At 53.8% G+C, this 138,990-nt stretch overlaps 3 protein-coding genes across 7 annotated transcripts; 1 reads left to right on the top strand and 2 right to left on the bottom strand.

Moving 5' to 3' along the window:
* Positions 1-21,394: 21,394 nt before the first annotated feature.
* Positions 21,395-107,699, top strand: EPN2 (epsin 2). 4 transcript variants are annotated; one of them, XM_043583277.1, is made up of 11 exons: positions 21,443-21,590; positions 61,477-62,241; positions 64,402-64,572; positions 83,846-83,958; positions 86,044-86,136; positions 87,097-87,271; positions 99,873-100,046; positions 100,620-100,706; positions 102,732-102,947; positions 104,850-104,887; positions 105,149-107,699. In XM_043583277.1, exons 2-11 carry the CDS (start codon positions 61,647-61,649, stop codon positions 105,332-105,334), a joined length of 1,848 nt encoding a protein of 615 aa, XP_043439212.1. In that variant the 5' UTR covers positions 21,443-21,590; positions 61,477-61,646; the 3' UTR covers positions 105,335-107,699. The 4 variants fall into 4 exon arrangements, with proteins under 4 accessions (XP_043439213.1, XP_043439212.1, XP_043439210.1 ...); XM_043583275.1 differs by having other exon boundaries at positions 21,444-21,590; positions 104,850-107,699; XM_043583279.1 differs by lacking the exon at positions 64,402-64,572 and having other exon boundaries at positions 21,445-21,590.
* A 4,152-nt stretch (positions 107,700-111,851) lies between these two features.
* On the bottom strand, positions 111,852-127,162 carry B9D1 (B9 domain containing 1). Of its 2 annotated transcripts, XM_043583273.1 has the most exons (7): positions 126,635-126,836; positions 124,908-124,976; positions 122,426-122,537; positions 117,488-117,584; positions 116,287-116,349; positions 112,448-112,515; positions 111,852-112,182 (listed from the first exon to the last, which is right to left on the bottom strand). In XM_043583273.1, the coding sequence occupies exons 1-7, from the start codon at positions 126,695-126,697 to the stop codon at positions 112,040-112,042; spliced, it is 615 nt and encodes a 204-aa protein (XP_043439208.1). In that variant the 5' UTR covers positions 126,698-126,836; the 3' UTR covers positions 111,852-112,039. The 2 variants fall into 2 exon arrangements, with proteins under 2 accessions (XP_043439208.1, XP_043439209.1); XM_043583274.1 differs by lacking the exons at positions 111,852-112,182; positions 112,448-112,515; positions 116,287-116,349; positions 117,488-117,584 and adding an exon at positions 118,420-118,739 and having other exon boundaries at positions 126,635-127,162.
* A 439-nt stretch (positions 127,163-127,601) lies between these two features.
* Positions 127,602-130,754, bottom strand: LOC122486026 (serine protease 33-like). Its single transcript, XM_043585505.1, has 4 exons — positions 130,721-130,754; positions 129,437-129,928; positions 128,744-128,910; positions 127,602-128,118 (listed from the first exon to the last, which is right to left on the bottom strand). The coding sequence occupies exons 1-4, from the start codon at positions 130,752-130,754 to the stop codon at positions 127,897-127,899; spliced, it is 915 nt and encodes a 304-aa protein (XP_043441440.1). The 3' UTR covers positions 127,602-127,896.
* Positions 130,755-138,990: the final 8,236 nt, after the last annotated feature.

Here is a 138,990-nt window from a genome sequence, read left to right as displayed (position 1 = left end):
TTTGGCTCCAGAGCCTCTGGGTCCCTAAGGTCACTTGAGCGAGGACAGAGACCCCAAACCTCAGCCCCTCTCTGAGCACAGAGATATATGTGGCTCTGGAGGTCTCCCCACAAGGAGAGGCCCCCTTCAGTCTGGGGATGGCCAAACCACAGAGCTTAGCCGGACGGGGCTGGGGGTGCAGGGGGGCAGTCGGCCCTGGGCTGGGGGGATGGTGCCTGGCTGGCTGATGCTGGCATTGGAGCAGCAGCTGGAGGGTAAAATCCCAACTGCACCACTCTCTGCTGTGTGATTCCAGGCAAGTCACTTAGCGGCCCTGTGCCTCAGTTTCCCTTTCTGTAAATGGAGAATAAGAAAAGCGTCTCCTTTTTAGAAGACTGTGCTGAGGATAAAACAACACAGGGGCAGCGTTTGCCTACTATTGTTCCATGGGCTCTCCTTGGGTAACTCTGTCTCTCCTGGTTCTGGAAACTCGCCTCACGTTCAGCAGAGTGGCCAAGACTAAGTGACATCATAAACCTCTCACCGGTCCTCCGGGGTTGATGTTATTATTAGTGCCAGTCTGTGGAGGAGGAAAGGGAGGCTCAGAGAGGGTTGGGGCTTGCTCTGCAGGTGAAGGAGTGAAGAATGTGTCTTCGATGGATGGGAGGTGTCCTCTGAGTTACACGGTTAGATGTTACAAATGGCAAAAAAAAGGAGGGGGAAAAAAAAAAAGACCGAGCACAGAACCACGTGTGACTCGAAGTCACGTTTGACTTAGAAGGGGAGTGGGAGAGGGGCACCTGCCTGGCTCAGTCTGTTGAGTGGCCAACTCTTGATTTTGGCTCAGGTCATGATCCCAGGGTTATGGAGCCTGATTAGAATTCTCTCTCTCTCTCTCCCTCTGCCCCTCTCCCCGACTCATGCGTGCTGTTTCTCTCTCCCTCTCTAAAATTAAAAAAAAAATAAATAAATAAGGGGCACCTGGGCGGCTCAGTCGGTTAAGCGTCCGACTTCAGCTCAGGTCATGATCTCACAGTTCGTGGGTTTGAGCCCCTCGTGGGGCTCTGTTACGACAGTGCAGAGCCTGCCTGGAATTATCTTTTTCACTCTCTCTGCCCCTTCCCTGCCTCGTGCTTTCTCTTTCTCTCAAAACAAACAAATATAAACAAAAGAAAATTAAATTAAAAATTACATAAGTGGATTTGCCTATATGTGCACAAAACAGCTCTAAAGTTTTTAACAATGGACTGATTACATTATTTATCCCTAGGGAGGGGAACTGGGTCCTCGGGTCTGAGGTCAAAAGGAAATTTTTTGCTGCACATGTATACAATATCTAAAAGGGATACTTTGTGTGTTAACTCCCTGAACTGAGGGCAGGGAGTGGGAAATAGATACATTTATTCGGAGGTTCACACTCCAACACCAACAAGGGCCAGGCAAGAAAGGTCGATGAGTGAAACAGTCAATTTAAGGAAGTGGTGAGTGAAATAGGAAACAAAGGCAAATGAAACATTAAATCTCCCGGGGTGCCCGGGTGGCTCAGTGGGTTGAATGTCCGAATCTTTCCCAGGGTGGCGGGATTGAGCCCCGTGTCGGGCTGTGTGCTGAATATGGAGACTGCTTAAGATTCTGTAGACCTCTTCCTTGCTCTCTCTCTCTCTCTCAAAATAAATAAATGAATAGATAAAATTAAAAATTAAATTTCCTTACAACTTACAGCCCGTTGACATGTCCCTGAGACAGGCAGAGTGACCTCCCTCCGGGAGCTCAGCTGCCTGGATGATGACACGCTGCTCAGGGCAAAAGACGATCTTAGCCCGACCCCCCAGGGTCCTGTAAGTCTACTTTAACATAAACAAATTCCTTTGGAAACTTCCTTTATCTCTAACCACCCCCAAGATACATGTGGGCAACCGTACTCCACACTTCCGGCCCCCCCCCCCATATACATCTGAGGGATCTCATGACTGAGCTGTTACTAAACGGTAATGAATGGCCTTTTCCTAGCATCGGCTAGCCCCTCAAGGTCCTAGCAAACTTGCTTCCAGAATATCTTAGAGACGTCCATTATCCCTAACACCCTCTCAACCTGAAGGTATATAATCAGTCACCTGTCACAAACCCCGGTGCAGCTCTTTCTGCCCACGGGTCCTATCCCTATGCTTTAATAAAGCCACCTTTTTAAGAAAAAAAAAAATTTTAAACCTGGATTCATTTTTGAGAGACACAGCCTGAGTGGGGGAGGGGCAGAGAAAGAGGGAGACACAGAATCCGAATCAGGCTCCAGGCTCTGAGCTGTCAGCACAGAGCCCGACGTGGGGCGGCTTAACCAACTGAGTCACTCAGGCGCCCCCATCAAGCTGCCTTTGGGCACCGAAGATGTCTCGAGAATTCTTTCCTGGCCATCAGCTCTGAACCCCAACACTTCAAACCCCCTCAGTGGGGACTGAGGCAAACAGAGTCATGTTCTACCCAAAGGGGCAGCCTTACTCAGTGTCAGCAGGTTGCTGCCTTACGGAAGGGCAGGCCCAGAGTCATCCTTCTAAGGAGAAACGGAAATGGGGTGGCCCGGTGGGTGAGGGAGGAGGTCAAGGTGACTACAGGGAGCACGGCCTGGGAGTGGCAGAGCTAGAGAGAGGTGGGACAGAAGGAGTGGTAGACACGTCCGCTGACCAACCTATCTGCCATTCCTAATCCCCCTCTCCGCTGCTGCCTTCCACCTTAGATAGAAGAGACAAATGACTCGCTTTCCCAGTCTCCTTTGCAACTGGGAGCGGTTATGTGACAGTTCAGGCCAATTCATCTAAGGAGTCTCGTTGAGGGTGGAGGTGAGTTCTTCATGATAAAAGGGACAAATGCTTTCAATTAACCCTGAACTTAACCATTCTTCTGCCTTCCCATCTTAAATGTGAATGCAGATGAAATGCCGGGAGCAGCAGCAGCTATCTTGTAAACAAGAGGGAAAACTCAAGTGAATTGCAAACAGGCCCTTGACATCACTGGCCTGATAAAGCCGTACCAGCCAGAGCTGGTCTCCAAGCTCACTGTGCTAGGGGGAAATTAACTCCTCTTTGTCTAAGCCATTGTGATCTGTTTGGTATTTTTGTAGTCAAACATTCTGAACTTTACAGAAGATGGGTATTTGATGGAATTCAGAAGATGAGGGAAAACAGGAGCTGGACAGGAGTCAGTGGAAGGTTAAGGATCCAGGGCAGAGAATTTTTGTTGGAAGGTAGGGGACGTCTGAGGATGTTTCCGTCATAATAACCAACATTTATTGAGCACACATGATGTGTGGGGCATAGGGATCTTCACGGATCAACTTATTTGTCCCCACAATCTTCTGAGCCAGGACTGGCTTTGTCCCCCCTATGATGGGAGACTCTGGCCCAGAGATGCAAAGCAACTTGTCCAAAGGTCCTGTAGCTACTAGGCAGTGCAGGCAGGATGGGAACTCAAGCGGATGGAGTCCCCGCAAAAATGGAATCTTTGAGTCCTCAGTCAGTGGAGCGAATGAAGAAGCATGTGCCCCTCTTAGGGCCTCAGTCTCTCACTGTGTGAAATGGGGCTGATTGTCTCACCGCAGTGATGGAGCACCAGGAGCCTGTCATCTGTGGGTGGCCCCTGTGAGGGCTGAGGCAAGGCGTGGGTGCTGAGATGTGCCAGCAGGGTGAACTGGTCTCTGCGGGGCCAGCAGGCCAGGGGTGGTGGGGGGGGGGGCGCTGCCTGGTGCTTGGGGTCAGTCTGTGTCACCTCCCCTTCCCGCTCCATCTCTGTGTCCCTATGCCCTGCCAGGAATCCTGCCAGGACCAGGGGCTACCTGCAGGGACAGAAGGAGTTTGTGGATGATGGCAGCTGGGGGCAGGGGACCTGGAGGGAGCAGCTGAAATGCTGGAGGCTCTGTGACCCCGCTGGCCCTCTCTGTGCCTCGATTTCCTCCTCTGTAAAATGGGGCTTGAATAGCACCTCCGCCGCCTACTGAGACGGTTCACAGAGACGACCGCAAAGCCACAGCGAGGTGCGGGGACACGCGGGCCTCAGGGTGGCCGCTGGGGAGGCGTGTGCGGGCCCCGCGGTGTGTGGGTCCCTCCTAGGCCGACCTCACTCCGGTCCGCCCCACTTCCCGCCCCAAGCATTTCCGGCGGGCTGGTCTCAGGAAATACCAGACCGCCCCCCCCCCCCCCCCCCCCCCCGCGGTCCCCTTGGGCCTCACGTCACCCGCCGGCGAGGGAGCTGCCCTCCAGCTCCTCACCCGCCCCTCCTCCACCTCCTTCCGGCAGCCAGCGGGCCTTTGCTCACATCTCCATCCCCCCGGGGAGTGCCAGCCCTCTTGGGCCGGACCTTCGAGACTCGCCGGCAGCCACCAGAGCCTTCCAGATGGTCTGCACCTCCCCCTTCCTCTTCCTCCAACTCTTTACTCCCGCTGGGAGAAGGCAGGTTGAGGGCAGGGCTGGGGCGGGGCTGCGGCCCTGGGAACTGGACTGTTGCACCCGGGGGGCATGGCTGCTGTGATGGGGGGGGGGGGGAGTTGGGGACATTCTGGAAACCCAGAAGAGGAATCAGAGAAGCAATCGGGGAAGGCTGCCTGAAGAAGGTGACGTTTACGTCTGGACTGGAAGAGCAAGGCGTTAACCAAGGACAAGTGTTTCAGACAGTAATTCATTTAGTCAACAAGCCTTTACTGAGCACCTACTTGGTGCCGGTCCCAGTGCGAGGCCCTGGGATTCGGGCAGGAGGCAAGATAGGTTTGCATGCCCTCGAATATTGCAGCGGGGGAGTCAGAGGAGGAGGCAAACTGACAAATGGGGCGCAGAGCTACTGAGGAAGAGACATGAGGGGAGGCGAAAGGGGCCTTGTGCTAGTCTGAGGTGGGCAGGTGGGCAGAAAGGCTTCCCTTCCCTGGGGAAAGGGCATTGGAATGACTGTGGAACAGTCCAATGCCCTGAGCAAGGCTTACTTAAGCAAAGACGGGGTGGGGGGGGGGCGGTTTCCGGATGGGGAGACAGCAAATGCAAGGCTGGAAGTTGGGAGGACGTGGGAGACCCTGCTGGAGCTGAGACCTCCAGGTGGCACGATATTCACAGGCCAACCAGGCCAGTGAGTCAGGCCAGTGAAGGGACTCGCCCAGGGTCACAAGGGTTAGAGCTGGGATTTGAGACTGGAGTTCAGGGACAGGAACTGCTAACCACAGGGGGGTTTCCTGGCTCCTAGAAGCCGACCCAATGCTGCAAACCCCTCCAGGAACAGCAGCCAGCCTCCCCTGCCAGGCACGGCCACCACCGAGGGCTGGCACTGAGGGAGGGGGCGGCCAGCTCTTGGTAGGAGACACTGCCCTGGGACAGGCGGTAGCAGAAATCACCGTGGGATGCTGGAGGCTGTGGTGGCCATGATGTGGTTTCTCCAGGGCCCCTGTGGTAACAGCCTGGGCCCTGTGCCTGCCTCCTGTGGCTTCTTCACCCACAGAGTCCTCACTGGGGCCTGTTCTATTTCCCAGAGCTTGGGCTGGGAGTCCGGAAGGGACCCTCCTCCGTCCCTGGAGACCTCCCTCTCTTTCTCTGCTGGGGGGCCAGAGTGGGCATCCCTGTTTTGTAGAACAGGAAACTTGGGTTCAGAGAGGGACAGTGGCCGGTCCCAAGCCACACAGCAGAGGAGCTGCACCAGGAGCCCGCAGCTATCCCTGTCTCCTTTTCCCACGCTCCTCGAGGCGATTCCTGAGGGGCGCCTGCGTGGCTCAGCCGGTAAGGCGTCCGACCTCTGCACAGGTCACGCTCTCACGGTTTGTGAGTTCGAGCCCCACATCAGGCTCCACGCTGACTGTGCGGAGCCTGCTGGCGATTCCCTCTCTTCCTTTCTCTCTCTCCCTCTGCCCCTCCCCCACCTGCGCGCACACTTGCTCTCAAAATAAATAAATATACTTAAAAAAGGAAACTTAAAAATAAAGGCGATTCCCGGGATCTCATCCAAACACGGGACTGGCACTCCAATCCTTGTTCTAGGTGGGTTCCTGGGGGTGCTGAGAGAACACATTCCATCAGTCTTCAAACGTGACCTACCCTGAGCCCAACACCCGTGCTCATAGGACAGGCTCTAAGGGTGTTACCTGTGGCTTCAGTTTGTAGAGGGACTGCATAGGGGCACAGGCTCTGGGTTCAAATACCTCCTGCCACCTGCTAGCTATGCTGCTTCACCTTCTTGTGCCTCAGTTTCCTCGAGGGCGAAATGGGATCGTGATAATGCCTTCCTCATCGGGTTGGTATGAAGTTTCAATGAGATAATATAGGGAAGTGCTTAGGAGAGGGGCTGCTAGGGGGTGTCTGTGTGGGCTTTGCTCTTATTATTAGGCACCTGCTGTATGCTGTGACCCTGCACAAGCCTCACAGCCACAGGTGAGGCAGATAGTTTCACACCCTCCACTTCACAGATGGGAGACAGAGATTTGATGGGAGGTGAAGGTTGCCCAGAGTCTCACAGCTGGTAAGACATGGTGTCAGGATGGAAACCCAGGCCAAGCTGACTCAGACATCCCCAGCCACCCCCCCCCCCACACTCCTGCCAGCAGGGCGGCTGTGACTCAAGTTTGCAGGAAGAGGGGGAGGAGGGTGGGGTAAGGGGTACCGAGGGGAATCCAAGACCTCTGTTTTCTCAGAAATAGAAGTGCATTTGGTGACGTCTGCATACGGTATGGTTGAGGCGGTCGGGGCTGAGAATGAGCCAGTAAGGGGCCCGGGAGTTCATCAACACAGGCAGCTTGACGGGGTTGTGGGGAAATGTGTGATCTCTTCAGGGGCGGCTGGATTTCAACCTGGGACTCTGAGGCCTGGGCCTGGCCGTGGCTACAACCTGGGCCCAGCCCCTAGCAGTGTAGGAGGCATCAGGCTGGCACGGGAGTCCCCAGTCCTCTCTCTGGCTCTGCCCTAACCTGCTGTGTGACTTCAGGCCCAGGCAAGACCTCTCGGGCTCCTCGAGGGCTAGAAGGGAGGCAAGTGGCTAGGATAAGTGAGCCCCCGGCCACGCTGCGTAGAGGGCTGTGAGTCAGCCGACTCAGAATTTGGAGGGCCCCAAGGTAAAGCCAGAGCCGGGGGCTGGGGAGGTCCTGGACCCCCTGGGCTGGTGGCTGGTGAACAGAGCACCCTCCAGCAATAAGCCGGGCAAGGCAAGGCACACAGCCCACAGTGGAGCTGGTGGCTCATCCTTCTCCAGGGTCTGTGCACCCTGAGTAGCTGGGCCAGCTGTCCTGGGGGTGATAGTTTCCAGCTGGGCCCTGGGCTCCGCCCATCAGGAAGAACCCAGACTCCCAGGAACTGCAGCCTGGATGCGAGGTTGGAGAGCACTTCTCTGGGCCGTGCATCTACCCGTTGACTGAGCAGATCTTTTCTGGGCGCCCACCGCGTGCCAGGCTGTGATCTGGGTTCTGGGGATTCTACCATAAACAAGACGGATACAAAGCCCCGCCGTTGGGAGGGGAAGGAGACAATAAACAAAGAAATCCATGCATAACAGGAGTCAAATAGTGATCGAAGCTGTGAAATCCATACCGAGCAGAGCAGAGCGCGGTGGAGAGAGGTGTGGGGGCAGGGGGAAAGAGGGCACCATCACAGTGGCCCGGGAAGACTGATGGAGCATTGGACTGAGGAAAATGAGGACAGGGCATCTGGATGTCTGGGGAGGGCATTCCAGGCAGAGGGAACAGCCAGGGACAATGTGGGGGAGGCTCCACGTGCAGAAGAAGGCTTGGGGATGGGGCCGGGCGGGCAGGACCTTTTAGCCATGGGAGGGGCTGTGGATTTGATTCTAAGGGCCCTGCAAAGTCCTTGGAGGGTTTGAAGGAGGTGACAGGGCCTCATTCAGTCTTCCCAGCAACCCTCTGCCAGCAAGGGACGTCGCCCCTGAATTGCAGTGAGGAAGCTGAGCTCTGAACGCATCCCTGAGCAAGTGTGAGGTCTTTGTCCCAGGCTCCCAAATCCACTGTTTATGCGAGGCAAGGCGCTTGGTGCAATACAAGCCCTTCCCCAGGGGCCACATTCCGTCAACCTGGGGCTCCCAGACTGGCCTCCACCCCTCAGCAGACAGACATGACGCCTGTGGCCAGCGGCCTGCAGGGGCCAGTCCCAGCCCGCCCTCAAGAAGCTACCAGACCACAGGGGGACAGAAACTAAACGGTGCGTCAGCATCCAGCGAACAGGTGCTTAGGAGAGTCTGCAGCCAGAGAAGGCCCTGAGCACGGCCTTCAAGGCGGGATGCCTACTGAATCCTAAAATCTTCGGCCAGGTCCGCTTCTAGAAGGGGCCTGAGGGCCGGAGCGGGAGCTCCAGGCAGAGGGAAGAGTGAACGTGGAAGCTCAGAGGCAAGCTTGTGCAGGTCGGCTAAGGGCCCCCAGATGATTGGTGGGTGACAGAGTAGTGCTGACAGATGAGCTGGGAGAGCGCAATCCCTTCCCCGCTCCAGAGCTCAGTTTCCTAATCCATTCAATGGGTGACCACAAGGAAGCGTGGGGCCAGGGATGGGAAGGGGCTCTGGGAGGGCCTCGGGCTGGTTGGGCAGGTCCCGGCCGGCCCACGTGTCCCTCCTGCCTTTGAGTACGTGGGAGGCTCTGATCCAACAGCCCAGACAGTATGGAGGTACAATTTTGTTCTCATCTTTCTGCTCGGGGCCTCTCAGCCACGCACATTTACAAAAACTAGTAACAATATTGCTTCATGTTCTTAACTTGTATTTCCTTTGGGTTGAAGAAAGGAGTGGGGAGAAGAAAAGAAGAGAGGAAGGAAAGAAGGAAGGAGAGAAAGAGGCAGGAAAAAAGAAAGATTTGAAGGGTTTTGTTTTGTTTTTTAATTTTTTTGGCCTTTTTCGGGGCTATCATGGCCCCAACCTTTGCATTCCATCACCTCTTGAGTCACTGGCTTCCTGCCCCCTTTGGTTCCCCTGTCTTGGCTTTCATTTTTTTATTTTTTTATTTTTTATTTTATTTTTTTTGTTAAATTTTTTTTTAACATTTATTTATTTTTGAGACAGAGCATGAACGGGGGAGGGGCAGAGAGAGAGGGAGACACAGCATCAGAAGCAGGCTCCAGGCTCTGAGCCGTCAGCCCAGAGCCCGACGCGGGGCTCGAACTCACGGACCGCGAGATCGTGACCTGAGCCGAAGTCGGACGCTCAACCGACTGAGCCACCCAGGTGCCCCCTGTCTTGGCTTTTAAACTGCTGTATCTGTACGAGCCTCCCCCACAGCTTGACGGCCCCTGGGACAGTTATGCTTCAGCCCCAGTTTTCAGTAACACACGGTTTGGGCGCAGGAAAGGAAGTCTGTATGGATGAGTGGGGGTGAGTGGGAGTGAGTGGGAGGGGAAGGTGGCAGGGAGAACCTGTCTGGAGATGTGTTCCATGGTCTCAGGATAGACTGGTCCATCCTGATAGTCCAACCTAGTAGCCTTGGCCTAGGGCCCTTCCAGCACGGAGGCCTGCCCTGTTGGCATTCTTCCAGCAACACTGAATTACAAGTTTACGAGTGCCGACTCTGTGCCAGGCCTTAGACTGCAAACTTTCCATCTGCCTGCTGAGTACCGACAAGCAGGTGTTATTCGTGGCCCCTTTTACAGGTAAGAAAGCTCGAGGCTCAGAGGGGAGCAGTGAGTTGTCCGAGATCACCTAGCTGGGAAGCGATGGGGTCTGGATTCAAATCCAGGCCTCTCTGTCCCCAGGACCCCTATTTTCAACCATTGATCTGCCCCCGGTAAGGGGCCAGATTATGGGCATGTCTTTGCAAAGAGAAGAGCATCCAAGTGGAAAAGCTGTAGAAGTTAAGCAATTTCCCCAACATGGTCACGAGATTTCATTCCTCTCCACTTCTAAAAATTTCTGGATTCTCTCAGGGCTTCAACATTTTCCTCTGTGAGATGGGCCAGTAACCTTGCCTGGCCTCCTCCTCATCTAACGTGAGAGTACTGCGGGCAGGGCCCAGCCAGCCTCATTAGCATGACGGTTCCTTCCTGACTCCCTGGGAAATCAGCCAGGCTTGGGGTTTCTGGGAGCAGCTCTCCACGGCTTTGCTCAGCCCAACGCACACGCATACACGTTTCCTTGCTGCACGGCACTTTCATAGCTTCTGTAATCTGGGACTCATTGAAAGTAGACCAGGCAGGCATTATCACTGCCCTGTCCATTTTATAGTCCAGAAAACCGCGGCTCAGAAAGGCAGAGCCACATGCCTGAGGTCACACGGCTGCCGAGTCCCTTATACCCAGGGTATTCCAAATCCCTGTGGCTTTGCACCCAGCCCTATCACGTGAATTCTTCTGCAGGCTTCTCAGCCTGCCCAGGTCCCTCTGGCCTCCCCTGGAATCCTCCAGGCTGCGGGCTCTCGACTCAAACCCATCTGTTTTTCTTCTGGGGAAGAAGGAAGGGGATCAGGACTCTAAAAATGAAGAGGAAAGCAAGGAGCAGAGTGACAGTCACCCTGGGCACCGTTGCCCTCACGTGGCTCTGGCAGAGGTCTCATGATGGGTGCAACGTGGGGGTGACAAAACCCACATGACAGGTTGGAAAACTTAGGTCCGCAAAAAGGTGAAATGGCTTGATGAATGAAGGAGCTACGATCTGAAGCCTGGCTTGCTGACTCCCAATGTCATGCCCTTGGCATTGGAGGGGGCCGTACCTAGAGAGTCGACCGTCATCTCAGTCTTGATTTGGACTTTTTGCCCGAAACGATTAGCCGATGCTCACAGAAGAGGATGATGCAGGACAGGAGTGATCAAGGGCAGGGCATGGTCCCCAGCGCGATGATGTCATCTATTTCCACCTCTTTGTATCAAAGACAGAAAGATTTTAGGAATACAAGCAGCAAATGGCTTGCTATTACACCTAAAATGTGGTTGGGAGGGAACTAGGTGAATAAAACTAAGATTTAGGGGCGCCTGGGTGGCGCAGTCGGTTAAGCGTCCGACTTCAGCCAGGTCACGATCTCGCGGTCCGTGAGTTCGAGCCCCGCGTCGGGCTCTGGGCTGATGGCTCGGAGCCTGGAGCCTGTTTCTGATGCTGTGTCTCCCTCTCTCTCTGCCCCTCCCCCATTCATGCTCTGTCTCTCTCTGTCCCCAAAATAAATAAATGTTGGGAAAAAAAAATTAAAAAAAAAAAAACAAAACTAAGATTTAAATGCGACTTTAACAAATATTTATTCAGATCTGAATTGATGTCAGGAACTAATGGAGAAGTGCTCCGAATAGGGTAAGTATTGCCACAAGAGACTTGCTACATTCCCTTATTAGTGACTTGAATGGAGGCACGGGGGCTGGGGGGGGGGGGGTGGGGACAGCCATTTATTGACCTGGGATAGACAAGGTATCACATAGAGGTCTTTGGTCACGAGCAAAAAAAATGGATCCTGGTTAACTAAAGAAAAAAGTGAAAGGACATTTTATTTATTTATTTTTTCAATGTTTATTTATTTTTGGGACAGAGAAAGACAGAGCATGAACGGGGGAGGGGCAGAGAGAGAGGGAGACACAGAATCGGAAACAGGCTCCAGGCTCCGAGCCATCAGCCCAGAGCCCGACGCGGGGCTCGAACTCCCGGACCGCGAGATCGTGACCTGGCTGAAGTCGGACGCTTAACCGACTGCGCCACCCAGGTGCCCCCAAAAATTTTTTTACTTTTTGATTTATTTTGAGAAAGAGAGAGAGAGAGGGAGGGAGAGTGGGGTGGGGGTGGGGTGGGTAGGGAGCAGAGAGAATCCCAAGCAGACTCTGCTCTGTCAACACAGAGCCCAGAGCGGGTCTCCATCCCACAAACCGTGAGATCACGACCTGAGCTGAAATCAAGAGTCAGATGCTCAACTGACTGAGCCACCCAGCCGTCCCTCAAATGTTACTTTTGGCTTGAGAACCCGATATAGGTTGGGGATACCTGACATCACAGTAACCTATAGACAAGACTCTGGAATTGCTCTTTGAGGGCCTTTATATAAGGAGCTTGGCACAGGAGTGCAAAGACCTATATGACCAAGGACGCACATTGCGTGGAGCATCGTTTCTAGAAACAGAATGCAGGGATAATGTCCTCCATTTGCTGGAGACTGGTTACATACACGAAGCCATCATGAATGAGGCAGTTCTTTTTACGTTTATATGGAAGAATCACCAAGATGTATGCTGTTAGGTGAAAAGAGCCCAATGCAGTGCATAGAGGAAGCTATAAGTGTGGAGGTTGGAGGGTGGTACAGATACATATAAGCCTACAAGTAGCTAGAGAATCCGTATTGGACTAGAACAGTAGTTGCCTCAAAGGAGGGGGACTATATGTCTGGGGAGACAGCAAATGGGACACTTAGTTTTCACTGCCTAGCCTGATGTGCTGTCTGAAAATTTTCTGTGCATGTTAAAGACAAAACAAAACAAAACTTGTATGTGGCACTTGGCTGGCTCAGTCGGTGGACATGTGACTCGTGGTCTTGGGATTGTAAGTTTGAACCTCACATTGGGTGTAGAGATTATTTAAATACAACTTTAAAATATAATAATAGGGGCGCCTGGGTGGCTCAGTCGGTTAAGCGGCCGACTTCGGCTCAGGTCATGATCTCGCGGTCCGTGAGTTCGAGCCCCGCATCGGGCTCTGTGCTGATGGCTCAGAGCCCAGAGCCTGTTTCGGATTCTGTGTCTCCCTCTCTCTCTCTGACCCTCCCCCGTTCATGCTCTGTCTCTCCCTGTCTCAAAAATAAATAAAACGTTAAACAAATAAATAAAAAAAATATAATAATAAATAAACCTGTTTATTTGGACTGATTTATGGAAAAGTTGCAAAATATAGCACAGAGGGTTTCCCTATACCGTTCACTCAGTTTCCCCCAGTTACCATACATTACCATTGTCCATTTGTCAAAACTGAGAAATTAACATTGGTGCCATACCATTAACTAAGTCACAGAAATTATGTGGATTTCACCGGTTTTCCACCAATCTCCCTTTTCTGTACCAGAATTCCATCCAGGACACCATGTTGCATTGAGTTGTCTCGTCTTTTCAGTCTCCCTTAGTTGGTGACAGTTCATTACTAGTCTTTCTTGTGTTTCATGATCTTGACAGTTTTGAAGAGAACTGGTTAGGTATTTGTAAGATTTGTGCACATATATTTTTAGGATTATTTTTAAAGATATTTACTAAATACAAAAAAAATAAGAAGAGAGAGAATCAGAGAAAAAGAAATATGGAAAGAAGGGAAGGGAGAGAGAAAGAATGATTAAATGAAACAAAGGAGAGAACAAGGATCAAAAGACTTTGGGGTTTCTCAAAAGAGAACGTTTCCTGAGACAACAGTGAATGTGGCCTTCAAGAAAACTATAATGATGCCGACCTGACCTAACAGCTCTGATCAGGTCTGGGCTGGTCTGAACTGGAAATGTTAAGAATCGTCTCTGTGATATTGCTGATGATCATAGAGGCAAAAATCTTCAACAAAATATTAGTAAGTCAAACTCAACAATGCACTGAAAAGATCATACATCATGACCAACTGAGATATATCATTTCAGGGATGCAAGGACGGTTTAATATCCACAAATCAATTACTGTGATACAGCACATCAACAGAACAAAGGATAAGAATCAGGTGAACATCTCCATAGATGAAGAAAAAGCATTTGACAAAATGCAACAGCCATGTATGGTAAAAACTCTCAACAAAGTGAGTATACAGGAAACGTATCTCAACGCAATAAAGGCCATATGTGACAAACCCACAGTAATACCATACTCAATGGTGAAAAGCTGGAAGCTTTCCCTCAAAAATAAGGAATAAGACAAAGATGTCCACCCTCACCATATCTATTCACCATAGTATTAGAAGTCCTAGCCATAGCAATTAGGTAAGAAAAAGAAATAAAAGGCATCCAAATTTGTAGGGAAGTATGGGGTGCCTGGGTGGCTCAGTCAGTTGAGCCTCCGACTTCGGCTCAGGTCACGATCTCTCAGTTCGTGAGTCTGAGCCCCAAATCAGGCTTGCTGCCCTCATCGCGGGGCCTGCTTTGGATCTTCTGTCCCCCTTGCTGCTCCCTGTCCCTCCCCCGTGCATTCTCTCTCTCTCAAAGATAAAATAAAACATTAAAAATTTTTCAAATTTGTAGGGAAGGAAAACTCACTATTTGCAGAAAACATGGTATTATATATAGAAAACCCTAGAGAGGCACCTGAGTGGCTCAGTTGGTTGAGCATCATACTCTTGATTTTGGCTTAGGTCATGATATCACGGTTTGTGAGTCCAAGCCCCATGTCATGCTCTGTGCTGTCAGTGTGGAGCCTGCTTGGGCTTCTCTCTCTCCCTCTCTCTCTGCCCCTCCCCTGCTCACATGCATGCATGTGCTTTCACTCTAAATAAATTAATTAATTAAAAAAAGAAAACTCTAGAGGCTCCACCAAAAAAACTATTAGCACTAATAAATGAATCCAGTAAAGTATCAGGATACAAAATTAGTATAGAGAAATCTGTTGTTTTTCTATACATTAATAATGAACTATCAGAAAGAGCAATTAAGAAAATAACTCCATTAACAATTGCATCAAAAGGAATAAAATACCTGGGAATAAGTTTAACCAAGGAGGCGAAAGACCTGTGTTTTGACAACTATAAGACAGTGATAGAAGAAACCAAAGACAAAACAAACAAATGGAAAGATATACTATGCTCATGGATTGGAAGAACTAATATTGTTAAAATGTCCATGCTACCCAAAGCAATCTACGGATTCAATGCAATCCCTATCAAAATACCAATGGCAGTTTTTTCCCATAGGACTATAACAAAAATAAGTCACAGGAATGTAATGTACACCATAGGGAATACAGTCAAGAATCTTGTAATAACTTTGTATGGTGGCAGATGGCAGCTAGACCTACCCTGGTGAACATTTTGTAATGGATAAAGACATTGAATCATGGGTCTTGTATACCTGAAATGAATATAATAGTGTATGTCAATTATAATTCAATTTAAAAAAATTTTTTTTCTCTCTGCTGTGACAAAGAGGGCTCCTAGCAGCTCTAGGCTTCCCGAGTCATTGGTGCCCACAATCTCAGAAGCAGAGAGGGCTACTTTGTTGCTAATTTTAGGTAAAAATCCTGGAGAAAGCAGTTATTGGCTGAGCTTGGGTCACATGCCATCCCCGAACCAATCGTTGTGGCCAGGGAGATGCAGCACTCTCATTGGCCAGCCAGGGATATACCTGCCCCTGGTCTGATAGTGAGGAGGGTTGCTCTCCACACCTGTGCAAGAAAACGTTTAAAAAAATGGACTGGCTTGTTTAGACTCTTCACTATAGGGAAAAAAGCCGAAAGATTAAAAGACAATAAGAAACAGAAATGTTGTGTCATAAGATCAGAAGCTATATTTAAATGGATGCTATGTTTTTATCGTTGCACATAATGCCCTAGGGAGGAAAACTGATGCAGGGTATTGAAACTGGTTTGTGACGTGTGATAAGGGCTTTGGAAGAAAGGCATTGTGTAATCCCAAGCAGAACGGTCAGTTTGTTCGTTGATTCGGTGAATAGTACAAGTATAAAAGCGTGGAGCTATCAAAAATTTAAATATAAACTGGAGGTGGGGTCGGTGACCATTATCGTTAGGAATCAGGGTACTGAGTGATGAAAACCCAAGTCAACCAGCTGAAGGAGGAACAGGTTGTTGCATACCGCCCCAGCACCTGTTCCCCTCCCATAAATTCACCCCCCCCCCCAGCTCCAGGGATGAGTCCTGATTGGTCTAAGCCAACCACCTCAATTCCTTGCCCCAAGTTCCCCACAGCTGGCTCGGGGATGAGCAGGCAATCCAAGTTCTTTCAATCACAGCAAGCCGTGGATGGTTGGGAAAAAGAGATATTGTTTGCTTCTGGGTGTTGTGGCTACAGACGTGACACACGGATCTGCTGCAACCAGTTTACGGCAAGTTGAGAAACCAGCCAAGGAAAATGATGACATGTCTATGAGGCATATGGCTTATGTCAAAGAAATGGAGCCAGAACCTTGATCATACTGCACCTGAAGCCCTAGCTCTGGAAATTTTAATTAAATGAGCTAATTGATTCCAAATATTATTTAAGCCACTTTGAGTTTGGTTTTCTTTTTTCGTCCTTTTTTCTTGTCTTAAATGTTTGTTTATTTATTTATTTATTTATTTATTTTTAATTAATTTTTTTTAACGTTTATTTATTTTTGAGACAGAGCATGAACGGGGGAGGGTCAGAGAGAGGGAGACACAGAATCTGAAGCAGGCTCCAGGCTCCGAGCTGTCAGCACAGAGCCCGACGCGGGGCTCGAACTCACGGACCGCGAGATCATGACCTGAGCCGAAGTCGGCCGCTTAACCGACTAAGCCACCCAGGCGCCCCAATGTTTATTTATTTTTGAGAGAGAGGGAGAGAAGAGAGTACAAGCAGAGGAGGGGCAGAGAGAGAGGGAGACACAGAATCTAAAGCAGGCTCCAGGCTTGAGCTGTCAGCACAGAGCCGGATGTGGGGCTTGAATCCACAGACCACGAGATCATGACCTGAGCCGAAGTTGGACGCTTAACCGACTGAGCCACCCAGGCGCCCACATCTCTGTGTTACTTTCATTCTCAGGCTGGTTCTCCTACTGTAGAGCTGCTCCAGCCTTACATCCCACTAGCTCAGCACCCTAACGGGAGGAGAAGCTTCCTGTCTCTCAACGGTTTCTGCGAAAATCCTGGGCTTGAGTCTTGGCCCGTTCTGGGTCGTGTGCCCGCTGGGAACAAACCAGGAGAGATGCTCTGATAGGCTTAGCCTTTGTTATACACCCACCCCTGGGGCTGGAGGGAAGGGGCAATCTCTCCCCTCAGCCTATTCAAATTCCTATTTCAAAGAGATCAGCTTGGAAATCAGATAAGCCTCGGGTTTCCAGTATTGTTGCCCTTTTAGCATTGTGATCATGGACGGATAACTGAATCTCATCTATAAAGTGGGAATAAAGATGGTCTCAAACTCGGGGTTGTTATTAAGAGGAAATGAGATCATCCAAGCCAAGCATTGTTGTTATTGTTATTATTACTGTTTCCTAACTCTACTACCTCCACTTCCAGGAAGCCTGTCTGATTACTCCCCCCTCCCCCCCCCCAGGAGCTAGAAGAAAATTTTCTCCCTGTGAGCTTTCACAGCCCTTTCTTTCATGATTCTCTATGTGTTATTAGTTTCTGCTCATGTTCATGATTCCTTTCTGCCCCTTTCAACTTCCAGCCCCTAGAGGGGCTACAATAGGTTCATCACTGTATCTTTTTTTTTTTTTAATGTTTATTTATTTATTTATTTATTAAAAAAAATTTTTTTTTCAACGTTTATTTATTTTTTTGGGACAGAGAGAGACAGAGCATGAACGGGGGAGAGGCAGAGAGAGAGGGAGACACAGAATCGGAAACAGGCTCCAGGCTCTGAGCCATCAGCCCAGAGCCTGACGCGGGGCTCGAACTCACGGACCGCGAGATCGTGACCTGGTTGAAGTCAGATGCTTAACCGACTGCGCCACCCAGGCGCCCCAATGTTTATCTATTTTTAAGAGAGAGAGAGACAGAGTGTGAGCAGGGGAGGGCCAGAGAGAGGGGGACAAAGAATCTGAAGCAGGCTCCAGGCTCTGAGCTGTCAGCCCAGAGCCCGATGCGGGGCCCGAACTCACCGACCGTGAGATCATGACCCGAGCCGAAGTCGGACGCTCAACTGACTGAGCCACCCAGGTGCCCCCATCACTGTATCTTAATAAGAACCACTGCTAACACCCATCCAGGGCTTGTTAAAAAAACAAAATTCAACCAAGTAAACGTTGAAGATCTCATTGACTTTATTAAATGATTCCTAAGTTGAGCAGCACCCCGTCTAACAAGGAGAAGGACTGCCTATAAAAAATGGAAACCTTTCATAGGAAGGAAGGTGAGCCAAGGAAGTTGTGAACAAAAGAAAAGAAAGGATTGTTCTAGGCGAGACCACCTTTCTTTCCTTAGGGGAAAAACTGGAGGGTCTTATTATACAGATTACTTCATCTTCCTTAGGTGTTGGTAGGGGTGGGTAAGGAGAGGGCCCACCTCATTGGTGCAATCCCATTGAGTGTGATGGATTATTCCCACTTCACAGATCAGGACACTGAGGCCTGGGGGGAACAGTGACATGGCCAAGGTCAAACAGCAAATCAGTGGATAAGAAGTTTGGTGTTTCTGGATCCCCAGCACAGGATTCTTTCTGCTGGACAAATGGTTTTGAATCTAAAGTTCAATCTTTGGTGAAGATCCCTGAGACCTTCTGAACCTTTTACTAGGTGATTCTTTTCTTTTCTTTTCTTTTCTTTTCTTTTCTCTTTTCTTTTCTTTTCTTTTCTTTTCTTTTCTCTTTTCTTTTCTTTTTTTTTAATTTTTAAAAAATTTTTAAATTTTTTAAAATTTTATTTTTGACAGAGAGAGAGAGACAGAGCATGAGCAGGAGAGGGGCAGAGAGAGACACACACACAGAATCCGAAACAGGCTCCAGGCTCTAAGCTGTCAGCACAGAGCCTGACGTGGGGCTCGAACTCACAGACTGGGAGATCATGACCTGAGCCGGGGTCAGACCTCAACGCTCAGCGCTCAACGCTCAACGCTCAACGGACTGAGCCACCCAGGCGCCCCTAGGTGATTCTTTTCACTCAGCATGCCCACCTTCCTTAACCCAAGACATCCCTGCCTGCTCTGCACAGCCATCTGTTTGTGCTTCTGAAACACCACTCCGACCAGCCCCAGTCACCGCCTCATTATGCATCTGGAACCAACTTCCAAATCCTAGTGCAAGTGGACTTTACCTCCATTTTGACTTCAAATATTCTAATGGATTAAGTTCTTTCTGGCTTATCTCTTAATTTAGGCAAAAGACCCTTCGGGCAAAGCATCCCCTGAGGAACCAAAACTACCTTAAGGGCTCATCCGTGAGGGTGAATTGAGAGAGGGACCATGGAAGAAGGTGCTATATTTCAAAGCAGTGCAGGAAGGAGAAATCACTTGGAGGAATGCAAGAATGTCCCCTCTGACCCTGCACATGGGTGGGGGTTTGGGGCCTCAGGAGGCCCTCCCCCACCCCCCAGCCTGGCTCAATCTCCAACTTACTTTCTGGGCTATACTTAGCTCATCGTATATATATTTTTTTAAGTTTGTTTGTTTGTTTGTTTATCTAAATAATCTCTGCACCCAACATGGCACTCGAACTCAGGACTCCGAGATCAAGAGTTGCAGGCTTCTCTGACTGAGCCAGCCAGGTGCCCCATCGTGATCTTTCTGTCTGTATCAATTTCTCTTTCCAAAACTTGCGTCTCATCTCTGTGGCGACACGCTAGTTGGGTGGGGAAGGGAATGGGTCCCATGTGCAGAAAAATTGGCCTGGATGACCAAGCCCTGGCATCTCTCCAAACCTCAGATTCTTGTCTGTAAAATGTGGACAGTAAGACCGCTCACCTTGTGAGGCTCTGGTGAGGTTTTAGGCCAGTGCTGTTCAGCGTGGTAGCATCCAGCCACATGTGGCTGTTTAAATTGCTTAATTAAAATAAGTAAATAAATTCATTAATTAAAGTTAAATAAGGTCTTAAAAACTCAGCTCCTTGCTCACACTAACTGCATCTCACGTGCTTACACGTGGATGGCACAGTTAGAGAACATTTCGATCATTGCAGAAAGTTCTCTTGGGCAGCACTGGTTCAGACAATCTATCTAACGCACTCCAGCCTGCACTGAGCACCCGCGGTGTATTGGCATAATTCATCTGAGGTTGCAAATCCTAGTGAAAGTGAACTTTACCTCCATTTTGACCTCAAATATTCTAATGGATTAAGTTCTTTGAGGGCAGGGGCCATGATTCACGTAAAGCTCTGCTCTCCCAGAAGGCCCAGGAAGGCCCCCCGCCAAGCGTGAGCTGCAGTTTACGGGGAGTGTTGAACTGGTTGAGGACCCTCTCCAGGAGGGGGAGTGGGCCAAGTTCAAAACAGGGAGCTCAGGTTCCTGCCACGAGGTTTAATTCACTCTCCTGGTGCAGAAGGGACACTGAGCAGTGGGAGGGGGCTGCAAACCATGGGGAGGAGTTTCTAGCATCTAGAATTACCAGTGTCGGGACTTTTCAAAGGAAAAATGACCGGGTGAGTTTACCAATGTGTTAGTTTCTCTCTCCGACTTCCTCGTTGCTCTCCTGTCCTCTCCCTCCCCTCTCTCCCTCCCCTATCTTTTCTCTCCTTCCTTCTCTTTCAGTCTCTCTTTTCCCCTTTTCCTTTCACTCTTCTATTTTCCCTGAGAAGGGAAGTCTAGATCCCAGCTTGTAAGAACAGAAGGGATGTCTTTATCCACCCGGTTTCTTCACAGGGAGGAGGAATATAAGGCTCAAAGAAGTGCAGTGACTTTTGCCTAAGGTATCTTAGGAGAGCAGAATGGGACCCTGAGAACGGAGCTTGGCATAGTGTTGATGTCACCTGGGCCTCCTGGGAACAGGGATGGTGCTGTCCACAACCCAGCAAACCCTGAACCATACCCCGTACTCGGCGGTGAGGGGTTTCTGCTCACCCCACCCTGTCTGGAGTAGGTTAATGCCCTGAGGTCCCTGGCACCTCTGCAGGGTCTGCCTCTTCTCCAGCTTCGTCTTTGTTTCCCTTTGTTTGAGCCTTGCACAGAGCTTGGCACATAGCAGGTGCCTCACGGGCACTGGTTGAACCACATGGAAGGAGCGGTTCGGGCTGCTCTTTTGAGAGTTCCAGGCCGTGTGAGGGGGTGAGTGTGTGAATTCCTCACGTGAGGATGCCGGTGAGCCAAGGGATCCACCTTCTAGATCCCTTTGGCAGTCTAGCCAAGGCGATGCACCCCTTTCTCGGAATGATTTTTGAGTGTGTTTTATTGAAGTATTAACACACATACGGAAAAGTGCACACGTCTAACGTGTACGTCGGTAAATTTCCACAAAGTGAACGCACTTGTGACCCTAGCACCAAGCTCAAGAAACCGAAAGTGACCGGTGCCCCAGTAGCCCCTGGCGCCCTCCAGGCTCCACCTCCTGAGAGAAGCCCCTATAGGAACAATGTTTTCAAGTGCATACTGCGAGGGACAGAAGGGAATTTCACGTCCGATGAGGGCTCGGGGTGCGTGCCTGAGGCTGGTGAGATGCTTGTGGAGTATGGGGTGTGGGGGGACTGGGTGGGGGGGGGATCTCAGGGAAGGTTGCCGAGCGCGTGGGTTCGGGTATGAGTTCGCCAGGGCTTGTAGGCGGTTGGGGGGGGTCGTCGAGACGCGTGTGTGGGACTTGGGGGAGGTCTGGGGGATTCGGGCGTAAGCCCCGGGCGCTGCAGGAGGGCCGGGCGTTCCGCTAGGGGTCGCGGGTCTGTCGGGGGAGGGGGAGAGGTCGCGGAGGCGGGGCCTCGGGGCGGGGGCGGGGCCTCGGGGCGGGGCCGGCGGGCGCGCGCACGCAGCCGGCGCGCCCCCTCCCGGCCGCCATGTTGGCTGGTGTGTGGGTGTCAAACGGAGCTGGACGCGGCGGCGGCTGCGGCGGCGGCTCCGCGGGCTCCGGTCGCTCCCGCCTCCTCAGCGCTGGCGGCGGCCGCAGCCGCGCACCCGGGCGGGCTCGGAGGAGCGGAGGTGAGCGGGGCCCACGCGCCTCGGGGGGCGGGAGCGGGGCCCCAGGGCGCGGACCCTCCCCTCCCTAGGGCGCGGACGCCCTCGCACAGCGGCTCCCCTCCAGCCCGCCCCCCAGAGCATGCACCCCAGCTGCCCCAGCTGGGTCCCTGCCTCGGGTGGGACCCTTTTCTTTCCAGCCAGGCCCGTCCCCACGGGCTGGGGCATGGCCCCCCTCTCCACCTGGATCCCTCTTTCCGCTGCAAAGACCCCCCCCCCCCACCCCGTTTCCCTATCGGGGAGCTTTTGCTTTTATATTCTCTGAGTCTGAGGCTCCTCTTACTCCCACCCCAGATCTAGGAGCCCTCTCCGGGCCCCCATCCTCTTGCCTTTCGGCTTGGAACCACCCCGCCCCTCCTCCCCAGATCACTTTCCTCCCCACCTCGGGCCAGGCACCCCTTTCCTCCCTCCCGCCCCCGTGCACAGCCCAGCCCCCGTTTCCTCCAGGAATCGGGGGGGGGGGGTCCCCGCTGTCCGGGATCCCATCCCGTCGCCCCTCTCCTTCGGGCTGGAGCGGGGCCCCTTTCCCTCCCCAGGGACCGGGTTCTCCCTCCCCACCCCCGACCCCCACAGCACAGCGGGGACGGGGGCGGCAGAGCCGGGCTCCAGCTGCCTTTTGTTCCGCGTGGGATGGCAGAGACCCCGCCCGGCGGTCCCGTTCGGCTGATCCGGGTGGGTTTATGGGTGCGTGGGGGCCGGCCTCTTCAAGGAGACCCTCTCTCTGCCCGTGGGGCGGCTCCCCCTGAGCAGAGCGTGTTGGGAGAGGCTGGCCCTTCCTAGAGGAGTCTGTGCCAACAGGTTTTTGTTTGCGACCTGAAGTTGGCCCAGTGGCTTTGCGGGGGGGCGGGGGAGAGTGGGGACAGCTTGTTGTCCCCTGAAACCCCAGAAGGGGCCCGTGAAAGCCCATTCCTCCGCCCTGGGACATCGGCCGGGGGTCCCTTCGCTGTTTCGTCCTGGGGATGCATCTGAAATCTGTGCTTTAAGAGAGGACGGGGCCTGACCATCATTGGGGTTCAGATGGGGGAAACTGAGGTCCAGAGATGTAGTGATTTGCTCAAGGTCATGCACTGGTACCGTGTCACCGCCAGAACTAGAAGGTTGGTCTCCGGGGCTTGCTTTCCGGGACATTTTAGAATTTTTTTTTTTTTTTTTTTTTTTAGAGAGACGTTCAGGATATTATCCTCCTCCCCCTCCCCCCCCCTTTTTTTTTTGATTTTTTTTTTTCAACGTTTATTTATTTTTGGGACAGAGAGAGACAGAGCATGAACGGGGGAGGGGCAGAGAGAAAGGGAGACACAGAATCGGAAACAGGCTCCAGGCTCTGAGCCATCAGCCCAGAGCCCGACGCGGGGCTTGAACTCCCGGACCGCGAGATCGTGACCTGAGCTGAAGTCTGACGCTTAACCGACTCTGCCACCCAGGCGCCCCTCCCCCTTTTATTTTTAACATTCACACAAGATAACAGGCACGAAAAGATGTGAAGTATGAGTTCTTGCTTTCCACCTCCAGAAAATGCCCTGTGAAAGAAGAGATTGCAACAGGAGGTTAAAGGGATAGAAAAAGGTGAATTTTAATTACTCTCCCCCCCACCCCAATTACGTAAGATAATGAAGATTTGGCCGAAAACACGTGCATCTTGTAGCCCTAGATACCAGATGATAGGTGCTGGCAATGTCAGATACTGAACCCTGCACAGCAGTGATTGAGTTTGCACTGATAATTAAGTTTTCGTCTGTATTTAAATGAACATCAGGAGGGACTACAGTTTGTTTCCAAATTGTTCTTGTGCCAATGAGTGTATTTGGGGTAAGTGATGGTGTTGGGGAAGCCATCAAGATCTGATCTTTTATGTATCTGCATTTTCCCTTTCATATTTTAAAGCTTACTAGTTTCTTTAGTTCTCATATTCGGTTAGTCATGTTACCCGTCGCACTGGGCTTTTCTTTTGTAAGCGCTGAATGAGATACCGGCTAGTAGAGTTGGGTAAAGTGCAAATTGTTGTGAGACATGATTCACGATTGTTTCCCCGCAAGGTCCTGGAACAGGAGCAAGTTTGGATTGTCCTGTGGGATGTACTGATCTCTCCTGGTTTCCACCGGCTTTTTGCCTCCTTGAACCTTGAGTTTGGCAGATGGGGAGTTCGGTGGAGAACTCTTCTCCCAGCAAGATGTGCCGTACCAAACACCCGTGGTGCATGTGAAGAAATGTAAAACTTTCAAATGAGGATACCTCGTTAGGTATATGCAGCCTTGGAAATGACCCATCCCTTGTAAAAAAGCCTTTGCAGAAATACAGTGGATGCCTCTTAATGTAACTGCCTTCCATGATAAGGTGTGGATTGCCTGAGACTTGGGATTCTGGTAGGAATCCTACAAGAGTAGATGCGTTTTTAGGGCTTTGATTTGTTTTAATGGCTGGGCTCTTGCTGAACTTAAAGAGTGGGCTTTTTATTCATTTCTTTTTGAAGATTTTATTAGGAAGAGGGCATCTTCCAGTTCTTTGTGGACTAAAGTGCCAAGAAATTTTCATGCAGGAGTTGTCCTTTTCATCCTCTTGGGAAGCGCATTAAAGTTGTTAAAGCTTCTTGGCAGTTGGTCTTACTGTTGTTCCCCAGAACCTTCCTGTCAGAGTGATGGGGCCCGGATGACTGCGGTGGTTGTCGCTTTATGGCATGAGTACCTGGTGACCCTGAGCCTTGGAGAAATGACAGGGCTTGCATTTGGGGAACTTGAGGTTGGGGAGGATATGAGAATTTTCTAGTTCTACCCCCCTGTTTGTCTGCTGGGCTTTCTATTCATGTGTTCAGTGTAAACAGACCTCTTCTGTCAGGCCTTTGCCGGCCACCTCCACCAGTGTTTGGGTCCCTCAAACCCTTCTCTTCAAGCCTCACCACCCCAAACAGCCTTTCGGGGCACTTAGTCACGTTGGCTCAGTATCGGGCTTTTGCGGCACTGTGACATCTTTGAGGCCAGCGACCGCCCTCCCAGTCTTTGCTTACTTCTCCAGTACCCAGCTCAGGCTCTGACACATGGTAGGTGCTCAGAACAGGTCTAGGATGTGAATAACTCCTGGGGGCAGAGGAACGAAGTTTGATTGGTCCCCTGCTACAGGCTCCACTATTTCGCCTTGCTCTTGCAAAAACCACTACTGTCGGTCCCGCAGTCATCTGTCATATGGGTGTGTCACGTCACATGGCACATGGGCGTCTTCAGCCACATGCGTGTTATCCCCCACCTGCAGTTGTGAGAACTGAGACCCAGGTGCTGAAGTCATGTGCTCAAGGCCACACAGCCACTAAGTGATGGGGCTGGGATTCCAGCGGGTTTGTTGGGGTTCCAAAATACTCTTATGCCTTTTGCCTCACTGGAGAAACCAAGTCTCAGACGAAGAGACTTGTATGAAGCCCTCCTGCAAGTTGGCAAGGGACTGAGTGATGTCATTAAAGTCGTCGAGGGTGGGAGAGAGCACATTTTGTTTGGCCTTGTGAAACGACTATGGCCATCGGTTGAGTTTTTGAACATTGACAAGCTTTCTGATAACTTCGTCGATGGTATTTTCCTTGGTCTGAAGGGGTCTAAAAATAGAAACTTGGGAAAACAGATACAGTGAAATAAGTGTACGTGCCGTTGAGTGAGTGTATCCCGTCCATCTATGGACTTGTTTGGTTCCATCTATTTTTACTGTCAGATGGTTAAGTTTTTCATGTCTTGAAATGCAAAGTTGTTTCAGCAGACTTTGTTTTTTTTTTTTTTTAATGTCATTTCATTTTGTCTTCACATCGACCTATGACACAGGGATCACCACCCATCTGTGAGTGGAAAAATGGAGGCCCAGAGATGTTAGGTAACCTGTGAGGAATTCGCACAGCCAGCAGCCAAACCAGGGTCTGTGTGATTCCCAAACCTGGGTACCTCCTCCTTCACCAGCTCCTGTATAAAGCCCCTCAGTGTTACGTGTGCTCATTTAATTTATTATATAGGATAAGCCTGTGATCTGAAAATCACCACCGAGTTTCTGTAGAAAGTTGGAAATTGTGAATGAGATTTCTTTTTCCCTGACCTTAGGATCAATGAAACCACTGTAAGTTGAATGGCAAGAGTTTAATGAACCAATTGAACTGACGGACGCTAGATTTAGGGTTAGATTAAAAAAAAAGAAAGAAAGAAAGAAAGAAAGAAAGAAAGAAAGAAAGAAAGAAAAGAGGCTTGCCTCCTTTGAACCAGATCTGCAACATTGTTAAAATGTTCCGTGTCCATGCATTGGATTCTTTGTGGTGACTCATTCCCAGCATCCCCAGGTACTGGAACCTGCTTTGTGCCCGGGCACAGAAAAGCCTTCCTGTGGGTGTCAAGGCTGCATTCTCAAGCGTTCTGGAGACAGAACAGGTAACTTCTCTTTCTGTTCAAAGCAGTGCCAGGAAGTGGGTGCACAGAGGGCTGTGCAGAGGACTCCCCCCCTCCGCCTTCCCTTCGTGGCAACCCCGCTGATAAATGGAGCAGGGAGAAGCAGGCTCGTCCTGAGGGATGGCCGACCATCTAGGGCTGATGCATGATGTGGGTTTAAAAGCATCTATAATTAATCAGTTCTGAGTGCACGCTCCATCCTTCCTCTTTCCCACCCCTCTTAAGCTAATGTCATCGTCGCATCCTGGTGGCTCGGTAGCTGAGAGCACCACATGGTCCAGACAGTTTGGCTACAAAGTCCGTGTGAGAAATAGCTGTGGAATCAGACGTGGGTACAAATTGGTCTCCTGGCTGGGTGGCGTTGAGCACTGTACTCACGGAGCTTCATCTTCTGCATCTCTGAAGTGGGGCTAATAGTAACCATCTTGCAGAACAGACCAATGCTTCTCAGACTCCAAGCGTGCTTTGGAATCACCCCGTGGCCCATTAGACAGGTTGCCGGGCTCCGCCCCAGAGTGTCTGATTCAGTAGGTCTGAGGTGAGGCCTGAGACGGTGCATTTTCAGCCAGTTTCCAGGTGTTCCTGATGCGCCTGGTCCAGGAACCAGGTTCGGGAACCCTGGCCCAGAGGACCGAATAGGAAGGCGTGTGAAGGTGTCAGCACTGGGCGACTGTGCTGAGGGCGCTCATACTCAACCGTGGTTTTCTGCCTCTGAAATGCTTCTGGATTGTTCGGAAGATGATGGCATGACACTTGGGAAGGGACTTTGGTTTGTCAGATGTTTTCGCTTCGTTCTTATGTGATGATAACTTGGACCGTGGTCACAGGCATCATCACTATGGGAGTTAGTTGGGATGTTTTCCTTAATGAAGGGAATGTAAGACATCAGTGCCCTTCAAAGAGGCACTAAATCTAGGATTCTGTTAGAAAAGCCGGTTCATCATTCCCACACATCAAACAAGATGTTCACTGTCAAGGCTTTTTAGAAATGCAGCTGAGAAAGGGCAGGGCACCAGACAGACTCCCACGGGGCCATTAGGGATGGCCACTGGTATTAATGGAAGTCACTCCTCCTCCTTCCCCATGGTTCAGATTGATTTAATATTCTTTGGTGTTTAGGGTTTGGGGGGAAAAATTCATTTTCCACCAATAGTAATTATCGTCTTGTCCATCAAAACCAAACATGGTCTGTGTGAGTGTGTGTGTATGAGAGAGAAAGAGAGAGAGAGAGAGAGAGAGCGCCCTAATGGTTTTCTAATGTCTCCTGTGTGCCAGGCCCTATGCTACTCCATCTACGTACAATATTTAATTTCATTCTGTTCCTCCAAGGCCTGTCACGATTTCCCTTTTTGCATATGCAAAAACTAAGGCTCAGAGGTTCAGCACCCTGCCCCAGGCCACACAGCCAGTAAGTACCCCACCTAGTTTTTGCTGCCACCTGTGTCAGATTCAAAACCACATTATTTTCACTGCCTCACTCTGTAGCCATGCCAGGTGCTCCCATTGCTTTGCTAAACCCTCGTAGCAACCCTGGGAAGTACACGTTTCACAGATGAGTAGACCAGCTGGGGGGGGGGGGGGGGTCAGGCTGGTTCATGTGTACCCACCCAGCCCCATACCTGTCTGGTTTTGGAGCCTCATGAAGCTGTTTCTGTGGCAAGACCTCACCTCCCTGTCCAGGGCCACAGAAGTAAATTCTAAGACATACATCTGCCTGGATGCTTACAGCGGGGGCCTGGGAGGACCCCAGCTGGGTTGGCTGGGAGGAAGTCTGTGTGGGCTGGTAAAGGTTTTTGTGTTTGCAAAACTGTGTTAAAATAATTGCCCAAATTGCTCTGAGGAAAGGGCTCATTTCTTTTTTACTCTGTAATCCTGAAGCTCTGCACATTGGTTCTGTAAACATGACACATGAGAATTAACGACTAAAAAAAAAAAAATCCTCTGGTTAATGCTGTTGTTAAAACGTGATCAAGTTCACGCAGAGGAACTTGTTAGTCTTAAACAGTTATGTAAATAAAAATATAAAGTGTCTCCTTCCTCAGTAGGCAATTAACATATGACGTGTAGCAAATGGGTCATTTTTCTGGTCTTAACAGTGTATGTGGAGGTTGGGGTGTGATCACTTTCCCAAGGTTTAAAAATTGCCTGCAGCTCCCAAGCCAAGGAGTGGTAAACAGCTATGTGTCAGTACCTGCCCTGCACTCTTGGGAGGCCCTGGAGGTTTGGACTCAAATTTGTTGTTCTGTAAACGCTTTCAGGCCGAGGTGAATAAATCATCAGAGCTGGAAGTTGGTTCTGCAGAGTCCGCCCCGGGCCCGTCCTTCCTCCCTCCTCAGAAAAGTCATAGCAGTGGAGGAATACTGACAGGCTAAAAAATCACATATTTACTTGAAAGTGACTTCTCCGCGAGTGCCTGGTGATATCCAGTGCTGTCCTGGGGTATAATGACTGTACCTGGGATCCCAACGTTTGGGAAACACATGATGAGGGGAATAGCTTTTATGTCACTTCATGAGAGGCAGTTCAGCTGATGCAAAAGCATGAGGATCAAACCGAGGACCATTCTATGACATTAGGGCAGAATATTTGAGGTCACCGTCGACCTGGAAAATCTGCGACATGTGGTCTCTTGTCAAGATGATGCGCGTCGGGGAAATGCCATGTGTCTTGCCACCGATCGAGAAGACAGTTAGTATTTGTGAGACAATAGAAGCTGGTGGTTTGCTAAGCTGTGATTTTGATTCTTTGTTAGGACATCAAGAATGCAGAAAAATCTAGAAGAGTCAGGGAAGATGTCAGGGAGAAGGTAGGATTTGAGGTAGACCTCAAAGGACAGGGACCAGTATCTGGGTATAGAGGACAGATGGGAAGGCCTTTCAGGTCGAGGGAACATCAGGGGGCGAAGCTTGGGGTGGGCGTGGGCTGGGGCCTGTGTGTGGGGTGCGCGTGGCACCCCGTGTACACAGAAGCAGCTCTGCCCGGGGGATGCTGGGAACAGTGAGGACAGAGGCGGCCCGATGGCCACTGGCTCTGATGGGGCAGCGGCCTTGGGATTTGGTGGTGTGGGCAGTAGGGCGCTCAAGTGTTTGGGGTGGGGCCCTCTGGCAGGGCCTGACCCGGCAGATCGGTGAGACGAGATAGGTCACAGTTCCGGCAACAGCATGAGGGTGCGCGTCAGAGTGAAGGGAGGTCCTGGGGTCCGGTTCTGTTTGGGGAGAGGCAGGTGCCCCGGGGGCCTCCGTGCTGGCTGGGGAGAGTGGATGTGACACCCTGAGAGCCTGCAGTTTTTACCCTTGGCTGCACCTGCAGGTCACATGGCCTGGAAAGCTTTTTAAAAATGCCTGTGATGGGGCCCCACCCCAGACCATGGAGGAAAAGCCAGTCTTTTTTTTTTTTTTTTTTTAGAAGTACCCCAGATGATGTTCATGGTTTGTGTGGGCCAGCAAGATGAACTGTGTGCTCAGGGGAGCCTCTGGGCATGTCAGGGATTAGAAGGTGGGAGCCAATTGGAGCACGAGGAGAGCAAGAAGCCTTTGCAGTGATGAGATATGAGGTGCTGGGCTCTGAGCTACTGTAGAGTAACCAGCTTGAGGAAAGAGGGAGGGGGCAGCACGTAAGGTGGAATCGTGCCAGGGAGAGATCACCCCCCCACCCCCCCCCACCCCCGGGTTGCTGAGGTTTGCCTTTGAGCTACTTTGCAAAAGGGGGCTGGCCCAGCAGAGAGTGTAAACTGGGTGAGGGCCGGAGAAGAGATTGTGCCCCACCTGTTTGGCAATGTTCCTCCCCCCTGATTTTCAGCCAGGAGTATGGAGCAGGCACGGCGGGTTCTTATCTGGCTGTTCAAGCCTACGAGCCAGATTCCTTCCTACACCCCTGATTGTAATGACTGCAGCAAACACCGCTTGTAAAACTTAAAACTACATTTGTTCACAGAAGTTCCATTAAAGGTAGTTGTAATTTAGAGTACCTAACTGAGGTAGATTTGCTTTTAGTGGAAGTTGTCTGGAAGAGAGGTTTTACCTGGTGCATTTCATGCATATCACGACATCATAATTTATTATATTTTCAGAAAGAAATTAGTTTGCGGTCCAATTAATTCTGTAATGTTTATTGAGCACATATGTACTGTGCTCCATAGGTTGGGAATACACGGATGGAGAGGTGTAAGTTCCTGGGCTCACATAGCTTATGGTGCACAGAGAGTGGCTCCTGACGGAAGGATAAGTGATGGCAGCCTGGGAGGGAGGGTAAGAAGTGGTGTCAGATACCGAGAGTGAGGCTGAAGGCTTCAGGGGAAAGGGTAGGGAGGTAGAGTCTTGCAGGGAAAGGGGGAGCTCTGGGGGACGCAGAGGAGAGGCCTCCGGGCCAGAGAACAGGGCCGGGCCAAGGGCTGAAGGCGAAGGTGTGAGCTGCTCGGTGTGAGCTTGAGCTGAGCGAGGGTGTGGAGGAGGAAGGGCCGGACGTGAGGCGGAACAGGCGGACTGCTTAGCGCGCTCTGAGTCGGGACGTGGCTTTCACACAGTCTTTTGGTGGCGAGTGGGCAGCAGCCTGGGTCCTCCACGCTGCCTCTGATTGGAGCAGCTCTGCTCTGCTCTGCACGTGGGAAACTAAAAAGAGCTCATTGAAAGGTGTTCCTCTGCTGTTTCAAAAAAAAAAAAACAAAAAACAAAAAACCAAAGTGATCTCATTGCTGTAGGTGCAGGGGAGTCACTGACAGCAAGAGAGCGCCCTGTGGGTGGCCGGGAGAGAGGGCCTGGAGGCTTCCCCAGGGAGCTGAGAAGCCCTCACTTCTTTCTTTCTGCAGGAGAAGGCGGGGCTGAGAGCGGTTCTCACCTCTTCCACCCTCTGCTCTAGGCCACTCTCCCAGGTCCCAGGGTGAGGTCTGGGCCATGTGCCGCGCTATGGCTAACAGGTCCTTTGGGAATGGAGCTCTTTACGGTCAAATAGCTCTGTTTTTGTCTTTTTCTCTTCTGTAAATAAGCTGTGTGCCCAAATGGGGCTTGAACTCATGACTCTAGGAGCAAGAGTTGCATGTTCTACCGACGGAGCCAGCTGGGTGCCCCAAGCAGCTGTATTTTCCAGAAATCCCTGGAGAATTTTATGACCAGGTCATAAAGGTAAGGGACCTAGCAGTTCACCCTGGGATGCATGTCCGAGAGATCACGTGCCAGGCTCCTGTGCTGGGTACCTAGGAGGTGGCCCAGCCCTCAACTCTTCTTAGAGTAGACTAGACAAGAGTGGTCCACAGGCCGCATGCGGCCCACAGATAGATGTATTTTGTCTGGGCTGTGCTGGGCCTTTTTAAGGAATTAAACTTGGTTGCCCTATTAGTTTCCTCTGGCTGCTGTAACAAATGACCACAAATGCAGTGGCTTAAAACAACAGTTGTGTAGGTTAGAATTCTAACACAGGTCCCAGTGGGCTAAAATCATGGTGTAGCCAGGGCAGTGCTCCTTCCTGGAGGCCTTAGGAGGAGATCTGTTTCCTCGTGTTTTCCGGCTTCTGGAGGCTGCCCTCATCCCTTGATTTGTGGCCCCTCCTGTCTTCAAAGCCAGCCACAGTTAGGCTGTGTCTTTATGCCGCATCATTCTGACAGGGACTTTTCTGCGTCCCACTGCCACTTTTAAGGAACCTTGCCATTACAGGGGTAATTCAGGAGCTTCCCTATTTTGAGGTCAGCTGTTCAGAAACCTTAATCTCATCTGCTACCTTAATTCCCCTTTGCCGTGTAACTGGGACTAGGATGTGGACATCTCTGGGAAGCCATTATTCTGTCTACCGCAGTTGCCAACATGAAAATCAGGAGATCTTGCATAGCAATCCGGACTTGCAGCTTCATTGACAAATCAGAACACTTGGCAGCCGGGGGCCTGCACTGTTGCCTGGCAACAGTGGGTCAGTGCCAGTGTCGGCGCCATCTCTGGATGGGGCTTCGTGTGCCAGTTCTCTGCAGCCCCCACCCCTCCCGTGACGCCTGCTCACTTCCCTTCGTGGCCTGGGCCCTGCTCTGGAGACCCAGGACCCTACACAGTTCGTCACGGCAGTGTCTCCTGTTCAGGGTGGTGGGGCTTGCCAACCTCCCTGTTCGATGCCCTCCTCCTTGCCCTCACGCTCCACCCTCTCTGCTTAGACACTTGTCTCCCACCCTCCTCTCCACTCCCCCCTCTCCCTGACCCAGGCCTCTACATTCCAGAGCATCTCTGATGCTATTTTAGGTGGGCGTTATTTGAACGATAACTCCTTGCCTCCTGTCCTCTCCTTTCCTGGCACCCAACACCGGTACATTCTGGTGCCTTCCGTTTGATATCTTGCATCGGCATTTGTGAGAAGCAAGTCTTTACGATGCACCTTGAGAGTAGTGTCCATCAGAAGTCAGGATCACACAGCAGACATTTAGCTGAGCCTCTACTCTATGCCGTGTGCTTTCCTACCTACTGGGAATTCAGTGGGAAGCGAGGTATGGATGCTGGCCTTGCCTCCCACCTCCATGTGGTTCTCCAAGAGGGAGGAGGAGAAGCAAGCGGACAGGTGATTGCGATTTTAACCACCTGTTGCATCTAGGGAGCGCCTGGCAGCCTCCTGCTTCCCTGGGGCTGGGAGGCGAGCTCCGTTTGCAGTGGTAGGGGGTCCCCTGGCTCTGTTAAAGGCAGTTCAGTGAAAGGTTTCCTTGTTTCCAGACCCTCGCTGAATTTGGGGGAGGCATCTCGAGGCCTACGTGATGTGTTGGTTTACAGTGTGAAGGACCAGGTCAGAGGACTCTGTGTCGCTGCCTGGCGGTCTCACCTGGGGCTCTGGTTCTTTTCTGAGGAGCCCCTTGTGTGGCCTCTTGTGGACGGGCCTCCACAGTGACCCTGAACTGTAGGACTCAGGTGGAGGACACTGGGCAGAGCCCCCAGAACTTGACAGCTTAAGGGCATCTGGTTCTTTTGCCTGTGTGGAGCATTATCTAGCATATTAAGGGTATTGGGGAACTTGCTTGAAAACAAAGTAAAACTTTTCATTATGGGGAATTTCAAACATAGAAAAATAGACTAGTTCAGTGAACTCCCAGCACTGAGCTTCAGGAGTATTTTTTCCTTTTTTAAAGTTTATTTATTTTCGAGAGAGAGAGAGAGAGACAGAGCAAGCACGAGCAGGGGAGGGGCAGAGAGAGAGGGAGACACAGAATCCAGAGCAGGCTCCAGGCTCTGAGCTCTCAGAGCCTGGACGCGGGGCTCAAACTCATGAATTGTGAGATCATGACTTGAGCCAAAGTTGGACGCTTAACTGATTGAGCCACCCAGGCGCCCCGCTTCAGCAGTTTTAATCTAGGATCCTTTCCCCTACCCCTCTTCGATTCTTTCTTTCCTTTTTTTTTTTTTCCCCCCTCTTCGATTATTTCAAAGCAAATCCCAGACTTCATTGATCAGTGCTTCGGTATGTATCACTAGCAGATACAGACTCTTTGGAAACTTGTTTTTGTAATCTTTTTTTTTTTAATCTTTGTTTTTTTTTTTTTCAACGTTTTATTTTTTTTTATTTTTGGGACAGAGAGAGACAGAGCATGAACGGGGGAGGGGCAGAGAGAGAGGGAGACACAGAATCAGAAACAGGCTCCAGGCTCCGAGCCATCAGCCCAGAGCCTGACGCGGGGCTCGAACTCGCGGACCACGAGATCGTGACCTGGCTGAAGTCGGACGCTTAACCGACTGCGCCACCCAGGCGCCCCATTTAATCTTGGTTTTTGAGAGAGAGTGCGCATGCGTGTGTGCAAGCAGGGAAGGGGCAGAGAGAGGGAGATACAGAATCTGAAGCAGGCTCCAGGCTCCAAGCTGTCAGCACAGGGCTCAAACTCACGAACCGCAAGATCATGATCTGAGCTGAAGTTGGATGCTTAACTGACTGAGCCATCCAGATGCCCCTGGAAGCTTGCTTTTAAGTGGAGACTAAACACCAGGCATCCTAATTTTGATTTCGTGTGCTCTGGAGTCGAAGCCGACTTTCTGTACTTGTGGGTGATAATCTTTATACAAAATCTTGGTGTGGGTTGAATTTTATTAGCACAACGAGAATTTTGCTATTAATTTTTTTAATTGCAAAATACATGTAACACAAAATTTACCATGGTAACCATTTCAAAGTGTTAAGAATTCAGTGGCATTAAGGGGCGCCTGGGTGGCTTTAGTCGGTTAAGTGTTTGGCTTCAGCTCAGGTCATGATCCCACGGTCTGTGGGTTCGAGCCCCACGTTGGGCTCTGTGCTGACAGCTCAGGAGCCTGGAGCCTGCTTCAGATTCGGTGTCTCCCTCTCTCTCTGCCCCTCCCCAACTCATCTCTGTCTCTTTCTCTCTCAAAAATAAATAAACATTAAAAAAATTAAAAAAAAAATTCAGTGGCATTAAGTATATTTACACTGGGGCATGTGGATGGCTCAGTTAGCTGAGCGTCCGACTCTTGATTTTAGCTCAGGCCCTGATCCCAGGGTCATGAGATCGAGCCCATGTCAGCTCTGTACTGGGCGTGGACCCTGCTTAAGATTCTCCCTCTCCCTCCGCTCCCCCCTGCCTGTCTCTCTCAAAAAAAGTATATATACACTGTTGTGCAGTCATCACCACAATGTAGTTACAGACTTTTTTCATCACCCCAGAAGGAAACCTGTACCCGTTAAGCAGTTATTCCCTATCCCTCCCATCCCCAGCCCCTGAAAACCACTAATCTGCTTTCTCTCTCTAGGGTGCTCGGCCTGTGCTGGGCATTTCATAGGCATGGAGTCATACGGGTGTGATCCTCTGTGTCTGGCTTCTTTCACGGAGTATAGTGTTTTCCAGGTTCAGCCCTGGAGTCACGCGTGTCATTCCTTTTTATGGCTAAATAATATTCCATCGTGTGGACAGACCACAGTTTGTCTATCTGTTCATCTGTTGATGGACATTTGGGTTGTTTCCACCTTTGGCAATTGTGAGTGGTTGCTACTTTAGCTTGTCCGCGCTTACTTTGAAATGGGTGATGTGATGCATGGATCAAAAAGAAAATGTCATAAAGGGGTGGGTGGGGGTGGCTACTTCCATAATCCGTTGATTTTTAACCCATTTAAGAAGAACTTATTGGGGCGCCTGGGTGGCTCAGTCGGTTAAGCATCCGACTTCGGCTCAGGTCATGATCTCACAGTCTGTGGGTTCAAGCCCCGCATCGGGCTCTGCGCTGACAGCTCAGAGCCTGGAGCCTGCTTCCAATTCTGTGCCTCCCTCTCTCTCTGTCCCTCCCCTGCTCATGCTCTGTCTCTGTTGCAAAAATAAATAAAATAAAATAAAATAAAATAAAAAAAAAGAACTTATTACTGAAGTACATCATATGTAACGGAAAAGCATACTCCACGTCAGGGACTCAGGCCTGTTGCTTTTTTTCGGTGGCCATGAGGCCTGCTTAGGAGGCTGCCATCTGAGAGACACCCTCCTCTTCTTAGACCTGAGAGACCACAGCTATGGGTCTGAGGGTGGGCAGTGGCCTTTTTTTTTTTTTTTTTTTTTTTAGCATTGGCATTGAGGGAGATGCTTGACTTTGACTCCAGAGTTATAGGAGCAGACTTGGTGTTTTCATGAGTCATTGCCTTTATTTCTATGCCTCAGTAAACAGTGTCTGCCCTTGTGTTGTCAGGTGCTGGAGGCCAGGGGGTTAGGTTAGATATGTTGTCATCAGTGTGCAAAGTGAAGTGGGTTTGGTAACATGTTTTATATGTAGACATTGATTTCTGTTGGATTTTATTTCTAGCAAGGAGTTAGCGAACAGGCTTGAATAAGTCAACTGCTGACTCGTGGGGTGCCCGTCGCAGGGGCTGCCTTGTGGGGCGAGATGCTCTCTCGCATCATGCTGTGTGTCCTCTTTTGGAGGGTCCAGAGAGGTGTTCATCTCAGGTCCCAGGACAAGGAAGAACTCTTCTGTGAATTAGCTCTATTTCTGTCTTGTGGGCAGCGTGAATCATCTTTGCCTTGGCCATCTGGAAGCTCAGCGCGAAGTCGATCATTTGGGCCCGCTCTAGTGTGGCCTGCACTTGGGGTTCTAACCTTGCTTTTTGGCCCAGCCTTTTGTTTTGTTTTGTTTTCTTTTCTTTTTTCCTTCTCTTTCCCTGTTGCTTGAGTTTCTTTGTTTACTTGCTTTTCATTGTTACGTGGGTTTCTCTAAGCCAGTGATTCTCAACTGGGCTCAATGTAGTTTGTCAGGATAACCTGGGGAGCTTCTTTTTTTTTTTTTAATGCCGATGCTTGGGACACCTGGGTGGCTCCATCGGTTAAGCCTCTGACTCTGGCTCAGGTCATGATCTCACCGTCTGTGCGTTCGAGCCCGCATTGGGCCCTATGTTGACAGCTCAGAGCCTGGAGCCTGTTTCAGAGTCTGTGTCTCTTCTCTCTGCCCATCCCCTGCTCACTTGCTCTCTCTCTCTCTCTCTCTCTCTCTCAAAAAAAAAAAAAAAATTAAAAAAAAAAATGTTTTAAATGCCGATGTTGGGTCCCCACCACCTTCTGTTTTAATCGTTTAGGCAAAGTGGCCTGAGCCTAAGTATGTTCCAAAGTTCCTCAGATATTCACCTGTGTGGCCAGGGTTGGGAGCTGCTGTTTTAGGCCATTTCACATGTGTTTAGCAAACAAGACAGGGATAAACAGAAGAAAAGGATGGAGTCTGGGAGGACAGCTGACCCTGAAGTATGGTGGTTTAAGCTCAGAGGAGCCAAGTAAAAGGGATTATGTAGTTTCCAGTGGTTTTCTGTCAGTGGAACCAGTGGGAAAGCTCTGAGGGGATCCTCTCTGTGGCCAGAACTGCAGAAGGCTTAACTCCTGGGACCAGGGTTGGGGGGGGGGGGTGGGGAGTGGCTGGGATTTTGCTCTGAACATCTCAAGCCTGCTTAGTGGTAGTACAGCTTTGTAACCAGGCCTTCTGGCCCATTCAGGACCCACGTCCCGTACTTGGGACCTAGTTTGTGCCTTAATTCCACTTGTTATAAAAAGTAATCATAGAGAAGACCCAGTGTATGAAGAGAAAATTTCAAACATGGTCTTTGCAACTAATCCGATTCCTCCTGCACTTTGAAAAAGCACTGTCTCTGCCTTTTTTTTTTTTTTTTTTAATTTACTTATTTTGGCGAGAGCACAAGCAGGGAAGGGGCAGAGAGAGGGGGACAGAGGATCTGAAGTGGGTTCTATGCTCACAGCAGTGAGCCCGATTCCAGACTCAAACTCATGAATCGTGAGATCATGACCTGAACCAAAGTCAAAAGCTCAACCAACTGAGCCCCCCAGGTGCCCCTAGCACTTTCCCTGCTTTAAAGAGAAACAAGAAATTAGGAAAGAAAAGACATTCTTTATTGATTAAAAAAACTATATTTTATTGGTAGAAGAAAATGGTAAATAGCACAAGAAATCACTGTAATCTGAATGCAAGGTGTCGGATAGATGTTAACCTTTGAAGAAAGAGAAACAGATGATTATCGAAACAAAACCAAACCCATTATTTCTTCCTTCATCCCACCCCATCATTGCTTTTATTTACTTCTTTCACTTTTTAACAAAAATCTTGTTAGCTCTTTTTCTCTTCTGATTATGTTTAAGTCCACTCTACCAAAATAGGTTATCTGCAGTATGGTATTTCCAGGCTGATTTTCTTTTTGCGCTAAGTCTCAGAGAATGGTGAGGGTGCCTGTTTGAATGGTCATCAAAGAAAATTTGGAAAGTTCACCTAAGTAGGAAGAACCAAACTTGAACTTGACCTATAGCCTTGCCCCTGTAGTCACTGTTAATAATTTGGTTTGTTTTCTCTAAGTTGTTTGTTCGTTGAGTACCCAGGGGTCCTTGTGTTGTGTGTGACCATTGCCAGGATGGTCCAGAGCTTTCCCTTGAACAGCCACAGTGGGAAGAGGTCAGTGCCCCCTGCAGTTCGTCCCCTCCTCCCTTGCTGGGGGTGGCTCCGGTCTTCAGCCTCCAGAGGCTCTGGGAGGGCACTCAGGAACTCTCTGCTTTGCCGGATTGCTAAGGGCTTATTAACCAGTTGGATGTGGGTGAGGGAGGGGAGACCCTGACTGTGGAAGCTGTTGGTACTGGTGCGGAGATGGGAAGTGTAGAGGGGGAACCGGTCTAGGGGGAGGAGGGCTTCAGGGCCGGACGGTGGAGCCAAAGACTGACAGAGGCTTCCAGAGAGGGGCAGGCTGGCCCCTTGGGCAAAGTTACCTACTGGTCTCTGGGCCTCAGTTTCCCCCTCAATGGTATAAATGAGAGAGTGGGACTAAGCGATACCCAAGTCCGTCCTGACTCCCAAATGCTTTCTTCCATCCTCAGTAAGAGCGGCAGTCAGGCTGGCAGTTGTTTTTGTCTTCTGAATGTGTCTTTTCCCTTTGGTGAGCTGCTGATGAGGTGTCGGTGATGTGGGTGTCGGCATGTTCTTACTGCAGTTTATTGCCTCTTCTCAGAAGTCCCTGTCGGAGGAGGAAACAGGCCAGTTCCTTAGGAAATGTGTGTGCCTGGGGCTCAGCAGCTCACTTCTGATCCAACCCGGAGAGCTGGTCCAGGTTGTAGGTCAACTGGCTCGCTTCAGGGGCACCCATGACATGTCCACGTGCGGTCATTTCCTTCTGGGGCCCTCAGCATTGCTGCCGCACGGGGACAGGCAGAGGGGTCATTTGTGGGTCCCTGTGAGTGGGTGTCCCACGCCGGGGACAGGTCCCCGCTTCTCTGTCCAGCGGTGTTAGGCACGCCTGGCTGGTTACTGAGCCAACCCCAGTGACAAGCTGTTAGCTTTCCCACAAGACTGCACATCCCGGGAGGAGAGCAGACCCTGATGGGTGCCGCGTTCCGCCCAGAGCCTGGTGGTGGCGGATGGCTTAGTATATATAGACTTGTCACTTTGAGGTTTTCATTTGTGTGCTACATCACACTACCAGCTGGTGGATATTTAAGAAGTCTTTTTGACAGAAATTTAAAAGCTATTATGGAGGCCCCCCCCCCCAGTTTAGAAGAAGGAAATCCATTTAAAACTCAGAAAGGGGAAACAATGTTGTCTTCTTTAAGAAAAAAAAAAAAAACCCTCATTCTGTAACGTACCGGCTTCTGAATCAAGACTCAGAAATGAGATTAAAAAAACAAACAAACTGCCCTGTGATCTGTGCTGACAACACTGAGACTGCTTGGGATTCTCTCTCCGCCCCGCACCCCCCCCCCCCCCCCCCCGCCTCTGCCCTCCCCTGCTCATGCTTGATCGCTCACTCTCTCAAACAAATAAACATTAAAAAAAAAAAAAAACTGTCCTGTGAGGCTCATGGAAATCGAATTTGGAATTGGTCAGCCTAAAGTTTGTCTCCTTTCAGTAGGTAATGTGGAAATACGGTTTTGCTGTTGTTGTTGAACATGAGCACAGTACCTCGTTGACTTGACATGTTTTGAGCACTGAGTCACTTCAGAGGGAAAGTTCCAGACAAGGATCACATCCCTTTGAGGGCCAACAGCCTGTCCTTCTCACTTGGCACTTCTTTTCGCCCTCTTCACACTTGCCCTGTTCCCCGGCTGGCTGCTGGCTGGGTGGTGAGGAGGGCTGCCTTCTGATCGAAAGACCCAGGCTACCTGCTGGGAGCTTGCGGTCTCTGATGGGTCTTGAGGAGGCTGAGACTCCCCTCCCCCCGGAACGGAACGCCTGGAGGAAGAGTCCGTGTTCTCTGTTGCTGGCATCCAGGGCCCATCCCTGTTTGGCCTGCGCTCTCTCTTCTGGCCTCCTTCTCACTGCTGTCCCCTCCCCACTGGCCTGGCTGGGTCCTGAGCCCGTCATTTTGCTTGGAATGCACTCTGCCTGCCGCTCAGCCACCTTGACCTTCCCCTTGCCCGCTCCACCGCTGGCCCGTACCCCTTGGGCTTCCATAGTAGGGTGTCGGCTGTCTGTGTTTCCCTGTTTCCCATGGGCTGTGTCGTGTGAGCTCTTTGCAGACAGGGTTTGTGTCTGACTCACCTGCGTCCCCCAGCACTCTGCTGCCACCTGACCGGGGGCAGGTGTTGAGGACATACTTGCTGCACAAGTGGGGGCTCGTAGCCTCTTGTTCCTCCCTTCCTTGCCCCTGCCCCTGGTGGTCAGAGAGGCACCTGCTCAGGGCCATGCAGGGGTGGGGTGGGGGTGAGGGGCAGGAGGTGAGAGTAGCAGGGTGGCAGGGTGGGTAGGGGTGCGTGGACCTGTGGGCAGCGCAGGGGAGAGTGCAGGTTGGAACGGGGTATGGACAGCTGGGAAAGGCCACCACAGGCCATTTGCGGCCTGCCAGGTGTGAAACCTGAGGAGCCTGGCCGAGACGATGCAGACTGTCTTCTAGTCCTTGCCCTTCAGCTTCCCAGCTGTGGAGGTGGAGGTGGAGGTGGGCTCTAACAGGTTGACAGGCTGAAGGACACCGGGCTGGGCGGAGGCTTACGCCTGGCTGCTCATGGCACCGGCACGTTGGCCACGGGCTTTGATATTTTTTTTAAAAATTTTTTAATGTTTATTTTTGAGAGAGAGAAAGTGAGAATGGGGGAGGGGCAGAAAGAGGGAGACAGGATCCTAAGCAGGCTCCTCACTGAGTGCAGAGCCAGATGTGACGCTCGAACTCATGAACGGCGAGATCATGACCCGAGTGGAAATTGAGAGTCAGCCGCTTAACTGACTGAGTTAAGCACCCATACGCCCCAATATTTTTTAAAATGAGAATGGGACTTTTTTTTTAATGTTTTTTTTTGAATACACAACACATTGACATAGGTTTGAAATAAAAGATTATTAAAGTATACTTTGAGAGATCTTGCCCTTCACCTCTGATCTCATCTGCCTTGTCCCCCCTTCTTCTTCTTCGTCTTTTTTTTTAAGTGTTTATTTTTGAGACAGAGAGAGCACAAGCAGGGTAGGGGCAGAGAGACAGAGGGAGGCATAGAATCTGAAACAGGCTCCAGGCTCTGAGCTGTCAGCACAGAGCCCAACGCGGGGCTCGAACCCACAAACCATGAGGTCATAACCTGAGCTGATAACCAAGCTGAGCCACCCAGGCACCTCCCCCGTTCATGCTGTGTCTCTCTCTGTCTCAAAAATAAATAAATGTAAAAAAAAAAAATAAATCCCATCCCCTAAACAAAGGCATTCGGGTTGTTTCCAGCATACCTCGCCTGCATCCAGTAGTCTTATCTGTGCATCTTTCCCGCGTGTGCAGGGGGCCCTGAGGGTAGCGTCCCCCAGGGACACCGGTGGGTCAGAGGGCAAACACATTTGCAACGTGGGTAGATTTTGCTAAATTGCCCTCTGCAGGGGTTGTTCCGATTTGTACTTCCATCCAGCAGGTATGAGTGCCTGGTTCCCCACAGCCTTGCCGAGAGAAGGCGTAGTCAGATGTTTGGATTTTTGCCAACCTGACAGGTGTAAAAGGCATCTCAGTGTAACCTTCAGTTTGCATTTTTCTGAAGTGTGAGCCGATCGTGTCATATGTTTAAGGACTACTTACTTATTTAAGAATACTTATTTATTGTTGGGAGAGTGCGTGTGGGGGGGTGGTAAGGAAAGGCGGACAGAGGATCCAAAGCGGGCTCTGTGCTGACAGCAGTGAGCCCGATGTGGGGCTTGAACTCACGAAACATGAGATCATGACTTGAGCTGAAGTCGGATGCTCGACTGACTAAGCTACCCAGGTGCCCCGGGACCATTTATATTTTTGTGTGGATGGTTCTTTTCTCATTTTTTTTCTTGGGTTATTGGTTGTTTATTTCTCAATCACTGTGAGCTCTTTATGTTTTGGGGAGTTTAGTTCCTTAAGTTAGGAGTTGTAAAAATTTCTCAGGCTAGGAATTGTTTCTATCTAGCCAGATTCTTTTTTTTTTTTTTTTTTTTTAATTTTTTTTTCAACATTTATTTATTTTGGGGACAGAGAGAGACAGAGCATGAACGGGGGAGGGGCAGAGAGAGAGGGAGACACAGAATCGGAAACAGGCTCCAGGCTCTGAGCCATCAGCCCAGAGCCTGATGCGGGGCTCGAACTCACGGACCGCGAGATCGTGACCTGGCTGAAGTCGGACGCTTAACCCACTGCGCCACCCAGGCGCCCCCTAGCCAGATTCTTTAAGTACCTCCCTCCCACCCCCATCTCCTGTATTTAAAGATTCAGACTGTGGCCTTGGGACAGAGTCTGGTCTCTATTGGGACAGAACCAGAGCCTTGGCTTCCTTCCAGGATTTTAAATTAATTGACCACAGACACGTTTTGAGTCTGCACGGGGGTGGGCTACGTGGTGTGGTGAAAACAACCAACCCCTCATGTTTCTGTGGCCCGACACAGCAGAGACTTCTCTCTCTCCTCGTGCCGCGTGTCCAGTGTGTGGGGTCATCGGCGTCATTCACGGGCCCAGGCTGATGGAGGCACCTTTTTTTGTTGTTGTTGGTGGTGGTGGTGGTTATTAATGGCTTTATCGATTCACAATTTGTGCACCACGCAATAAAGTTCACTTGTTTGAGATACACAGTTCAGTAGTTTTTAGTATATTTACAGTTGTGCAACAATCAGCATAATCTTAGCATTTCATCACTCCCCCAAACACCTCATTCTCATACCCGTTAAGCAGTCCCCCTACGCCACCCCCGACCCCAGCCTCCCTTTACCTTCTGGCAACTGTCAGTCTACTTTCTGTCCTCTGGATTTGCCTGTTCTGGACATATAAACGGAGTTACGTATACAGTAGATAGCCTTTTGTGCCTGGCTCCTTTCTTTAAGCATGTGGTTCTTTTCTTTTTTATTTTCTTTATTATTTTTTAATAAAAAAATACATATGTTTCCAGGAATAGAATTGTGATTCATCACTTACATACAACCCCCAGTGCTCATCCCAACCAGCATCCTCCTTAATGCCCCTCGCGCCACTAGCCCTTCCCCCACCCAGCACCCCGCCAGCAACCCTCCGTTTGTTGTCTGTATTTGAGAGTCTCTTATGATTGCTCTCCCTCTGTTTTTGTATTATTTTTGCTTCCATCCCCTTATGTTCATCTGTTTTATATCTTATTCCACATATGAGTGAAGTCCTATGATATTTGTCTTTCTCTAATTTCGCTTAGCACAATACACTCTAGTTCCATCCACATTGTTGCAAATGGCAGGATTTCATTCTTTTTGATTGCCGAGTAATGCTCCATTCTATATATATATACCATGTCTTCTTTATCCAGTCATCCATCAGTGGACATTTGGGCTCTTTCCATCCTTTGGCTATTGTCGATAGCGCTGCTATAAACATCGGGGTGCCTGTGTCCCTTAGAATCAGCATTTTTGTATCCTTTGGATAAATACCTAGCAGTGCAATTGCTGGGTTGTAGGGTAGTTCTATTTTTAATTTTTTGAGGAACCTCCATCCATACTGTTTTCCAGAGTGGCCGCACCAGTTTGCATTCCCACCAGCAGTGCAAAAGAGATCCTCTCTCTCCACATCCTCGCCAACATCTGTTGTTGCCTGAGTTGTTCATGTTAGCCATTCTGACAGGTGTGAGGTGGTATCTCAGTGTGGTTTTGATTTGTATTTCCCTGATGATGAGTGATGTTGAGCATTTTTTCACGTGTCTGTTGGCCATCTGGATGTCTTCTTTGGAAAAGTGTCTATTCATGTCTTCTGCCCATATCTTCACTGGCTTATTTGTTTTTTGGGTGCTGAGTTTGGTAAGTTCTTTATAGATTTTGGATACTAACCCTTTCTCTGGTATGTCACTTGCAAATATCTTGTCCCATTCCATCAGTTGCTTTTTAGTTTTGCTGATTGTTTCCTTTGCTGTGCAGAAGCTTTTTATCTTGATGAGGTCCCAGGAGTTCATTTTTGCTTTTGCTTCCCTTGCCTCTGGAGACATGTCAAGTAAGAAGAAGTTGCTGTGGCCAGGGTCAGAGAGGTTGTTGCCTGTTTTCTCCTCTAGGGTTTTGATGGTTTCCTGTCTCACATTTAGGTCTCTCATCCATCTTGAGTTTATTTTTGTGTGTGGTGTAAGAAAGTGGTCCAGGTTCATTCTTCTGCACGTTGCTGTCCAGCTTTCCCAACATCATTTGCTGAAGGGACTGTCTTTGTTCCATTGAATATTCTTTCCTGCTTTGTCAAAGATTAGTTGCCCGTATGTCTGTGGGTCCATTTCTGGATATTTTGTTTGTTTGTTTGTTTCCATGATCTATGTGTCTGTTTTTGTGCCAGTACCGTACTGTCTTGATGATTACAGCTTTGTGATAAGCTTGAAATCCAGGATTGCGATGCCTCCAGCTTTGGTTTTCTTTCTCAGGATCGCTTTGGCAATTTGGGGTCTTTTCTGGTTCCATACACATTTTAGGATTGTTTGTTCTAGCTCTGTGAAGAATGCTGGTGTTGTTTGAATAGGGATGGCTTTTTCAGAGTATTTTCAAAGTTCATCACGTTGTAGCGTGTATCTGTACTTCATTCCTTTTTAAGGCCGAATAATATTCCGTTCTGCACCACATTTTATTTACCCGGTCATCTGTTGATGGGCAAAGCTGTTTTCACCTTTTGGCTATTGTAAGCAATGCCGCTGTTAACACTGGTGCACAGATTTGCGTGTGGACGTATTTTCCTGTCTCCGGTAGATAGGCAAGCTCTGTGTCGACCCAGGCCGCCACCATCACCACCACCTTGGGAAGGGAGTTTAGAGAATTACACACTGGCTTTTAAAGTGTTTGATGCAAAAAACGACACATTTCACTTCTAGCAGATTTTATTGGCCGGGGCCATGACTGACCTGGGGACATGCAGTTCCCAGAAGGACGTGAACTGGGAGTCCTTGGTGAATGTAACTGATTTCTACAGAGAAGAGAAACGGGCCTTCGTGGGACCCAGGAGAGCGAGTCCGTGTGGACAGGCCAGTCTGGGAAGCGTTCAGTAGTAAGGTGGGGAGTCCCAGGGTAGAAACTACCTGGAACTGAATAAATGGGGCAGCCTTGAAAGCCGGTCGGTGAGAAGACCTCGGATCTTTCAAGCGGCAGCTTTAGAAGTGGGTGATGGTATCGGAGAGGAGCAAGGCGGTGTCGTGCAAGTAACCTTGAATTGGCCGAGGTTTGGGACCGGGCTCGCCCAAGTTTTCACAGCAGGTGTTGTGGCTCCGTGCAGGGGACGCAGACCTCACCCCACTCATGCTCGGTGTCACCCACCTCTTGCTTCTTACCCGTAAAATGCCGCCCTTGCAGAATTCTGGCACACAGTAGGCACTGAGTAAGGTACAGCTGTCACCCTGATGCATTTGGCTCGCTGCGGTCACCAAGTGGCCATCCCCAGGCCTGCGGTTCATGTTTTCCTTGCGAAGCATACATGTGCCTCTTCTCGGGGCCTGGTTATCCCCAGGGTGGCCGAAAGAGGAGGAGGTCGGTGGTATTGACGTGGCCGATGAATATTCCAAGGCGAGTAAACAGTTCTTCCTCAGCCTCTGGCGCAACAGATTTCTCAACTCTGAGCCCCAGAGAAACTGGGCAGATCTGTGTGCGCCCTCAGTCCTACACCCTTGTGTTATTTTTCTAAACAAAGCAGGACAATGGCAACGTAAACATTGTTTGAACAAAAGCATTTGGCTAATGGAGATAAAACCAAGAGGAAAATAACAGTTTTAATTTCTTTTTGGCTTTTGTGTTTCGACATTTGCCAGCATACTTTAATCTTGTAAGAATTAAAAAAATTACACGGTTTGCAGACTGCTGTTTGTTTCTGCTTGTTAAATTTAGTGCGAAATTGCCTCAGAAATCCCCCCCATGTCAGCTCGGCCTTGTTTTCCTCTTTCGGGTTGGGGTGGGGGGGGGGGAGGTGAGGGGCCAGCGGCCTGCAAAGCGTGTGGGCGAGCGTGGAAACTGGTAGGAGCAAAAGCTTTCACCTCCGTTCTCACGGCTCGTGCGCGTCCGTTGTCTTGTGGTGCCTGGCAGGCCGTCGCGTCCACTTTCCAGATGAGAAGACGGAGGTTCAGGGACGTGCCTGAACACTGGGGGGGGGGCGGGGGGGGGGGGAGGAGAGGCAGCCATCTTTCCACTCTGTCGGGCTGTCATTTCTAACCCCCCACAAACAGTACCGAGAGGTCGCGTTTTACATTCTGTCCGAGCATCTGGAGGTTTGGTTGGGGCGCAGAGAGGAGCTCAGAGACGTGGCGGGGGGAGCGTGGGAGCAGGTGGGGCCGGACTCGGGGCCTGTGGAGTCATTCATTCCCGCGGCAGATGTGTGCCAGGCGCCGTGCCAGGCCCTGTGAGGCGGGCGGCAGTGTGGAGACAGTCGGGGCCTCTGTCCCCCCGAGAGCTGCAGTCCAGAGGTCGTGGGAGGAAGGAGGGAGAGCGGAGGGAGAGCCGGAAGCCCAGGCAGGCGGCAGGTGGCGGATCCTCCAGCAGAAGGGGAGGGAATTGGGGGTGATTTGGATTCGGTTTTATCCTGAAACCGGGGAGGAGGTAGTCGCCCCGGAGGTGCGGGCCACGGTGCCACAGGTCTGGGAAGTGGCCTCCCCCGCGAGGATGTCTGAGCCACTCATCGGTGTCATGAGAAGGCATGCTGCTCACGGCACCCACGGGCAGGCTTCTTGCCGTGTCCTCTGGACTCTTCTCTGTCCCGGTTCGTTAGCGTCACTCCCTGGCCTCTCCCCTCGCCTGCGCCGGATGGTTCTCCGGGGTCTCCGGCCCCCCTCCTGGCACTTCTTGGACTTGGCCCGGTGACTCCTAGCCTCCGTCCCTGTTCTCCCCTGGTCGTCTCACCGCTCCCCCCAGAGGGACGTGTGGACCCTGGTGCCCCTCCCCAGCCCTCCGTGCCCGCTTTGCCGTCACCTCCAGCTACGTTTGTTTGTTTGAAGGCAAACTACGGGTTCGGCCTCTTTCCTTCTCCTGAGACCTGCACACTCTTCCCACCTCTGTGTTCTGTGAAGGGCGCCTCTGTCCTCCTGGCTACCGCCACTCCACCTGTCGCACCCCGCGCTGACCTTCAGCTGTCGGGGGTTCGTTCCTGCTCCGCGTTTATGTCCGAGGCCTCCCGCCTTTCTGCTCCCCTGCTGCCCCCGCATTCGGGCCTCAGTTCTTCTCATCGCCCCTCGTGTGGGTTCTAAGTGGTCTTCCTGTCTTCCTCGTCCTCCCTCCTCCCCACCCTGGCCCTCTCACCCTGTGCTGCTTGGTCAGGATTCCAGAAATACTGTTGTGACAGCGTCATTGCCCTGCTCCCAAACAAAACAAAAACCAAGCTCTGTAGCTTTGCTCCAGCAGTATTTCCTAAAATAATTTTGAGTGGTACGCAGTCGAATGTTAAATTTTAATAGTTCTTTATCTTAAAAATGCCCTAGTACTTTGGCAGTTGAAAAAGCTCAACACTGAGTTACCCATGAGCTGGCGATTCCACTCTTCAGTGTAGACCCAGGAGAGCTGAAGGCGTATGTCCGTGCAGACACTCGTACGCAAATGTTCACAGCGGCACTATTCATCGGCCAAAATAAGGGGGAAACAACCCAGATGTCCTCCAACGAAGTAGGTAGATAAAGAGGTAGTATCTCCATACAATGGAAAATTCCTCAGCCCTGAAAAGGAACGAAGTCCTGATTTATACTGCACCGTGGATCAGTGTTTAAGATGTGTTAGGTAAAAGAAAGAAGACACGAACGGCCAGAGGTTGGATGATTCTGTTCATATGATATGTCTGGGAAAGGCAAATCCAGCAAGACGGAACGTGGACAGGGGCGGGGGTGGGGAGCGGGAAGGGGCTCGAGTGGGGACTAACAGATGCACGGCGCCTTCTTGGGATGACCCTAGCACAACACTGTGGAATATACTAAACGGGAAGTGTGATTTGTGCACTGAAAAATGGTGAATTTTATGCTCTATGAATTCTGTCTCAAAAACAAAACAAACAGGGGCGCCTGGGGGGCTCCGTCGGTGAAGCATCCGACTTCGGCTCAGGTCATGATCTCACGGTTCGTGGGTTCGAGCCCCGCGTCGGGCTCTGTGCTGACAGCCTGGAGCCCGCTTCGGATTCTGTATCTCCCCCTCTCTCTGCCCCTCCCCTGCTCACGCTCTGTCTCTCTCTGTCTCAAAAATAAATAAAAACATTAAAAAAATTAAAAAAAAACAAACAGGCCCCCCACTTCCCAAATGTCACAGCAGTGATGCCTGATTTCGTGTATGTTGTTACTTAGAGTGGGTATTTGAATTTAAAAGGAAATGGATTTAAAGAAACACAGTAAGCGAACAATAGTGCCACTTAGAGGGACAACTAAATCAGGCCGTTCCTAAGACAGCACCTGGCGCGTAGCAAGTGCTCTGTAAGTGTCAGCCACTAGCATTATCATTTTGGGGAGGAAATGGCAAAATCTTGCAAGTGAGTAACCACGCAAGTCCAGATTTCGTAGTGTGCTGAGTGGGGCCCGGGCAGCACAGTCTCTCCCCGCCGGCCCCCTGGAGACCCCACTCCCTCACCCCTCGCTGTCTCTGTGCTCTGCCTGAACGAACACTTGCTCGTGCCCCTCATTCTTCAACAGCATTGCCTCAGATGCACTTGGCATCCTACAGCCTGTCCTGATCTTCCTGTGAGCTGCCCCGGGGCCCGCAGCTTGTAATCTGCTCTGTGGTCCCCCAGCGCAGACCAGAAGCCGCGTCTTGTGCCTCCCGAAACCCTCGTGCCTGTTGGAGCCGTTCTTTTCACACTGAGCGAGTGAAGAGGAATTGCTGAACCTGGTATCGACTAAAGCATTAATACGTCTGCTCTGTAATGATAAAACGATGTCATTAAAGGACAGCAAAAGTGTTTTCAAAATCCGTGGAGAGCTTTTGCACACCCTGAAAATAAGCAGTTCTACTCTTAGGAACGTACTCTGGAAACATCCTGCCCCTGTGTCCTGGGAGCCGTGCGTGCACAGACCAGAATTATTCATGATGGCAAAAGTTTGGAGATAGTTTAAGTGTCCATTGGCAGAAGAGTGTGTATAAATTGTTACATGCGAACATAAAGCAGGTGGGCCACAGCTAGCCTTATGGCGTGACGTGGATGCACCTCAGGATCATAGATGGTGTGAAATGACAGAAGCAACTCGTGGAAGACCACACATTATTTGGTTTTACGGCACTGATGGTAAAATAATTTTCTGCTTTAAACAGGTGAGGGACGGGACTCCGGGGTGGCTCCGTCGGTTAAGCATCTGACTTTGGCTCAGGTCACCATCTCGCATTCGTGGGGCCCAGCTCTGCATCCGGCTCTGTGCTGACAGCTCAGAGCCTGGAGCCTGCTTCAGATTCTGTGTGTCCCTCTCTCTCTCTGCCCCTCCCCTGCTCGTGCTTTTTCTCTCTCTCTCTCTCTCTCTCTCCCTCTCTCTCTCTCTCTCAAATAAACATTAAAAACAAAAAATCAAGGTACTGAAGAATCCAGAACCCGAGCTGTTTGCCTGGGGCAGAGGAAGTAGGGAGGGGAAGGGCACTGTGGTCGTGCCCTAGGCCTTGAGACCGTGGGGGATCACAGGGGTCCCTTTTGTTTGTGCCTCACATGTGGTTTGCACTTAATTCTTTTATGTGCATCCAATAACACATAATAAAAACTTAAGCAAACAGAGGAACAGCAAGAAGACGTTAGGGCCAGCTCACGTCTTTTCTGGGGCAGAGACTCTGACATTTAAGAGTTAGAAGGAACATTTCCTCCTGACATATCCATGAAAGGAATAATACAAGGGGGCGCCTGGGTGGCTCAGTAGGTTAAGCGTCTGACTTCGGCTCAGGTAATGATCTCAGGGTTTGTGAGTTCGAGCCCCACCTTGGGCTCTCTGCCGTCAGCACGGAGTCCTTTTAGGATTCTCTGTCTTCCTCTCTCTCTGCCCCTCCCCTGCTAGTACTCTCTCTCTCTCTCTCAAGGAAAGAAACATTAAAAAAAAAAGGAAAGAAAGAAAGGAATAATGCAGACTTCTTGATGTAACTGAATTAGTGGAAGATCTGGTTATAGCCAAAGAGACATCATTTCTTAAGGATGTGAGTTCTGAAGAACACATTTAAAAAAATCGTTTTGGAGTCTGTGGTATTTCAGACTTCTGTCCTGACTGATTTCATTGTATTGCCAGTCTGTAGAACCTTACACATTTCAAGGGGAAGCTTTCTTTGAAGCGCATCTTTAAAACCTTTTTCCTTTGTGGGCTACGCTGGTAGGAGCTGGGAATGCCAGGGTCTGATCCTGGTACAGCATTACATTGCTCTGGGCATTGGCGTCTGCACGTAGGTGAGTCCTCAGGCCCTTCCGGCTCCAGCATCTTTGCCCCTGCTCACGTGGCTTGGTGAGCTGGCTGGGGACGGGACCTCCACCCGGTGGCCAGCTGCACAGGGGAAGGAAAACAGTTTCTCCTCCACCATTTTCTGGCCTCTCAAACACAGAGGCAAGAGGCGCCTTTCCGGGCTGCAGCGTCAGCAGGGACAAATTCATGGTTCTCGTGACTTTGAGCCCTGGATGGGACTGAAGCCAGAAGGAATACATACGAAGTACAGAACAGGACCAGAGGCCAGAGGTCTGGGATCAAATCCTGGTCCTAACCCCTGCTGGCAGTGCGGCCTGGGCTGGTTCCTGAACCTGTCTGTGCCTTAGCTTCCTCCTCTGTAAAAGGAGTTTAATAATTATAGCTCCCTCTAGGACTGTTAACGGAGATTTAATAAAGAAACACGTGTGTTCTCAGAACATGCCTGGCATATAGTTGGGGCTCAATTAATATTTGCCAGTTTCTATTAAAGAGCGTCTTCTCTTTCTCCTGCTGTTCTAAGGCTATTCTATCACAGTTACTAGTAACGAAGAATTAGCACACGGAGACCTTTCTTGGAAATGCCAGCCACAGAGAAAAGCCGGAGCCGGTGACCCTGTTAACCAGGTTGCTGTGTGGTCAGGAAATGGGCGCTTGTGGACCAACAGACTGGTAGACGATAGCCACCCAGCACGGTTTTCACGGAGAAGCTCCCGTGGGCTTTTGTCTCCTGCTTTGGAAGTTCTTTTTTTTTTTTTTTCCAACGTTTATTTATTTTTGGGACAGAGAGAGATAGAGCATGAACGGGGGAGGGGCAGAGAGAGAGGGAGACACAGAATCGGAAACAGGCTCCAGGCTCTGAGCCATCAGCCCAGAGCCCGATGCGGGGCTCGAACTCACGGACCGCGAGATCGTGACCTGGCTGAAGTCGGACGCTTAACCGACTGCGCCACCCAGGCGCCCCTGGAAGTTCTTTTTGAGTCGCCCTCGGGGACGTGCCGAGTAACATCCTTACCGATGTCCTCCCCTTGGTGGTGCCGGGACGAGGACGCAGATATTTGGACACCTGTTATTTGCCAGTGTCTCTCCAGGCACCTCGATAAGAAATCCCCGTGTTGGCCCTCACATGCGGCCTGACGCTGGCCGGCTTTGCTCCCGAGCCTAGGCTGTCGGGGGCATCGAATGGTCTCTGCTCTGCGTGGGGTCCGGGCCCTGACGACTCTCCGCTCCTGTGGTGGCGCTCGTGAAGCTGGGGGCCTGGCAGTCCTGTCCTCGGGCAGTTCATCCCTGGGCAGTTACGGCAGCCGCTTAACTCCCGTGACGGTGAGCTGAGCGGAAAGGGAGACGGCGTTAACGCTGCTGGTCTCTAGATAGACGGGACTGTGAGAACTTTAAACACGGTCTTACTTGTCGCCCCTGTGTTCGCTCAGCGCTCACTGTGCGCCGGGCTCTGCTCGGAGTGCTCAGAGCGCACCACTCTGCCTGTGGTGAACACAGGCAGGACCTGCTCTCACAGAGGTCAGGGGCGGGGGGCGGGGTGGGGGGGTGGAGGGGGCACAGGGGAGAAACAGGTTCACAAGCGAGAAAACGCCGTGCAGAGCGGGGCTTTGCTGAGCATTCAAGGTGGTGACGTGGCAGGGTGACTGGTGGGTCTGAGGAGGCGATATTTAAACTGGGATAAAAATGACCAGAAAGGCCGTCCAAGTGACAGTCGTGGGAAGAACGGCAGGCAGACGAGGCAACAGGTGGGTAGAGGGGCTGGGGCCTGTTTGTGGCACATGGGCTTCTCTGAAGTGACAGTGAGCAGACTGTCCCAGTAATAGGACAGTGATTGGAGAAGAGGGTGCAGCACATGGTGACACAGAGTTAACCTTCGAGTCCTGTCCTTCCTCAGGGCAGCCCCGGGCCCTGATTTCAGAGAATCTGGCCTATCCTTTCTTTCCGATTGCCCGTTTGCCGAGGTGAGCCTGTCCTCTGGTCTCTGGGGCCCTGGCATGACCCCCACCCCCACCCCCACCCCGGCTGGCTGCCTGGGGTGGGGGATGGGGACCCAGGCCCAGCCTTGAGGGTCAGTGGACATCAGCCATCACTCCCTGACAGTCCGCGGAAGTAACTCCCCAGCCGCCCATGGAAATTGGCCTCGTTCCTTCACAGCCGCTGCGAGGGGAGGCCCGACTCCTGGAGCTGCTGCTTTAAGGGCAGAGAGAGGTGAGCAAACCAGTTGTTTTCCTCCTGGCTTTGGGTTTGCTCTTACAAGTGTGGAAATACGTGTTCCTTTCCTGCAGGGTTCCTCTTGGCAAGCATCTCGAGCTCCGTTTGAGAAAAGTGGTAGCTCTCTGCTGTGCCCGAAACCAGGTCTGTGGAGTCCTGGCCCAGGGGGCCCATAGTTCACCCTCACGCCGCTCCCGCTCTCTCGCGCTGGCTCCTCGGGAGACGGCGACGGCCCGGGACTTAGTGCCATCACAGCGGCCAGCCAGGGCTAAATTAAGCACAAAATCATGGGAATTCTAAATTTTCCCATGCAGCTCTGCATTTTTTTCAGATGTCTCAAGCTGGAAAATTGTACTGATCAAAGTATAATCCATAGCTGGTCCTGCCCCATGGGGGTGGGATGGGTGTGTGGAGCCATCAGATGCCCCCATGCCGTGGTTCCCAGTCTCTGGGTGGCATTGCAGCCAGTTATTTGTGGGTATTTCTAGTAGCACAGTCACAGTGTGTTAGAAATAGAGACTCTCTGGCCCAGGGGTCACACACAAGCTGCCTTCCTTGGAGGAGGGAAGGGTTCTGAGGGCTATTCATGCCTCCAAAGGCCCAAAGGAAGCCCTACCGTTTTGCCCACCATTGAGCCCCACAGGCCGACAGAAGCATCTGCCACTAGGCTCGTAGCCAGAGTTCTCACCTCACAGTCAGTGACCTGTGGCTGAGCTGGTCAGGGCTCCCCGTGACAACCACGGAGGTGGCAGGGAATTGAGCCATTTGTCAGAAAGAGGGTCTTGGGAATTGAAGGGTTTAGGGAGAGCATCTGGTCTACCCCATCATTTAAAAAACTTTTTTAAATATTTATTTATTTTTCAGAGAGAGAGAGAGAGAGAGAGAGAGAGAGAGAGAGAGAGACAGCGTGAGCAGGGGAGGGGCAGAGAGAGAGGGAGACACAGAATCGGAAGCAGGCTTCAGGCTCCGAGCTGTCAGCACACCGCCTGATGCAGGACTCGAACCCGCGAACCGTGAGATCATGAAGTCAGACGCTCAACTGATTGAGCCGCCCAGGCGCCCCTTGGTGTGATTTTTTTTAAGAATGCTGTCAATGATTGGTCATTTGCAAAATGACTTTGAAGAGTAGAAGAGAGGTGGGGAGCATTAAAGAGTTCTTTTCTCTTTTAAAATGGCATATTTATGCCTTGCCCTGGTCCAGTTGTCAAGATTTTGATCCTTGACCCTCCCGGTGAGAGAGCCACAGCTCAACATACCCCGTCTCCTAAATCGGGGAGTGAAACTAAGTGGCTGTGTCCGATGGCCAGAGTGTAGCCAGAATGGCCAGAGCAGCTCTGACCCTGGCTCACGTGATCTTTAAAAATGACCGCATTTCAACACCCATATCATCTGCACCCACAGGCTGCTCTTCTCAGAGACTAAGTGGTCGGGGCACGCTGGCAAAGAGAAAGAGAATTCCTCATGGGTGTTTTCAGTACTTTAGAAAACTTTAGAACAGGTAAAGCCATAGAAGGCTATCTGACTTGCTTTAGTGACTGTCAGATCCTGGCAGAGGCCGCCCAGGATGTTCTCCGGTGGAGGACTGGCTGCCTGGTGGGAGGAGGGGCAGTGCCCAGCATTGGGGCGGGAGTCCTTCATTTCCACCTGGTGGTAGGTTAGCTGACACCCCCATGGGGCTCTTCCTCCCCTAGAAGTGAGAGTGGAGAGGTGCGTGGGCAGTTTAACCTGACCTGCTTTATCATTTAGAAGTCAAGTCTAAAATGTTTGTTTTTGGGGCACCTGGGTGATTCGGTCGGGTAAGTGCCTGACTCTTGGTTTTGGCTCAGGTCACAATCTCACGGTTGGTGAGTTCGAGCCCCGCATCGGGCTCTGCACTGGCATTGTGGAGCCTGCTTGGGATTCTCTCTCTCCCTCTCCTCTGCCCTGCCCCTGCTGTGTTCTCAATCTCTCTCTCTCTCTCTCTCAGAATAAATAAACATGAAAAAAATTTTTTTTCATGTTTCATCCTTTTTGGATGGTGATATAAAATTTGATTTCTCCATTCAGTGAAGAGAACACTTCTTTTTTGGCTGAATCTCACCGTTTTTTCTGGTGAACGTAAAGGGTGTTTCTCCCCCCACCCCCTTTTCCTTTCTCCCCTGTGCATGAGCAGTAGTCATTAGGCTCTGAGTTATTGCTAGCTTGGCTGATGCAGGGTCATAATAGTCCTTTCTCTTTAGGGTGAAATGATTACTGTGGAAAAGAATGTGGCACTGTCCATATTGTCCTAACTGGACCGTTGTCTTCTGGAAAGCCGGCTGAGTTTGGTCATGTGAGCCGTAGTCTCAGCCACCCCCTGACTGAGCCTCCTTGTGATGGTCGTGGTACCCTTTTCCCCAGTAGGAAGGTGGAGATGTTTCCTCACTCGTGGATTGCACGCAGAGGAGAATTAAAGCCAACTAGTCAAGGCTTGCAATGTGTTTCACAAACTTTTGGTGTCTATGAGTGTCATGCGGTGACACCAGGGCACTCACTCCAGGATACTCAGAAATCACCCCGGGAGCTTGGCCAGGGTGTCGCCTCCCCTCGGCGCTGCCCCCAGTTATTGTGTGTCTGGAGCTTTTTGACCAGTCTCCGCAGGGGCTTCTGGAAGACGGCCGACGGCGGGCCACACTGGTGTGCCAGGGCAGGAACGGGGGCCGTACCCCCTTCCCCAGCTCTCCCTGTCCTCTGCCTCGAGAACAAAGTGCACGTGAAGCCACAGGAGGCTGCCACACACAGATAGTTTGAGCCCTCATCTGAGATGATGGTTTTCGGATCAGTTCACTCAGCCGTGTCTGTCGACCGAGACTGGGTCATCACAATCGGCGTTGGTTGACCTGCGGCTGTTAGGTTTTGGGGAGCAGGGGGAGACCCTTGGGGCTATTCCCTCATAGCTGGTCTTGCCCCTGATGATGATCCCTGGTCCCTGCGAAGCCACTGCCAAGGTCTTCTTAGGGATGTGGCGGGGACCTCGGTGGGCAGGGCGTGTGTCTTCTCGGAGCCGGCCGGCCACGCCCGCCTCCGTGACTCAGCAACGCAAGAGCGGCCCAGGGACCTCCGGGCTCTGACCGCGGACCCACCCGGACTGCTCTGGGTAGCGGAGAGAGCCTCTTCTTTCTTTCTTTCTTTCTTTCAGCGACTGGGAACGCTAGGTTTGGAAAGAATTTCCCCACCCAGTTGCACAAGCCCTTGGAGCACATTTTTATGGAATTCTTCTTGCCTCCAGGGGCACCGCTCTGGCCTCGGAATGTTTGTTTGTTTGTTTAGTCTTGTTCTTTGGCTATTCCAGTCTCCGGTGCCTCTTGGATTCTGGTTGTGTTTTCAAGAACGCCACCGTTTGTCTTGCCCAGCTTGTCCCCGGCGAGCGCGACCGTCGGGCTCTCTTACTTTGCCGTCACTCTGGAAGAGACCTTGACTGGTGGCCGCCTGCGTTTTGAGGAGTGACGAGCCTCCCCGGGAGGGACGCGGCTCCTCAGCCCGCCTGAGGTCGTGGGTCAGATGTGCCTGGGGAGAGTCTGGTTGGTGTCCCCGCACGTCTACTTGAAGCCCCGTGGGGGAGTCGGGGTGGGGGGCACTCACTGTGCGTCTGGTGTTTGCCCGTTGCCGGCTTTCCTGCTCTCAGGGCGCTCCTCGCGCTGGGCTCGCTGTTACAGGTGACGGCACACGTTGCTGTAGGTTACAGGTGACCACGCAGGCCCCTGCGTGGAGGAGAGATGGCTTCAAGCACAGGTGGACCCAGAGGCTCCACCCATGTTGTCTTGCTGCCCTCCCTCCCTCCCTTTGCTCTTTGCTTTCTTCACTGTCCCTTTAGGTTTAGGGAACCCCCGGCCCTGTGGTGGCTTCCGGCAGCTCAGCCACCTTCTGGTTTCCTAGCACTTTAGAGCCACCCAGAAGGGTCTCCGGACAGCCCAGTCTGGATGGCCCACCTGCCGTGATGCAGCCACTGTGGTTGGGGGCCTGTGGCGCTCTGTCGGGCAGAGCCTGGGCTGGACCTGCTCCTGGCCGCTTCCCCTTGGAAGACCCAGGATCTTTCTAAGACAAGAGGAAGTGGATGTTGCATCAGCAGAAACAGTAGATTCCATTTCCAGGACAGAAGCGAAAGAGATCTCTGGCTTAAAGAATCTCCTCCGATACTGGGGCCTAACTCTAGAAAAATGAGTGTCCCCTTCTATACTGGGTAGACTGCTGGCTTTTGATGGCGGGGGGGGGGGGGGGGTTCTCCAGAACTCTCAAAGGCCTTTGGGAAGGCCTGACAGAGATGCGCATTGCCCACGATGAGACTTCCCCAGGGCAGCTGAAATGTTCAGTTTCTTTGCCGTTTGTTGGAGTTGATCAACTCAGTGAGGTTTACCTCTTGTGCACCAGAAGCCTTGATTCTTAATAAAACAAATTAGTACATTTTCAAAATAGGCTAGTCAGGGCTGGGGCCGGAGTGGGGAGGTGTGGTGGGAGCCCCGCCCCGTGTCATCTCATCCAGGGTAACAAATGGACATCCTTTGGCTCCTGGTCAGCTGTTCTGTAGATGCAGAAAAATTCGTTTGCTTTTTTTTTTTTTTTAAGTTTATTTATTTATTTTGATAGAGAGGGAGAGAGAACGAGCAGGGGAGGGGCAGAGAGAGAGGGGGAGAGAGAGAATCCCAAGCAGGCTCCCTGTTGTCAGCACAGAGCCCAATGTGGGCTCGATCCCACGAACCGTGAGATCAGGATCTGAACCCAAATCAAGAGTTGGATGCTCAACCGACTGAAACACCCAGGCGCCCTAAAAATTTGTTTACTTTGAATAGAAATCTCAACTTGGCTCCATTCAGAAAATATTGAAAGTCCTAACAGAGTTGTACAAACTTTACCACTTATAATGCAATAGTTTAAGTCGTGTCTGATAACAGAACTCGATTTCTGAAGCTCTTTCTGATTACTGATTTTTTTAAATGGTTATTTACATTTGAGAGAGAGAGAGAGAAAGATAGAGAGGACAAGTGGGGGAGAGACAGACAAGGATACAGAATCCGAATCGGGCTCCAGGCTCTGAGCTGTCAGCACAGAGCCTGAGGCGGGGCTCAACCTAAGCCATGATGTCATGACTGAGCCACCCAGGTGCCCCATCTAATTACTGATATTCTGATGGCATTTGTCCCTTGAGTTGTTGGTATGTAATTTATGGAAATAAGCCCTCCCCCCTTTTTGCCATCTTGGTCTAAACCTTTAACAAAGTTTATTTTTCCTTCTTGTTTTGACAGTCCCCATCGCCTCCTACCTCCTGCCTTCCCCCTATCTGAGCTCAAGCTCCTCCTTAATAAATGGGGGTATATGAACTGACCACGGCTTCCTAGGCTTGATTGAGGAGTCCCACGAGGTCACAGATTATCCCGTACTAGTTAGTTCAGGCTCAGCGAGCTGGAAACGGAAGAAAACTAGCAGATGAAGAGGGAAGGTTTGGAAGGTGGACCATGCGTACTGTTCAAAAGAGCAAGAACAAAACAAAACTTAGGTTCTGGAAACACTGCAGGGTGTATATTTGAAGATGCGCTGTGTTCGGGGCCTGTTTTGGGGAGGGAGTGCCTGGCAGATGTTTGCCTGGAGAGGAGATGTTTAGGTGTTGACTGTCCAATCCTGAGGTTCAGGGGGAGAAGTTTTGGAATGGGGAGAGTGAGGTCTGAGGTCCACATGGACAAGTGCGGTAGGGCCCCCCAGGTCCCCGTCCCCAGTTGGGGCCTCCTGGGAGATCCGGGGCTGTGGTCCTGCAGCCCACTCGAGTGTCGCTGGCTTCTCTCACGGCAGGAATTGGAAGGGTCGGTCTACAGAGTCTCTGGTGAGGCGTGCCACCCGGCTGGCCTTGAACATGGTTTCTTGGAGGCGCCTCTGGTGTCCTTTCTCCTATCAGGAATTTTGTATCCCCAGGTCTCCTCAGTCTCACCGCGTGCCCATCCTGAAAGCACCTCTTATCTACGGCTTTACAAAAAAGGCAGGCAGCCATTCAAATTATATGGGCTTTCTATATTTCTCTGACTGTAAGAAATGTTTTATTAGCTTTGCCCTTCTTAGAGCCTAAATATTTCAAAGAGACTGCTAACAAATGTCTTTGCAAGTTGAGCCTATTAGAGAAAAAACCCTGCCTTGGTCTGCAGCCCCGGTTTCTCAGCTCCTTTCCCAGCCTCTGTCTGGCAGGGCAGGAACACTCCCCGCCCTTGATCGGAGGAAGTGCAGCCTTTTCTTTGCCACCAAAGGCCTAGGAGGCTTGGTGGGTGCCCTGGCCAGGCCTCCTGGCCTCTCCTTGGCCTCTCCCTAGGAGGACACTGGGTCCAAGGTGGCTGGACTAGAAGAAGGGAGCAGAGCCGGGGCGTCATTTCTTCCTCAGGAAATTGTTTTTGTTTTGTTTCTCGTTATGTTTCCAACCATTTGAGGCCTTCTTACCAAGACCATTTGCTCTCATGCTTAATCAAAGCTGCTTCCTGACCTGGAGGAAGGTGGCCGAGGACCTCTTCAGCAGCGGATTCCTATGCCTCCTGCCTCCCTGACAGTGGGAAGGTCGTACCTGCCGCGCACCAGATGGAGTGACAAACGGGAGGGGCCCGGTGGTCCCTGGCACGTCGCCGGGCCCCTGGGCGTTAAGTCCAGCTGAATGTTACTACTGATTTTGACGAGTGTTTGTACTTTAAGCTGAGGGATGCTCATTAAAAATCAAAGTGTTCCTTTTTGCTTTTGAGGCCTGCCCCATCCCTGGCAGCAGTGAATGTTGCTGTGAATGAAAAAGCCTAACTAAATCAAATGTGCAGGTCACCGTGAAAATTTTTATCCCTGGTCCTTTGACAGGCTTTAGAGGATTTATGAGAGCTGGCCAGATCCGTGGAGAGGCAGAATATGCCTGCCTTCTGCTGAAGCCCCGTTCTGTGGCTTCAGATGGGGACAGAATTCTTGGCATATCTGAGGCTGGAGGGAAGGCCTTGTTAGCCATAGAAGATGTATCGGTTGTCACCAGGATAAAGTTTTATGAGCTGTCCCTTATTTGTACGGTTACATGTGATCAGTGATCATTGTGTTTCCTGTGGTTCTTCCCTTCCCCTCACCCCTACCGCGTCTCTTATTTGTTTATTTATTTTTTTGATGTGCCCATTGCCCACGTGAGGCTTTAGATGAGGAAGGTGAGGGCCATCCGTTGTTTCTCTGGCAGAAGCAGCACAACAGCTGCAGCAGCTCGTCGGGAGGATGGTGGGGAGGACGGGGAGGACGGGCCACTGCAGGAGGAGGGGGCAGGGAGCAGGTCCCGGCCGCACCAGGCTGCATTGGTGGAGGTGACCTTGGTTAGCTGACCCCATGACTTCAGGTCCTCGGGTTCCTCACCTACCTTACCTGGAGGCTTTTCATGAGCATTCAGTGAGCTAGAGCCTGGCCCAAGGCTGCCTTGGCTGCTTCACAGCCGGAAGAGCCTGAAATGAGCCCGGTAGGTGGTAACGGGGGGTGGGCAGGGGGAGGGCACTTGTTTCGTGTCCGGGCTCCAGCTGTGCCGCTCTGTCTTTGGCAGTCCCTGGGGTCCACTGGACCTCAGTTTCCTCATTTTACCAATGAGGAGTAACTTACGTTATCGCTTCCTCCCACCCTCTCAGGTCTCCTCAGCTTTGAAGACACACTGGGAGTTCTTTCTCGCGGAAATTCCTTCTGCCTGCCTGCCTTTGCAACCCCCAGCAGCCAGCTGAGTTGGTCGTTCTGGCTTTGCGTCCTCAGATCCTCTGTGCTCACCTCCAACCCCTGCCAGACTGGCCTTCCTGAGGAGAGGGACACTTTTTAATCTGTTTTGTAAATTTATTCAACAGTATCTATATCCACGTCAGGCACAGTGTGGGAAGCTGGGGGGTTGTTGATGAAAAGACCACACTCGCTGACCAAAGCCCATTGTCAGAGATGTGGGCCTCACTGTAGCCCATTAGATGTTTCTTCTCTGGAGAGAGGGGACACGTGTGTCCGTGCCACAGGGCTGGGTGGACCCGTTAATGTGTAACCTTGGGCCTCAGTTCTGTCCTCTGTGAAATGGGGGGATTGGGCTAGAACCAGGTTGTATCAGCTCAGGCCAGATGCTGGAGACTCTGAAAGTCCACTGGAGGGTCCTGACTGTGCTTTAGAAGAGTAGTTGGAAACCTTGATAAGAAGTCAGGAGAAAAGCGGTGCTCACAGAAAATTCCCCGGAATTTAGAAGCACGCGCGACCAAAGCCAAATGTTGAGTGATTTTTAAAGGCATAGATAGCACCTGACCGACTCAGCACAGTGTGTGACTCTTGATCTCAGGGTTGTGAGTTTGAGCCCCACATTGGGTATAGAGATTACTTTAAAAAAAGGCATAGAGGGGCGCCTGGGTGGCGCAGTCGGTTAAGCGTCCGACTTCAGCCAGGTCACGGTCTCGCGGTCGGTGAGTTCGAGCCCCGCGTCAGGCTCTGGGCGGATGGCTCGGAGCCTGGAGCCTGTTTCCCATTCTGTGTCTCCCTCCCTCTGTGCCCCTCCCCCGTTCGTGCTCTGTCTCTCTCTGTCCCAAAAAAAAATAAAAACGTTGAAAAAAAAAAAAAAGGTATAGATAGACATTTCGGGGGGGGGGGTAACATATACCTGAAACAAGTCTTTTCTTGCTCTCATAGGTAATTTAAAATTTGTCAGGACCAACTTCCCCCAGCATTATGACTGTTCTCTTCTTTCGCCAGTGAAAATACAACCCACAGAAGAGCCATGCCAGTGGAAATGTTTTGAAAATAGAACAACTGTTACAATGTTTACTTCCTGTCTTCCCAAGGCTTAAACTTGAGTTTAGGTTGTATTCATTATTAACTTGTAGTATTGATCTTGTCGCAATTTTTTTTTAAAGGTGGCTCTGTCTCCTCCTAGGGAGGCTGGAGTATGTCCACACTTCCCCCAACCCTCCTGACTGCCCCCCCCCCCCACCAGACCTCAGTACCTGCCCTTTCCAGAAAAGGCCAGAGCCCCCTACTCTCTCCGAGGCGTGCGTGCTACAGTGAGCGTGTTTCTTTCTTCCTCCAGGTCATGGCTTCTGGCTTCTCGGACCTGAGGCTCCAGCGGAGGACATGACTCTCAGGGATCCTACTCCAGATCTGTTGCGGAGACTGAACCTTCGCAGGGCACGAACTCGCCCAGGACAGGAGAATCTCTCTCTCTGAAGGGCTCTACGATTGTCGCCAAGAAAAGTAACAATGGCGACTTCGTCTATCAGACGGCAAATGAAAAACATCGTGAACAATTACTCGGAAGCGGAGATAAAGGTCCGGGAAGCCACCTCCAATGACCCGTGGGGCCCGTCCAGCTCCCTGATGACGGAGATCGCGGACCTGACCTACAACGTGGTGGCCTTCTCCGAGATCATGAGCATGGTGTGGAAGCGGCTCAACGACCACGGCAAGAACTGGCGGCACGTGTACAAGGCGCTGACGCTGCTGGACTACCTCATCAAGACGGGCTCCGAGCGGGTGGCCCAGCAGTGCCGCGAGAACATCTTCGCCATCCAGACCCTGAAGGACTTCCAGTACGTGGACCGCGATGGCAAGGACCAGGGCATCAACGTGCGCGAGAAGTCAAAGCAGCTGGTGGCCCTGCTCAAGGACGAGGAGCGGCTGAAGGCCGAGAGGGCCCAGGCTCTCAAAACCAAAGAGCGCATGGCCCAGGTCGCCACCGGCATGGGGAGCAACCAGATCACCTTCGGCCGTGGCTCCAGCCAGCCCAACCTCTCCACCAGCTACTCGGAGCAGGAGTACGGCAAGGCGGGGGGCTCGCCCGCCTCCTACCATGGCTGTGAGTAGTGGAGGCGCCCCCCACCCCTTGCCAGCGCGCTGGGCCTCAGGTGGGGTGGGCGCCCTGGGGCTGAGCGAGAGCTTGTATCTGTCCTTCGTTCTCAGCTCCCTGCAGCCTGCGCAGCACCGCCGGTGGTCTGCACCGGGCCACGGCGACACGGGGGCTTGGTCCCTTGGCTGCTCTGCCTCCGGGGTCTCAAGACCCTCTGCTGCTCCGTGGTGTGATTCGGTACATCCGGGCAGGGCCAGCCGGCCCTCGGGGAGACGGTCTGCCCCTTTCCCCCACAGGGAAGGGCCGGAGTGAAGCGACTGGCCTGCCCCACAGACGGTGGGAAGTTGACTGTGTTTGGTAGGTAGGAGGAAACGAACGTTCTTTCTCGATGATAATCTCGTTTCTCTAATCTCATTAAATGTTTGTCTAACCACTGGGCTGCGGGTCTCCCGACCGGCTCAGCGTGTTATTCTACCTCAGCAGCGTCCCAGGGGAGAGAGATGGGATGTCTCTGTCTCCCTTAAAGAGGGAGGGAGAAGGCAGAGGCCTCTGCAGGTGCCAGCGTGAGCAAGGCCCCTCTTTGGACATGTGGGCGAGAGCTCTTGGTGATTTGCTTTTGCATGGCTGGGTCTGTGCTGGGTGGGGCTGCTCTGTTTTCTCGTTTTGCATGTCGGATTATGCTGGGCCTTTGCCCGACATTCGGACAAGATTTCAGGGAACAGAAGTGGAGTTCAGGGCCTGACGGAAGCTGGTCTCTGTGAGCCACATTGGCGTCCTGGGCATTCACTAAAAGTGGCCCCGGGAACAGGCACCCTGCTGCTTTCCCTGATGCTGTGTCAAGACAGGTGGCCCTGGTGGCCTGTGGGGACGCAGAACTTGTATCTTATGGCTGTAAAAACAAAAGTGCATGCCCCTACACAGCCTTTCGTTTTGGTATCAGTAACACTGTCAGCATAACACCAGCCTTTTTTATTTCTTACACATTTTTTTTAATGTTTATTTTTCAACGAGAGAGAGACAGAGAGACAGAGAGAGAGACAGAGACAGAGACAGATCACCAGTGGGGGAGGGGCAGGGAGAGAGGGAGACACAGAATCCAAAGCAGGCTCCAGGCTCCGAGCCGTCAGCACAGAGCCCGATGCAGGGCTCGAACCCACAAACCTTGAGATCATGACCTGAGCTGAAGTTGGACACTTAACCAACTGAGCCACCCAGCCACCCCATTTTTTTCTTTCTTTTTTTTTTTTTTAAAGGAAATTGTTTGTAGCCTGACAAACGCCTGTCGGTCTCTGTGTGGTCATTGGTTCTGCTGGCCGACCACCTACTAACGGCTCCCGCCTGCAGGTGTCAGTTTGACGTTGTCCCGCCACCAGCAGCATTTTGAGAAATGTGTCAAATGGGAGATTTGTGTCCCAAAGCCAGACTTCCTGGACTTCCCTAGGAATTCCAAATTATGACCGAGCTTGGAGAGGTTAGCATTTTCCTTGTCCCTGTTTCTAGTCGTGGCTGTTTCCCTCTCAGTATGAACTGCTCTGCTGAAGCCTAGGTTGTGACCCTCGTGAGACCGCACGAGAAGGAAAGCGACCTGCGTCTCCAGAAGTCTCCGTCTGGGCCAGGTTCATCACCAAGGTGGTGACGATTGCCCTTTAAAGGGAGAGCTCGTTTGTTGCTCTCAAGGAGCCGCCCCACCCCCCAAAAGTGCCTGCTGTGGGTTGAGCTGGTCTCAGGCTGCCTCGGCTTCCTGCCTGGGAAGTGGACGCGCCTGTGCTCTGCAGCCACTGGGAGCCGCCCTTCTCGCGACGTGCCTGTTGCGGTCATTTCTGTCCAGAAGCCAGAGGATCCGAAGCGAGAGCTAGAATAGCATCCCGTCCATCAACAGCTTGTGGGACGTTCCCCGTGCGGGAGCCGGGGGTTCGGGTCGGGCACCGGTGGCAGGCCCGCCGGCCTTCTGCTGGCCTGCCGGATGCTGTCACGGCCCCAGCTCTGACGCTTTCCGGTTCCCTCAGACCTTGAGCTCGAGCTGCATGTTCAGGGTCAGAATGTGGTCAGCGGGCTGTCCGCCGCCCCCGAGCGCCACGGGCCCCGGCCCCGGCCCGCACCGTGCCGCTCCCACTCCCTCTAACGGCGTGTCTCTCTCTGTGTGTGTGTGTGTGTGTCCCTGCCCGACAGCGCCCGAGGCCTCGCTGTGCCCCCAGCACCGCGCAGGGGCCCCGCTGGGTCAGAGCGAGGAGCTGCAGCCGCTGAGCCAGCGCCACCCCTTCCTGCCGCACCTGGGGCTGGCCTCCCGCCCAAATGGCGACTGGTCCCAGCCCTGCCTCACTTGTGACCGCGCAGCCCGAGGTGGGACGGCGGTTTGCTTTTCTCCTTCCTGGAAACGCTGGGCGGCTTGCTGGGGGTGTGCTTGTTGTGTGTCAGTACAGCCAACTCTCTCCCTGTCTCCTCCCCGGCCTCTCGGTCCACCCTCCTGCGGACCCAGGGCCCCCTTTTTCCTGTCTCCCTGAGAGCCCCCTCGCACCACCACGTGTCACTCGCCAGAAGTCCTGTTGCGATTTGGGTGAGGCATGGGGTGACTGTCCGTGCTTTCCCGGTGTCCCCACGCCCTGAAAATTTGGACGGGGCCCCGCTGTCTGCCAGACCCAGGTGTGGTGGGGGCCAGACACCCTTTGGCTTGTTGAGCCAGAAGGGTGCGGCTTAGACCTCACAGTGGTGGGCAGACCCGAGGGCCTCGGTGGACGCTCGTTGGAAGCCATCAGCCTTGATGCAGTGATATGTGCCTTGGTGAGGACAAAATGGGATTGTTTCTGCTTCTCAATTAACTGCTGCCCTTCCAGAAATCCCCATTACCGTGGTAAACAGAGAGTTAGCTGTACTGTCGATTCTAGGTCACAGTGTTTGAAGATACCTAATTCAATGGGTAACTAAACGCGGGGCTTCTCTTTTGACTAATTAACAATGTGTCCCGGTCAGAGGCTGCAACTATTGCAGGTTAAACCGAAAGCAGATTTTTTCTGTTGCCTCCACGAAAACGTTCTCAGTCTGATCAACCTTCGGCCCGAGTGCCCCGCCCCCGCCGCCCGCCCCCCACACACAGAGAAGAGAGCTATTCTCGCCTGTTCTTACTAGAAGGGGCACCAACGGAGAGCCTCTGTGTGACCTCCCCGATAAGGTGGCCCGCCTTTATTCAGCCCTGGAAACAGTTACTGTTCATTCATGCCTCATCAATATTACAGCTTGTTTGACTCGGGTATTTGTGTGGTCACTAGATTTAGCTCTGGGATAGTTTCCTTTGTGCTCCTGTCTTCCCCTAACAGCGTGTGCAGGATTTTGTGAGGAGGACCGGCTTTGCACCCTGCAGGATGAAAAGGTCAAAAGTGTGTTTTGAAGGATCATCCAAAGGCCCTTGGGTTGCACACCGTTTCTTCCGCCAGATCTTTGGCGGCCGTTCCTACAGGTTCCCAGTGTTCCCCCCAGGACTCCGGGGTCCCCCTTTGTTTTTCCCGGATTTCATTCAGTAACCGGGAAGGTGTGTTTGGAGTCTTGTACCAGCTCTCCTCCTGGTGGCAGGTTGGCTCTGCTGGGACATGTGCATATTAAAATTAGGCCGCCCTGCTGCCCACCTCTCCTGCTGTGGTCCGGACCACACCCTGCGCCACCAGGCCAGTCTTGTCCCTTCTGGTTCCTTCCGCCTGGGCACCTCCCCTGCACGCACACATCTGGCAGGTTGCTCGAGGTGCCCGGTCCATGTGGATTTCTCTTCTCCTGCAGCTCTGGTAGAAATTGGGGGTCAAAATGAGTAGGTCTTTTTGGCAGCTTCTCGTGTCCCAGAAGAGTTTGGGGCAAACAAGTGTCACACGGTGCCACGTTCCGTCCTTCAACTGGTTAGTGTGTGCGTCCCTCTCCGTATCTCACACGCTGCCCATCCTTAGGCTGCTGGAGAGCAGGACCCCCGCCCGCGACGACTTTCTGCCCGTTCTTAGCACCTAACAGTGTTCAGTGCAAGGTAAGTGCTTCACGTACGCACGTCGGTGGGTTTGCTTTGAACACGCCGGCTTGGAATCCGGCAGTGGAGGAGTCAGACGGACACCGGCCGTTCGGGAAGTGGTCTCCTGAAATGCAGGCCGTGATCCTGGAGGAGACGTGTGGGCGGGGCACACTTAGGACCCCAGACCCCGCAGAGGAGGCCCTGTGGGCACGGGTGCAGACTCAGTGTGGGGCAGGGGAGGCAGACGGCTGAGAAAGCCCCTTCGTGGGAGAGCACGCACTGCGGGGAGGCTTTCACTGCTGGGTGGCTGTTCTGACCCACAGTAATCATGCCGGTGTTTGAGGAGACCGTCCTTCCACGAGGCGTACCCACCCGATCCTCTCTGTGCCTCCTTCCTCCCTTTTGCCTCCCGCATACATCGGCAGGTCTGACCTTGGAAACCTCTCAAATTCTGTCCTTCCTCTCTAGTTCCATGACCTCAATTCAGTGTCTGCTTTCTCACTGGTTTCCTTGCGGTTAGCCGCCCTCCCCCCCCCCCACTCTTGTCCACCTTCCATCTTGAGAAATGAGACCCTGACCCTGGGTCTTGGGAGAGATCCTCTAGATTCCAGGGTCCAGGCCAGAGCCTTTGACACGGCAGACAACTCCCCTGGGGGTCCTCGGCTGCCCTCTGTCAGCCTAGGTGTGCGGATGTCCACCTGGAGGCGGCACTCCAGGTTGTCTCTGCGAAGCCTGCCCCAGCTGCCCTCTGGCTCCCACATTCCCTCCTTCACTCACCAAGTATCGAGTTCCTGTCGTGTGCCCAAGCGCAAAGCAGAGCCCTCCGCCCCTACTCAGGGGAGTAGAGACAATAAACATAAGACACCATACAGGATATTATGTGGTGAGTGCTTTGGAGAACGGCAGAAAAAAAACCAAACTAGCATGAGCATGCCCAGCCAAGCCTGAGGAGTGGGGAGGGTGGTCTGTAAGTGTTAAGGAGGGTGTCAGGATAAGCCTAATTGAGAAAGTGATGTTGGAGCGAAGGTCAAAGGGGGATGAGGAGTGCTCGCGTGAAGGCTCGGAAGAGGCAGTGCAAATGCCCTCAGGTGGAGTGTGCTGGGGGGTGGGGAGGGGGTTGTTTGCAGACCCGAAGGGCCCGTGGGGCTAGAGCTGAGTGAGGCGGAGTGGCGGGTGAGGCCCACCCCGAGGCTGGCGAAGGTGGAGGGCCCTTCTCAAACTGCCTCTGGCAGGGAGCAGTTCCTTCAATTCCGGATCTGTCTCAGACTGATACTTTTGTATCAGCCTGTGGATGTTGTAGCTATGTCAGATTGCCCTAAAGGTTTCTAGCCACTTTCTCTCACCGGGCTTGCTCCTCTGGCTCTGTCCGAAACCAGAAACCACGGTCCTTATCCAGGTGGAGGGTGACAGGCTGTGGAGGCCTGGGGATGTCTTACAGGAGAGCCAGCAGGCTTGCTGGAGGACTGGACGCAGCGGGGGGCCGGGGGGGCGGGCATGGGGAGAGGAGTTGAGGACTGCCGGCGGAGCAGCCCGGGGCTGGGGGGGGGGGGGGGGATGCCGCTGCCATCATCTGGTCGCCGTGAGGGTGGCTGGGAGCCGCGCGGCTGGGAGCAGAGGTGGGGTTATGCTCTGGCCGTGGCGAAATGTCTACTAGACATGCAGGTGGAGGTGTGGAGAAGGTCTGAGAAGTCGAGGGCTTGGGGGAGAATTCTGGGCTGGCAATGGCTTCAGCTCTTTGGCCTCACCTGGCATTCATGTTTCCTTCACACTTGTGTCATCCCTGGTGCCCCGCTGCCCTTCCCGCCCAAGACTGGGCCCTGGGCTGGCGCGCGTTGGCCGTGTATGTGATTTTGGCACGTAGCTGGTGCTCGGGACTGCCGTGTGCAGGGGAGGCTGTGGGGCCCAGGGGAGCCTTTCCAGGCTGAGAGGTTGGGGTTTGCCAGAGAGCACCCAGACAGGGCAGCTGGCTTGGGCGGAGCAGGGGTGAGCCAACTGCCTGTTGTTACCCTCCCTCACCCCCCCCCCCCCCCCCGCTCTGTCCACCCTCCACCCTTCAGCAGGCAGTGGAGAAACTGCAGAAGTTCTTGGGGTGGTGGGAAACCACATGAAAGGTGGCATGGCGGGGAGGGGGGCGGCTGGGGGAATCGCCCCGTGAGTCCGGGGGGAGACGTGAATGTAAGACTGCCACTGTCCTCCAGCAGGCACACCCAAACTCAGGGCAGGACCTGCCACCTCCCTCATCTGTCCTGTGGATGGAGGCGGGTAAGGGAAGGAAGGAACGCCCAGCCCGTACACCCCCAGAGCCCGGGCCACGCTTGCTGTGGCATCATCCTGTGTTTGGTACCTTGCATTTCTGGGTGCGAGGCCAACCACTAGCATTCCCATTTTTTTTTCTCTTTTCTTTTCTTTTCTTTTCTTTTCTTTTCTTTTCTTTTCTTTTCTTTTCTTTCTTTTCTTATTAATTTTAAAGTAAATCTCTTTTGAAAGAGCATGCACACAAGCTGGGGAGGGGCAGAAAGAGAGGGAGAGAATCCCAAGCAGGCTCACGAACCGTGAGATCATGACCTGAGCTGAAATCAGCAGTCGGGACACTTAACCAACGGAGCCACCCAGGCCCATCCAGTGTTCCGGTCCTTAGACAAAGGAAGGAAGAAGGAAGGAAGACAGAGTAGAAATGCTTGTTGCCCTCTGATTCCCTCGGATGCATCAGAACCAGAGTGGGCAGTTCTGTGTTTGCACATGCCACCTGGGGCCAGGTCTCGGGCTGACCCGGTGGGTCCACTGTCTTGGTGACCCCTTGGACGCTTGGGCTGGTGGAGCAGCCCCCCTGCGATGTGGCTGGGCTCTGCTCCCAGGAGAGCTTCGGGGCTTGCCTCAGGCCGGCCCTTCTTTTGGGCTGGGAGCTCCTCACGCAGGGCTGCGCCCCCCAGACCCTGTGGACAGCAACTCACCAAGTGATTAGCAGAGATTATGAGCATTCCATTTATTTGCTCTGCTTCAGACTAGAAAGGATTGGAGTTGGCTTACAAAACACATTCGATACCAGAGGATTAAATAGGGGCAAAAGGAAAATAAAATAAGGCCAGAGTCACACATAAGTGCTGGAGACGGATCCAAAATTGGCTTTGAACTTCTCAGCTGCCAGCACCAAAGAGGGAGATTTCCCTTTAGTTTCTGGACAAGAGTCTGGGATCCGGATGACGTCCAGGGAGGCCAGGTACCCACCGTGCAGCGGGGGGAGCGGGGCCTGAGAGCAGCCTGCACAGGCCTTCACGGGGAGCACTTGATCCTGACTGCATCCCCACGGCCGGACCACCCGAGCCTGTCCTGAGCCCTACCCCGCTGGCCTGGTGCGAATCCGGGGGAGCTTGAGGTGTCCCCGGGACTGGAGGGTCGGTGTGGTTATCTCCCTCCACGGTGCTCAGCCATTCTTAAGCCCATTAGGGAGAATCTGAAAGCATGCGTGTTTGGGAGGAGCCCAGGGGCACGGGCCTTCCCAGAACTCTCCAGGGAAGCTGGTTCTCCACAGCAGGGAGCCTCAGGGGTGAACCAGAGCCCCTGCGGCCCCTGCCCTGCCAGCCAGGCTATGGGAGCCGAGCGGGAGCAGGTAAACACGTGCATGCACACAAGAGGACATTTTAATAAGGGTTAGGCATCTGAGAAAGGGAGGAGTCCTACACAGGTCTGTTTTTGAAAACTTGAAGATGTGCGAATATATAATCATAATACGTTATTGTGTTTTAAAAGCTACAAACCCAGCCCGCATGTCCCTCAGAAGCCCTCGTGGGGTGTGGACTTGGAAGGAGCCTGGGTCAGCCCAGGCCCCCTGAGAGGGTGGGAGGGGGAGGGGAGCTCTGAGGTACAGGACTGAGTGGTGCTGCCCAGGCACGGAGTGGGGGGGACGTGCAAGGGCCTAGAGGCGTTTGCTGGCTGCCAGCCAGGTAATTCCCCAGTGTCGGGGAGTCCAGGGGCAGCCACCTGGTGAAGAAAGTTCCCGGCCCTCAGGGGTCCCAGCCCTCAGCGGCAGAGTGTTTTTCAAGAGGGATGGACTAGGAATCTGGTGGGAGATGGGATCCATGGGACTTCCCTTTTGCTGGGGCGAATATGTCCTGTAAGTCACGGGACCCCTGATCGCAGGCAGGCAGGCAGGCAGGCAGGAAGCCCCACGGCAGAGGCCGGTGCCAGGCTGGCAGCCTTAGCGTGCTCTGGAGTTAATCCCTTCAGGTGGAGGTAGAATCTCAGAGGAGGCTGGTCAGTAACGGGGGCGGCCGTGTTGCTGACACACGACCCTGGAGATGTTGCTTCTTGCCACAGGGGCTGGGTCCCAAGTGGGTCTGAATGTGCTGGGTGAGGCTGTCCCCCGAGTGGGCCGTTGCGAGAGACAGCCGCCAGGTGAACTTCCCACCCATCCGCTTTCCCCGAGACTGGTCCATCTGCCGCTTCGACCTGCCTGAGGAGGTGGGCGGGTGCTCCTCAGTAAGGACGCCGAGATGGCCTGAGCGGAACCCACTGTGTCATGAGTGGTAAAGCTGGGATTCCACCGAGTAGACGAACAAACGTACAGCTGCACTTGTTACAACCCTAAGATCGTATGGCTCCTCCCATGTAATGCTTTTTTCTTTCGTGGTTTAAAAAAAAAGTGGGTTTTTTTTTTAACATTTATTTATTTTTGAGAGACAGGGAGAGACACAGCATGAGCTGGGGAGGGGCAGAAAGACAGGGAGACACAGAATCCGAAGCAGGCTCCAGGCGCCGAGCTGTCAGCACAGAGCCCGACGCGGGGCTCGAACCCAGGAACCACGAGATCATGACCTGAGCTGAAGTCAGACGCTCAACCTACTGAACCACCCAGGTGTCCCTCTTTTATGGTTTAAAAAATTTTTTTTTCATATTTATTTTTGAGAGAGAGACAGAGCGTGAGCAGGGGACGGGCAGAGAGAGAGGGAGACACAGAATCTGAAGCAGGCTCCAGGCCCTGAGCTGTCAGCACAGAGCCCGACGTGGGGCACAAACCCACGAGCTATGAGATCAGGACGCGAGCCGAAGTTGGACGTCCAACCAACTGAGCCACCCAGGTGCCCCCTTCTATTATGGCTTTTAAAAGCAGGGGTACCTATTTCGACTGTTACGTAACGGGGACCCAGATTTTAAGGAGTTCCTGTGATTGTCAGAGAGTGTAACATTGAAACACAGCCATCCGAGTTGCTGATTGGGGATTATCGGCTAAAGATCAGTGTTGTTTTGTGCCATAGAATGTTGAATTATGAATACAAAATTTGTATCTGTCCGTTTGTCTTTTAAAAAAATGTTTTTTAAAATTTATTTATTTGGAGAGAGAGACAGCAGGAGCGGGAGAGGGACAGAGAGAGAGGAAGAGAGAATCGCAAGCTGGCTCCACACTGTCAGCACAGATCCTGACGCAGGGCTTAAATCCACAAAACTGTGAGATCATGACCTGAGCCAGAACCAAGAGTCAGGTGCTTACCCGACTGGGCCATCCAGGCACCCCTCTGTTTGTCTTTTTTTTTTTTTTTTAAATTTTTTTTTTCAACATTTATTTATTTTTGGGACAGAGAAAGACAGAGCATGAACGGGGAGGGGCAGAGAGAGAGGGAGACACAGAATCGGAAGCAGGCTGCAGCCTCTGAGCCATCAGCCCAGAGACTGACGCGGGGCTCGAACTCACGGACCGCGAGATCGTGACCTGGCTGAAGTCGGACGCTTCACCGACTGCGCCACCCAGGCGCCCCCCTCTGTTTGTCTTTAAAGCAGACTTTGTAGTATAGGTAAACAGCGTTGTTTATAAGCTCATAGTAAGTGGAGTATGAAACAGGGACAAGGAGTTTTAAGTCAAGGTCGACAACAGTTACACAGCTGTGACAGTGCCTGGGTCATGGCTGCCCAGTTCCATAGTGGCTGGCTTCAAATGGTCCACTTCAAGAGGGCATTTAAAACGTACTTAAGTAAAAATAAGAAGGAAGGTCTAAAGATAGTTTTTTTTTTTTTTTGGTATGGCAAAAGAGACTGTATGATTTACTTATAACCCCCTGTATATCATGTTCCTCTCTTTTATTGTGTTCACAGTACTTTTTACTACTTGAGTTATCATTTATTTCATTCTCTTTCTGTCTCCCTGCACTAAAACACACTCCAAGAGCAGAAGCCTGGTCTGTGCTCAGTGCACAGTGCCTGACCCGGGGGAGGGCGTTCAGTAAACACTTACTGAATGAACAGATGCTAAATAAACCTTAATCTGTCTTCCTCCCTCCCTCCCTTCCTTTCTCTTTCTTTCCTCCCTTCCTCTTCTCTTCTCTTCTCTTCTCTTCTCTTCTCTTCTCTTCTCTTCTCTTCTCTTCTCTTCTCTTCTCTTTCCTTTCCTTCCATTGTTCGTTCGTTCCTTCTTACCTTCCATCCATCCATCCATCCGTCCATCCTTTCTTGGTATTTCTGTGTTATGCTCATCTCTCTTGGTGTTCTGCCCCAGGCATAAGCATTAGTCTCTTGGAAATATATTTTAGAGGCTATTCCAGAAATAAAGAGACACTTTACATATCTGTGCAGTTTCTTGGTGCTTTAAGGTTGAGTTTAGCAACGGTGTAATTCATAGATGCTGGGTTTTGTCTATTAATAAAAAGCTGTTCCTCGTCTTGCTGGCTGCCTTTTTTTTTTTTTTTTTTTCCTCTAAGCCACTTGCCCTCAGGCAGGCTGCCGAGAAACTTTTAAATGTTCCAAAACATCCCAAAGCCTGGGCTGCACGTCTGACCAGTGAAGTCAGAACCTCTGGGCTGGGCCCAGGCTTCACAGCGTGCGCCCGGGGCCGGGCACTGCGCCTCCAGTGGTCCATTCCGGGTCAGCTTTTGTTCAGCAGAAGCCTTCTGTTCTCCCCTCTCTCCAGCCGATGCCCAGTAGCGGTGCCCTTTCAGAAAGTTACAGTCGGCAGGCAGAACTTTCAGCAGCTGGAAATTCATGGTGCCGATTGAATTAGTCTCCTCCTGCCGACAGCTTAGTCCAGCTGTGGGGAATAACCTGCACCCTTCAGACCAGCTCCCTGGTGGCCCACTTCTCCAGTACGAACTGGTAAGCCCAGGGTGGACCCGAGCTGAGGACCTGCAGCCACTTCATTATAAAAGTAACACGTGTCCATTCGTGTTCGTGTAGAAAGTGCAACACGAAGAAGACAAATATCCCCTAATCTTATTAGAGAAAGACACAGCCTTCCTTTACACGTTGGTACATTTCCTTTCGGACTTTTTTCTAAACATTTTTTGTTCCAGGAGTGCATACATGGTAAATGCAAGTTTGTGTCTCTGGGTTTTGTCTCATAACATTGTAACAGAAGCGCTGTCTCCCTTCCTCCCACCCTGTGAACAGTCTACCAGCTGCGCTCAACATTCCGCTGGGTGGAGCTTCCTCGCTCGTCCTCCCTCGCTCGTCCCGCCCGATGCTGGACCTGCGTTAACTCTCCTGGCTAACGCCAGACAGCCCGGCCATTTTCAGTGCCAGGGTCCCACTCCCTGGACCGTGAGCACAGGAGGCTCCGAGCCCCCCGGTTGTGCGGTTTTGTTACGACCATCTTCCTGTGGGCAAAGCAAACAGGTTCCTAATCGGGAAAGGAATTGCAGGCCAGATCAAGACCTACATCCCCCAAAGGCGGCTGTACTGACATCTGGACCGCAGGTCTGAAGACCGCTCCGCGAAAACAGAACAAATCTAGCGTTTTGTGTTCTGCAGATAATAGCCCAGTATACAAGCGTCATTCATAACCACATGACATTTGCAGAACACAGTTTTCAAAACATTAAGTTTGTTCGCTTCCTCATTTCGTAAGTCCCGTGGGCCAGGGCCGGTGCTGAGTGGTGAGGGGCCCATAGCAGCCGAAGCCTTGTCCCTCGTGGGCTTCCGGTGTAGGAGAGGCAGACACATCTATGGGGCACCTACTATAGGGCCTGGAGGGGGCCTGGGCAGGCGGTTTCAGAGCTTCGTGGCCATCTAGCTGTTCCAATGCTGTGTGTGGTGTGACGGGGCGAGCTAGCAGGGGTGGGGGTGGGGCTGTCAGCGCAGGCCTCAGGGATCCCTGTGCAGTGGCTACAGAGCGCTGCCCTTCAGCTGACTCCTTAGGCTGCATTCCCATGAGAAATAATAGTTAAGCAGTCTGATCTTTTCACCTAACTTTCTGTGTGCATTTTCCATGTCGCCACAAAGTTACTCTTAGTTTCTTTCTTTCTTTCTTTCTTTCTTTTTCTTTCTTTCTTTCTTTTTCTTTCTTTCTTTCTTTCTTTCTCTTTCTTTCTTTCTTTCTTTCTCTTTCTTTCTTTCTTTCTTTCTTTCATTTATTTATTTTGAGAAAGAGGGAGCAAGTAGGAGAGGCAGAGAGAGAGAGAGAGAGGGAGAGAATCCCAAGTGCGGAGCCTGATTTGGGACTCCAACTCCTGAACCTTGAGATCATGACCTGTGACTGCTGCTAGTTTTAAAGGTGAAACCTTGGGTAGGTTACTTCACTCTGGCCAACGTAAGTCTTTTAATTGGTAAACTAGGGATAAGGGTAGTCTCTCCTGGATTATGGCGTAAATTACGTGTGCTAATATATGCTGTGCACATACGGCCTTACACAAAGGAGGCGTGGCATAAGTGGATTGTTATGATCAGAGTTGTTTTCAGCTTCTCACCAGTGTAAATAATGCTGTGGTAAAACTTCTTTGTGCAGAAGGCTTGCTTTTCAAAGGATTCCTTAGGTTCAGTGTAGCCTTCGGTGTGGAGTTCCCAGAAGTGGCATTAATGGAGAAGCGTGTGAAGATCATTCTGTCTCCGGAAACATTGCAGATGCTTTCCAAACAGGTTGTGTCCCCTTGCCGGGCCCCCAGCTGTGGAGACAGTGCTCGGTTGATAGCCGCGGAGCCCAAAGGGGGTACTATGATTTTTTTTAAAGATTGTTACGAATAGATGGAAGTTATTATCAGAATAGTCATTTTATGTGTTTGTTCTAAACATTTATTTATTTTTAATGTCTGTTTATTTTGGGAACAAGTGCGTGCAAGTGGGGGAGGGGCAGAGAGAGAGGAAGAGAATCCCAGGCAGGCTCCACACTGTCAGCACAGGGCCTGAAGCGGGGCTCGAGCTCACGAACCGTGCTGTCACGACCTGAGCTGAAATCACGGGTTGGATGCTCAGCCGACTGAGCCACCCACGCGCCCCCAGAATACTCATTTTAGAAGTGAGTTTCCAGTTTCTAAGTATTACTCTAAGAAACTGCTATAGGCATTTAACTTCTTTATTTGAATTCAAACTTATGATTGAATTTTAAACGACATTCCATTTTCGCTGAAGTTCATGCCTCACCCTGGGCCTGCTCACAAGTTTGGGTGTCAGCGTTCACTCATCTCCACGGGGCCAGATGGGCTGCTGAGCCCTGGCCCCTCCCTCCCGAGGTCCTGCCTGGAGAGCTGTGGGCACCTCCCGTGCCCCACCCGGAGAGCGACTTTCACCGGGGACAAAGCCGGGGACGCCGCGGCAGGAACGATGGGGGCCCCTGGGAAAACAGTAATGAGAAAACGTTGCTTAATGCTGTGGATGAGCCCTCCCTACCACACCTCACAAGCCGGTGATCTTGAAATGGAGAAGGTTTCACCTGTGGCCCAAAGAGAACAGCATAGACTTGCTCTTTTTTTCCACGCAGAGGATGGGCTCTGAATCGTGCAGACAAACAAAAGGACTGCCTTTTGTCTCTGCTCCCCGAGGACCGGAACCACTGTTCTGGCTCTGCCCCCTTCCTCCCTGGGCTTCGGCTTCCCTATCCCTGTCCCAAACTGAGGCGGGCAGCACCAGTGGCTCAGGCTGGTGGTAAGGAGCGAATGACGTGGGAACTGAACTTGAAAATGAGCCAACAGGTGTTTGAACTCCTGCTCTGTGCCTGTCAGGAAGCCGACGTGGCCCCTGCCGCCGTGGAGTCTTCGGCCAGATCAGTTCGAGGAGATGGCCCGACTGCACACAGGTCAGCGGTGCCGCGTGCATAAGCACTGATTACAAAGGGGCAGACGAAAGCCACGAGGTGCCCTGCTCTAGGCGCCAGGGCTGGCAGGAATCAGGCCAGCAAGGACGCCTGCCCCGAGGAGCATCCTACTGGCCCGATCGAGGAAGACGTGCTTGAGAAGGTGCCGCTGGAGCTGACACTTTGGCTGAGGGGGTCTCTCTTTCCCCCTTGCGGAACAGCGGGATGGGCACAAAAACAGGGAGGAGCTGAAGGGTTCTAGGAACTGAGTGGAGGCTGGCAAGCTGGGGTGCCTGGGAGGAGATGGGCTCGTGAGCAGCCCTGGGGAGTGAAGAGTCTGTCCTGGAGCTGGGAGGCGGTGCTTCCTTGCCTGCAGGACGAGGATGCCCATGTCGCTGTGTGCAGGGAGGCGGTGGGAAGATGCTGAGCTGTGCATGGGTAAAGCTTTGACCCGGTGGCTTCCCACAGCTGCTGCAAGCAAGCGCCCCAACCCAGGCAGCTTAGAACAACGGAAAGGGGTCGTCTCTCCTTCAGGAGGCCCCAGGTCCAAAATCAAGGTATCGCCAGGCCCACACTCCGTCTGAAACCTGTAGGGGAGAGTCCTTCCTTGCTTCTTCCCAGCTTCTGGTGGTGGCCGGCAGCTGAAGCGCTCCAGTCCCTGTCCCCTCTCGTCCTACGTGGCCTCCCCTCCTGTGTCTGTGCCTGGGGCTCTTCCCCTTGGTCTTGTCAGGACACCGGCCATGTTGGATTTAGTGCCCACCCTGCTTCAGCATGACCTCGTCTTCCCTAATTACATCTGCAGTGACCCTGTTTCCAAATAAGCTCATGATCTGAGGTGCTGGTGGTCAGGACGTCCCCGTATCTTCTTGAGGGACCCAGTTCTGCCCACAGCACCCTGGCAGAAGAAGGCACTCTGAGTGCCGATCGCAAGCACTGCTTCGGATGCAAGGTGTCAGCCAGGCTGGCCAGGGCCACAGATTCTCTCCTGTGGCCTCAGGCTGGATGGTCCGGGAGCCTCTTCAAGTATAATAGAATCTCAGTTGAGTGAATACTGAATCCAGCCACGTCTTAACCTCTGGCAAAACTGCCACTATTGCTCCCAGGGACCAGCCACACTGCATCATGGCTCCACTTAGATGCCAAAGCCCCTCTGAGGACCCCAAGAACCACCTTGGCTCTTCCATCATGGCCCTTTGGACACCCTCTGCCTTCACCAGCCTCACACCCAGTGAGTGAAGCTCCCACTTACCCTCTGTCTGACCTCCTTCCACCACCCAGGCCTCTGCTCCAGCATCTCAGAAAGGCCTTCCCTGACCTCTGAACACACAGAGCAAGCTCTCCTCTGCCTGGGATTCCCCCGCCCCCTGCTCCCTCCCTTCCTTCCTTTCTTTCAAAAATAAGCTTCCTGCCTGTTGCAGAGCCACGGGAGCCCAATGCTGGGCTTGAACTCACAACCCTGAGATCAAGACCTGAGCTAAGATCAAGAGTGGGACGCTTAACCGATGGCGCCCCACCCTGCCTTCTTTATTCCTTACTGGCACACAAGCTCCGGGAGATCGGGGACTTTGCTCATACCTGGAGGGGTGCAGGGCATGGTAGACATTGAGTGTAAAGTCAGAGTCCCGGAGCCCCCTTCAGGGTGCTGGAGGGAGCATGGCATTCGGCCCTGAGGTGTGGCTTTGAGTTCTGGTGTCTGTGAACAAGCCATTTAGCCTCTCTGGGCCCCAGCTACCTCCTCTGTGGAAACAGTGATAACCAAGAACAAGGCCTTAAGGATCACACTTTGTCTCTCTCACTGGCTGGGTGACCTCTCAGCCTCCGCCCGGGTCTGCGAGTTGGACTGAGGCTTCGCTGAGATACTAGTAAGAATCACACGAGCACCGCACGCCAGGCCCTGGTCTCAGCATCTCAGCGCTTTTCACAGATGAGCTCACTGAATTCTCACAACTACTCTAGGAGGCAGGGGCTCTGTCTCCGTTTTGCAGATGAGAAACAGGGGCCCAGAGGGTTAGCGACCTAGGCCAAAGGTCACCTGCTGAGAAGTGGCAGGCAGAGCCCAGATCGGAGCCCCGCCCTCCACGCTGGGCTGCGTTTCATGTGGAAAACACTCAGCCCAGGTGAGGCGCACACCTCAGGAATGGATGTGCTTCCCTGCGCGTAAATGCCAGAAAAGCACACCCACGCACATCCACGCGGAGTAGGCATGAAACGTTTTTCTGGGTGGAATCACAAGAAAATGTCAACAGCTGTTTCCTCTGAGGAGAGGAATGGGGGCAGGATGAGAGGCGTGGCTCCCACTTCCTTTTATGATGAACTGTTTAAAAATAGTCACAGGCATCATCACATTCCACCCGTAAATATTCTGTACGCGTCTGTTCCTGAAGAGTGAGCCACGGCGCCCTGGCCGCACCTCCCGAAAACAGCAGCACCCGTACCACCCACACTCAGCTTTTGTCACTTGCGCCCAGAGTGTCTTGCAGCTGATGTGTCTAAACTGAGGCCATCCCAGGACCGTATGTTGCATCTGATTGTCCTGTCCCTTCTGTCTGTCTGTCTGATCGCAGCAGATTTCCCTTTTTTCCCTAACCTGAATACGCCAAGAGCCTGGGCCACTGGTCCCCTAGAGCACTCCTTAGGTCTGGGTCTGTCCCTGCACTGCATTAGGCGGTGTTTGGCTCAGTCCTCGCCCTGTCATTCTGTGAACTGGGAATCAATTTCAAGTCTAGATTGGAATCCAATCCAAGATTTTGCCCGAACTGTCACGGGAGGTGGGTGATGTCATGTGACAGGCAGAGGGTGCCCACAGCATGGCGGGTGTGTGTGTGGGGCGCTATGGCTTATCCCTGTGTCACGAAGTCACAGCCTCCCCCCCTACCCCACACTTTGCCCTGAGAGTGACCTGACTGTGGTACTTGGTGCCCTTCTCATCTTGTACTTTAAAAAAAAAAAATTTTTTTTATGTCTTAATTACTTTTGACAGAGAGGGAGTGGGGGAGGGGCAGAGAGAGAGGGAGACACAGAATCTGAAGCAGGTTCCGGGCTCTGAGCTATCAGCACGGAGCCCGGCGCGGGGCTTGAACTCACGAGCCGTGAGATCATGGCCCGAGCCGAAGTCGGGTGATTAACTACTGACTGAGCCACCCAGGTGTCCCCCCAACCCCTTTTTTCCTTTTTTTGGCTTTTCCAACCATGTATCTATATTTTTTTCTCTTTTAATGTTGCCTGGGGTAATCTGAACTTATTTTCTCATAATTCATCTCATTTGACCTAAAGTAATGTTTCTTGCTCTTCCCTGTGAGGAGATGAGAGGAAGACCCTGTGGGGGGGGGGTCCTTCTGTGGGGAACAGGTTTAGAAGCCTCAGCTCAGGCCAGGCTACTGAGTGGGGGTGGCCTCGGTTTCATTGCTGATTCAGGAAGTGGCCCGTGGACCACAGGAAGTGGAAGTGGACCACAGGAAGATGTCACCACATTGAGAAAGATCCAGTAAGCACTTGCCTGCAGTTCAGTGATGAGGGAGGAACTTCACTGGTCTGGGGCACCGGTCACTGGAGGGTGGAAGCTGGAAGGCTGTTCCCTAGCTCCTCCCTCAAAGGACCATGGCCCCAGTCCTGCTCCCCGGGAAGCCTGGGAGGGACCAGGGTCCAACGGGATACCCACTTACGGCTTCCGTGTGAGTGCCAGGCAGCTCCAGCCCCTAGGGAGTCTGGTGGCCTTGGGGTGAAGCAGAGAGCAGTGACCTGGGGGCCGGGCGCATTCTCACGGGAGAGCCAGCTGTGTGTTGGGCGCTCCTGACCCTTCCCACAAGCCCCACTGGCCTGCATCTCACAGATGTGGATACAGAAGCCCAGAGAGGTCAGGCCGTTGGCACGTGGCCTCACTGCCAGTTGGTGGTGGGGACAGGATTTTGAACCCTGGTTTCCCTGCCAACTAACAGGCGCGGGATTATAACGGTGGGGGCGGTGCTCAGACCCAGATGGGGTCTTCTCGGGCCCCTGAGGCCTGGTGCCCTTCCATTCTTCCCGGGTGGTCCGACGTGCCTTGTGTTGCCCAGCATCAATGGGCGACACGTGGAGACAGGCCGTCCCCTTGCGTGAGGCTCACGTACCAGAGGGTTTTACCAGAAGTCACGCTGGTTGCCACGCAGAGCTGTTTTCCTGGTAAGGTCGTGTCCCACAGTGGCTTCCCTTTCATCGATGTGATTGCAGGCGTGCTCAAGTACTTTCTAGGAAAATCGTGACACGGCCTGAGAAGTGATTTCCTGTTTTCCTATTACCTGGACTGCTTCGGTTTCTGCTTTCAAAATTGTCCGAGGCCGGCCAGCCGAAGCCTCTGTGTCAGAAACTCTGCCAGCCTTTGCTTTAGGGGAGCACATTTGGGAACCCAGATCCTTCCTGAAGCCCAGGGCGTGGGCACCCACACTCGGCCTGGTGCCCCCGGAGCCGTGGGGGGTGGGGAGTGACTGCCAGAGACTCGTCCGCCTGCAGTGGGAGGTGTTTCTTGGTCTTCCTCTTAGCCTGTATCTTGAAGGAAAAGTTGGCTTTATAGGCTTCCTCTTCAGCCTTTCCCCTTGGCTTTCTCAGCCAGCATAATAGGCCCGAGAGGATAAAGTCGAGGCCTAGCTGTGTTTATAATTCTTGGCCCCAGCGAGCGAGGCCTTTGAACTCTTCCAGGTGGGACCCGGGAGCAGGGCCATGATGCTGCGCCCTTGATGCTCCATCAGTGGTCAGCCTCCACTAACGGCCCCTGTCCGTCCCTCCAGAAGGTGGCGGGCTGAGAAAGCGTCTCTCGGGCACTTGCGTTTTCCAGGGGTCTCTGGGAACCGCGGACCTCCAGAGCCGCCGAGCAGGGCCAGGCTCAGGTGGTCAGGAGGGTCCGTCCGGGCTCATCTCACAAGCACATCTGTGTTCACTGTCACGTGCGCGGGTACAAGAGGCCCTTTGTGGGGCAGGGATGCTGTCACTAAGGCAGAATGTCTCCGTTGGAATCCTCCCTCACAGCGGAGGCCGCTGTGTGCGGCTCAGCTGATACTCGGGGCTGGCGGCTGTGAATTCTGCCATCTGCAGAACTGAGAGCTGTACATCCGTTCATAAAAACCACAGCGTTTAGGGGAATACCCTTTGTCTTTAATTTCCACATTGATGTGGTAAGCCATGTCCCTACGTGCCGGCTATGTGTTATTCTAACAGTCAGTCATGGTAGGCACTCACATGTACATTTGCATTGGAAGCCAGTCTGGCCTTGCAGATGTGCTTGCTGAAAGGCTCAGAGGACAAGGGAGGCTTCATTTCTCTCGAAGGTCCCTGTTCAGGGCCCCGTCCCATTCGTCCCTGGCCGGGCTGACTCAGGCGCTGTGGCCGTGCGGCCAAGTATAGCAGCCTTCCCTGCCAGGACGGGGCTCATTTTTCAGAGCGCTTAGCGCTTTTTTGGGGTGTGGGGTGGGATACAGGTCTTCTCTATTGACTCCCCATTTCCATTTGGTAGTGAATGAAGGCCATGGAGTGTGCTGTGTTTGTTGTAAACAGAGTTCTGTGAAGCAAGCTTCAGAGATTCCCGGAAAGAGGCTGGGAACAGGCAGTCTTGAGTGGTTAAGCATGGGAGAGCCACACACATTCAGTCGAGCAGAATCTTCCAGAGCCGTTCCCCAAAACCGTGCGGCTTCGTTTGTATCCAGCAGTCTGGATGGTGACATCTTTGCTTCTAGAGTACAGGAAAGCCCAAACCTGAGCCCTGTTATTGGCATAGGTGAGGTTTGGGAACAAAAGCACCACCACCATAAAAAAAAATATATATGCTTTTATTTGGTATATTATTAATCAGATTATTAAGATGGCCTGGACGTTCCATTTTATTACCATCTAGCTTTATTTTTAAAACAAACACTTTGGAAAATGCAACTGTGATTTACTAGGCTGGGATTCAACCTGATTTGTTTCTTTTTCCTTTTATTTCTTTATTTTTTGTTGGGGGGGCGGCGGTTCTTCTGGTTGACAGTAAATTGTAGCAGACACACTGCTTCACGACACAGAATTGTTCCAAATGAACCCTTACTGCCACGTGTTTTGTGCGCTTTTAAAAAATTGCGTGACAGAGCATTGCCTTTTGCAGTCTCCTGCCCTTGCAACCTTGCCTGGTTCTTCTGTGATCACGTCCGTGACTGTATCTAGCCCTCTTCTTCCTATTTTATTCATGGTGGCCAGAGCCGAGCCAACTAGAAACCTCATCTGTCAGGAATCATTCCTGACCTTTTACTTTCTCCCAAAGAGGCAGGTCCTAAGGAGCAAGTTTACACTGGGGTTTTAGGCAGAAGCAGCGTTGGGTGCGTATGCCCTGATGGTGGGGCTTGCTGGAACGGACATAATGAAAAAAGGAAGAAAACTGATACACGATTAGAGCATTTTCAAACAGCTACCCGTCCGCCATGAGACTGAATTCTCCATCTGTCCATCTGTCCATCTGTGCATGCTTCCACGCATCCATCTATCCAGTGGGTGTTTGCCAGGTGCTCTGCCAACCTTTGAGGATGGATGTGCTGGTGAGAAGACAGGCCTGGACCCTCCTCAAGGAGCGTACCTTCTGGCATAATCCACCAAACTGCAGACTAGAGGGGAGTGCTGACCCAGCCCCAGGCGGGAGGGCAGTCCGGGAGGACCAGGGCAGGGGAGCCGAGTGCCGAGAACTGAGGACTTGCCGAGGACATGCCAGGAGGGCGTGCATGGCACGCACAAAGGCCCAGAGGGAGGATGGAGTGTGGTTCCAGACCTTTCAGGCAGTGGGGCTCGGCTTTGAGGGTTTCGGAGAAGCTGTGGACCTTCTCTTGAGGCAGAGGCAGAGGCGGGCACGTGCACCCAAGCTTTATGCCCTGTTTCTGGAGAACCCTACACTCCCCGATGCACAGAACGTCTGATGGCCGTGTCGTTTTCCATACGGGGAGGCCCAGCCTGGTTTAAGTGTGTGAATGCATCAAGACTCCTTTCCTGGAGGCTCACTGCATCCGCTAGGAGTCCACATCCCATCCCTTCAGTAAGAACTGTCTTTCCAGGAGCTGCTTTCAAGTGTTTACGCTAGCTAACTGCTGACAGCAAAAATGGGTTTTTCCCGAGTCGGTGCTCCGTTTTACTTAGAAAACACAATTTTTCAGGGTTGCCGCAGAAACATTTGGCTTCATTTCCCATGGTCTTTACCCCCATGAGATGCACAGTGAGATTCTTCAATGTTGAGGAGTCTCAAGTGAAGTGCTTGGTCCACAGATAGCCCTGTGCTTGTTTGAGTGACAGTCTTTGATCCAGCTTTTCAAGAACAATACTTTTGATCTTCTCAAAACAAACCAACCAACAAACAAGCAAACAACTTAGTTTCTCTCTCTGAAGGAGGGCAGCCTGGAAGCGAAAACTGAGGTTCTAATCCTGGCGAGGCCTGACCATGGGGCTGGCGCCTGAAGGCCTCTTTCCTTGACTGGGGCCACGTGGCTCCTGTAATTGAGAGTCCGTGTTTGATGTTACTCGATTCTAACCTTGCAATAGTCACAACCCTTCCGTGCACGGCCCGACCCTGCGGGTGTGAGGTGGGGACGGGGTGTGGTTCGACCCGGTAGCTGTTGATCGTGAGCCTGCCCCTTGCCTGTAGTGACTCTGCCTTTCCCCTGCAGCCACCTCCCCGAGGGTGTCCTCTGAGCTGGAGCAGGCCCGGCCCCAGACAAGTGGAGAAGAAGAGCTGCAGCTACAGCTGGCACTTGCCATGAGCAGAGAGGTAGCGGAGCAGGTGGGTGCCTGGACGGGGGCGGGCTGCGCGGTGGGGGCGGGGTCCGGGCGGGGCGCGGAGCAGGCCCTGCCCTCGGTGTTTCTCGGGTGTGTTTCCTGAGATGGGGCTTCGAGGTGCCAGGACCGTGTTCTTGCCACCCACCGTCCCCTGTCAGGAAGGGGGCCTGTGCTGTTCCAGGTAGGGAAGCCTCTTGTTGCCAAGGGATGGAGTGGTCGGAAGTGCGCCCCAGAAAACACTTTGGCCCACACGGCAAGTGTCATGGCCTCTGGGCGTCCACAGCCCCTCAGCGAAAGGCCTGTGGGTGCGCAGTGGGGCTTAGCCCCTTGGGAGGGAGGTTTGGTGAGATGGATCGAAAGCATCTGAGCGCCGAAAAGGCGAGAAGAGCTGCAGGTAATAGAATGCTCATTGCGTTTAGATGACGGAAGTGTGTGTAGTTTTAATTTTTTTCAGTTCCTGTTTTTCTCTAATAATCATGCATTACTTTAACACGGAGAAGGAGGGAAAGACGTGATGGAAATGACCTTTCAAAGCTGCCATCCCGTGGGCCCCAGTGATGAGGTCCGTCCCTGCTGACCTTGGGTTAGGGAGGGTAGAGTGAGTCAGGTAGCGCGAGGCTCCGTCTCGCCCAGAGGTGACGTGTAGGGACAGATATTAGGGAGTGCGACGGGAGTGCAGCGGTGGCTGTCCCAGCCTGACTTGTGTCGCTGTAACTGGAAACCTAAAGTCCAGCAGTAGTGGACAGCTTTGCTCGGTCCCTCTGTTCACAGCAGGAAAAACACAGCCATTAAATCTGTCCCTGTGGATGCCTGGCTCTGTCACTGACAGCCCGGGAAGAAGGTGTAGGAATACAGGGACAGATGGACAGTGGGAGCCCATTTTAGTAAATAACTCATCTCTGTGATTTATCACATTTAATATAAATGAAATATAACATTTTTTTTATTTCATTATTATGCAAAAGCCTAGGACAACCCAGTCTTTTGCATAGGGTGACTTCACCTTAAATAAATACAAATGAAGGGCGCCTGGGTAGCTCGGTCGGTTAAGCGTCCGCCTTTGGCTCAGGTCATGATCTCATGGTTTGTGGTTCAAGCCGTGCATTGGACTCTGTGCTGGACCCTGCTTCGGATCCTGGAGCTCAGAGCCTAGAGCCTACTTCAGATTCTGTGTCTCCCTCTCTCTCTGCACACACCCCCCCCCCCCACTCTCTCAAAAATAAACATTAAAAAAATTTTTTTAAATAAAAAAATAAATATAAATTAAATACAGGTGACCTTTGAGCAACACAGGTTTGGACTGTGCTGGTCCACTTATGTGTGGATTCTTTTCAATAAATACTGTAAAGATACTGCCTCTTATTTTCTTAATAACATTTTATTTTCTCTAGCTGTATTATAGTAACACAGCATATGATACATATACAGAATATGCATTAAGTGACTATGTTCCAGTCAACAGTTGGCTATTAGTAGTTAAAATTTTTTTAAGTTTACTTTTTTTTGAGAGAGAGCGTGAGTAGTTAAATTTTTGAGGAGTCAGATATATGTGTTGATTTTTGACTGTGCAGGGGCGGGGGTTGGTGCCCCTAATGCGCGTATTGTTGGAGGCTCAGCTGTAAAATGAATCATTTCTGTTTGAAAGCATAGAAATAAACATACAGCCATTTTCTGTAAGCATGTGCTGTGTGAGGTGCAATGATACGTGATTTTCATCCTCTTTTCTAATTCCTTTCTGGGCTGTCAGACTTTTGTATTTTATATGGAGGCGTGTTGCTTCTGTAATTACAATTATAAAGCCATTTTCATTTTGAGAAAAAGTGTTCCCTTTCCCTCACTTGGCTGTGCCTGCGCCCGTCTCCCTGCTGGGACCCCAAAATCAGGGAAGCCACACGAAGTAGGTGGGGCGGAGCCCTGTGGGCTATACCTTCGGGATAGAAGACTGTGTTTCACGAGTCATTTTCCAATCTTCCTTTGAAATAATGCGTACTCCAGTTTTGCGCATCCTGTTCCTGGCCAGCGCTGCTTTGTTCTCTACCGTGATGTTATTACAGTCACGGTCAGCTCCAAGTCCCATTGTCCTCTACAGGAAGAGCGCCTCCGGCGGGGTGATGACCTCAGATTACAGATGGCCCTAGAAGAGAGCCGAAGAGACACAGTTAAAGTTCCCAAAAAGAAAGAGGTAAGCGCTTCACGGGGAAGGTAAACGTTTGAGACGGTCCTGTAGTCGCTGGGGGAATGTCCCAAACCTAGCGTGCAGAGTGTACCCTGCCTTCTCAGAAGGTGCTCTTTTCTCCCTTGGCTCAACAAATACTCCTCGGGCCCGTGCTGAGCATGAGTGAGCCGAGGATGTACTAGAAAACACATCCGCCCCAGACATTACTCCCAAGGCTCTTCTGAGACCAGCCCCAGAGGAGACAGGCATGGGCGAGGGGCTTCTGTTGACCAGGGCCTCCCTTTCGTCCCGTGTAAACGAGCACGGTAACAGCCAGGCGGTCTTGGCGGCCGTTACATAAGCCAAGCGTCAAGTGCTTTGGAACAAATTCCTGGCACAGGGTAAGCCCTCACTAGCGCCGGTCTCCACTGCCGTCATCAGCCTTACTCTGCGCCAGGCTGCCTGCTAAGAGCCTAAGGTGACTAGGACGCGGGTCTGCTCCCGTCAGGCTCATCCAGTCAGAAGACACAGGGCCAGCGGTTCCAGTGATCTCCTGTGGTACAGCACCACGGGGTCCCTGGGGGTAGCTGGGGGGCGGGGGGGGGGCATCCGAGCAGGTGGGTGGGGCCGCCCCCCAGGAAGGAGGGTCCTGGATGATGGCTGGCAGCTGGGGGCAGCACGGTGGATTGGTGGGGACAGCGTTCGGGAGGGAGGCTGCAGCCTGGGCAAAAGCTTGAGTCCTTCTGGAAAACCCTGAGGGCCTTTGAAGGTGGGCGGGGCATTGGGCACAAAGTATATAGCTTGGTGTGGGTGGAGCCTGGGCTGCACTGGGACTTGGTTTTGTGAGGAGGTGGGCAGCTCAGTTTCCTCCTGGCACCTCCCAGAGGGCTTCTCTTCCTAGGAGGCAGACAGTATTTATGGTTAACACGTGGATATTTGCTGTAACTGTAGCCAAGTAAAACCTGTCCCCTTCTCTTTGTCTCAAAGCATGGCTCCCACCCACAGCAGACCACTCTGTTGGATTTAATGGATGCCCTCCCCAGCTCGGGCCCTGCTGCCCAGAAAGCAGAGCCTTGGGGCCGGTCAGCCTCAGCCAACCAGACGAACCCCTGGGGCGGGCCGGCAGCCCCAGCCAGCTCTTCAGACCCCTGGCCATCGTTCGGTAAATACCTGCCCCCTTCGTCTCCTGTGCCTTCCTGTTGGATGTGTGAAGGGCCATAGGGCACAGCTTCTTGCTCTCCCCCCCCTTCTGGAGGTGGGAGTGAGGCAGGCCTTTGGTGGCGGGTTGGGGCTTCTCCAGTCCCCAACCATAATGTCCAATAAAGTCCTCCCGAGGACTGCAACACAGGGCTTTCTGTTTTGAATGGTTTTCTGCTTTGGTAGAGGGAAAGCTGACTTCCTCTTTGCTTCCCACATGCAGTAGAAATGGCTGGTCCCCTTTCTGGGACGTGTGTCAACTCTCTGAGCCTCAGAATTGCACCCAGCACCCCAGGTTAAGAAACTAATACACAGCTGGAAATTATGATGTGCTTGCTGTGGTTGCTAATGAAAAGAGGATGTGTTTGCTGTAATTCTTCCTACCTGTTACATAAAGCAATAGTCAGTTTACTAGGCTAAGTGAATATTTTAAAGTTCTTTTTAATGCCAAATGTCGGAGAATCTGTGGTCGGAGATTTGAAACACGAGTGTGGCACAGATGCTTTAATCTGGGGAGAAATCTTGGGCCTGTGGGTTTCCTGATGGCTGGACACAGGGCCTGGCCTACCTGAAGCCTTTGTAATGGCTTCCAACCCAGCCTGCTGCTCTGGGAGGTTCCCCCCCACCCGGTGCTCTGAGCCCTGCCGGCCATGGCTGATCTGTCTGGGAACTTTCGGTGGTAGGTTTTGTGGCAACTTGTGTGTGTCTCTTTGGGGTCCCTGTTTCCCCCAACCGGAACCATCTTTTGTGTTCAGCTCGGTTCCCTGGACGTTTGCCAAAGTGTACCGAACGCCAGGCTCTTTCCTGCTACTCAGGGACCCAGATGCAAACAGGTAGTGGTCTTGCCTTCAAGGTCCTGAGCAGGTGTGGGCAAGACGGGAGTTCCAGCATGGCAGAGGTCCACCAGCTGGGGGGCTGGGACTTGGTGGTGGGTCTTTAAGAGCATCCTGGGACAGGGCTTAGCTCAGGAGTCTGGCAGGCATGAGACAGGTATCTCGGAGGAACCTTCAGGGAAGGACAGGAGGTGGCCAGGCTGTGAAGAGGCAAGGGTCTGCCTAGCAGAAGGCGTGGCTTTTGAGAGGCCGAGATCTAGCAGTGGTGTAGTGGGTGCAGGTACAGGCAGCGGAGAGCAAGGGCATGGGGTCGGGGCCCTCAGGGCCTGGCAGCCTTGTCCAGAAGGCAGTATCAGCCCCAGATATCCTTTGGCAAGGCCGTTGGCCTCAGGGACCCGGGCAGGTCCCCACATTTCCTTTGGCAGGAGCCCTCTGGGCCTTGGGGCAAACTGCAGGCCAAATGGCCTACAGGATCTCGGTCACTGAAAGCCAGGACCACGGTTGCCAGGAGCTTGGCAGTTCTCATGGCCCATGGCCTGCGTGCTGCACCCCCGGGGAGCTTGTGGGCTAAAGTGTTACTGAGCATACACAGGGATGGCGAAGGCAGCTCTCCTGGAAATGCCCACTTGGGCCCCTTCCAGACAGTGGCTTTGACTTTATTTTTAAATTTGAGAAATAGTTCCTCTGTAACGTGATGGCCACCTTGAGTTATGGGTAGGATGTTCTTCAGGAAACACTATCAATCCCTTTTGGAGTTGCGTAATGGATCATTAAACAGACAGGACATTTTCTAGTGCCCAGAAAAGAAAACCGGCACGCTACGAGCCCGGCGCGTTTAACAAGATTGAATTCTGCTGAGTCTGTGGCTGATGGGGAGTGGTTGGGGTGGGGCTTGGGGGTTGGGAGGGAGACTACTTCTGTCTACTTTTTTTTTTTTTTTTTTTTTGCTCTTTGACTTACTAGGGGTATGTGTCACCAGGTCAGGAGACACAGAATTTATGAATTTTCAATGAACGAGTTTGCCCCTCCCTTCCTTTGGCTGGGGGATAGCCCTGTGCCCTGGAGCTGGGTGTCTTGATCGAGCCAGGGACTTGACCTCATAGGGTGTTTTAAAGTGGGCACTTCAGCAGTTGTTAGCCATTCACGGTGTGGTGCCACCATCACTACTAATCCCAGGACATTTCCATCACCCCAGAAAGTGACCCCATTCCCATTAAGCAGTCACCCTCCGTGACCCCTCCCTCCAGCCCCTGGCAACCACCAGTCTACTGCGTTCTGTCTCTGGATCTTCCTGTTCTGGATATTTCTTACGTGTAATGGAATCAAACAGCGTGTGGCCTTTGTGACTGCTTCGTGTCACTCAGTGTGATGTTTTCAGAGTTCATCGCTGTAGTAGTGGCACGTGTCCTCACTCCGTTCCTTATAACGGCTGAAGAACATTCCATTTACAGTTCCACCGCATTTTGTTTAATCACTTAGCACTTGATGGACACTTGGGTTTCCACTTTTTTGGCTACTAGAATCCAGTTTTTTAAAGAGAAGATGGAAACCTAAATTTTTGAAATCTGTTCATTTTTGTTCATTTCTGAGAGAGCGTGCAAGCGGGGACGGGCAGAGGGGGACAGAGGGTCTGAAGCAGGTTCCACACTGCTGGCAGCTGCGGGGCTCAAACTCAAAAACCACGAGATCACAACCTGAGCCGAAGTTGGACGCCGAACCGACTGAGCCACCCAGTCGCCCTGAAATCTGTTAATTTTTAAATGTTGACAAGGAATTTAAAATTTTTTTTTTTTTAACATTTATTTATTTTTGAGACAGAGAGAGACAGAGCATGAACAGGGGAGGAGCAGAGAGAGAGGGAGGCACAGAATCTGAAACAGGCTCCAGGCTCTGAGCTGTCGGCACAGAGCCCGACGTGGGGCTCGAACTCACGGACCGCGAGATCATGACCTGAGCCGAAGTCGGACGCTTAACCGACCGAGCCACCCAGGCGTCCCGACAAGGAATTTTAAAGTGAGAACATGGTTGGGGCTGATCAGATATATCTGCAGGTGGCCAGTGTGGTCTGCGGACTGCTAGTCGGCCATTTTCTTGCCCCTCGCCCAACCCAGGGCCCTGTCCTTGGTTCTGACGCACTTGGCATTTTAACCAGTGACTTGGGGAGAAAAGGGGACATCAAAGCCCAGAGAGGCTCCTCATTCCTCTGGTGTCACACGGCAAGTTAGGGGCAGGTTCAGTGCATGTGGCATCTAATCCTTTCCTGGAATCGCCATGCCATCTTGGGCTGCTGCAGAAGCCTTCTGTGGCCGTGCGTGTCCTGGAAAAGTCACCTCAGACCGTAGCGTGGAGATAACCAGTGTTAGAATGTTAGCTTATCTGCTTCCTGTTTTTTTCTGGCTCTTACGTTTTTACATAGGTGAGGCCATATTGTATATCCGGACTTATAAATGTATATAGGTATTTCCATCTGCACTGTGTGGTGAGTGTTTCCAGGCATCAGGAGAAACTGCCCTGCACGGCTCCCATGGGACAGTGCAGGGCTGTGGCACCGTGACACAGCCCCCGGCTGTCTCCGGAGGTGGGTTTTGCAGCTCTGAAGCTCCGCTTCCAACAGCCCTGCAGGAGATGGCCTCACACCAGCTCCTCCATGCACTGGAGCATGGATACAGCCCCTCTCTGCTTCCCTCTTCCGAGAGCCGCTCCAGAGCAAGACATGGTGTCAGACTTGCCGATTAGCCTCAAGCAGAATCCGCTAGTGTGTGTTTTCTGGGCCACCCCATTGCCCGGAAACACATTCATAAATTTGAAAGATGTAGAGAGTTCCTACCCAAGCGCTGGTAGTCGCCCCCGCCCCCCGATGAAAGGAGCACTGTTTCGTAGCAAGCCCTGCCATTCCCGGTTCTCTCCAAGCAGCACTGGGGGCGGCTTGGCCAAGCGGCCTTGGGAGGAAATGCTGAGGGCTGAGAGGAGGGCGGTCGGAGCCCGCCGGGTCAGCGGGGCACTTCCTCCTCTGTTCCAGACACACAAAGCAGCCACCTGGGATGAGAAGGGCAGACAGCCTGGTGATTCAGAAGGCCTTGGCTGGCTCAGGCCCGCTCACTGCCCGGGCCAGGACAGAGGCCGTCTTCCGCCCCAGTGGCAGCAGGTGGTGCTGCTGGTTTCCTGACGATCCCCGCCACTCAGTTCTGTGACCCCCACAATGTGACTGCCCCCCACCCCGCCCCCCTGCACATGAATATTCCTATGCGAGGCCTCGGATGAGCCAGGCCGGCAGGGGAGGGGCCCAGGGACACTTGCTCCCTATGAATGGGCCCACAGAGCAGGAGGCGGAAGCCGCTTGATCTTTCTGCCCCGAGTTCCATCTTCCTTTGCTCTCATTCACTCGCGCTTTCAACAAGCATTTATTTATTGGGTTTGTGGTGTGGCCCGGGCCCCGTCGACTACATGGAGGACAGAGCACAGAGGAGCCTTGCAGCGAATCCACTGTCCATTCATGGAGGAGGAAGACGGAGCGCCGGTCCCCAGGGGCCGCGCTGTCAGCATGTGTAAAGGGGGGTCTGCCCCGCCAGGCTAGCTTCTGTGGGCTGTCGGCACCATGGGAAAGCAGAGGGCACGTTTTCTGTCCCCCAGGTAGGTTTGAGGAAAGCGAGGTGCCACCGCGTGTAGCCTCCTGTGACTCCAAAAGTCAGCACGGTGCCTGGTACACACATAGGTCCCCAAGCGCCACTCGCAGACTGGAAAGCCAGGAGCCTGCCATGGCTAAGCGGCGCATCCGTGGTCATCTGGATGACTGGCCAGGGATTGAACCGAGGGCGTCTTTCATCCCACGGCCAAAGCTCTCTAGGCTGTGACCGTGCTTTGTCTGCATGCACGGCGGTGCGGGGCAGGGAGCTCTTTCTGGACCGGAGCTTGTGGATTTTCAGCATCGTGTGTGCTGGGTCTTAAAGTTCTTGGCCGTGCTGTTTCACCGTCTTCTAAAGGGGACGCAGGGCACGTGGGAAATAACTGGGGGTCATAAGAGGCTCTCGAACAACGTTAGGGTAGAGTTGCACAGCAGCGGGGTGGGGGGGGGGCCGTGTGGCAAGCCTTGCCTGTGAGCCCAGGATGACGGGGCTCAGTGTGGTGCCAGCTCACGGAGAGGGCGCGCGGTGTATATAGCCTCACGTTACCGTGTTCGTGCAAAAGGAGCTCCTCCGGAGACATTGAAGCACTTTGTTTTCACTCTTACTGTTGCCCATTTATCAGTTTGAGGGAAAACTGGTGTTTCGACCCTCGTTGCCCGAGCTAGGGTCTGGATGGAGGAGCAAAGCCTGATTTTGCACCTGCGTGGCAGGTGTGCAGTTGCCGAGGGGCTTGCCCGTGTGAGGCCAGGAGGGGAAGGCCCGGGGCCCAGGGCTGGAGGGGTGGCGGAGCACCCCAAGAGTTGTCTGTTTGTGGGGGCCGCCTGGGTTCCCGTGAATGCCTGATCCTTCCTTTTTACGTTGTGTCCAATTGTCCGCCTCGCAAACTCCTGTGTATTCTTGGATACGCGGCTCACATATGCTGCGTGGAAAGGTGTCACCTGTCCACAGCACTGCCTGCCCCGATCCCGTGGTCACCGATTGCCCGTGCCACCCATGCTGGTTGCAGTAGGTGTGCTCTTGTTTCTTCTCAGAGGCGGGACCTGGACCCGGGCCTGGTGAATGCTGACCAAATGTGCTCAGAGCGAGGTGACTCCAAGGAGCACCTGTGTGTGGGAGGCGAGGCTCGTCCCCGCCCGGCGTTTGTCCATTCAGGCTGTGTGTCTGGCTGGCGCTCAGATGGTGGGCCTCTGCTTCCGAGAAGGCTTGGCCAGGCACCTGAGTGCTGCAGGAGTTCGGTGGCTCTCACACATCCTGGCTGCCTATTCTAGTCACTTCTAAGCTTCTAAGAATCCAGACGCCCAGGCGCTCCCAAGAGTCTGTGCGTGTGAAGGGAGGAGGCAGTGTTAGTATTTTACTCACATCCCTCAAGAGGCTCCTAAGGACACCACCACCTGGAAACCACGTCTCTGGTGGCCCCTGAGCCGCACGGCCGATGAAGTCTTGCCAAATCTAAGGCGTTTGAAAACTCTGCGCAGCGCGTCAGAGCTTAGGGGCAGCTCTTATCTGTGTGTGTTTCTAACACCCCGAATTGTCCAGAAGTGGTCACTGAACTCCAGTGTTCAAAGATGCCTCACCGGAGGGAGTTAGTGTGGAAACTGCCAAGTCCCTTCCGGCCCCGGAGTTCTGTAACTCCCTTGGTCCTTCGCCGCTTCCCTCCAACCCCCAATTAGTTGTCGAGCGTCTTTTGTGTGTGAGGCTCAGTTCTGAGCGCGGGGCAGGAGCGGCGTGGGCCAGGTAGACCCGGCCACTGTTCTGTGGAACAGGCGCTCCAGCTGGGGAGACGCATTGTCACGTGAGCTAGCGCAGGGGTGAGTTCCTTGTGAGGGGTGAGGGGCTGGGCTTAGAGTGGGTGGCTGAGGGATAAGGTGTTGTGGAGGCTGCAGGGTAGGGGTCGGGCCTTCTCAGCAAGCACCTCCCACCCCTCCAGACACACAGCGGCGGGAGATGACCTTGCAGACAGCTCCGGTAGAGATGGGTGGCTCTGTCTTCACACCAGCTGGACACCGTGGCTCAGACATTATCGCCAAGACCCAGACTTGTTTGCGCAGCCCGAGCCTGTGGGCCCTTCCCCTCTGGCCTCCGGCCTCAGAAGCCCCAGGTCCTGCCACCTTGGGGACTACCTCATGTTCTCAGTCCACAGCCCAAGGGATAGGGAGGATTTCTCTGTAGCTCCTCTACCATCCAGGGGTTTGGGAGTGGGGGGCTTGGGACCGGGGTACTTTGCAGGTTCACGTCAGCTGGTGGAAACCCTCCCCGGTTGCCACAGCAAGGTCAGTCCGCCTCGGACTGGGACTGGGAGTAAGCGGGGGGGTAATTCTCCCAAGGAAGTCAGGGTATCCTTCAGGGAAACAGGGCAGGAGTGCTGGAAAGTGGCCAGGGGTCTCCTGATGGAGGCGAGCGGCTGGAACGGGCAGCAGCTCTCACACACAGTGCCCGAGGCGGTCAGGTCTGCAGGGGCAGGAGCGTGAGCCTCCCGGTCCGTGTCCTCCTGGCGCAGGCGAGCTGGGGGGTGTAGACCGGTCTCCTGACGAGCTCGTTCAGGTCTCGTGGTTGCTGGCGAGCAAGGGGAGGCTGAAGAAAGGGTGTCAAGATTCCCGTGCTCTGGGGCTCCTGGGTGGCTCAGTCCATTAAGTGTCCGACTTTGACTCAGGTCATGATCTCACGGTTTGTGAGTTCGAGCCCCATATCGGGCTCTGTGCCGACAGCTCAGAGCCTGGAGCCTGCTTCAGATTCTGTGTCTCCTTCTCTCTCTGCCCCTCCCCTACTCACGTTGTGTCTCTCTTTCTCTCAAAAATAAATAAACATTAAAAAGTTAAAAAAAAAAAAAAAAGATTCCCGTGCTCACAGGGAGCCGGAGCAGTCTGTCAGTCTCTCCCTGACACTTTCTACCACATGGCTCCCTCTAGTCAAGGTGGAGAACCAAGGCCCCGTGAGGTGCTGTGTTGGTGACAGAGCAAGGACCCATCCCCACTGTGATCCCAGCCAGGACCAGGGTCCTGCTAAGTGCCTCGTCACGTTTGGCAGAAGTGGGACTGGGGAAAGCTGTCACAGTCACAGGGAGGTGGCTCTGTGTGTGCTTCTGGGAAGACCTGGAAGGAAACGTCAGAGCAGCTTCTGGAGGCAGGTGGGTGTTTCTGGAGGCCTCTGGAGGGTGTGGGTTTGGGGAAAGCAGCAGGAGAGGTCCCAGGTCCACACAGGAGTTGGCAGGCTCGGGTGTCCAAGCGGTGGTGGGAGTGAACCTTGCAGGTCCGTCTGCCTTGGCCCGTGCCCAGCCCTGCACGCTGCTGCTGGGGCTGTTAAGAGGGGCCTGCGTGGGAATGGGGCCCAGGGAGGCGAGTCCTCTGGAGGCCTGGGGGACATTCCCTGGTCTTCTCTGACACTGGCAGTCACCACCCTTCCTGCTGCCCTCTCTGAGCCTCAGAGCTCAGCCAGATTGTCACAGGAGCCACCCGCACACCTGCAGGGGGGAGGAGTGTGACGGGGGTCACAGCCCAGGGAGACTCTTAGGCAAAGGAGTAGTTATGGTGCTAAACGATAGGTGCTCTAAAGGAAAGCTGAGTGATTCCAGAGGAGTTAGGGCAAGCGGGGAGGGGAGAGGCGGAGGGACTCGAAGGCCCAGAGGCAGCAGGCGGCGGTTTACGTGCCCTATTGTGTGTCTGGGGAGGCTGGGGAGGTCAGTGTGGCTGGGGACGCACAGGCAGAATGAGGAAATCTAACACACATCTCTTTGGAGTTCCAGAAGAGTTTATGCTTGAAAAGATAATGAGTGATGGTTTTTAAGTTTGTGGCAAGGTGCTACTTCTCAGATCCAGGAAGCCTAGTGAGTCGTAAGCAGCATAAAATAAAAGAAATCCCCACCTGGGCACATTGGCAGGAGACTGGAGAACATCACAGGAAGGGAACATCTTTTAGTTTTTATTTTAATGTTTCATTATTTATTTTTGAGAGGGAGACAGAGAGAAAGAACGCCGGTGGTGGAGGGCAGAGAGTGGGGGAGAGAGAATCCCAGGCAGGCTCCCCACTCAGTATGGAGTCCGACACGGGGCTCGAACCCCCGAACCGTGAGCTCATGACCTGAGCCGAAATCGAGAGTCGGACATTCAACTGACTGAGCCGCCCGGGCGCCCCTAAGGAAGAGAACGTCTTTAAATAAACCCAAGGGAGCATTTGCACCACTGAAAAGAGACGGCAGTCAAGCGGACGGCTGACTTCTCAACGAGGATGGCCATTGCTGGCAAGCAGTGGAATAAGGCCTTGGGCGCGCTGGAAGAAACACCATCAGCCTTGAATTCCCTTCCTGGGGAAACCTCTTTCTTGCAAGAATGACGGTAAAATACATTTTGAGACACCAGCGAAACATCTGTTACCCTCCGGAATTCTGGATTCATTGAAGGTATTCCTTAGGAGCAAAGGTGAAATAGTGACATTTGCCGGCAGCAGAAACGTCCCAGCTTCCCATCGTGACTTGGTCTTTCTGGTGATTCTGGCTCCAGCCAGGAGCCCTCCAAGGAACCCGGCCAGAGTCGCCTCCGCTGAGCAAGAGATGCTCCCAGTGCTGTGGTCACTTAAGAGATCCCGAGGGTTTCAGGAATTCGGGACCAGGAGCCGAGGGTGCAGAGACCAATATGTATATTTCATATCATTTCACAAAAAGTAGTAACAATGTAACAGGATTTGAGCGGCACAGTTCATAAGCCTGCGGATTTGTTGTTCTCGGTGACAGGAGCACACGCATTATTTTCAGTCCCCTGCAGAATACTTAGCAAAGACTTGATCCTGTGCTAGTCAAAAAAAAAAAAAAAGGCCAGCCTCAGCACATTTCTGGAAACCGGGATCACCTAGAACACACGTTCTGACTACAGCATCCTCAGCAACAAAAGGAAGACTAGAGAAACTCCATATGCTTGACATTTGAAAAACTCCTGAATTCTTGAGTCAAAGAAGAAATTCTAATGAGAATCAAAACACTTAAAACCAACTAGTAAGGTAAATATTTTTATCCCAGAATCTGTGGGGCCACTAAAGCAATAGTGGGGGGGGGGGAACTGGTAGCTCTCACTGTTTACAGAATAACGTGGCACCGAAAGTGGAAGAAATGGAAGTAAGGATAAGAACAGAAATGAGTGCATTAGGAAACAAACACACGGGACAGTCATCGCTGACTGAAAAGAGCAACAAATAAAACAGATCTCTGGCAAGAATAATTTTTTAAAAAAAAGGAGGAGGGGCGCCTGGGTGGCTCAGTCGCTTAAGCGTCTGACTCTTGATTTCGGCTCAGGTCATGATCTGTGGTTTGTGGGTTCAAGCCCCACACTGGACTCTATGCTGACAATGCGGACCTGCTTGGGATTCCCATTCTCTCTCTCTCTCTCTCTCTCTCTCTCTCTCTCTGAGACTCTCCCTTGCTCAAGCTCACTCTCTCTAAAGAAATAAACTTAGGGGCGCCTGGGTGGCGCAGTCGGTTGAGCGTCCGACTTCAGCCAGGTCACGATCTCGCGGTCCGGGAGTTCGAGCCCTGCGTCGGGCTCTGGGCTGACGGCTCGGAGCCTGGAGCCTGTTTCCGATTCTGTGTCTCCCTCTCTCTCTGCCCCTCCTCCGTTCATGCTCTGTCTCTCTCTGTCCCCAAAATAAATAAAAAACGTTGAAAAAAAAATTTTAGAAAAAAAGAAATAAACTTAAAAAAAAATTTTTTTTTTTAAATGAGGAGAGACGCAGATGGTATTAGGAATGAAACAGGGGGCCATAACTGCCCACACTGCCAAGGTTTCACACGGAGTAAGAGGCTGTTTGGTCAGCTCTGTGCTTTCAATCTGAAAACTTAAAGTGGATACGTTTAGAAGGAAAACTTAGCAGAGCTGACCGGAGATCAGTAGGAAATCCGTAAATAGGGGTAGTGCTATATCATCATTAAAGGCATTGAGTCAGGACTTAAAAATCCTCCCCACCCCACAATCCACCCGGAGGGCCTTACTGGCAGATTGTAACACCACTCTGGAAACAATTCCACCTTTATACAAACTCTTTCAGAGGGTAGGGAAATAGGGAGTATCCTGCTACTTTATGAGACTAGCATAACCTTAGCATCAAAAGCAGACAGGACATACAGTGTGAGAACAGACCTGTCAGGCCACTCCCGCTCAGGAATACAGATGCAAAAAGCAGATAATTGCGAAACCAACATGAAAAATATAAAAAATGATAGAGTACATCAGGAGAAAGTTTGCAGGGACCCCGTCCTTAGAAAACGTGTAGATAGCTGTACCATATCACAGACGAGAAGGGAAAGATCATGCTATCACCTTAATAGAGAGAAACTGATAAAATTCATCAGCCATTCACTGTGAAAGTCTTAGCAAACTTGGAATAATGCGGAGCTTCCAGAGCCTGATTAAGGGCTTCTAGAAGGAAAGAAACCTATAAATGGGAAGTGCTACCATTTAATGTAAAACATTGAAAATTGATCCTGTAAGAGCAAGACAGGGACACTGGCTGTCCACACTCGTGCTTTACGTTGACGCTGGTGGTCCCAACCAGCACAGTGAGGCGGGAAAAGGAAAGAAAAAGGGTAAAGGCTGGGAAGAATTAGGCCATCGTCACTTGCAAGGGATGTGCACACAGAATAAAAAGGAAATGTGTACATAGAAAAAAAAGGCCTTTGAGGTGTAGGGAAGGCTTTCCTAGTCATCACAAAAAGCACAAATTACAAAAGAAAATACTGATAGGTTTCTCCCCATTAAACTTCAGAACATCTCTGTTCATCAAAAGATACCCTAAAGGGGCGCCTGGGTGGCTCAGTCGGCTGAGTGTCCGACTTCTGCTCAGGACACGATCTCACGGTCCCTGAGTTCGAGCCCCGCGTCAGGCTCTGTGCTGACAGCTCGGAGCCTGGAGCCTGCTTCAGAATTCTGTGTCTTGCTCTCTCTCTGCCCCTCCCGTGCTCATTCTCTGCCTCTCTCTCTGTCAAAAATAAATAAACATTTAAAATTTAAAATTAAAAAAAAAAAAAAAAGATACCTTAAGGAGAGTGAAAAGAAAAGCCACAAATTGGGAGGTAACATTAATGGAACATTATGAACATTAATGCAGGGAACATTAATGAGATCATGGGGCAGTTCCCAGAGCACCAGGACTTGCACCCACACAGCATAAGGCATGACTGTGGAGGCCACACGGGCATCACTTGGTGGAGGGGAAGGAGCTTCGACCGAGGGCCTCACACGTATGAGCACACTTGGGGATGAGAACCAAAGCAAAACCTAGCCAGTGCCTTCAGCGGACCAATCACATGTGGGCACCCCCCGCCCCGCCACGGAGCGGAATATTATACAACCATAAAAAGGAACGCGTTTCCACTGCACGTCAACGCAGGTGAAATCTCCCAAATAAAATGTGGCGTGCGTGAATAGAGCAGGCCGTAGAGGATGTGTACATTTATATATAGGTAAGAAAGTAGGCACAGCTGATCGATAGGTTGTGTAAAGCTGCCTCTATGGGGTAGAGGGGGAAGTCGAAGGAAGGGCTAACACAAAATATTAGGTGCACTCTCTTTTACTCTTTTGAAAACCGGTTGTGACCCACTAAGTTGATTTGCCACTGACGGTTTGAAAACATTTTATTGCCTAGGTACATAGGCATTTGCTTCTGATTCCTTTTCACATACACCTCTGTTTTATTCACCCTCTGTCAAAAGCAGAAACCACTCAAAGCAAGTGGGGACAGGATGCTGCCAGGGCCTGTGGCTGGAGCAGCAGATGGGCAGGGCTCATTCCTTGGAGGAAGCCTGTGGACTCCGGGGAGACGGGCTCGAACTTAGCTCGCGAGGCTCCTCGCGAGACCGTGTATGGCGGGGACTTTGGAAAGGTTCGCGGTTTCCTGTCTGGTCCCTTCCCAGCAGGCCAGGCCCAGTGCACTCCCCGGGGTGGGCACCCCCGATGGCTGTCGGCCCTGGCCTTCAGCTCTGTCCTTCAGCTCTGTCCAGCTTTGCTGGCGTGGGACAGCACCCTTTGGGTGACTGCCTGTCTTGACATGGGGCCCGGCGTCCTCTCCTTTCTCTCCCCGGCCGCCCAGTGCTCTCCGAGGACGTATCTGAGCCTACCCTGCCTTTCCACAGGTGCCAAGCCAGCTGCCCCCGTCGACCCGTGGGGAGTGCCCACCGGAGCCAGCATACCCTCCGTCTCCAAGGGCTCGGACCCCTGGGCAGCCCCACAGCAGCAGGCCCCCAGTGCTGGGAAAACGGCCGACGCCTGGGCCGCAGCCTCGGCCGCCAAGCCTGTTTCGGCCACTGGTGAGACCTCCCTCTGCCCGGGCTCCGAGGGCCCCTTTGGGCCCCATGCCTTCCCCTCTTCTGGCTCCGTGGCGTGGGATCTGTGGGTTGGCCTGCACTTGCTGCTGCTACCCTGTCACCTGCAGCCTTTGTCCCCAGTCTCCCGATGCCACAAGCCCACCGTGAAGGGTGAGCTCACAGGTCTTCTGGGCACTGTGCCTCTGTCCAGAGGGAGCTTCCTGGGGGGGGTCTGGGCAGGCTACCCTCTGGGCGCGCCTTCCAGGAGCTTCCTACAGGCTCTATCCAAGTCTCGAAACCTAGCTCCGAAGTACCTCCACCCACGTTAGCGCCTCCGTCGGTTTGGGGTTGGGGCAGGCGGGAGCAGTCGTAGGCAGGCGCCCCCACACCGTGTCCTGGGAGGCCAGGATCCTCAGCCTGGCCCCCTCCCAGAGCACCGGGTGACCCTGAGCCCCGTGCGATGGGGCAGACATCTCCTCTCCTGCTGCCAGCACACCCCTGGGCTGTAGACTGGACGGCAGAATCACGGGGTCATGTTGATGTGCCCACAGTCACCGGCCTCTTATGTTCACCCAGGGGCCTTTGATCTCTTCAGTAATTTGAATGGTACAATTAAAGATGACTTTTCTGAATTTGACAACCTCCGAACTTCAAAAAAAACAGGTATGTGAAAGATGGTAGTCGTTTCCGTAACGTCTGTGCCTTTGACCAGCCCAGTTGTTGCAGAAATAATCGGCTTTCAAGACCTATCAACTTCCTGCATTTTGTTGTGTTTTGGTCTCGGGAGCTGTAAGTGGCCGATGGCAGGAATTCACACATTGGCAGTGAAAAGTCATGCGGTTGGGTTTTTCTTTCACCCCGTCCTGGTGTCCTGGTGTCGGGCCTGGGTTTCCTGTCTCATTCACCTCTCTGCCTCGGCCCCGCCCCCAAACCCCAGAGGCTGCCTGCACGAGCCCCAGCCCAGCACGGGCCCCCGCTGCCCAGCCTGAGCCGCTCTGACCGTCTACTTTCCTCCCGAGTCCCCACTCCCCAAGCTGCCCCTTCTGCAGACAGCCCGAGCTCTGGGCCTGGACACGGTGTCTCTGCCCGACTTCATCACCCCCGTTGTGGCTGTCAGAGGCCCAGGCCCAGTGCCCCCGGGGCTGGCGGGGCATCAGGGTAGGTAGGGTACAGAGAGACCGGACCAGGGGGAGGGGGCCGAGGCCAGAGGCCAGGGACAGAGCCAGGCTGTCTCTGTCCGTCTCCGGCCACACCTCCCAGCTACCTAGAGCAACTTCTCTCCTTTCTCTTTCCTTTCTCAGCTTCTCCCCGTGCCCTCCCCATTCTCCATTTGCCCCCCACCCCCACCCCCTTCCTCCCTCCCACCTCCTCCCACCCCTTCCCCCAGCTACAGCTACAGGCCTGGCTGGCCCTGGTCTAAGGTACGAGCAGCCTGGTGCCCCGGCTCACCCCTCGGGCCCCCTCTCAGCTCAGGGGACCAGGGGCCACTTAGAACGTGCTGCTTCTTGGGGTCTTTCTTTCGCTGCATTAAAAAAACAAAATGCCATGCGTGTCCTCTGCGGGCCAACTTACAACCTAACTGTCCTGGCCCACCCACGCGTGCCTCAGCGAGAAGGCGGCGTGGCTTCTTGGTGTGGACATCCTTCCGTGGACTTGCAAAATAGGTACCCCCAATTCTAGAGCTATTTCCACTGCAGAAAATTTGGGAAAGTTTGTGGAAGGAAATGAAAATCATCTGTAATCCTTCCACCCACCCCAGCCGCTGTGTATGTTTTCTGAGCTCTGTGTATACGGTCTCTTTTGTTCAGCTCATACTGTCAGATGGAGTTGGGTCCTCCCCCCTCTCCTCCTTTACAGAAGAACAACAGATTGAAAAGTGGAAAAATTTTTCTGAGGACATAAAAAAAAAGACTTCAGCAACTATTCCATAGCTGTGTAATATCTCCTTGCGTTGCTCAGCGGTAATTTATTTGATCTGTAACTTTTGGGAGGACATTTTAGGTTGATTCCAGGTTTCGCTCGAGTAAATAATGCTGCTGTGAACAGCCTGGTGCTTACATCCCTGTTCACATTTCGCATTATTTCCCAAGACTGGATTCCTAGAAATGGGATTACCGAGTGGAGAGTATGACCATTTTTAAGAACCTTTAACCCCACTGCCGCGTTGCATCTTGGCCAAGCACACTGCGTTCCCACCAGCCTGTCTCAGTACACCCTCTGTTGGCTGAATTTTTGAAAATAATTTGCTTTCTTCTCCATCAAGAAATTCACGTTCATTGTAGAAAATGGACAGTGAACACACACCAACAAATAAGCTGCTCGTGCCTAGCCAGCAACCTGAAGGAGCACCCCGGTATTTTGGGGGGGGAATCATGCTGTCTGCGTTGTCTTGTCACCTGCTTGTCTTCACGTAACGTTGTAATACGGCTCTTCCCTCATCGTCGCGTCTTCTGTCCCTGCGCTCTGGGTTTGGTTACGTGAACCGGGGGTCCTGGGAGCTGCCCCTGTGGCCGACTGTCCCCGGTCGGGTCTGTTGGAAACAGCCCTGCACCGAACATCCCGTCTTCTGCGTGGCCACGCGGGGTGCCCCCCGGAATGCCTGTGTCTCGCTTGGGACTCTCCTGGGGTTGGCGTCTCGGGGCCCCACCCTCCGCTCTCACCGTGCCTGCGTGTGTCCCTATCTTGCAGCTGAGGCGGTGGCCTCTCCACCGTCCCAAAACAACGGAACTACAAGCCCCGACCCCTTTGAGTCTCAGCCCCTGACCGCCGCCTCGAGCAAGCCCAGCAGCTCCCGGAAAACCCCCGAGTCCTTCCTGGGCCCCAACGCGGCCCTGGTGAACCTGGACTCGCTGGTGACCAGGCCAGCCCCGCCGGCCCAGTCCCTCAACCCGTTCCTGGCACCAGGTATGCGCGCCTCCCGGCCCCCCCCTTCCTGAGAACGGGTTTGGGGCAGGCCTCGGGCCCTGACCTCTCCTCCACCCCTCGGGGGGCGCTTCCTGTCAGAGGCACAGCCGCAATTGCTGGGCTTCAGCGGGCAGGGGTGTGAATGCCGGTGTGCAGTGGTGGGGTGGGGGCTGGAAGACAGCCCCTCTCCTCAGGTAGACCGAGACCCCTGAGCGGAAGCTGTCCCTGACGTGGTGCCCTTGGCCAGGGAGACCCTCCGGCAAGCACCGCCTCCTGCCCGGGCGAGGGCAGTGGTGGGGTGAGGAGGGGCTGGAGTTTGCTGCCCAGCTTTCCACTCTCTGGGGGCCACTTTCCAGGGACCCACGGACCCTCACTTCAGCCCCGCGAGGGGCTGGATTCTGCCTTTCCAGGGCTCGGAACCCCACCTTCCCATCCCTGTGTGCGTCCTCCCTGCCGGCAGGCTCCTTCTAAAGGCCCGCTCTCCACCCTCAAAGGCTCCGTGTGGACAAGCCCCCAGCCCTTGCTTTAGCGTCCAGGACTGCTGTGGCCAGCCTGGCCTTGCCTTCTCTGCCCCTGCGCTCACACCCTCAGCTGCCCCGAGCCCCTCTGCTTTCCCTGCCCGGAGCACCCTCTCTCCAGTGGGCGATCACAGTCCTCCTCGGCACCCAGCCCAGATAACCCTCTCCCTCCGGGGACCGACGCCCCCGAGATTTCCCAGCAAGGCCTTGGGAGCTCCAGGGGCCGGGATGTTATCACATTCAGGGCGTTCAGTCTGAAGCCCACCGCAAGATAGATCTGAAGCCCTGGGCCGCGGCTCCTCATAGAACCCTGCAGAAAAGAGGGACCTCAGGACTTAGAAGAGTTGAGGGTGGGGACCCTGGGGCAGAAGTGGGGTGTGTGGAGGGCCTGGTCCTGCCCAACCCTGTGATGGGCAAGGACGTGGTTGCTCCTTGCTCCCTGTGCAGGACGAGAACCCAGTGTCTAAGCCAGGCTGGCCTTCCCCCCCCCCCCCCCCGCAGTGGCCCCCCTCCCCCCGGTGGCCCGCCATCCCTCCCCCCACCACTCACCCGGCGCCCCGCCATCCCTCCTCAGGGGGCTTCTGCTACCTCTAAGGTGGCCCTGCTCCAGCAGGGCTGATCTGCAGGGTTACCAGGGGCTGGTGCGGGGACGCTGGCTGTGCCCTCAGCAGGGCGTGGGGCGGAGAACGGGCAGGGCAGCGTCTCCTGGTGGTGACTTGTGGGGGTGCCCTCAGCAGGCAGCCTTTGTGCTCTGGGGCTGGGCTGCTTTGGAGACTCAGTGCTGGCAGCTCTCGCGTTTTTGGCAGAGTATCAGCAGACATTTTTGCTGAAAGCTGGGGAAAGGTTTTATGACGTATGATAAATTCTGGACATGCTGGGTAAGACATGTCTGCTTCCACTTCTTGACTGCGGGGCTTCTCAGAGCCTTTATCATGCCAGCCCTCGGGTCCCAGGGCCCAGCCTGGAGACTGCCACTCTCCAGCAGCAGTTCCCAGCTCCCCCTCTGCCCTCCTCATTCCTGGACCCCGGTGGTCACGGAGTGTGGCACGCGGAATACGGGAGCAGTGCCAGCTGTTCGTCGTGAGGGAGCCCCACGAGCTGGGCACGTTGCTGGCACTGCCCCATTCAGGCTTTGGGACTCTGGGTGAGTCCCTTGGCCTCTCACAGCCTCGGTCTCCTCACGTGGACACCGGAGACCCAGCCGGCAGATGCGTGTGCGCGTGCAGAATAGCGTGTGCGAAACAGCGGGCGCCGGGAAGGGCTGTTCCCAGAGGGGTGGACTGCAGAGTGCACGTGCTCCCGGTGGCCGCCAGCTTCCGGCCCTTGGACCTGGGGATGGATGTTGTCCTGACGAGGGCCGCTGTCCCTCCTGCTCTCTCCTCAGGTGCAGCCGCAGCCTCGGCCCCTGTCAACCCCTTCCAGGTGAACCAGCCCCAGCCGCTGACGCTGAACCAGCTGCGGGGGAGCCCAGTCCTGGGGACCAGCACGTCCTTTGGGCCGAGCCCGGGGGTGGAGCCCATGGCTGTGGCCTCCATGACCTCCACAGCCCCGCACCCAGTTCTGGGGGGCAGCGGTTCCTCCCTGACGCCACTGGGCCCCGCCACGATGAACATGGGGGGCAGTGTGGGCATCCCCCCGTCGGCAGCTCAGGCCGCCGGCACAACCAACCCTTTCCTCCTCTAGTGCCCGGGCCTGGGACCCACCACAGAGCGAATGCCCAGAGCACCTGTGCCTGAGGACGCCCAGCAGGGACTCGATTGCAGAAGGGGGTGGGGGGTGGGTGTTAGGGCTTTCCACTTCCGGCTTCCTGATAAAAGGGTTGCCTCTACGGCCCCGATCCTCAGACTCGAGCGGCGGCCGGCCTGCTAGACGTCAGACCCGGCACGCGGGTCTCCGCGCCTTCTGAGGCCGCCGCTCGCCCATCCCTGGCCTGTAGCCCGACCCTGCCCGGTCGCCTCCCCGCGTCCCCCCCACCCCCCACCCCGAGCGTGAGGTCCCGGCTCCTGTGGAGATTGGCCAGCTCTCTGGGGCCTTGGACGAGGGGGCGGGAGTTGTCCGGGTCGCCCTTGCCCTGAACCTCAGCCCGAGGGCCTCTGGGACGCTGCCTGGCCCGGGCCTTGGGACAGCCACCGTGTCTTTGCCCCTGACCTCCAGCCCTAGCAGGACCCAGGCAGTCCCAGGTGTGGACGGAATGAAGCACCAGCTCCATGAGACGCTCACCTTTTGGGGACGTGGTTGTGGATATTTTATTTTCCTTTGACTCGTGTGTGAGTTCAAAGTAACCGCCACCACCGTGGAACAACTCGAATTAAATCCACTAGAGCAAGCTTTAAACTAATCTGAGCATAACCCCGCCACGTGGCTCTATGCTTGTATACGTTTGCACATATTTTGTTTAGTACAGTTTCATATTTGAGTTTGCAGAATTATCTAATAGTCTTTTTTTGGCTAATATTTTTATAACGTGGTTCTTATTTAACTGTCTAGTTTTGATAGAATTTACCAGGTCTGGATCAATTAAGATATTGGCACGTGTCATGTTAGTGGTTTACATCCTCTTATTTATGGTTTTAACTCTAAGAAAATTTAAATAGGAAGAGACAAAAAAAAAAATGCCTTATGGAAAAACTAAAGCAGATTCTTTATAGGGAAAAATAGGGGAATTTGATTACACATAAAAGATGATGTTTATTTAAAAAAAACAAAACCTACAACAGCAACAACGACAACATCCCAGCCTCCAGTTGCCTTTTCCTTTCTTTTCACTCCCTTTTTTTGGTGACTTCCCAAACTGATTGATGTGTAGCCTTTTGGGCTAGATCCTGAGAGAGGCTATTTTTCTTACCAATACACCACCGTCGAGAAAGTTAAAGAAAAAAAAAAAAATCCAATGTATGAATGTGACTCACCAGTTTGTATCGGCTAATTCCCTTTTGTAACGGAAGGCACGCGCAGATCGACAAGGACTTCCGTTTGCAGTGGAAATCTGAAACGGAAGAGGCGTCTTGAACCTTGTGTCTGTGATCTCCTCTGTCTTAATCTGCACTCAGGGTGAAGATGGGGACGGCGTGGAGATGGCGGGTGTCTGGGGGTGCCCGTGGCTCCCTGGGGACAGCCTCCGGGCCCAGAGGGGTGAGGGACCAGGGCTGGCCCTGACCCACCCGGCTGCGAACCCCAGACACACACATTGCAGACTTAAAAATAATCATCTCTTATTTTGGAGAGGAGGGGGAATAAAAAAAGTCCTTCTCACACAATAGATTTTTAACAAACGTGCACTAATCTCACCCCACCCCCACCCCCTGCTTCCCCCCGCCCCCCCACCACTGTAAGAAAAGTATGAAGTCATGAAATAAAGACCAGAAAGGATGCGCTTCTCCCCAGGGAAGGGACCCCCCCCCCACCCCCCAATCCCGTGTCTGGTCAGCCTGCCTGGCGGGCGTTCCAGTCTTCCTTTCCGCCCTGGACTTTTCGACCCCGACCCCAAGGGCAGCGGACCCCGCCCCCGGCCATCCTCCGCCCCTCGCTGGTTCCAGGAGGAGATGTGACCCTGAGCACCGCCCTGAGAGCCGTAAGATGCCCGGTGGCGAGCGGGCGGAGTCAGAATTGCCTTCTCAGGCCACTGCTGTTTGCTATTTTTACAAGCTCACCGTGCTGCTCCGAGAGGCCGTCCTCCGGCCCCAGGAGCCACCGCCAGAGCTCCTAACCGGCCACACCTCGGCCAGAGCCGGAGGCCTGGGGCTGGACCACGGGCCCCGGCGACGTCTGGCCTCTTCCGACCTGGGGAAGGGGCCTCTGCAGGCCGCTTCCCCAGGGAGGTGCTTTCACTCGTATGGTGCGAGCCCGGACCCCGTCACAGGCCAGCAGACCAAACCTGACTACTTGGCCAGTGATTCTTGGTCACAGTCAAGACCCCTTCCTGACGTGACTTTGAGGCCCCAACATGGTAGCCACTGGGCCACCGAGGCCCCAGGAGACCCCCGTCCCTCCCCGCCTCCCGGCCCAGGCCCGTCCCAGGCGCCTCGTCCCTGTTGCCTGCTGCACTGATCATGAAGCCACCGGCCGCTGCCACACGTGTAACACACAGGCCATCACGCCCCCTCCTGATGGGCACCGTGGTAGGGGTGTCACCCAGCCCTTTTCTCAGTCCCAGGGGCCGGTGGCTGGTTTTGAACTTGTGTTGACTATTGATACTTATTTACTGTACAAATATAATTTATCATTTGTATCATGATGCGGTTTCTGGCTGTGTCCTTCCCTCACCCCCATCTGCACGTCAGTCCCGCCACGCAGGAGAGGGGTGGCGGGCACGCAGCTTCCCTCCCGTGAGGGCCCCTCGCCCCAAGCTCTGCCCCGGGGCAGCCCTGCACACGCACCTCTCCGCCGAAGACCTGGCCTGACGTCCGCTCCGGGAGCAGGACTCAGCAGGGACCCTGGGGAGGGTTTGCCTGAGTCCGGAGCAGCTGGGAGCGCCCCTCTGCCAGGGTGCCCTGGGTTACGCTGCGTCGAAAGCCACCTGTCCGTGGCATGACAACCCGCTTACTTCTTAGAGTCCGGTGCCTGGTCGGTGGGGCGGCTCTCCAAGCAGTGATCGGGGACCCCAGCTGCTCCTTCTCGTGACACCGCCACCCTCGACACACGTGGCCCTGAGGTCTGCGGGGAAGGCAGTGAGCGAGCAGAGCGAGGAGTGTGAGGTTTCATGAGGGCCAAGTCTGGCGGTGGCTTCTCCCCGAACCCTGGCCAGCACCGGCCCCAGGGCTCCAGCTAGGAGCAGGGAAAGGGGGAAATGCAGGCTTCCTTTGTGCCCTGGGGGATGGGATGTGAGTTGGGTTAACACGGCTGGTCTCTGTGTCACAGCAGGGCTTGTGGCCACCAAATGCAGATTTCATTCTTCGGCACATAGAGTGTGCCCCTACCCCCGAGGGCGGCATCCTAGGGTCGCACACAGAACCACCAGAGAGCGTCTGTGGGGGTAATTTGTTACACAGCAGTAGAGAACAAGCACACACAGAATTCTGCCCTATTTCCTTGCTGTCTTACCCTCATACTGTTCCGACTTCCTGCAGCCCCTGTTGAGGCCATTTGGGATAACGGGAGGAGCGTCACCCCTTAAACCTGATACTTCCCGGGAGGCTGTTACTTGTCCTGATGAGAAGTTTTACTAGGACTTTAGTGTCCCAACCAGTTTTGTTTCTTCCCTCTTCCCGTCTGTTTCTTATCTGTTCCCCCAAGTGCCATCGGCTTCTAGAAACCAATTCCTTTTCCAACCTCTCCATGCCCCCAAAGTTCTGGATTCTCCGTTTCTGTCATTCAGCTTTCCTGAGCTCACCGCTTCACTGTGCTAGCTTTCCAAGTGCAAGGGTCGCTCAAGGGAGGTAGGGGCACCGTCTCTCTCTGTCCCTCCCCTGCTCATGCTCTCTCTCTCTCAAAAATAAACATTAATAAAATTTTTTTAACTGCAAAATGGAAGAGGACGAGAGAGGGTGAAGCACGCTACGTCATCGGTGCTGGCACGCTGGGCCTGATGGGAGGGGTTCGGCCCCTCAGAGCTGCAGGAGGGTGAGGAGGAGACAGGAGAGGCATGTGGAGGGCCCGGGTTTCGCTGGGTGCAGCTGTTCGCAAGCCAAGAGCCGCGTGGAGCTCGAACTCACAAACCCCAAGATGAAGAGTCCCATGCTCTTCTGACTGAGCCACCCAGGCACCGTCTTGGATCATTTCCTTCTCCTCGTGAGCCCTGCAGCGGAGGGTGAGGGCTCCTGGAGGTTGGAAGAGGGACAAAGACGTGGAGGGACAAAGGGAAGCAAAGACGGGGCATCTCTGAGATGCCAGCAGAGCTGGCTGGGGACAGTGGGGTCTGCCTGCAGCTGGGAGGCAGCCCTGGCCGCGGACCGAGCCTGGCAGTCCTGGCCTGGCCTCTGTGACCATGCCCTGGCCCCGAGCACCGCGCGGGCCCAGGGCTAGCTTTCGTAGGGCCCAGGATGGCCGGATGAGGACATGGGAGGGCACACGGGCACAGCAGTTGAGGGCATCGGATGAATGTGCCTGTAATGACAACTGACTTTTTTTTTTTTTTTTCCTTTAACTTACATCCAAATCAGTTCGCATCTAGCGCAACAATGATTTCGGGAGTAGATTCCTTAGCGCCCCTCCCCCATTGAGCCCATCCCCCTTCCCACCACCCCTCCCGTAACCCTCTGTTTGTTCTCCATATTTATGAGTCTCTTCTGTTTTGTCCCCCTTCCTGTTTTTGTATTATTTTTGCTTCCCTTCCCTTATGTTCATCTGTTTTGTCTCTTAAAGTCCTCGTATGAGTGAAGTCATACGATATTTGTCTTTCTCTGACTCATTTCACTTAGCATAATACCCTCCAGTTCCACCCACGTAGTTGCAAATGGCAAGATTTCATTCTTTTTGATTGCCGAGTAATACTCCATTGTAAACATAGACCACATCTTCTTTATCCATTCATCCATCGATGGACATTTGGGCTCTTTCCATACTTTGCCTATTGTTGATAGTGCTGCTAGAAACATGGGGGTGCATGTGTCCCTTCAAAACAGCACGTCTGTATCCCGTGGAGAAATGCCTAGAAGTGCAGTTGCTGGGTCCTAGGGTAGTTCTGTTTTTAGTTTCTTGAGGAACCTCCATACTGTTTTCCAGAGCGGCCGCACCAGTTCGCATTCCCAGACAACTGTGAGTTCTGAACTGGGCAGGGAGGAAAGGAGAGGAGGCCAGCACGAAGGGGGTGGTGGGCAGCTTGGAGGACCCGGATGCAATGTTCTGTTGAGGGGGGGACCGCAGGAAAGGAACCACAAGGTGGGGAGGGAGTGGGCTGGGAGGGGGAAGCTTGGGTGGCTCTCTTGGAGGCACTGGTAACAAGAAACAGGTGGTGGGATGGGCGGCTGCTGAGGGGCAAGGCCAAGGTCATGGCAAGGGAGGAGGCTGAGGAAGAGGCCAAGTCGTGGGAAGGGTCATCTGCGTAGGTGGTGAAGTTGTCACGATTAGCTGGAGGGGCGCCTGGGTGGCTCAGTCGGTTGAGCGTCCCAACTCTTGATTTCGGCTCAGGTTGTCACCACAGCGTCAAGGGATGGGGCCCTACGTTGGGCTTTGCTCTGGTAGGATGGAGCCTGATGGGAATTTCTCTCTTTCCCTCTCTCTCTGCCCCTTCCCCACTTGTGATTGCCCTCTCTCTCTCTCTCTCAAAATAAACTTAAGAAAAAAGAATAGCCGGAGAAAAAGGCCGAGGGCAAGGTAGTCAGGTCTCTGGTGGACGTCAGTCCTGGAGGCTGGGACACGAAGGCGGAAATGCTGCTGGGAGCCAGGACGAAGCTCATCTCTGGGCCCGTGGGACATGGCGTGTGGCAGCAAAAAGACACCGCTTAAGAGGGCTGTGAGCATAAGCGGCCAGGACTTGTTAGGGTGCGGGGGGAAAGAGTGTGGCCAGGGACAGTGCGGGTTTCAGCACAGGACAGAGGTGGAGGGAACTTTGCATTCAGAGAAGCGGCTCAGTATCCTAGGAATTTTGCTGACGACAGACCACACGTTCCAGAGCACACAGGGAGCTGGGGGCTGGGGCCGGGGCTGCCCGGGCAGCACAAAGTTCTGGTGCAGAGAGAACTGAGTGAGGTAAAGGACAGAACGGGGTCCGCTCAGTAGTGTCGGAGGCCAGGTTCCAATTGCAGGGCAGTGTGTAGGGGCGAGGCTGGTGGCCTTCAGGCCGGGAGCCAGGGGGTTACCAAGAGCTGGGCGCAGGCACTTTGCGGCTTCCCTTAAATCAGGCCCACGCAGCGCCAGGCGGCGAGGAACCCCGGGCGAGCTCTGGCTCCCGTCCCCAGGCTGAGGGCAGGCTGGGTGACCACCAAGCCACGGGGACCTGTGCGTTGAGAGGGCTCAGCTCCCAAAGTGCGGGCTGCTGGGCTGCACAGCACACCCTCCTGTCCTGTGGGAGACCAGAAAGCTGGGATTCCGGCGCCTCCCTGCCTCTGGGAGGACTGCAGCCCCATCGTCTGGGCTGCGGGGTTGGGGGCCAGCAGAGGGCAGGCCGGGAGGCCTCTCCTTGCAGCTCCTACCGACGGGGCTCTGTCTTCTTGCCAAGGGAAGCAGGCGGTCACGCCCCACAGCGGGCACTGCGGCCGGGCACCCAGCAAGCCTGCTGCTCGACGCCGAGGAGGCCCTCGGTCTTGGGGACACACCTGTGTTAGGGATGAGCGTGTTGAGGCGAAGAAAAGGCCGCACAGCCCCGAGTGGCAGAACCGTGCTTGGAGCGAGGCTCACAGCCTAGGTGGCCGTCCCGCCGGCCGTGCCTCTCTCGGGGCAGCTTCAGTCCCTTCGCCGTACAGGGTCGGGGGAGGGGCCAAAGGGGAGAGGAGGCAGCTCCAGGCCCGGGTTCTGTGAAAAGGTGATGCTTTATTATATAAAAACCTCCACCCACCCCCTTTCCCAGTCCCACGAGGCCACGCGTCAAGCACATGTATCCGAGGCCAACTCTCTGGAAGGACAACCTGCTTTGTCTGAGGACGGCCGGTCTGGCGGGCGGGGCCCGGTCCGGTGGGCGGGGGTAGGGGCTGGGTGCCTTCACAGGGGGCGTCCTGGCGGCGGGCTGGGCCCGGAGACGCCCTGCGTGTCAGAAGGCCCAGTGTCGTAGCCCAGCTTCCTCATGTCCTTGGTCACCACGTTGAAGAGGAGAGTGACAAAGCCCTGAGAGCGGACGCGGGTCACTGGGAAGAGAAGGGCAGCATCAGCTGGGCTGCTTTGGGAGTCTCTCGGCCTCAGCGTTTTCTCCTGTAAAATGGGACTGACTGCCGGGCCCATGCCCCTCCCTGGGAGGTGCTCTGGGGAAATGCCTGGGCCCTGCCCCTGCACTCCCTCTGCGTGCCTGACGGGTCTCTGGCTTCCACCCTGTTGCGTGGGGGTCTCCCCAGTCTCTCCCAGGCTCCAGCTTGCCTGTGGGGTGGGGGTGGGGTTGAGGGGATCAAGCTTTACCTTCCCGGCCTTCACCCTGAGCCACCACCTTGGGGTCTGTGTACTCGGGCCGCCGTCCCATGAACCAGCTGGAAGACAGGAGACCCTGGGTGAGCAGATCCTTTGCCTGGCCATCCCTCAGCCCCGAGACATGGGCTCTCCCCCTGCTGCAGAAACCAGCAGCCCTCCTCCAAGCCCTGTCCTAGGGCTGGACCCTGGGCACAACCTTCCCACGCCACCTCCCTCTGCCCGGGAAGGTGAGTCTGGGTGCCATGTGTGGCTTCCAGCAGGCGTGTGGGGCTCTGTGCCCCACCCCTCCTCAGCTGGATGCCGGGCTTTCCTATCACAGTCACCCATGGCTTTGAGGGACATGTGGGGCTGGGGGCACGGTGGGAACCCAAGTGGAAATCCCAGAAAGAGGACGGCAGCATGATGTGACGCTCCCCCCATATCTGGGAGTTCAGCATCCTTGGGGCGGGCAGAGGGGCCAGACCTGGGCTTTCCACTTTCCTCTCAATGGTGTGGGATCCCGCGCAAGTCACTTGCCATGTCTGAACCCTTGAGCCCCAGTGCCTCTCACCTGTACCTAATGGTACCTAGCTCCCCAGGCTCTAGGTGAATGCACTCTGTCAACTACCATGAGAAACATTAGCCCTCCTATTTATGCCTCTTGCATAAATGCACCTGCCCCAAGGGTGGGCTTGCTTTGGGGTGACCGACACGATCACCTGACTCCGCAGTCACTGATGTGAGGGGTGCACACTCAGTGCCAGGGACCCTGCCATGCCCACTGTCCACCTGCCCCTCACAGGGGCCCTGGTCTGTAAACCCCCGCCTGTCAGAGGCTAAGGGCGGTGTGGTGACATGCCCAAGGCTACAGGCAGGGAGGTGAGGCAGGGCCTCCCCTCCGTCCCAGTTCAGCCGGCCAGAGCCTCACCTCCAACACATGCATTCAGGCCGGGAAACCCTCCCGGGGCCCATTCCCGGCAGGGTGGGCCAGGTGTCCCATGCAGGAGCGCTTCCAGCCTGCGTTCTGGGGCCCGGCTGGTGGCAGGGGGGACCAGTGACGTAGCTGTGGGTGGTGGGCTCCCCACAGGGAAGGAGGCCCCTCTGTCTATCGGTCCAGGCCCAGGTTCCGGCATTCCCAGAGCAGGCTCTGCCCTGCCTCCCACTACAGTGGCCTGCACTCTGCCCCAGCGAAGCCACCCTTCCCGAGCAACACCCCTCCAGCTCCAGCTGGAATCACCCCTTGGCCCAGGCCACCCCGACTGAGCCAGCCCAGGCCCCCAGCCCACCGGCTGCTGCCCAGGGGAGGAAGCAATGCCTGCCCCCTGCTGTCTGCAGCTCCAGTGACACCCAGTAAGGCGCTCACTGGCTCCCAGCTGAAAGAGAGAGAGAGAGAGAGAGAGAGAGAGAGAGAGAGAGAGAGAGAGAGATGGGAGGGGGACTGGGAAGCCAGGGTTCCAGCCAGGCCTGGATGGGCGTATTGCCACTTCTCTGTGCCTCAGCGTCTCCATCTGAGGAGTGGGGCTGTGCACCTCGCAGGCACGGGAAGCAGCCACCGCGAGCGTGGCACACCCCGAGCACCCATACCCAGAGCTACCAGAGCCAGTGCGTTGCTTCCTCTCCTGAGGCCCAGGAGGGCAGACGCTTCAGGGTAGGGTTGAGCGCCCGTCCAGGCAAGGGCCTGAGGCAGGGAGGGCTGCAGGGGGCTGGAGGAACCAAGTCAGAGGGCACGTGAGGGCAGGGGAGAGGGCCCGAGGGCAGCAGGGCAGAAGAACGCAGGGCCTCGCAATATCCTAGCTGAAGTTAACGGTAAATGCGGAGATGTGCTCGAGTGGTTTCTAAAGCTGTTTTAGAAAACCATTTTTGTCGCTACGTGAAGACTAGATGGGAGGCGCTGTCATAGGCTGGATAATGGCCCCCAAGATATCAGGTCCTAATCCCTGGAACTTGCAAATGTGACCTTATTTGGGAAAAGGACCTTTGCACGTGAGATTAAGGTGAGGATCTTTAACGTGGGGAGACTGTCCTGGATTATCTGGATGGACCCTAAATGCCATCACCAGTGTCCTAAGAGAGGCGGAGGGAGATGTGACACAGGGGAGGAGGTGACATGTGAGGTCATACACGTGACTGCAGAGGACACTGGAGCGATGCAGCCGCAGCCACCAGGAGCAGGAAGGGGCTGGGAACAGATTGTCCTCTAGAGTCTTGGCGAGGGGGGCAGGGAGCACGCCCTGCCGGGTACCTTGATCGCAGCCCAGTGATACTGACTTTGGACCATGAGAAAAAAATGTCTGTCATTTAAGCCTCGAGTTGGTGGTGATTGCTTACAGCAGCCCAGGAAACTAATACGGGGCTGAGTGGGCCGGGCCAGGCCAGGCCAGGCGGCCGCGGGGCAGGAACGAGAAGTCTCCTGCGGGAGCAAAGGCCACTGGGAGCCAGTTACACGCCGGCCTCCACGCGCGCCGGGCCACGTCTGGGAAGATTTTGATCAAACCGCCTTCGCTAATCAGACCTTCCTCCGGTGTCTGCAGTCCAAGCACACGCGGCCTTGCCCAGAGGAGACGGTCCCCTGCCCCGAGCTGCCGTCCCTGGGGCACCGGCAGAAACTTCGCCTGCCGCGTGAGCCGTAAGGCCTAACTTCCTCAGCAACGAAACCCTTTCCTCAGAGGGCCCTGGCCCTGAGACCCAGGCTGCCCTCAGCGCGGCATGAACGGCCCGGCCCTGGGCAGCTGTGTGGGCTCAAAGCCCTTAACCTCCCGGGACCCGCCGACGGGCACCGCCCCCACCTTCCCGACGGTCCCACGGGGCGGGTGGCGTCCTCTCTAGCTTCCGCTGGCCCAGGGCACCGGCTAATAAGCCCCTCCCCGTCACAGTGGCCTCCCAGAGGGCAGGGGGCACCCCAGTTCGCCCCGGGACCCAGAACTCGGGGAGGCCTCCCTGGCTCAGGTCCAGCGCCGTCCCTCTGCGCAGCAGGGCTCCGGCCAAGGCTCACCCCGATACCGGCCAGGCCTGCCGGGGGCTGCTCAACAGCTGCCACCCGGGGAGCCAGACGGTCCTCCATCCCCCCACGTCGTCCTGCCTGTGAGCAGAGGGCCCGGGGCCCGCTCCTGGCTGAGCTGGCGGGGAGCAGAGGCGGCTGGCCGCCGCGCTAAGCTGACAGGAGCTTCTGGCCCCGACCTCGAGTCGGCCGGCCCTCTGAGCTTCGACGCGGAGGCGGTGAGGGGCAAGAGGCCCCACATCCGTGCGCCAGCCCCCCTGCCTCCCGGGTGTCTCCACCCCCCCCCCCCCCCGCACCACCACTTACCAGCGACACCCCGTCCTTGCCGCTCCTCACACGCGAAGCCCGTGGGCCTTGCACATGCGGTTTTCCTATGTCTGGAACATTCCTTCCCCACATCGCCCACCCTGGCCCTTACCTCTGCTCTAGTCTCTGCACAGATGTCACCCCCTTGAAGAGGCCCCGCTGTGAGGCATTTCCTGACGGAAACTGCCCACCAGGAGTATCGGTGCCGTTCTGTTCGGCTCTTACTGCCGTACCCTCCCGCGTCCTACCTTTTTAACGTCATGTTATGCCACGAGCATCTCCCCATCTGCTCTGCTCTGACCAAAGGCCGTTAACGCGGCCCAGGATAACGGCGCACGGCCTTACGCGGCTGGAACGGTGGCTGAAGGGAGCCCAGCGACCCCCGGAAACCACACAGCCCCCGCTTCCATTTGTCCCCAAAGACAGAGCAGCAGGAAGATGCGACGAGGTTGCCCGGCACAAGTGAGGGGGGACCGTGACAGCCCTCCCTGCGCCCCCCCTGCTTAGGTCAGAAGGAGGGGCTGGAGGCGACGCGTACGAAACTCACCTCGTCAACTTTTGCAGTTTAGACGTGGATTCTGGGACAAACATGGGGATGGTCCTTTTGTGCCTGAAACAAATGTTTTCACGGACACGTGTGCCGAGTCACAGAAGAGTGACGAACTTCCTGAGCCTCCCGCGAGCAGGAGCTGTCAGATGGGCGGTGCCAGGTCAGCGGCAAGGCCAACCCGTCGGGCTGGCAGGGGCCGCACCCACCGGGCCCGGGCTGGGTGCTGAGCGCCGGGAGGCTGAGGCGGGGAGAGCGGGCCCGGCCTCTGGGAGGCCAGAGGCCCCGCGAGTCTTGTTTCTTTCAAAGGGTCGGGAGGATACAGAGGGCTACAGCCGTCCGGCCCGGGGTCCCGGCTCACGTGCCCCTCAGAGGCTCCGGCCTCCACACGTCCAAAGGTGCCGCCACCTCCACGGCCCAGTTTGGACGCCCTTCCTCCGGGAAGCCCCTGAGAATCCCCCCGACCTTCCCCGCTGTGGCCACCTGCCCCAGGCCTGCCCCTCACACCCCGTCCCCCACTCCTCTCCACACACCTCCCCTCACGTCTTGCACTTTCTGTCTCGGCAACGAGACTCCTCAGGGCATTTGGTGCCCGCCGTCCCTCCATCTTCCTCCACCATTTCCAGACAAACTCCCGTCCTCTGGGCCCCAGAACACGCTGTGTCCATACCCTGTCACCGTGCTTAAGAACACGGTCGCTCCTCTCCGTCTGTGTCTACTAGTCTGGGGGCTTCCGAGGAAGGGCCCAGGTGGTCACACTAACGCCAGCAGGGCCGGGCACAGAAGGGGGATTAGCGAGAGCTCTCGGGACGCTGAGTGGCGCGGAAAGAGAGGCGTGGATGGAGTCTGAGCCGCAGCCCCAAACTGCCTGCAAACTCTGTCGCTGGGCCTAGCCCCTCGCAGGATATCCCCTGGTGCTTCCTGCCGGGGCCTCTGACACTCCCCTCACCCACCCGCTGTCTCGGGGGAGGGGGGGGGAGGCAGCCCTAGCTTCACCCATGTGGGTCTCCTTCCAGATATGGGCTCTAACCCACAGCCCCCAAGCCGAGTTGCCCAGGCGCCTGGGGACCCCAGTGCATCCCCAGCCTAGAGGTGACATCCGTCCCAGGAAAAGGCCTGCTGGGGGTGCCCTGGTTCTCAGCCAGCACGGCCCAGCAAAGGAGGGACTGCGGCCCAGGGACCAGTCAGAGCCAGGACCTACCTGCCGGGCGAGAAAGGCAAGTGCACTGCCCCATAGCCTCGAACCACATCGTTCCCAAACACGTCTGGTCCATACACACTGAGCACGATCTGTGGCCCTTGGGAAGAACAAGACAAAAGGTCAGCAGGTGGTGAAACTGGGGGGGGGGGGGGGAGGTGCCAGGCAGAGAACCCGGATGGTGCTCAAAGCCCCAGGGGCTGTGGCTGCACAGAGGGCAGGAGTGGACACAGGTCCTGTCCCCTGGGTCCGTATATTCATCCTCTGAATGTAGGGATGAAATCACTGCCCCAGGTGACAGGTGAGGTGAGTGGGTGCGGCCCCCAGGCAATGACCTGCCTTCCCGGCCTCTCGGCTTCCTCCTAAGACAAGGAGAGTAGTGCCTGACACAGAAGAGCTCCGTGTTAGGGAGAGGTTCGTACCAAACAACGCGTGCCGAACATGGTACTTTGGTTTTACCCATTTTTTAAAAACTTTATACAAACGGAATCCTATAGTATGTGTATTGTTACTTAGCTTTTTCCTTTTTTTAATTATTTTTATTTATTCATTTATTTTATGTTTTATTTATTTTTGAGAGAGAGAGAGAGACAGATAGAGTGCGAGCAGGGGAGGGACAGAGAGGGAGACATAGAATCCAAAGCAGGCTCCAGGCTCCGAGTTGTCAGCACAGAACCCAATGCGGGGTTTGAGCCCATGAACCATGAGATCACGACCTGAGTGGAAGTCGGACGCTCAACCGACTGAACCACCCAGACGCCCCTCTTTTTTTTTTTTTTTTTTAAATTTTAGAGAGAGACAGCATGAGCAGGGGAGAGGGCCAGAGGGAGAGAGAGAGACTCTTAAGCAGGCCCCACACTCAGCACCAAGCCCCATGCGGGACGCGATCCCACAACCCTGGGATCATGACATGAGCCAAAATCAAAAGTCAGACGCTCAACTGACTGAGCCGCCCAGGCACCCCGGGACCCAGCTTCTTTATAATTCAACATCACGTTTGTGAGATTCTATCAAACTGTCATGTACGGGGTTTTGCTCGTTTTCAACGCTGGGTAACATTCTAGCTCCGGACAGAGAATGAGGACGTGGTTCACTCTAGTGCCGATGGACACGTGGGTGGTTTCTCCTTGGGGGACCCCCCGATGGGGAGGCTATGCGCTCTCTGCTACTCTCGTCCAAGCTCCGGCCCCCTGTGCACGCACGTTTCTGCTGGGTACGTGTCCGGGGCGTCCCGCGGGGTACGCACACACTCGGGCTGAAAAGAGAACGCGGGGCCGTCTCCCAAAGGGGTCGTGTCACCCACACGCTCCCGCCCGTGACTGGAGTTCCCTTCACACCACATGCTCACGAAGCTTAGGATCCTTCCTCCAGCATTCTCCCCTGAGCTATTCTGGTGCGTGGGCTGCGGCACCTCACGGTGGCTTTTAATTTTTAATATTTATGTTTTTTAGAGAGAAAGAACATGAGCAGGGGAGGGGCAGAGAGAGAGGGAGACACAGAAACCTAAATAGGCTCCAGGCTCCGAGGTGGGAGATCATGACCTGAGGCCAAGTCAAAGGCTGAGACGGAGCCACCCAGGCTTTCATTTGCATTTTCCTTAACTGTAATCTTTCTTACTAAAACAAAGCTGAGGCCCTGCTCCGTGTCTTGTCACTCGGATGTCCCCTTTTGTGAAGTACCCGCTCAGCCTCTTGTCCGTTTTTCTACTGGATGGATCTTTTTCTCATTGACGTGTAATGTGTATGTGTGTGAATTCTGCGGCCTGTCTTTTCGGGCCAATTGCTGTCTTCTGATGAATAGAAGCCTTTAATTTGAATATGGCCAAATCCCTGGATCTTTCCTTTAAAAAGTCCTTTGAAGGGGCGCCTGGGTGGCTCAGTCAGTTAAGCGTCTGACTTCAGCTCAGGTCAGAATCTCACAGTTCATGAGCTCGAGCCTCGCGTGGGGCTCTCTGCTATCAGCTTGGAGCCCACTTTGGATCCTGTCCCCCTCTCTCTCTGCCCCTCCTCTGCTCGTTCTCTCTCCCCCTCTCTTTGAAAAAGTCTTCCCTTACCTGATATCATGGCTCTAGCATCCTAGGCTATCTTCCTGAAGCTTTACTACTTTGCTTTCACATTTCTATTTACACATCCACCTGGACCTGACTTTTGTGTAGGTGTCGTAGGATGCGGGGATCCGGTTTCTTTCCCTGTGCATATCTGACTGTCCTGGTACCTTTTATCAAAGACACCTGCTTTCCCCTCCTGCTCCACAGTGCCCTTTGTCACAAATCAACTGTCTACGTAGGCTTAGGTCTGTCTTGGGGCTCTCTTTGGATCTGTCTCTCCACGTGCCAGAACTACACTTAGTTATTCTGCTTTAAAATTAAATTGAGGGGCGCCTGGGTGGCACAGTCAGTTAAGCGTCCGACTTCAGCCAGGTCACGAACTCGCGGTCCGTGAGTTTGAGCCCCGCGTCAGGCTCTGGGCTGATGGCTCAGAGCCTGGAGCCTGTTTCCGATTCTGTGTCTCCCTCTCTCTCTGCCCCTCCCCTGTTCATGCTCTGTCTCTCTCTGTCCCAAAAATAAATAAACGTTGAAAAAAAAATAAATAAAATAAAATAAAATTAAATTGAAGCTTGATGTGTGGTGGAACGAGTTATATTTTGATCTTGTAAGGAATTTCTTTTTAAAATGCCATTTTCGATTCACTTTTTATGCATGTATTTTATTTTTATACAGAAAGCCACTGGTTTTTGTGTGCCCATCTCATATCCAGCATCCATGGAAACTTATTAATTCTATAACTTCTCTGTAGGTCATTTTGCACATTCTTTAAAAAAATTTGTTTACGTTTATTTATTTGAGAGAGAAAGAGAGTGGGCAGGGGATGGACAGAGAGAGAGAGAGAGAGAGAGAGAGAGAGAGATTGAGAATCCCAAGCAGGCTCTGCACTGTCAGTGTAGACCCTGATGCAGGGTTCAAGCTTACGAACCGTGAGATCATGACCTGAGCCTAAACCAAGAGTCAGATGCTCAACCGACTGAGCCACCCGGGCGCCTCCATTTTGCACACTCTACATACACAAGGTTACCTGTGAAAAACAATTCTGTTCTCCCTAATTCTTATGCCTTTTGTTTGTGATGGTGCCAGCAGGAAGGAAATTTCACTTAGGAGAGGTGATATTTGCTCTGTTTTATAGAAAACCTTCATCCGATTAAGAAAGTTTCCTTCTGTTCCTAGTTTGCTAAGTGTTTACCACGAATGGATGTCGAATTTTATCTTGGTTTCTTCATTTATAGGGATGATCGTGACTGTCCTTCTTTTTAAAGCAGTGAATCACACTGGTTGATTTCAGATGCTCCACGTACAAGCTTTGTATTTCTGGAATAAACCGTACTTGTTCAGGATGTATTATCCCCCTTCCATCCTGCTAGATTTGGCTTACGAATATTTCGTTTGGGACTTTTTGCCACCATGTTCAGGGTCTGGAATGATCTGGAGCTGAGCTGCTTCTCCCTTCCTCCCAGGGTGCAGCACCTCGAGGTCTCCATCCGAGTTGTAGGGATTTTTTTATTCTTGTGCCCCGAACCCAGTGCAGCTGTCAAAAGTCTCAGTCAGCCTCTCAGTCACCTCTGGTGGAGTCAGCAAATACTTGCAGGGGTGATGTGAGTGGGATCATGTCTCTAGATTTTGTTTTCTCCCGGCTCTTGGCCTGGTAAATCTCCAATACTTGGCCAGCTCTCTGAGGCCTTCAAAGAGTTGTGTTTGTTTTTGCTTCTTAGTAGTTTATCCACTTCTCCTAGCTTTCCTCAGCAGCAGGAGACTGCTCCATAATCCAGAGCCCCATTCCAGGAAGCCTATGTAATGGGGCGCCTGGGTGGCTCCATCAGTTAAGCGTCCGACTTTGGCTCAGGTCGTGATCTCATGGTTCGTGGGTTCGAGCCCCACATCGGGCTCTGTGCTGACGGCTCAGAGCCTGGAGCTGCTTCAAATTCTGTGTCTCTCCCTCTTTCTGGCCCTCCCCCACTTGGGCTCTCTCTCTCTCTCTCAAAAATAAATTAACATTAAAAAAAAAAAGCATCTATTGAAGCATCTTACTCATGGACAAAGACAAGATGCAGTCCAGGCAGCCCTGCTCCGGACCCTCTGTACCCAGTAAGCCTAGGCCCCAGGCAGGCCACACGAGGCAGAAAGGCCCAGACTATGAAATCAGATGGACCTGAAAGCCAATCCACACTCAGCTCCTAGCTATAAAGTTGAAGGCAAATGACATCACTTTCTGTGTCAGTTTCCTAATGTGGGAAAAGAAATGGAATGCAATCTGTCCACCACATAGGATTAGGAAGCTAGGAAAAGCACACATGGGGGGAGTATTCACAGCCCCTTTGGAGCGACCCCAGACTTTGCACACAGTAGGCGGTTATTAAGTGAGAGCGAATTCCAACTACTGGACAAGGCAGATCGTAAACACCGCAAGCAACGAGGGCGCTGGGAAGGAGGCCAGAGATGGCAGCGGGAAGGGGTGTCCCAGGCAGAGGGGACAGTACGAACCAAGCCTCGGAGAGGTGCCTCGAGGGATGTGCACAGGAGGTGTGGACGGCTCCGGTCTGGCCGCAGCACAAGACACGATCGCAAGCTGAGAGCCTCGCAGGCCAGACCGCCACAGCCATGGACACCAGGCTGTGTCCTTCCCAGCCCCAGAGCCATCCAAGGCGCAGGCAGGGGCCTCACCCGATCGGCTCTGAGCTCCCAAAATGTCAATTGCACAGCATGTAGACGAACTGGGGTGGGGAAGTGGGGGGAAGCGGCCGGGTGTCAAGAGAGCCCACGGCAAGGCTGACATAAGGGCCCCGGAGGTGGGCAGTGGAGAGTCGAGAGCGGACAGTGGTGGCAGGATGAGGCCCGGACTGTCCTGGGGGCGCCTCCCCATCCCAGTCCCCGCAGGGCCCCCGGGGACTCACAGCCGTAGGGGTTGGTGCTTTTAAAGGTGACGTCGATGGGGAAGTTCCACACCAGCGCCTGCCGCACGTCTTGGCTCTTGGATGTGATCTGTGAGATGCCCTCCTCCAGACCCTGTGAGCACAGAGACAGTGACAGCCCGAGCTCCAGCTGCCATGCACGCCCCCTACCTGGGTGGGCGGGCGGGAGGGCCGTGTCCTTCCCTTCTGCTCACATGCTAACTTCCCAACAACAGGGTCTGCGAGGTCACGGAGCAGCTCCTAGGTCTCTCCGGGTTTTATTTCGTTCGAGCTTGACGGCCTGGAGCCAACTGGGCGCAAGTTCTCCCCTCGCCAGCCCGAGGAACCGGCTCCGGCCGGCCGGCCCCTCGGATGTCACCGATTTCACCCCGACGCTTCCTGTCGGGGCACAAGTGCGTGCGATTTTCCCCATCACCAGGCAATCCTGCCCTCCTTCTTCCTCCACCCGTCAACCCGTTCGATGCTCCCTGCCAAGCAAAACTCCTTGAAAGGTCTGTCCGTTACTCCCTGGCTCCAGCTCCTTCTCTGCTTTTCTTTTGAGAACCGACTTCAATCTGGCTACAGGCTCCCACTCTACCAACGTGTTTTTGTGGCGTAGCACCAGGGACCCCAGCATCGCTGTATCTATGGACACTTCTCTGTCCTCAGTTCACCTGACCCAGTGGCAGCGCTGGACCCGGCCGATCGCTTCCTGACACACTCCCCCTGCGGGGTTTCTGGGACACGGTACGTACGTACGTCTTTGGGTCTTTCCTCCTCACGGGAGGGGTGGTCCCCACTGTTGCTCTCAGCACTTGCTCCTTTCGTGTGGGAGCGTCCCGGGCTCCGTGTTGGGACGCTCCTCTAACCGGCCCTCGTGACCTCAGCCATCTCGGGGCCGCCAACGTGGTCTGGGTGTGGCTGATTCCCAGACCCGTGTCTCCAGCCCGGTCCTTGCCTCCGACCTGCAGATCAGCACGGCCCCACCCCCAATGCCCACCCGGCACCTCCACCTGGATATCTAGTGGGAACCTCAACACTTGCCGGGCCGAGTTCTGGAAAGTTCTTCCAGATCTGCTCTCTCTAGTCTTCTCAATCGAATGGCAGCTGTGCTAAGTGCCCAGGCTAGAAAGCTTGGTGCTACTTTTAACTACTTTCTGTCATGCCCCTCTTCTGTCCAAGAGGAAACCCCGTTGTCTCCCGTCTTGTTCGACCACCTGTCATCACCCCCCGTGCCGCGCCTTGTCCACGTGCCGTGTCTGCTCCTCTGTTTCTGGTAACCGTCCATGGCGTCCCTGCTTTGGCCCTTGCTCCCCTGTCTACTGGGAACACAGAAGCTGGGGGGAGCTTTGAGAAACACAAGACGGGTCACTTTCTCTCTGTTCTAGACTCTCTGAGGGGGTCCCAGGTCACCCCGAGTGAGGCTGTGGTCCTCACTCTGACTTACCGTGTCCTCCAAGGCCTGCCCCGTCTTCGACACCCCCTGCTTCATCCCCGGTCACTCCCCTTCCTGCTCATGCTCCTCACTGGCCTCCCTCCTGCTCCTCAAGCACGCCAGGCGCGCCCCTGCCTCAGGGCCCGTGCGCCGCTGCTCCTTTGGTCTGGAAAGTTCTTTCCACAGACTTCCGCATGGCTTATTCCCACACTTCCTTCGGGTCTTTACCCAAAGTTACCCTCTCAGGGAGGCCTTCCCTGGCCATCTGATCTAGATTCCAGCTTCTCTCTATCCTGCACACCTCCCTGCCCGACTACTTTCTCCTTGGCACTCTTCACTAGAACATACTAGAACACTAGTACTTAGTGTCTGTCTTGCCCCACAAGAATGGGCACTCAACAAAGTCTGGGACTCTTGTCTGGCTTCGTTCACCACTGTCTCCCCGTCACCCAGAAGGCTGCCAACAGTTATTCAGTTAGGGGGTTAACAGAAAGTAAGTATTGTCACCTCGCCGTGCAGAGGAGGAGACAGGCTCAGCGAGGCTTCGACAAGTGCTGCACACAGTAAAGCGTGGAGCGAGCCGACATGGTCATCCCAGCCCATCTCCTGGTGGAGACAGACTGTTCCCAGGGAAGTCTTGCAAGGACAGCTTCCGTTCTGCCTCCTGACTCCCCAGAGTCCTCCCCATGAGCTAGGAGAGGCCAAGTGATGAAGGGACTTGCCCAGAGGCTGCACAGGGTGGCCACTTCCAGGCTGGCCCTCCGGGGCCTGCGTGCCTGCGCCACCCATACGTGCCGCCTCGCTGCCGTGTGCAAGTTCCCGGGGTGAGGCTCGCGGGCAAGCGCAGCCTGGATCCGGGAGCCCGCCCGTGGCTGCGTCCTCCACTCCAGCTTTCCCAGGAACAAAGTCGTGTTTTAGAACCCCCTGAACTCAGTGTCTACCTCTCAGTGCATTCTGAACTGGGAGAGGAAGGGAGGTACGGTGGACACCTTGAGAAACCCCAACAGTCGCGGGGGCTGTGAGGGAGGGAGGCCCAAGAGCCCAGCTTACCGCCGTGGGGGCCCAGTCCTGGCCATACACAAAGCAGTATTTGCAGTAGAGATCATCATACTCAGGAAACTGTGGAAACAAACACACACAGGTTCTGTTTACAGGGACTCGTTACAAGCTACGTTGGCCAGGTAAGGGCAGGTAAGGCCATGTTGGCCAGGTAAGGGCAGCTGACGGGAGTTCTGAACACGGGGCGCCTGGGGTGGCGTCTAAGAGACAGCCGGACGAGGAGTTCGGCAGAGGGGCCGGGGCCCGAGATGTGGGAGTCCAAGGGAGAGTCCCAGGCTGCCTCTGCCCTCGAGCCTTTGCCCAGCCTCTGCCTTCCGTCTGACATGCCCTTCCCATTCCTTCATCTGGCAGACTCCTGTTCGTCCTTCAAAACTTACCTTCCAGAGAGCCTGCCCTAACCTCCAGGCTGTTTCAAGGGCCACCGCCTCGCGCTGCCAGCCCCTGGTCCTTCCTTCCGTCAAAGCTCTGATTGCCCGTGTTTATTTCTGCCAACCCCATCTGACTGCGAGCTGAGAACAAGAGTGATGACGTTTTGGTGTCCCCGATGCTTGGCACGAGGGTAGGCATAGAGAGGAGGTCTAAGGGAATGGTGAAGTGAAAGGTCTAAGAACCCGGATGCTAGCGGGACAGAGAGCAAACACAGGGCTGGAGCTCAAGGCCTGAAGAGGGGGAGGGGCCCACAACTGAGTGGGAGGCACAGTGGGGGTGGCAAGCGGGCTGACAGTAGAGGTAGTTGTGATGCTGCCCAGCCAAAGGCCCCTACGGGGACAGAAGAGGAGCAGACAGTCTTGGGCACTAGGACCAAGGCGGGGGGGGGGGGGGGGGGGGGGTAGGACCGGGTGAGTGCACGGGGGCATAATCCCAATGAAACAGGAAGGCAAGAGACACCTACTAAGAGATCGTGGCAGGGCTTTGCCCAAACCATCTCACTTAATCCTCACAAGGATATAATCAACGCCATCTTCCAACAGCCTGGAAGGGTAATGCAGCAAAGCTCTGGCACAAGACAGACCGGGTTCAAATCTCAGCCTTGCCACTGCCTTTGGGCAAGTGTTCCCCCATCTGTAAAATGGTGGTGTTAGTAATACCCACCTCCCAGGACTGTTGTGAGGACTGAATGAGCAGTGCTGGGCGCCAAGTCTGACACATAAGGAATACATGGTGCGTATATCTCTGTGCGTATATAAATATGACAAATGGTTCTTCTCAAGTGTAGGGGGATGGAGGGTAGCGTCTCCTTGTGTCAGACTGGACAGACTCTCCCTGGATCTTTCCACCATCACCATCGTTGTATCGGATCGCCTAAATCACCTCCATTCTGATCCAAGTTTAAGGATTCGAGGGCTCAGAGTGCGGAGCACTTGAGGACCGAGGCCCAGCGTGCCGGTCGGGTCTCGGCTCGTCCCGTTACACCCGCGTTAGGCTCCTGCCCGTGACTCAACAGAGTGGACACGATCCGAACCAGGGATCACAGGCTCGGCCGAGCGTGCCCTCGGTACCAGCTCAACCTCTCGAGGTCTGTTTCCACACGCGCACGTCGGGCGCGAAGACTCCGCCAAGCCTCTCAAGGGCTGGTTCCCCTCCCCCGTCTAACCCAGGAAGAGGGAGGCTCACAGGAACGACGCGCCTCTCCGGAGCCACACAGCAGCCCGGGAGATCGCGGCATAGGCCCCGGGGGGAGACAAGGGGAAGGCCGGGCAAGGTCCACGGCCGCTCACCTGGGCGCTCTCCACCTGCCCGTTGACCATGAGTAGGAAGACGCTGGGACCCGCGGCCGCCATGGCAGGCTGGGGGCGCCTGGAAACGACCCAGGCTGTGCTCGGGGTTGCTAAGAGGCGCCGGGTTGCCCTGGAAACAGACGGCGTGGCGCGTGGGACACGTTTCTTGGGAGCGGCACCTTCGCGGAGGCGAGCGTATGTGAGACAGTGCGCAGGCGCAGTCAGCGGCTGCTGGTGCGAGGGGCGGGGTTTTGGGGGGAGGGGCTCGGCAGTCCCACCCCTCTCCGGGGGAGCCGGGACCATCCACGCAGGCTGGGCGGGAGCGTGGGCCCGTTGTGTAGAATCCAGCCCCGCCGTCCGATCCGGTTACACCCGCAGGGAGTGTGTATCCACTCGGCCTCGGCGCTGCCCGCCCCGAAGCGCAGAGGCCCGCCCTGACTCAGGCGGGCCAGGAGCCAAGTGGTGCAGATGCTCTCCGCCACGAGATGTCGCTGTGGCGCTACCTGGAGGATGGCGGCCAGGGCGTGCGGAGGAGGGATCCTGATGCGCGACCACCGCGTGTCGCGTGTCGCAGGCAACGCTCGAAGGCCGCGAGTCAGACGAGGCTCGGGGCCGCCCGGGTTCTGGAGAGTCTCCAGCTGGGGCCCAGCAGCGCCCAGCGTCAGGTCAAGGGGATGCCCCTTTGGGGCTTTTGAGGTCCTCGCCCCCCCAAGAAGTTGTGTAAACAAACTTGGGAGGGACCTCCATAAAACTTTAGTCCAAGCCAAGGCTCCTCAGTGTGAAGGGGGGAAACTGAGGGCCACGGAGGGGCAGCACCTGGCATCGCAGTCATCTGGCCGTAGGGGGAAGAGTGAGCCAGAACCCATGGCTCTGCCTGGTTACTGTTCAAATAACAGTGACTCCCTGGCCGTCCTGCGTAGGTCATGGTTTCTGTTAACACAGCAATCCGATCCTTCTTAGCACCCACTGTGGTTTGTATTTGCACATTTATTACTGCCATGACTCGGGCTATTGCTTGCCTCCCCTCCTCTAGACAAGCCCGCCTGTTGCCTGAGACCAGGGGCCCCACTGATCCTGTGTTCTGGTTGCCTGGCACATAGGAAGCACTGGTAACATTGTTGGATGAAGGAATAATTGTGAATACATCTCAATTACTCCAAGAGGAAGCAGATCCCGAGAGGGGAGTTTGCTGGGAACAGTCACAGCGGCAGGTAAGTAGCTGGATCAGGGTTCAAACCCAGGACTTCACAGGCTAAAGATCCTCACTGCCTCCTCTGTCTGGTCCCAGGCCGGGCCCAAGGACGCTTCTTGGCCAGGGTGGGAAAAGTGGCATTAGAGACCTTATCTCTGATCCAGGAAATGAAGGGATGCACAGGCCTGTAGACTTCTGGGAGGCCAGGCCCCCAGCAGGGACCCCAGGTGATCACCCCCTGTAGCAGCCAGCTGTTAGCTTGGAAGCAGACCAGGGGGCTCCCATCAGACACCTGTGCGGGAGAGGGAAGGAGGGGTCAAAGCCAGCAGGGACCCACTGACCACTCCCTGAGAGGCGAGCAGAGATACCTGAATAGGGGAGGGGCCGGGGGCGGGGGCAGCCAGGGTTCCCACCTCTGACAGGAGATGCTGACGCTGGGGAGGCCAGATGGTTGGGGGCCCCAGTGCAACACACAGAGCTCAGAGCTCGGGTGGACTTGGTCATCCCCCCTCCCCCCATCGCTCACACCCTCTTGCCAGTTAAAATGCTTTCTCCCACAAATTCTACCACTCTTGCCTGACCCTTTCCTCCTTGTGGCTTTTGAGGCTCAGTATTACACAAAAGTCAGTTTTTAACAAAACGCTTGTGTTTTGTCAGATAACCAGGGGCTTTCCAGCGGTTCAAAACCTGGCTATGTCAAAGGCTGCCCCACATTCAAGCAGGACCTAAAGGGGAAGTCTCCCCAGGGGGTGGGAAGCCCCTAATCAGGGGTGCACATTAGCTGCTTGCCTGGGTGTTATGGAATAGGAGACCCTGGGAGGATGGCCAGCCTGGCTCTACCGAGTCTAGAGGCATTAGGAGGGGCTGTAGGGGAGGGCACGTCTCGGGGCCTGCTTGGGCCCAGCTCAAATCCTTACCACCAGTTCAGAGGGGCCGGTGGAGGGCTTGGTGCACTGGGAGCCCTCAGGCAGGCTGGCCTCCGGGTCAGGACAGTCAGGGTGGAGGCGAAAGGCATCTTTGCAAGTGTGGATATGCAGTGGTCTCAGCGGGACACTGTGCAGCTCTCGGGGTGGGATGTAGGGATCTGCTGGGGGCGGGGGAGGGTGGGGGAGGGCTGCGATGGGTGGACCCTCAGCCAGGACTGATATCCGGCAGGTTTGCACCAGCCCTGCCCTGCCGGTTGGCACACCGCAGAGTTTCCCTCCCTGCCCCAAGTCTCCCTGCCCTGAACCCAGTCCTGAGCTTCCAGTCCTCCCTGACGCTCCTCACCTCCACCTCCCTCTGCTATGGCTCCATCCTCCCCTGCATTCTCACGGTGCTCCCAGGGAAGCTTTAAGCCTGGGGAGGAGGCCAGGAGTGTGCCCAGGGCCAGCCTTTGGGGCTGGGAGCTGACTCAGGCATAGTGGAGCGTCCCTGCTCACCCTCTCCCCTGCATGCTGGCATCTTTGGTGCTGACCATTGGCTGGCCAGAGCCAGGCTGTTCTCCGGGCTCGGGGACTGTGGGGGTTAGTGCCCCCGCAGGTGCCCCAGTCTCCACCTTGGCTGTCTGCCTTGCCCAGTCCAGCGCCCCCTGCTGCCCTCAACCATCCCAGGCACCTCTCCCATCCTACCGATATCAGCCTCAAACCCTTGGGCCCAGCAGAGCAGCCGCGGGAGGAAAGGTTGGGGCCGGGTGGCCAGAGGGACCGGCTGCACGGCGCTGCTGAGAGGTGGTGGCCTTGCCAGTCGAGCCAGGGCCAGGCCACCGGACGCAGAGCCCTCACTCCCTCCTGGGGACAGGAGCAGCTCCTCCACACGGGAAATGCTCTTGCAACTGTCCAGCACCAGGCGGTCTGGGCCCAGGGTCACTCTGAACTGGGACCGAGGCCCGCTGTAGAGATCAGGAGGTAGTGAGCCTGGGGGCCTCCCCTCTGGAGCCCCTCTCCACCACCCTCCCGGGCCCTGCACCCACCTGCCAAAGCAGCTGGCTCCTGCGAGCACCCACTCTTGGGAGATGAGGGCCCCCTCGCAGCGGTAGCGGGCATCCAGGAAGATGCTTGCCTGCCAAGGCCACGCGGCCGGGCCCTTCCTGCTGTTGGCCTCCGCCGGCCTGATTCCCGCACCTCAGGAAATGAGGCCTCACAGCTCCGCTCCGGGACCCCCACACCCGGGGCGGGGGGGTCTTACGTTCATTTCTTTCCTATCTGGCCCACCGCCTTTCCATCCAGGCCCCTGCTAACCTCTGCAGCCCCAGATCCGACCTCTCGCCCCCCTCCTGCCCGAGGCCAGGCTGCCTGTGATGCGATCCTGTGTGAGCTGGAGAAAGCTACCTAACCTCTCAGGGTCTCAGTTTCCTAGTTTCACCCCGAGGGGTCTTGTGAGGATTAGAGGGAGAAATGTAGGTCAGAGACTGGGCCCATCATCTCCGCCCTGCCCACCGAGAGAACTCCTATTCAGCCTTCAAAGCCCACTTTTGTGAAGTCTTCTTTGCATGCCTGTCCCCAGCCCCTCCCCATCTTCCCTGTGGGGAAGATTGCCTCACCTTCCTGCCCAGAAGCTCAGTGTAGGTGGGTATCCAGCTCTGCTTGCTTTTCTCTCAAGATGGGGAGCTCACTCATTGCTAAGGCAGCCGGGCCTCATTCAGGTGCCTTCACCCTGTCCATGTGGTTTGAACCTCAGGATCTTCAAAGGTCAGGCCCCATCCACATGGAGCTCCTCCCTGGAGGCTACACACCCCCCACTGCCTGTCACCGTGTCTGTCCTGCACCCGAGTTCCTGTTACTCGAACCCAAGTCTGGGTCATCAGTTTTAAGAGAACCTGGACTCTCAGCCCTCCAGGGATGGGTGCCCCCCACCCCCCGCGGAGGCCACCTCCTTCACCCTCTATCCCCAGCCCCCTTCCCGCAGCCTCTTACCAGACAGGAGCAGCAGCACCGGGAACATTTGCATAGCGGGCCCCGGGTCTCGTCCCCACCGGGTCTGGCCTCCTCCCCGCCAGCCCAGGACATTTAACGTCTCCGGCGTCCCCTCCCCACCACCCACACAAGGCCCACGTCACCAGGCAAGGGGGAACTGGCCTGGGAAAGAGGAAGCGGCCATGGCAGGACTGGCAGGGGGCGGGCGTCCTGGCGACAGACCTAGGCCCATCCTGGTGACCGCAGCAGGGACTCACATCCCGCCCTGCCTCCAGTCTCAGGTGACAGGTGGAGAGGGCAGCTGGCCCGAACCCACAGCAGTACTGATAATCCCAACCCCCCTCTGTTGATGCCCCAGCGAGCTCTGGGGCGCCCACACCGAGGGTTCCCCACAGCAACTCCACGAGAGCCGTCCTGCCACCTCCCAGTCCCTGTTACAGATGGGGAAGTCGAGGCTCGGAGAGGTGAAGTGATTTGCCGAGATCAGTGTTGGAAGCAGAGTTGGATTCAAACCAGAGTCTCCGCGACTCCAGATCACCACATCCTTCCCTCTCACAGCTCTTCTCGGTCTTTCTTCCTGGCTCAGGCGCTCGGCTCTTCACGCCAAGAATGCTTGTGGGCTCCCCGCCAGATGCAGCACAGGCCAGACCACAGCTGAATCCCCCAGGCAATGCAAAGGTAGGCCCTTTGTGGTGTGTCACGCCCCTCTGGCCCCTCCTGCGGCTGTCCCCCTGCCCCCCCCCCCCCCCCCGGCCCCCCAGCCTCACGGTGCTGGACGCCTGCGTGCACACCGCCTTCTTACAAATCGTATGTATTTGTTTTCGCTGAGGTGGAACTCACATAACCATTCTTTAAGTTACAATTCAGTGTACCCCAGTGTCTTTGCACATGCTCTTTTCTTCAAGCCTGGAATATCCCTTCCGCCTTTGCTGCCTGAAAGCTCCTTACTGAACTTCAAGATCCAGATCAATGTCCCCTCCTTCAGCCTGCCTTTCTTCTGTCCCCCTGCCCCATGTTGGTCCAGGGACTTTCTCTGGACCTCTCAGGCCCCCAGTCACAGCCCTACCCCAAAAAGGCTGCGGTCTGACCCGGACTCCCAGACCACGCTGAGAACTCTTGTGAGTGCCCGTGGAGAGAGGGCACATTGGAGCCACTTACTAATTGCTTGTGGAATGCCTGCATGAGCGAGTGAATGGGTGGGAGTCTTTGGGGGATACTGGAGGGGGTAGGGCTGGAGTCTTAAGGTTCCAGCCGCAGGGGGGAGGTGTAGATTCAGGGAGGGGGAGAAGAAGACTCGGGAACCCCAACCTCCAGCAGCATGACAGAATAATCGGGTCTGGGGCAGAGCCCGACATAGAACAAAGGGCCCTCAGTTTCCGTCTCCAGCCTGTCTCCGCTTTTCAGTGTGACCCCAGGCAAGTCATTGCCTTACTCAGGATCTCAGTGTCTGCATTAGTAAGAGAGGGGCAATGCCTGGACTATCTCGTTCTCCTGTTGAGTCATGGGAAGGGCTGGGGGGGGGGGGCTTCCTGGCCCCTCCAAATCAACCTCCGCGACTGGGGCATGCCCTCTTAACCCCTGATGTTCAAGGGAGGAAGCGCGTGGAGTGGCTGCTTCCGGAGTTAGCCAGCAGAGGGAGCTGTGGAGAAATGGGTCACACAGTCTTGGGTTCTAATCCAGACCCTGCCCCTTAGTAGCTGTGTGAACCTGGGCTGGGTGCTTAAGTTTTCTGAGCCTCAGCTTTCCAGGCACACCTGTCTAGTGGGGCTCAGTAAATGGTAGCAAGGGTCTCCACTGTGAGGATGGGGATGTGATTGGAGTCCAGGTCGCTGGTAGACAAATGGAATTGCTGGCCAAATTCTGGAAAACACTGTACGTCTTTTTTTTTTTTTTATGTTTATTTATTTTTAAGAGAGAGAGAGAGACAGAGAGACAGAGCGTGAGCAGGGATGGGGCAGGGAGAGAGGTAGACACAGAATGTGAAGCAGGCTCCAGGCTCTGAGCTGTCAGCACAGAGCCCGACGCAGGGCTTGAACTCACGAACTGTGAGATCGTGACCCGAGCTGAAGTCAGATGCTTAACCGACTGAGCCACCCTGACGCCCCAAAACACTGTAAGTCTTTGAAAATCATTCATCTTTGGGGTGCCTGGGTGGCGCCTCTCTGTCTCAAAGATAAATAAACATTAAAAAAATGTTTAAAAAACACATTCGTCTTTAGGGGTGCCCGGATGGCTCAGTCGGTTGAGCGTCCCCCTCCTGATCTCAGCTCAGGTCTTGATCTCGGGGTCGTGAGTTCAAGCCCTGCGTTGGGCTCCACAAATGGGCATGAAGCCTACTTAAACAGAAAACCATTCATCTTTAATCCGGAGGAAATAAACACGTCGGCCGAAGCCAGGCAAGTTACGTGAAGCATGTTCACATGTCGGGCACATGACACGTAGGCCACATGTAACAGAAAACTCATTTGGGGCTTACATACATGGAGGTCATTTGTCTCAAACATACAGTCCAGAACTGACAGGGCGGCTCGGCTATGCCGTCGGGGACCCAGGCTCCTTCTATCTTCCTGCTCCACCTTCTTAACATGTGGCTTTTGTCCTCATAACCACAAGGTGGCTGATTCCGCTTCGTTCCGGCGAGACTTTGTGTAGGATGTGACATCCCATACAAACCACTGATTGGAGGAGGGCTTTCGGACACAACCCATTAGCCAGAACTACTTGACAGGGCATGTCTAGCTGCAAGGGAGTCTGGGAGCTTGAGCGTTTTTCTGTCTGGGCTGCCCAGGATAGGACAGCATGGGACAGGGCAGTTAGAATGAGCGTCGCATTAGCCAATTCTTCAATTCCAGGGTTGCTTCTGTTGATCTTAAGCTCATCTCCACATCTAGCTTTTGTTTTCCTCCGTTGAGAGACACGGCCGCCAGAAGTATTTCTTTGCTTCAGGAGAACATGACCGTGTGGGCATGGAAATAAGGGAGTAATGGATCAAGCTTTGCCTCAGGCAGTTGTTGTGGATGGGGTGGTATTTGGAACATGGACTAACTCTTGTGGCGTGGGCACCCACTGATGCAATCAGATGCCCAGTAGCTCAGAACATGCTCGACCAATCCGCGTGGACACCTGTTGAGGGGCCGGATTGCCTCATGCCGGCAGAATGCCGGCCCCCGCGGTAGGTGTTTCGATCCACGGGTGCCTCAACTTCCACAGCTGGAAAATCCTGTCCTGTTGGGTGAATTTTCAGATGACACTACGTCGGTCAAAGAAAGCCTTGTGGCTCTTGACGTGTAATCCCTGGCCTGTGGGTCATGGGTGGGCCAGGGGGCATGGGTGGGTCAGGGTCATGGGTGGGTCAGGGGTCATGGGTGAGTCGGGGGTCAGGGGTGGGTCAGGGGTGGCATGCCCGTGGCCTGACTGGCTTGTGGGAGGGGGTGCAGGTGCCGGTTGCTCCTCATGATCCTTCCCTGCCTCCCTGGAGTTCCAGCCCAGGAGGGAGATGGGTGGTGAAGGGAAGGGAGAGAGGTGATCTCCCCAGGAGATGGTGGGGACGCTCTCTGGCGAGAGAGGCTGCTGCGGACTAAGAGAATCTAGGATGATTTCTTATTTTTTAAAGTTTATTTTGAGACAGAGGGAGAGAGCACATGCACGCACCAGCAGGGGAGGGGCAGAGCCAGAGAGAGAGAATGTCAAGGAGGCTCAGTGCTGTTGGTGCAGAGCCCGACGCGGGGCTCTATCCCACGAATCGTGAGATTATGACCTGAGCTGAAATCAAGAGTTGGACGCTCAACTGACTGAGCCCCCCAGGCACCCCTAGTATGGTTATTTATTTATTTATTTTTGTTTATTTAATTCATATAGGAATAGAATTTAGAATTTAGAATTTATTTATTTATTTATATTTGTTTATTTAATTCATATAGGAATAGAATTTAGTGGTTTTTGTTTTCAGGGATAGAATTTAGTGACTTGTCGCTTACATATAATACTCAGTGCTCATCCCAGCAAGTGCCCTCCCTAATCCCCCTCACCCCTTTAGCCCTTCCCCCCACCCAACACCCCGCCAGCAACCCTCAGTTTGTTCTCTGTATTTAAGAGTCTCCTATGGTTTGCCTCCCTCTCTGTTTTTATCTTATTTTTGCTTCCCTTCCCTCGTGTTCATTTGTTTGGTGTCTTCAATTCCACATATGAGTGAAGTCATGATATCTGTCTTTCTCTGACTGATTTCGCTTAGCGTGATACCCTCTGGTTCCATCCACGTAGTTGCAAATGGCAAGATTTCATTCTTTTTCATCACCGAGTAATACTCCATCGTATGTATATACCACATCTTCCTTATCCATTCATCAGTCAATGGACATTTGGGCTCTTTCCATGCTTCGGCTATTGTAGATAGTGCTGCTATAAACTTTGGGGTGCATGTGACCCTTCAAATTAGCATATTTGTATCCTTTGGATAAATACCTAGTAGGGCAATTGCTGGGTCGTAGGGTAGTTCTATTTTTAATGTTTTGAGGAACCTCCATACTATTTTCCAGAGTGGCTGCACCAGCTTGCATTCCCAGATGTCACTTAAAAAAAAAAAAAACTTTCTTATTGTTTATTTATTTTTGAGAGAGAGACAGAGTTCGAGAGGGGAAGGGGCAGAGAGAGAGGGAGACACGGAATCCGAAGCAGGCTCCAGGCTCCGAACTGTCAGCACAGAGTCCTATGCAGGGCTTGAACTCATGAAATGCGAGATGATGACCCGAGCTGAAATCGGACGTTTAACCGACTGAGCCCTCCAGGTGCCCTCCCCCACCAGATGTCACTTAAAAAAAAATTTTTTTTCAACGTTTATTTATTTTTGGGACAGAGAGAGACAGAGCATGAACGGGGGAGGGGCAGAGAGAGAGGGAGACACAGAATCGGAAGCAGGCTCCAGGCTCTGAGCCATCAGCCCAGAGCCCGACGCGGGGCTCGAACTCACAGACCGCGAGATCGTGACCCGGCTGAAGTCGGACGCTTAACCGACTGCGCCACCCAGGCGCCCCCAGATGTCACTTTTAAATGGACCGAAGTCACCCAGGCTGGGAAAAGGGACAAGAGATTTTTTTTTTAAGTGTCCCAGATGACAAATCCATGTAAGTGTCTCCACGTGGTGCTTGAGAAGAATCCAAGTGGAGATTACATTGTTTAAGTGACTTCCTCTACTTGATGAAAATTCGTGATTTCAAAACATGCTGTCATAGGGGTGCCTGGGTGGTTCAGTCGGTTGACTGTCTGACTCTTGACTTTGGCTCAGGTTATGATCTCACCATTTATGGGTTTGAGCCCTGCATGAGACTCTGCACCGACAGTATGGAGCCTGCTTGGGATTTCTCTCTCTCTCTCTCTCTCTCTCTCTCTCTGCCCCTCCCCTGCTCACTTGCTCTCTCTCTAAAGAAGCAAACTTTAAAAAAATAAAATAAAACAACATTGTCTAAAAAAATGCTGCTGCAGGGGCATCTGGCTAGCTCTGTTGGTGGAACGTGCAACTTTTGATCTTGGGGTTTTGAGTTCAAGCCATTGGGTGTAGAGATTACTTAAAAATAAAATCTTTAGGGATGCTTGGGTGGCTCAGTTGGTTGGGCCTCCGACTTCGGCTCAGGTCATGATCTCACTGTCCGTGGGTTCGAGCCCCACGTCGGGCTCTGTGCTGTCAGCTCAGAGCCTGGAGCCTGCTTCGGATTCTGTGTCTTCTTCTCTTTCTGCCCCTCCCCTGCTCATCTGACGGTTCTAGAGTGTTTCTTCCTCATAGCTATGAAATGTTTCCCCTCTGAGAAGTGGTGGGGTGGATGGGGTTCCTGGTGCCACATTTTTGGGGTGGTAGATATTGCAAAGTGCTTTCCCATCCGTTCAGCTGCATGGCCCCCCACAATAGCTGCAGAGGTGGGAGGTAACAGCCCCCCCACAGGGGACGAAGCCAAGAGGCTCAGAGCTGGACGGGACCTCTCTAAATTGCACAGCAAGGTGGTAGTGGGCGGGGCTAGAATCCAGGTCTGCTTCTGGCTGGCTCCTGCAGGGGCGTGGCCTCGGTGGGGGGTGGGGGTAGAAGGAATGAACACCGAGATGAGTAAACGGATGTTCACAACAGTGTGAGGCAGGGATAAGTGCTAGGAGGAAGAAATAAAACAGTGCAAAGGACTGGAGAGTGATGGGGGTTATTGTAGGTGGGTGCCCAGGGAAGACCTCTTAGAGGAGGAAAGTTTGAGCAAAATCCCAAGAGAAGTGAAGGGGTGAGTCACGCAAGGACCTGGGGTTGAGCACTTCCAGAAGAAGCCCAGTCAGTGCAAAGGTCCGGAGGTGGAGTTTGCTGGAGGAACAGAGAGGCAGGCTGGAGCCCGCTCGCACTGACTTGCACTGACTCACAAAGACAGCTGTGCCCAACTTTGCCTTCGGTGATGTCACATTGGTAGCTTGAACTCAGCCACAGAGGGAGCATTTACACCACAGAAATTGGTAAATGCTAAACTCGGGGCTTTTGAGTTTTTATATTTGATTGTTTTTCGGAGAGCCACCCTCAGCCGCCTGGCACTGGGGGCAGGAGATGGGTTTGGAGAGCTCACCAGGGCCTCACGGCAGTGGAGGGTTTTGAGCCAAGGAGGGATGTGAAGTGACTTGGGTTTTAACAGAGTTTCCGGCCACCATGTGGGGAAGAGACCATGGGCCTTGGGGGTCGGGGGTCGGGGGGTCTGGGAGGCCAGTGAGGGGGCAGATGTGAATCCAGAAAGGATTGCCAGATTTAGCAAATGAAAATACACAACCGCCGGCCTCAGGGAAGCTGATCCCTACACCTCCCTTCCGTTCTTCACGAGTGGGGCGTGCGGGGCCGGGTGAGGGACTTGACCTATGGGAGCAGGAAGCTACTGCAGGGACACGATCTGATCTGTGTTTCCCAAAACCTCTCTCTGGCTGCTGTGCAGAGACTAGGGTCCAGGAGCAGGAGAGGGAGCCCAGGGGACAATGCAACAGGAAATGATGGTGGCCGGGACTAGGCCGTGAGCCGGGAGGATGGCGCTTCTCCACCTCGGGCTCCCCTACTCACTCTGCTCCAGCTCCAGGGACACTCCTGCCTCAGGGCCTTTGCACCTGCTGTTCCCTCTGCCTGGACTGCTCTCCCATCAAATCTCCACAGGGGATTCCTTCCTCTCCCCCTTCAAATCCTTGCTGCAATGTCACTATCTCTGTTCGGCCTTCCCTGACCATCCTGTTTACAATAACACCCCCCTCCCTGCCCCCCCCCCGCCCCCACATTACTTCCTACTGCTGCCCCCTGCTTTATTTTTCCGCATGGTGCTTATCACCTTCTAAGACCAGTGTAATTGAGTTGATTTGTTCTGCTGCTCTCTTTCAGCCAAAATCTGAATTCCTCAACTGCAGAGACTTCTGTCTGTCTCACGGCCGAATCCCCAGAACCAGGAACGGCGTCTGGCACACGGTAGGTGCTCCACACCATTTAATCAGTGACTGGATGTTTGCATTTGGGCCTGTTGGAGGTTGTAGATTGGAGGCGTAGATCGGGGGCGGGGGGCGACTCCCAGGTGCCTGCCCTGGATGGAGGTGCCGTTTGCTGAGATGAGGGGCCTCAGGGTGGGGAGCTGGTGAGCGTGGTATTAGTCACAGGAATTGGAGGGCTTGTGGGGGCTCCGCGGGGAGATGTCTGGGGAGCACTGGCTGTCGGGACCTGGAGCACGGGGAGAGGGCCGGGCTGGAGCAGGGTTGAAAGCGGTCCGTGCAAAGCTCAGGGAGGAACAGAGCGAGGAGGGGACAGGGGCCGGGCCAAGCCCCAAGATACAAACATTCCAGAGAAGGGCAGAAGACCTGGGGATGGGGGGGGGGATCAGGAGAGGCGGGGTGCCATGAGGTTGATGTCCCCCATGACATTCATCCCGGGCCAGTCTCCCTCGCAGACCTGGGATCTTTGCAAGGACACAGCAGATGCAGTTCTCCAGCCCACAGCCAGGGTAATCGCGGGCAGGCCTCAGGAATGTTCTGGGATGGGTAAGATCGGTGCAGTGTGTTCGCCCAGCTACTGGGTTCTCCGGGGACCACGATGGATTGCAGCACCAAGGGCGGAGCTCCAGACTCTGTGACAGATGTGATGCCATCTCCCCCCACCCCCCGCATCCCCGCCCAGGTCCCCCCGGTCAGCCGGGGTGGGCCGAGTGAGGGAAGCAGGGGTGAAGAGGGGAGCCGAGAAACCACAAATGACCTCAAGCTGGAGCCGTCTAGCCATCAGGTCAGCCCACCCA

This window comes from Prionailurus bengalensis, chromosome E1, assembly GCF_016509475.1.
Source record: "Prionailurus bengalensis isolate Pbe53 chromosome E1, Fcat_Pben_1.1_paternal_pri, whole genome shotgun sequence".
In the NCBI taxonomy this organism is placed as follows: Eukaryota; Metazoa; Chordata; class Mammalia; order Carnivora; family Felidae; genus Prionailurus; species Prionailurus bengalensis.
This window is presented reverse-complemented; position numbering and strand designations above follow the sequence as displayed.

Bases quoted from the DNA above. Each gene is read 5' to 3' on its own strand.
- EPN2 (XM_043583275.1), top strand. From the start codon at position 61,647: ATGGCGACTTCGTCTATCAGACGGCAAATGAAAAACATCGTGAACAAT. The intron at 62,242-64,401 runs GTGAGTAGTGGA...CCTGCCCGACAG, and splicing joins GCCCGCCTCCTACCATGGCT to CGCCCGAGGCCTCGCTGTGC. The intron at 64,573-83,845 runs GTGGGACGGCGG...TTTCCCCTGCAG, and splicing joins TTGTGACCGCGCAGCCCGAG to CCACCTCCCCGAGGGTGTCC.
- B9D1 (XM_043583273.1), bottom strand. From the start codon at position 126,697: ATGGCGGCCGCGGGTCCCAGCGTCTTCCTACTCATGGTCAACGGGCAG. The intron at 116,350-117,487 runs GTAGGTCCTGGC...CATTTGTTTCAG, and splicing joins TTGCCTTTCTCGCCCGGCAG to GCACAAAAGGACCATCCCCA. The intron at 112,516-116,286 runs GTGAGTTTCGTA...CCTGTCTTCCAG, and splicing joins AAACTGCAAAAGTTGACGAG to CTGGTTCATGGGACGGCGGC.
- LOC122486026 (XM_043585505.1), bottom strand. From the start codon at position 130,754: ATGCAAATGTTCCCGGTGCTGCTGCTCCTGTCTG. The intron at 128,911-129,436 runs GTAGGATGGGAG...CGCCCCCAGCAG, and splicing joins AGGGTTTGAGGCTGATATCG to ATCCCTACATCCCACCCCGA. The intron at 128,119-128,743 runs GTAAGGATTTGA...TCTCCCGCACAG, and splicing joins CCGGCCCCTCTGAACTGGTG to GTGTCTGATGGGAGCCCCCT.